Raw genomic sequence first — 143090 nt, forward strand, 5'->3', positions numbered from 1 at the left:
CTCAAAGTTAAACCACTGGTTCATCCAGCTCAGTAGTCTAGCAGCAACTCTATACAGGAGTCAGGAAACTTTTTCAGCAGGGGGCCGGTCCACTGTCCCTCAGACATTGTGGGGGGCCGGACTATATTTTTTTGGGGGGGGGTGAACAAATTTCTATGCCCCGCAAATAACCCAGAGATGCATTTTAAATAAAAGGACACATTCTACTCATAAAAACACGCTGATTTCAGGACCGTCTGCGGGCCGAATTGAGAAGGCAATTGGGCCAGAAGTGGCCCCCAGGCCTTAGTTTTCCTACCCGTGCTCTATGAAGTCTTGGTCAGCAGTTTTCCCCAGCCCTACTTGGAAATGCCAAGGATTGAATCTGGACCTTTTGCATGCAAAAGTCTGTGCTCTGTCATAGAATCAAAGAATTGTGGAGTTGGAAGGCTCCCTGAGGATCATCTAGCCCAACGCTCTGCAGTGCAGTTGTCCCACACGGGGACTGAACCTGCAACCTTGGGGTTATCAGCACCACACTCTAACCAACTGAGCTGCCATCGTGCTACAGCCCATTTCCTTTAGAAGAACTTGGAACCACTTCTGTTTGGTAAGACACCTGTGTTAAGGGGGCGGACTGTCTGTAAAAATCTTTGTGCACACAGCATGGCAAGAAAGAAAGAAAGAAAGAAAGAAAGAAAGAAAGAAAGAAAGAAAGAAAGAGAGAGAGAGAGAGAGAGAGAGAGAGAGAGAGAGAGAAAGAAAGAAAGAAAGAAAGAAAGAAAGAAAGAAAGAAAGAAAGAAAGAAAGAAAGCTGAATTATCAGATCAATGCTTGTTGCCCTGTGGATTGTGATGTGATAATTGCTGTTGACATGAGCAGGGGACACAGATATGGATGTGGAGAGAGGGACTGAAGAGCTCAGTCCATAAAAGAGGAAATGAACCCAATTATTAAGGGGCTATAATTGGTTTAAGATGTTTCTTGAGACCCAAATATAATCCTAGTCCCAGGACATGCTACTGAATGTTTGTGGGTTAACTTGTTAGTCTTCATACATTCTTCTCTTGATCTTACTATACTGTTTTGCTGACAGTGCTACGTTATTAGATGACTTAATTACTGCAAGATAGCATAGGGAGTGGTTTGCAGATCTGCAGGCTGGCCTTGCTGGAAATCATGTAAGTTAGGGACAACTAGCAGAAGGACACCTCTAGGCGAGAACTTTCTAACACAACTAGCTCCACTTGTAATGGTGAAGACAAGGTGACACCAAGGCGTTTAATGAAGACCTCCTCTCAAGGCAGCTTCAGGATAACCTGCCCATTCCATCAACAAAGACTTGTTGAGGGCAGACTAAGAAAAGTCCAGGTTTCACTTCCATCTGATGATCAGAGGAACCAGCCACCCCCCTTTATTTAAGACATTAAATAAAGGCCCTATACCTACAGGACTGCTTCTCCTAGTATGTCCCACGGAGGACCTTACAGTCTTCAAATAAAAACATCTTAGAGATCCCGAGCCACAGGGAGGTTAGGCTGGCCTCAACCAGAGTCAGGGCTTTTTCGGCTGTGGCCCCGATCTGGTGGAACGCTCTGTCACAAGAGACTTTGACCCTGCGGGACTTGACATATTTCCGCAGGGCATGCAAGGCAGAGCTATTCCACCAGGCCTTTGGCCAAGGCACAGTCTGACCCCCTCCTTCTGTAATCCTCATAGAACTCTAGCCCAATGGTTGCCATTAATTTGACTCTGCATTGATTTTAGAATGAATTGATTTAAGAATGTATTTCAATTAATTGATTGTGATTTTATGCAAACTGTGTTATTTTTACTGTTATTAGCCGCTCTGAGCCCGGCTTCGGCTGGAGAGGGCGGGATATAAATAAAAGTATTATTATTATTATTATTATTATTATTATTATTATTATTATTATTATTAATTGTGCCCACAAGCAGAGGACCATCGTTGCTTGTTAATTATATTAGGTTGTGGTTAGAATGTGTGTTTATTTTACGGTTTAATAAAACTGAGTTGTATTGTCCTCCCTTTTATGGTCTGAATTTCTGTCCATTTCTGTTGAACCCACAAGCTGACACATGTCCTTGCTTACACACACGCCCCACTTCCTTCAGCCACCATGTCTCTGGGCTCTCATTTCCTTAGGCCCCTGACTGCCTGGATGACAAAGAGTGGGGATGACGCACCAGCTGGGGAACCCTCTAGATTCACAGCTCAGAGCCTGGGGAGTGGTGGTGGGACACTGAGGACGGATCCAAGGGTGAAGGCAGGGAGGAATGACGGGGTACTGAAGAAGCAACAAGCTTAAGCAAGCAAGAAGAGCCAGGTGCAGAAAGCAGTGCAGACTCGGCAGATGAAGCAGAAGAGGAGGGGACAGTATCTGCAGAAGCAGCCCAGGAGCTTGCCATTTCCTACTGTACTAAGCTCCCCTCCCCTCGTGTCTCCAAAGTCACGAGGGCTATGCGTGGAGCAGAACAAAGAGCACAGGTCGCCGTCCCCCGTCCCCCCCACACACAGTTTAAGGCTGCTTAGGAAACGTTCGGCTGAGAAGAAGGAGGAGACTTAGAGGAGAGGAGATGGTGGAGATCTTCAGTCCTGGCAACTGTTCAATTGGAGCAGGTCCGGCCAGGAGGCATTACTGAGCTGCCTGCCATTTTCCTGAATAAAGAATTAAATGCATTGCTGAGCTGCAGCTGACACTGCCTCAGTCATTCTAGCTTAGCCTCCCACACTGCCTGCTTCCATTCCCTCACATCTATTTTACCCAACTGTACATGACATCCATCTTTTCCTTTACAGAATCTGCAATTTGTAGGCATTCTGGCTGTGAGATTTTCAGCCTGAGCAGTTGGAATACGCGAGAATATTCCATGACATTAGAGCTGCTCGTTCACAAAAAGGCAAGCTGCAGTTTTTAACCTATGACATATGCATTTATAAAGTATATAGAAGACACCTTCCTTTGAAAATTGCCATTGCTTTTAATGCAGATGAGTGAAAAAACATACAATGCAAACAAACAACTTAGCTATAAATGCACTAGTCACAGAATTGCAATTACGTTTAATGCAAAGGAAATGCTGAAAGGATGGTTAAGGAGGTCAGCGCAACAAATGGTCCTCAAAATAACAGTCTCAACGAGAAACATGCAGGGGGAAGAGTATTATAAAAACCTGATGATGAGATCATTAAGAAAGAATGAAGAAATAGTATATTATAAACCCAGTGCAGCAGAACCCAAACAGAAAGAAACTGAAGATGCATGGAAAGGGCAGATCCTGGGAACATGGAGGGAGGAAGGAAGAGGTTTGTCCTAATGATAGACCAAAGGGCAATGAGCCAGACACTCCCTAAAATATAATTCTGGACCTGAGTGATTCATTGTGCTTGACTTGGGAGACTTGCTTAACCTCTCTCTTATTAAAATTTGTAAACAAAGATAATATTTACCCACAAGTTTTTCATCAATTAATAAGCTGATTCTAAGGCTCCTTAAAGATGGGAGTTGAAATTCAATGATTTAACAGTCTGTTGTGTTGGTATGCTCACCTGAGCACTTGGCACAATAAATGTGCAAATAAGTCAATAAATCAAACACACGGCATTACTGTAGAGGAACACAGGTGCTGTGTTACCCATATCTCGCTTTATTGTCCTTTTCAAGTCATTGGGCATGTTCACCTAAACCCGTTGAGTGCCCTCACGCAGGGCTGAATTAATCAGTGCGCTAAACAGAGGCGCTGAGTTCTGCCCGACATTAGAGAGGATCGTCGTGTGCGTATCACACGTGCGACACACCAGCCGGGCCCTCCACCACCATGGGGAGGCCTGGTGGGGCCCTCTGCCAACATGGGGAGGCTGGGCAGGGCCCCTCAAGATTGGGGGGAGCTCAGCCCCATCCCCACATACTTTGGGGGTGGCATGTCCTCAGAGTTGGCGAGTATGGTGCTAAATGCATAGCAGGGGTGGGAGGCTGTGGAACGCAGGCCAAATTTGACCTGCCAGGTGATTTCCCCTAAACTATACCCACCTGCCCCATGGCAGGTGTGGGCCAGGCACCGACATGGCTACAAAGCAACGATTGGGAGCTTAAAGTGAGCTCCCGAATGCCGTCCCCTTTGCTGGAATGTGACTTGCTAGTGCTGGGGGATGGGAGAAGCACTAAGTAATCTAGCCTGTGCCCCCTAAGTCAGTTTGCTAAATCAGATGTAGGGAGGAAAGCTAACCCATCATCAGTGCTGAACCAAGGTTCAACTGCCTCTCCATGTTCCATCTCCTGTACCCTGGAGATCTCTGCCTGCTCACAGAACTGGGGAAAACTGTTGTTGTCAGTCAGAGTAGGCATTACTAGTTTAGACAGACTAATGAGCCAGCACCGTACAAGACAACTTCATTAAGTTTGTAGGTTCTGCCATCCAAAACAAATGCAGTTAATGGAGGGGGGGGAGTATTCCCTTTTTTATTTAAAAGGGATTTGTATTGGTAAAATGACCAGTGTAAGTGTGAGGTGCAGAGTTGTAGTTGCATGTTAACTGTTCAAGTTTTATTTGTACAGTGGTACCTCGGGTTAAGTACTTAATTCGTTCCGGAGGTCCGTACTTAACCTGAAACTGTTCTTAACCTGAAGCAAAGTTCTTAACCTGAAGCACTATTTCTGGGTTAGCGGAGTCTGTAACCTGAAGCGTATGTAACCTGAAGCGTATGTAACCCAAGGTACCACTGTAATGAATTTTACTTTCGTATAATATTCCATTCTGCCTTCAAGAACTCAGAGCGTGGCATACTGGGAATCTCCCGTTCTGAGAAGGAACTCAGAGACCCTTCTCTGCCTTTATTTTTTGGACATCCTTTATTTTTGTATTTCTCTCTCTTTTATTTTGAGATGCCATTCATTCATTTAAACATCCTTATTCCAAAACATAATAGCTCCTTATTCTGAAACATCATAGCTCCATAGAACCTATTTGGAACGTCTTCTTTCAGAATGAATGCACTATTTCAATTGACTAGAATTGACATTTGAGTCATCTTCCACAACCTGTCCAGCACTTAACAACAATGACACATATTTGAGATCTTAATCATATATGGAAATAAACACAAACCTCCTCATAGATCACAACAAGTTGAAGAAGGACTGAAAGCAAAGCACTTGAATAAAGCTATAGCAGGTTTGTGGTGAGAGTTATTAAATGCAGCTCAGTTGTTCAGAAAGCTTATCTCTGTTTATTCAGCTTGTCTGCAAAACTGGGAAAAAAGCGGTCTGGTCCACAACAGGAATCAATACACTTCCTTGCGAATAAGTAGCATTGAATTCAGTAGGAACTAGCACAGGATCAATTTGCAAATCAAATTATAAAACTAACAACTTTTCTAGGTGGTTCTTTATTGGGCTGCTATAAGAAAATAGCTTCCCTATCATTCTTTTGTAAACTGCTTAGATTTTCTTTTATTAAGCAGTATATAAATCTTGTTAAATAAATAACGTGTACATCTTAAAAAGAAAGAGAGTGATTTGAATTAGAAGAAATTAGGACACTGCACATATTGAAAATATTTGCTTCTCCTGAGGAACTGCCAAGCCTCTCCTGAGTGTTTCACTGAAAAAGGAGGAAAGTCCCTATCTGTGCACACAATTGCAAATATTGCTAATAACAGCATAACTACTGTTTCTTCATTTATTTATAAAAGATGAGAAAGTAGCTATTTTATAGGACTAGCAGAGGTTTAAAATTGACTAATCTCGATGAATCCCTTTGGAAATTTGGGAAGACGTTTCCTGTGAGACACTGAAGAATTATTAATCGCATTCAGGTCACATAAAGCTCATCTTTATAATAGAGATGCAGAGCAGAAACAGAAAGGGAAACAGTGGGGCCATTGTGCGAAACGCATTGCCTTAAACAATGGTCGTTATAAACAGACAAAAGAATATTAACAGGCCCAAGAATCAGCAGCATCCATAGCAATATTAATGATGGCAATATACATATAGGAATCAGCTTAGGTTTCTAGGTTATTTCCCATGCTTTTCCTCACAAAATACACACACCCTTGTGCTAATTAATTTAAACAAACAATGTAGTTTATTGTACAAAACTCACATATATGTACATTAGTAACGGATACGACCTCCGCTATTTTAAAGCAGCATTTGAATACAGTTTGGCATGGAGTCTACTAGTTTCAAACAGTCACTGTTGATTTTCAGATCCTTGAACCACCCTTGAATCAGCACCTGAATGAGCTTCTCCATAGTCGTACAGTCTACAGCACGGAGGCGACTTTTGCATATAGCCCACAAATTCTCAATGGGATTTACGTCCAGGGAATTCCCTGACCAATCAAGTACCTGTCTTTGCTGCTCTGTCATGAATTTCTTCACCACTTTCGATGTGTGACAGTGGCCAATATCCCAGTACCGTCAGGATACCTCTTTTCTAGCTCTGGAATAACCCTCTTTCGTAGAACCTCAATATATTGTGGGGAGCGCATCATTCCTTCTATTGGCTGCAGGGTTCCAACACCATAATGATCAACTGACTTTTCATGTTTGTTTTGAGTACAGGATTATGAGTAAGACAGAAAACATGCTTTGTTTCAATTAATTTGCACAAGGGTGTAAAGGCCAAAATTCTGAGACCAGGAGGCATAATATATATTACTGTGTCATCTCAGCTGGAGAAAGGCTCATATCAGTCTTGCTATTCTAAAAGGCTGTAGTATATAATGACCGCTTCCCGCATAAAATGGGGGGCGACCTTTGCGTGGACGTGCGCAGCCCCTGGATCTGGAGCGGCTCCATCAGCATAGGCTTGGCTTTGGCTTCCCTCAGGTGGGATACCTGGAGGTCTCCGCCTACCCCAGTCAGTTGTCCAATCTCACCTGGGGGAAGCGTTGCCAAGGAGATCAGGCCAGGTAGGGGAGGGATTACCTGCCCACACAATAGAGGGAGGATCTTACCTGGGAATCCTCACTTGGCTCCAGAGCTTCTCCCACCCTACCCACCCTCAGTTAATGCATTATTTTGCAGGTTAACTTTTCTTCATAGGTTTTGCAGGTTAACTTTTCTTCACAGGTATGTGGGCGCTGCCACGATAAGGTCGCTGTTAAAGGGCCGGAAAAGAATTTCCCTGCATTGGCAGGTTTCGCCTTTCCTGTAGCAAAACGTCACAACTTTGGTGGTATCAGGCCTCGGGCAGAATCCTTTAGTCCATCTTCCTCTTTGCGGCGGCGATACCAGGGTTCCCCGTTAAAGGGGTTTCTGAAGGGAGGCTTTGACCGTACGCCGAAAGGTCGTCATTGCTCTCCCCTGCGGCGACGGCATAACGGGGGCAGCTATCTCTGCTTAAACATATGTTCTCCAGAGCCGGCCCATCCCCCACACACATACTGGATAACCCTGATGCTCCCTAGGTCCCCGGCTGGGGACTGGGGAGGGAGAACGCCCAATGCCTGAGCCAAGGTCTACCCACATTTGAAATTTAATAAAGTTGTGGCCAATTTAATCCCATAGCACATTGTTATGAGTTGTTATTCCATGATGGGGGGGACTGCTCGGGATCTGGGGACTCTGCCTGTCCACGTAATGTGTTCTAAGTAAGGCCAAATGAACAGTGTGAGACTTATTTCAGAGAAAACATGCACAGGGGTGTGTTTTAAGTTACATACATAGACTGGCTTTCAGCCTGAGAGTTCATAAGGCAGTTGAGATACAATAGGATAATTTAAAAACAGCATATGAAGTTGTTTTACACCCAGCCAAGACCATAGATTCATCCATTTTTATCTATACTGACTAAGGCAAACCCTCCATGTGTACCCATTTTCCAGGGACAGTCCTGGATTTACAGAATTTGATCTCAGAATGTCCTGCTTTTCCTTAGGAGATCCCTATTTTCAGTGGAGAAATGTTGGAGGGTATGGAGTTATGTGAACCCTGAGCCAAGGAGATAAGTAACTATACAACTCTTAGAAGATGTCAGAAGGCAGCACTGTTTTTTTAAATGTTTAATGTTTTATTGTGTTTTTATATATATTGGAAGCTGTCCAGATGGGTGAGTAATATTAATAATAATATTATTAATAATAGAATAGGAAAAGGTAAAGGGACCCCTGACCATTAGGTCCAGTCGTGGCCGACTCTGGGGTTGCAGCGCTCATCTCGCTTTATTGGCCGAGGGAGCCGGCGTGCAGCTTCCAGGTCATGTGGTCAGCGTGACTAAGCCACTTCTGGCAAACCAGAGCAGCACACGGAAACGCCATTTACCTTCCCGCCGGAGCAGTACCTATTTATCTACTTGCACTTTGACATGCTTTCAAACTGCTAGGTGGGCAGGAGCAGGATCCAAGCAACGGGAGCTCACCCCGTTGCAGGGATTCGAACCGCCAACCTTCTAATCGGCAAGTCCTAGGCTCTGTGGTTTAACCCACAGCGCCACCTGCGTCCCTAATAATAGAATAGGACATCCCTATTTTTGTCAGAAAATTGCTAGGGGGCTTGTCTATACTTCTGCCTAGAAAGCATTGATTTGAGCAGTTTCCCACTTTAGGCATGGCTCAAAGCAGTTTTACCCGCCCCCCAAAACCCCCACTCTTTAGCACTCAATCAAGAGATTGTTTCAACAGACAAAACTACAATACTGTAAGGGAACCCCCTGAAAGGCTCAGGACAAGTCTCTGATGAAAGTCATTTCCCCCCTTTTAATCAGCCTGCATTTATTGATATTTATTTGTTTTTAATGATGTTTTAATAGCTCTGTTGTTGATTTCATCCTAATATGTTGCATTCCACCTCCCTCGCTATGTATTTATGAATGTAGGGATTTATAGATTTAAAAATACAAAAAGAAACGAGGTAGCATAGACACAATTGCCAAGGAGTTCAACACTTGCAATTGCCAAGGGAGCACAGCAGGACAAACCGGCTTGACCTGTCAATCACAGGATGTTGATGTAGCAATGTGGACCCAAGTATCCCTGCCACAGCTACACACCTATCCATGATATTCCTATGCGGACATTTCAGGTCAGAGAGGAGAGTACAGAAGAATGAGGAGAAACAGGCAGAGTATTTTTAATATTATAATCCAGATTTCCCCTTATCACAGAAAATACGAATAGTAAGAATAACCTGCTGTGCATCTTCAGGCACTGCCGGTGTAGAAGCTCATTCGTGCATTTTATTGAGAGGTGTGTGTTGTGACACTTCGATGAGTGTTCTCTGCCACCACTTTCGTTTCTTCCTCGCCTGAGCACAACCTAGTCATTTAGTTTCCAGCGACTCCCAATACCAAACAATACCTATCCCCACAGATTGCTGAACGCCAAAGGCACACCCAGTTTGTAGGCGCTATTGGCCTAGTTCGCACGAGATACCAAGCCAAACTAGAGCTCGCCTGGAATCCACAAAACATGCAGGCTCCGGGAGATGAACTTGCAGCTGTTTTGTTCCTCCCTGATTGTTTTTGGTTTTACTGAGTGTGTCATACAAATCCAGTTTGATCTTGGCTACAGCTTGCGGTTGGTGAGCTGAACTGTGAGTCTGAGTTTGGACAACACAGTCTGTGTTCACACTCCCATTTACTGCGCACTCAGCGTGTTTCCAGTGCTGGGTTTTTACCCTGTGTTCACATGATGTTCTCCAAAATGCGTCTGCACCCTGTAATTGTTGTGAAATACTACTGCACAATGCACTATTTTTCACACCAGCTTCACACAGAGTGCTGTTTTGCGCTTCGCCTCAGGTGCCAAAATGTCTTGGACTGGCCCGAGATTGGAGTCTTCCTAATTTGTCTGCAGCCAAGGCATGAGCACTTTTGTATGAGGATAAAGATACCCCCACCCTGTCAATGCCCCCTGGTGCGTATACAAACTGAAACAGCATCTGACACTAATTTGTGTTAATGTGAACAGCTGGGGGGGGTAGGGTTAAGTGCTGTGAAACCGGTAAAAAAACAACTTCGCTGCACTTTAAGCTGGTAATGTGAACACGCCTTAAGCGAAACTTTGGCTTAGCTCAGTGTGTCATGGGACAAAAAAGGACCAAGGAAGAACATAAGGACTGGAAACACCTCTCTGGGAGCCTGCATGTTTGTGCAGTCCTGGTAGACATGGCTTGGCTTACGTAAGAGGGCCTTCTGGTGGTTCCCTCACTGCGAGAAGTACAGTGGTACCTCTGGATGCAAACGGGATCCATTCCGGAGCCCTGTTCGCATCCTGAAGCGAACACAACCCGCGTCTGAGCATGCGCGGGTCGCAATTCGCCGCTTCTGCACATGCGCGTGACGTCATTTTGAGCGTCTCCACATGCGCAAGCGGCAAAACCCAGAAGTAATGGCTCCATTACTTCTGGGTCACCGCGGAGCACAACCCGAAAATGCTCAACCTGAAGCTACTTCAACACAAGGTATGACTGTAAAGCTACAAGGAACCAGGCAGAGGGCCTTCTCGGTAGTGATGCCCGTCCTTTGGAACGCCCTTCCATCTGATGTCAAGGAAATAAATAACTATCTGGCTTTTAGAAGACATCTGAAGGCAGCCCTGTTTAGGGAAGTTTTTAATGTCTGGTGTTTTATCACATTTTTAATATTATTATTAATATTCTGTTGGGAGCCACCCAGAGTGGCTGGGGAAACCAAGCCAGATGGGCAGGGTATAAAATATTATTATTTTTATCATATTACAGAGTTGTGTGAATCATGCCATCCTCTCAAGATCTCTACATGGTAAGTGTGGGGGATTATCTTGGAGGTTGTAATCACGCAACAAACATCAGGCTTGATTTTTTAAAAAGTACTGAAGACCTTTGCAGGACTTACTTATAGCATCCTGATTACCTATTTGCTTGCACAAAGCTTGCATGGAGGTTAGATTGTCCAATGAAAATAGGGACGTCCTAAGGAAAAGTAAGGGACACGGGTGGTGCTGTGGGTTAAACCACAGAGCCTAGGACTTGCCAGTCAGAAGGTCCGCGGTTCGAATCCCCGCGACGGAGTGAGCTCCTGTTCCTCAGTCCCTGCTCCTTCCAACCTAGCAGTTCGAAAGCACATCAAAGTGCAAGTAGATAAATAGGTACCACTCCGGCGGGAAGGTAGAGTTTCCATGTGTTGCTCTGGTTCGCCAGAAGCGGCTTAGTCATGCTGGCCACATGACCCTGAAGCTGTACGCCGGCTCCCTCGGACAATAAAGCGAGATGAGCGCCACAACCCCAGAGTTGGTCATGACTGGACCTAATGGTCAGGGGTCCCTTTACCCTTTACCTTAAGGAAAGGCAGGACATTCTGGGATCAAATCAGAAACCAGGCTGGCTTCTGTAAATCTGGGACTGTCCCTGGAAAATAGGGCAGTTGGGGGTGTCTGTGTCTGTAAGCACCCTAATGGAGACCCCCTTTCCATGCTGTTGCTCTCTTGCCCCAATTTTTTCTCATAACTAATGTCTAGAACTTTGATCTGCCCTTCATGAATGTTAATGATAACAAGCAGGCAGCGCATACTTGATTGTTCTTGTATCCTGACCTGACTCACATGTTGTAAATGAAGGAACAGCTGAAAGGTAAGCTTCCCCTCAGCCTTTCTGGGGCATGGGGCAGTGTGCAGCCGAAGCACTGGAGAAGCTACTTTATGAGGAGGACACAGAGGAAGGTAGGAGTATGGCGTTATTGAAATGCCCTACTTCTCACGCCCAAGCAATGGAAAATTTAAAGCGCTGCTTCTCGTGCTGTAGTAAATTGTCTCAGTCTTTGGTGAAGTATGTCTTGGTTTGATGGTAAGTTACCTAGATAATCACATTGTTCTGTTTATGCAGACAGATCCAGGCTACATTGCAGTATTCAGCTTGAAGAAGAAGAAAACTGCTCATACAATCAGTCTGCTCCATACATCCTGCTGTCCTATTCATCAGTGTCAGTTCCTACTTGTCTCTGGTAAACCACTATATCTTTTTCGTTGTAGTAGTAGTAGTAGTAGTAGTAGTAGTAGTAATACAGTGGTACCTCTGGATACGAATGGGGTCCGTTCCAGAGCCCCGTTCGCATCCTGAAGTAAACGTAAGACGCGGCTGCGCATGCGCGTTTCGCCGCTTCCACGCATGCGCATCACATTATTTTGAGCATCTGTGCATGCGCAAGCAGCAAAACCCGGAAGTTACTTCTGGGTCGCCGCAGAGCGCAACCTGAAAATACTTAACTTGAAGCTACTTCAACCCGGGGTATGACTGTAATAATAATAATATATCATCATCATTATTTATACCCCGCCCATCTGGCTGGGTTTCCCCAGCCACTCTGGGCGGCTCCCAACAGAATATTAAAAACACAATTGTTGTGTTGTGAAATCCCACTGTTCAATGCATGGTTAGTCAAACCAGCTTCATGGAGCAAGTCCGGCCTACCCATGAGGCAAGGTGAGGCAACTGCCTCAGACAGCAGGATCTACAAGGGCAGCAGATCCCAATATATATATCTTTCTTTTTTAAATAAGTGAGGTCTCTACAAGTTAAATCTCAACCATGGAAGGCACTTGTATTTTGACTCTAGTCATACATGCGTATAAAGGTATGCCCATGAGACAAAACATGCAATCTCTGTAAACATTGCTGAATGGGTGTCAGAGAGCCTAGGATAACTACAACCAGATCTTTTTGGGTGTTGTGCCTGGAAAAGTGCTTTTTAAAAGGGGGGGAACTGGGGTGCAAAATGGCCACCGTGCTCTCGCGATAAAAAAAAAACGGGAAGATGGTGTCTCAGGTCTTGGCTTCAAAGTGTTGGAGGGTATGAGATTTGGGGGTACGATTCCCCCCACACCTGGTGCTGAAGTAACTTCAAAGCAACCCATTACAATCCATTGCGGCCTAACAGGGTGGCCCCTCTGGAATTTGTCACATGCACACACACCTAAACATAAATTTGTAAATCTGTCTATGCTTTGCTACCCAGAGTTGAAATTCATGACTTTCCACATAACTCTTTTTGCACGCATGCAGTACTGTACAGCAGTATATGCAGGTCAGGGCAAAAAATAAAGAAATAGGAGGGCACATTCTGCTGAGGCAGCCTTTCTCAACTTGCGGGTCCCCAGATGTTGTTGTACTACAACTCCCATCACCCCTAGCTAGCAAGGCCGGAGCTCAGGGATGATGGGAGTTGTAGTCCAACAACATCTGGGGACCCACAGGTTGAGAACCGCTGTGAGGGACAAACTGTGTTCCACATGCTAAATTTCTGAAAGAGAGGAAAGAAAGATTAGGTGGCGGGGAGGAGGGCAAGCCTTGTGGGGACCTACTTCTCTCCCCCACCTTCCTCTCTCAAATACCATGCAGATAACTATGTTCATAATGGGGGCTTCTGGGCTACACTGGCACAAAACTGCTTGATTCTGGAGCCCCAGAACTTGTTGATTTCTGAGGGACAGGCCCCAGTGTTGTCGTGCTGCAGCTCTGCAGATGAGAACTGGAAGCGACGACATGAAATCCTTGCCCTGGTTTGCTCCTCCTTTGGGGCAGGATGAGGAGAGATAGGAGGTGGAGGGGGGAGAGAAAGGAAAGAAGCGAGAAGGGGTTTCTCCAGCCAAGTCAGGAGCTGGGATGGGCATTTGGAGAGGATTCCTAACTTGGCAGAAAGAGAGAGCGGCGGGAGAGGGAAAGAAGCAGCAAAATGGATATACAGGACAAACTGCATCCTGTATTTGACTCAGTACAGGACATAGCACTTTACATTGAAATACGGGACAATCCTGTATTATACAGGACAGGTGGCAACCCTATAGCCCCTGTTGTATTACCAACACCTGTATGAAACCTGGATGAGTAACGATGGTTTAACACACTATGGTCCTGAAATTATACCCACAGAAGGGGGACAGGGCGACTTAATAGCACAGGTGCACACGTGTTGCATTGACTCATATCCTACTTAAATGGAGGGTGTGTACGGCCGCCTTAAGGCTCAAGCCCTAGAAAAGAGAAACCGCTTTGCTTCAACATTGCCCTGTAGCTCAGGGAACTCTGCTTGGTTATATATTGTATTTAAATAAAAAGAAGACCATTAGCTTATCATGGCTGTTTGAGGTGTGGTGATTTATGACGTTTAGTCACTCATTAGAAATGCATTTATTTTAAAGACTTTCCAACCTTCCCTCTGCACTCGGAACTGTTGGAAACATCAATAAATGTGGGAATGGGAGAGACGTTAAACGACTCCTTCTCAGGTCCAGAGTCTTTGTTCCGCTTGCGGTTTGGTCATTTTTATCAGCGATGATTTATCCATTAATACACATGGGTGATGTTTATTGCCGCATGGGCGAAGAATAATGACTTGAGAAATTATACTTGGCTCTGTTGCTCCGTGGGCAACCTTTGTCATGTTTCAGCAGCAGAGCAATCCAAATACGGTAAGCCGCTGTCACAGCACGGCACATAATTGTGCCGAACACTGCCTTGGATTGATATTTCTTCCCTCAGATGCTGGTTCCATCGCCTCCAAGTCCTCTGAGGTAACCGGGGAGTGTGCAGCCACTGAATATTCCATTCTGTTCTCTTTGCCAACCTTCTTGTCCCACACAGGTTTCTACTTCCACATCCTCACCCCCAAACACACAGGGGAGTAGAATGGATGAAGGCACAGGAGGACAGGATGGGCAAATTCGCCCGACTTCCTTGGCACATGAGAAAGGGCCTGCCACATTGAAGGCATAGTCCCTGGTGGACACCATCCAAACCTCAGGGGCATCAGGGATCACGAAAAGTAACCCAGCAGATCTTGCTGATCAAGTCACAGCATAGGGAACCAGGGTTCCGGTTGTTTATGGCTTTGTACATAGCATCTTACATTGAAATACAGGACAATCCTGTATAATAATAATAATAATAAATTTTATTTATATCCCGCCCTCCCCAGCCGAAGCCGGGCTCAGGGCGGCTAACAACAATAAAACAGTACAAAAGTACAACATAAACAACATTCTAAAATCATTCATTATAAAAATTAATTAATTCAAGCCACTAGCAACCATTGGGCCAGAGCTCTGCGAAGATTGCCGAGGGAGGGAGTCAGGCTGTGCCCTGGCCAAAGGCCTGGTGGAACAGCTCTGTCTTGCAGGCCCTGCGGAAGGATGTCAAGTCCCGCAGGGCCCTGGTCTCTTGTGACAGAGTGTTCCACCAGATCGGGGCCACAGCCGAAAAAGCCCTGGCTCTAGTTGAGGCCAGCCTAACTTCTCTGTGGCCTGGGACCTTCAAGATGTTTTTATTTGAAGACCGTAGGTTTCTCTGTGGGGCATACCAGGAGAGGCGGTCCCGTAGGTACGAGGGTCCTAGGCCATATAGGGCTTTAAAGGTTAAGACCAGCACCTTAAACCTGATCCTGTACTCCACCGGGAGCCAGTGCAGCTGGTGTAGCACCGGGTGAATGTGATCTCGCAGCGAAGACCCCATAAGGAGTCTCGCTGCGGCATTCTGCACCCGCTGGAGTTTCTGGGTCAGTCTCAGGGGCAGCCCCATGTAGAGCGAGTTACAATAATCCAGTCTGGAGGTGACCGTCGCATGGATCACAGTGGCTAGGTATTCTACTATTGTTGTTTTTTAGTCATTTAGTTGTGTCCGACTCTTAGTGACCCCATGGACCAGAGCACGCCAGGCACTCCTGTCTTCCACTGCCTCCCGCAGTTTGGTCAAACTCATGCTGGTAGCTTCAAGAACACTGTCCAACCATCCCATCCTCTGTCGTCCCCTTCTCCTTGTGCCCTCCATCTTTCCCAACATCAGGGTCTTTTCCAGGGAGTCTTCTCTTCTCATGAGGTGGCCAAAGTATTGGAGCCTCAGCTTCAGGATCTGTCCTTCCAGTGAGCACTCAGGGCTGATTTCCTTAAGAATGGAGAGGTTTGATCTTCTTGCAGCCCATGGGACTCTCAAGAGTCTCCTCCAGCACCATAATTCAAAAGCATCAATTCTTCGGCGATCAGCCTTCTTTATGGTCCAGCTCTCACTTCCATACATCACTACTGGGAAAACCATAGCTTTAACTATACGAACCTTAGTTGGCAAGGTGATGTCTCTGCTTTTTAAGATGCTGTCTAGGTTTGTCATTGCTTTTCTCCCTAGATTCTACTATTACTACTACTAATTTATTTATACCCCACCCATCTGGCTGGATTTCCCGGGCCACTCTGGGCAGCTTCCAACAAAAGATTAAAACTACATTAACACATCAGTCATTAAAAACTTCCCTAAACAGGGCTGCCTTCAGATGTCTTCTAAACGTCAGATGGTTGCTTATTTCTTTGACATCTGATGGGAGGGCGTTCCACAGGGCAGGCGCCACTACCAAGAAGGCCCTCTGCCTGGTTCCCTGTAACTTTGTTTCTCACAGAAGGCCCTCGGCGCTGGACCTCTCTGTCTGGGCTGAACGATGGGGGTGGAGACTCTCCTTCAGGTATATAAATAGAATAAAATAAAGCCTTGAACTTGGACAAGCTGCAAATCGGCAATCAGTTGTATTTATTGTTACAGATTTTCAGCCTTATGATAAGTCAGGGAGATGGAGCCCATCTCGGACAGCAGATTTAGCGTACCATTAAAGGACAAGTGGTCAGTTGTTTAATTGTTTTGTTTATTCATACCACTAAGCAGGATGCCATTAGGGTTTTATTTTTATTTTCCCCACGGGCACCAAAACATCCTCAGGATATGAAACCTCACTATAAGACAAAGCCAGCCGCCTCGTACCAGGTCAGAACATTCGTTCATCTAGCACAACAGTCTTTACAGAACTGACAGCAGCTCTTCAGACAGCCCTACCTGGACCCAGAGATGTCAACCTGAAGATGCTGAATATAAGACTTGAGACCTTTTCCATTGCAGTGTGAAGACTTGAGACCTTTTCCGTTGCTCTAGTGTGAAGGTTCTACAGTCCCGTTCTTAATGTGGTTCAACATACGGCCCCAAAGTCTTTGTTTTCTGTTTTGCCTGAGGTTTAAATGCCTGAGTCAAGTGCTTAAATGGCAAAGTAAGGTCCATTATAGAATTTAAAACGAATTAAAGTCATTCCTATCAGAAAGGCAAATAATCCCTTGCAAATGTGGCATGGAAACTTGTTTCTTTGCTGAGATGTTTTCTTCCGCTTGACTCAAAGAAATAGATGTGTTGTTGTGAAGTTGATTTTAGTTGATCAACAACTAGTCACTGAATGATGCACTTTTCAGCTCTTAACGATATTAGATTTATTTGCAAAGCTCCTGTAGCCTGAGAGAAAATAAAATCTAAACAGTCATCTACACTTAATTCCAGTTGTGAATAACATTGTCAGAAAACCACAAAGGGTATAAATTAATCATGCTATTTTTCTTGCTCTGATTGCATAATTTCAGCGACCTGGTTCAATGTTGAACTAGAAAGCTACCAGCTTTCAAAATATGTATTTTAACTTTTTGACTGCTTTGAGTGACTCTTGAAAGTATTTGCTAAGCTTTTAGATTTAAATATCATTTTCTAATTTGCAACAGAAAAGGAATCGTGTAGCTGTGTGAAAATCATCTGAAATTCATTTGATTTGTTTTCTTTGATGCTTTACATGCCATTTTTGTTTTATTTCTGTATGCTGTTTGTTCACTAAAGCTGGGGGGGTTACAATCCATTAAATGACAGCTGTTTGCTTAATAATGCAGAACCCAGCCTTATTTTACATCCTTTTTAGTATGCTTGTTATTGCTATTGCTATTTATGCTGCAAGAAGTGCTTAAAAAAAAACAAAAACAGAAAGGCAAGGTTCTTTTTTCTTTTTAAAAATAAATTTATTTGGTTTTTCAGATTAAAATTTTACTGTCACATATCGAATATACAACATAAAAACAAGATTCCAAAGAATCTCCTGGACTTCGCTTTTCTCCTTTATGAGTCCTGTTGTTAATCATTTCCTCCTGCATCTTTTATAATAATCCAAATCTTTACCTCTCCACTGTGTCCAAAATTCACCATTAAACCACAAGTGATATTCCAATCCTACTAACGATTTTAACTGTTTACAATAGTTTTTAAGATAAATTATAAATTTTCCCCATTCCTTATTAAAATTTTGGTCTTCCCGATTTCTGATTCTTCCGGTCATTCTAGCCGTTTCGGCATACAGTGGTGCCCCGCAAGACGAATGCCTCGCAAGACGGAAAACTCGCTAGACGAAAGAGTTTTCCGTTTTGGAGGTGCTTCGCAAAACGAATTTCCTATGGGCTTGCTTCGCAAGACGACAATGTCTTGCGAGTTCCTGCTGTTTTTTTTCCCTTCCCCCCCTTTTTCTAAGCCGCTAAACCGCTTATCAGCTGATCCGATAAGCCGCTAATAGCGCTAATAGCGCTAATCCGCTAATCCTTCAATGGGCTTGCTTTGCAAGACGAAAAAACCGCTAGACGAAGAGAATCACAGAACGGATCCATCAGCTTGATCTGCCGTTCTTCTTTGGTAGCGACTTTATCTTATTTCCATTTCTGAGCTAATTACATCCGCACAGCCGTGGTCACATACATAAATAGTCTTTTCTGCTCCCTCAGGATTTTGGCCCCTAGAATTCCTAAAAGAAAGGCTTCAGGGTTTTTTTAGAAACAGAAAGGCAAGGTAAATAATAATAAATATGTCAAGTTTCCAGTTTCATAAAAGCAAATAAAAAAATGGAAATACCCCTTTACACGGGGGTTCTGGTCGTGGCTGTTGCAGACGTCAGCTCTGTCCCTAATAACCGAGAAGAAACTATCTAGCTGGTTGTGGCTAGGTTTCTTTCTACAAAAAGTGCAACCATCTGTACTGATATGACCTTTGTGTTATATCAGTTAATTTGGATATGCAGAAGATATTAAAAATAAATTTAAGGAACTGCAGAAAGAGGGCGAAGGAAGTCAAGTTTTGAAATGTCAGAATGATTGTAAAATTAGTGAAATGTATAAACCTGAAAAATAAAAAAAAATAAAAAATCGAGACATTAAAAAAACCAACCCATTACGTTGTAATTATGTTGTAATGTTGAAATAACCACTGGTGATACTAAATGTTCTCATCATATAAAACCAGTGCAGGAAAAACATCATGCCATGCTTAATAATATATGGATCCATAATGGGACCACCCATAAAAAGGGAGGTATCAAGTGGCTTACGGAAACCCCTAGATTTTCAGAATAGTATTGCACGCCACCACAATATCTGAGTGGGGCAAGATTCTAGGCGTTCCAGGTGCCTACCCATCGTTTATGTTTCCTTTTGGAAATGAGGCAAAGCAGAGACTGTGGTGTCTTTATGATATATGGTTTATATACACACATATACATCCTGAGCCCATGATGAAGGGGTTGACAGCATCAACACCCAAAGTGGTCTTGTTTCTCCCATAGCTGCAGCCATAGATTCAGATATAAGTCAACCATCTTGTTCTGACCCTCTTCCCAGCTTGCTGCCCTTTACCAGCCTGCAACCTTTTTCCCTCTAGGTCACATCACAGCCAACCTTAAAGACATTAATTCAAGCTCTGGCTTTGTCTTCTAACTAATCCTGAGTTGATTTGTCGTCTGCCACAGGGTCTTTGATTTCTCAGTGACTCATTACCTTTCCTTTGTTCTTGTAATGGCCCATTTCCCTGAACACGGAGTTGGGTCTAGCATCCAGTTTAACTCCCCAAGCCTTCTGAATTGTAACACCTACTGGACCCAGGAATTTAGGGGAGTCTGGCACCCACAAACTCATAGCAGTGAAAAAAAGTCCCATCCCACTGCCAAAAAAAAAACCATTCGAAAGAGGATTGAGCTCAGTCCCCACAGAATGTTGACTGACTGTTGAGGGAAGGAAACAGAAAACCAGAGGGTGGAGGAAGAATGGACTGGGTTGGCAGAATCCTGAACAGGGGTTAATTATGCCGCATTGCAACACTTAAAACTCCATGTTGTTAAGTTTGCGATACTTCGGGGTGTTGATGGAGTGGTTTTTATGCAGGTGTTATTGGACTTTTACATGTGGTATGTTGCCTCCAAGAATGCAGTCTACTGACATTCCAGGAATCATGTTGAATAATCATTAGTTCTTAGTGTGTGTGTGTGTGTGTGTGTGTGTGTGTGTACACACACACACACACACACACACACACGCATATACGGTATGTATATATATTACCATTACAGTGGTGCCCCGCAAGATGAACGCCTCGCGAGACGAAAAACTTGCAAGACGAAAGGTTTTTTCGTTTTCGAGTTGCTTCGCAAGACGAATTTTCCTATGGGCTTGCTTCGCAAAATGAAGCTTGCCCCCGCACCCCGGACCTCTTTTGAAGCAAGGGGCGGCGGGGGGAAGATCGCTTCTCCCCGTTGCCAGCCCCGCAATCTCCGGGGACAGAGGGGAAGGCGCACGCATGCCTTCCCCTCTGTCCCCGGACCCCTTTTGAACCAAGGGGCGGCAACGGGGAGAAGCGATTCTCCCCGCTGCCCCTTCCCTTGCTTTAAAACAGTCCGGGGGCAGAGGGGAAGGCCCGCGGCGCTTCGCCTCTGTCCCCGGACGGTCTCCATAGGAACACATTGATTGATTTTCAATGCATTCATATGGGAAACCATGCTTCGCAAGACGAAAAACTCGCAAGAAGAAAAAACTTGCGGAACGAATTAATTTCGTCTTGCGAGGCACCACTGTAATGTGCAGGGAACTGTACAGCTTAACAACAAAAGACAGATCCTTTTTCTGAGGAATACTCTCTCTCTCTCTCTCTCTCTCTCACACACACACACACACACAAACACACACACACACACACACACACACACAACATGTATAGCTCTCTTTTTCAGTGCAATCAAACTCTACTGATGCACAGATGCTAGAACTCCCCAAAAAGGGGACATGCATCAAGTTTCAGGGCTATGCTGCAAATAAGTAGGTACCGTACTTGCTAAAAAGAAAACCAAGATGTGTTTGATTTTGGGACAGTTTCGCTGCCACCCTTGAAGCCCCACCCATCCGTCATGGCTTCGTTGCAAAGATCTCCAAGAGCTTCAAGCCCAGCCATAAGAGCTAAAATTTGACCAGATGACCACACACAAAAACACTATCAGAGAAAAGAAACGGGTCAAGTATTCTACCTGAAGTATGGGTTACACGGGCGAAGAGGCAAACGATTTAGAGGCTGCATGTTTCCCAAGATGAGGGGAAGAGCGGGGAAGAGCAGAACTTATCCACTCTGCGTCAGAAAAAAATCTCAAAAGCTTTCCTGTTTTTAGGTATGCCTGCGCACAGCTCTAAAGCTGACAGCCTGACATGATCCCAAGGCGTCCACTAGACGGCACTGCACACTTGTATTAAGAGACGGCTAGGGATTCCCGAGCTAACTTTTCAAGTGGTTGGAAAAGGGACTTCTGCTAGGTAATTATCCCACTCCCCAAATGCTGATGAAGAGAATGCCATTAAAATCAATTAGGTACTTTAGTAGTCCTAGTCTCTTTAATGATTCTTGACATCTTATTTGTAAAGGGACCCCCAAGGGAATATTTTGTGGAACTGCACACCTGTTGAAACACAACAGCTGCCTCCTATTTGTAATTTCCAGGAAAAAAATTAAAAACCATTTTCTTCTGACAAACTTTTTCAGCAGGATTGGGGAGGAAAGTCTCTGTCTCGGGTGTTTGTTTGTATTATTCCTGAACTTATCTTTAGGTGTTTTATTGTATGGTTGTAAATCGCCTCGAAATGTATTTGAAGTGCGATTTATTCATATTCCAAACCTCGCTCTCTTTCAAGCCTGTGTTTGGCTGTACCATTTCAGACCACAGGGACACGCAAGATGCTTCACACAGAGTTATAGGTGTCAGGGAGAAGGGTTGTTGCTTAGCCTGGAGGTTCAAAATATTGGTCGTACTTTATTTTTGAATTGTGCTGGCTGCCTTCACCGAACAAAACACCCCACCCGCCACAACGCGTTGCGTTGCTCAAGCCTCGGGGTGGTCAGATTAAGCCTCTTCCAACTCTACGATTCCACAGCGGCTGTTTGGGATTTGCAGCCCCTACCCACCCAAAAGAGTCCCTCGCACGAAAGCACACCGAGGCTAGAGAAACAAACGAATCCGTTTAAAAAAGCGAAATCTGGAGCGAAGCAGCGTTAGCCACCGATTTGCATGCAAAAACGCGCCGGGGTTTGTTCCAACAGGAAAAGCAACCCAATGCAAACGGCAGCCTGCAAGCCGGCCACATTGCAGGCCGGGATTCCTTGCAATCATCTAATCTAAAGCGAAATCTGGAGTGCTGCAGCCTTAGCCACCGATTTGCATGCAAAAACGTGCCGGGGTTTGTTCCAGAAGGAAAAGCAACCCAGTGTAAACGGCAGCCTGCAAACCGGCCACATTGCAGGCCGGGATTCCCGGCAATCATCCATCTAAAAGTCTTATAAACTGGTCCCCTCCCCAACCAGCCTGCCACTTCCTAACTGCGTTCCGTGCGTAAAAGCGCAACGACCCTTTGCAGTCCTTCCTTCCGTTTGCATATTTTCTCCCTCTCTTGAGCCGATTTAAGCCGTCTTCATAGGTTCTCCAACACGCCCGTCATCCCTCCGACCCAATCGGAAGAACCACCGCGATGGACCCACCCTGCTTCCGAGCCCAAGGAAAGAAGCGCGTCACTGTGGGCGGAGAGGGTCGTTGGATGGCGGAAGAAGCGGAGTGCCGGGTACGCTGCACGTGTGAAATGTAAGGTGCCCGTGGGGAAACCCTAGGGAGGTCTCAGGCAACCCTGAGCTCGTTGGATCAGATTCTGAGTTCAATTGGGACTTGTCCCCTAGTTCACTGGGCGCAGTAGGCTTGCAGCCATAGACATCAGAATCATTTGATATTGTGATGGCTGCTGCCTCCAACGCTCCACTCATCTGCCAAAGGCATCCGGGTTTTCCAGTGGGTTGCCCCAGTTCTGCCTCCTGAGGCAGCCGCTTCAGTGTGCCTCATGGGAGGGCCGGCCCTGTGATGGAGTCTGGAAGCGATCCGGAGTTTTAGCCTGGGAGGGGAGATGGAAAATGGATATTCAGCCTGAAGGACTGTCTCCATCCCCATCATGCAGCCTGGACACAGGTCCACCTCCGAGGGCCTTCTGGCGGTCCCCTCACTAGGAGAAGTAACGCTACAGGGAATCAGGTGGAGGGCCTCCTTGGTAGTGGCACCCATCCTGTGGAACACCCTCCCATCAGATGTCAAGGAAATAAATAACTATACAACTTTTAGAAGACGTCTGAAGGCAGCCCTGTTCAGGAGGGTTTTCAACGATGGATGTTTTATTGTGTTTTTAATATTTCATTGGGAGCCGCCCAGAGTGGCTGGGGCATCTCGGTCAGATGGGCAGCATATAAATCGTAAAATTATTATTATTCAGAGAGCTGCATTCCCTTACTTTCCACCATGTGCAAAAACGGTGCCATTTTCCACAGATCCAGCTTGTATAAATGGACTGGGCTGGGGCGGGTCTCTTTTTGAATGTAAGAAAGGGAGCCTTAACCGATTTCCACCATAAGCAAAAGTCTTCCTGCTTAATATCAGCAACAGACTTTGGGCTTTCAGCAACACCCTGTGCGATGCCAAAATATGGTGCCCCCTGCACTCACTTTCTCTTCTACATTATTGTCGCGGTGCTCCCCCCCCCCCCCCCGGCTTGGTACCCAGTGCGGGTGAACCATTCACGCTCCCCTAAATCTGCCTCTGTTAATCTAGTGCAGAGTTCCCCAAACGTGGGCTTCCCCAAGCTGTCTTTTGGACTATAACTCCCATCATCCCTAGATAGGATCAGGGATGATGGGAATTGTAGTCCAAAAACAGCCGGAGGCCCATGTTGTGGAAACCCTGATCTCATGGCATGAGTGCCTCTTACATCCCGTCCTTCTAGTTTAAATTTATCTTGCGTTAGTTGGCAAACTCGCACTGGCTTTTCTTCCCCTCAGAAGTTGGGTGATACTGCTTGCTTGGCCTCCCTGACACCCCTTAAGGAGGCAGGAGGGGAAGAAGTGGGGCTGAGGCAGCAGCGAGGTCACTGCAGTTCAGATGCCCCTTCTGGTAACCCATCTCCCCATCCCACTGTGGGAGGCATTGTGACTCTTAAGTACCAGTTGCTGTGATTCACAGGTGTGAAGAGCTGCTGTTCTGCTCAGGTCTTGCTTGTGTGCTTCCTACAAGAATCTGTTTGGCCACTGTGAGAACAGGATGCCAGACTACATGGGCCTCTGGCTTGATCCTGAAGCTTTCCCCCCTCCTTTTCCTTCAGATCTCATGATCCTGGCTGGTTTTGAGGCGCGATTTTCATCCATCGAAAAAGCAACTGCTGATCGCACCGAGAAAGAAGTGCAAGTGGCCTTGGAATAGCACGGACTTGCAGCAGATGTCGAGCCAGATACCGCAAAAGGCAGAGGAGATGAAGCTGTATGACAAAGAAGAGCTCAACAGAAAGGTGAATGGGAAAAGCATAACCTTAACAGAGGGAGATGGTCATCCAACACTTTGGTTTTTTATGGAATCGGTGCTGTTCATGGATGCAGGGGGGTTTGGGGATGTGGGTTTGTTTGTTTTTGGTTTTTGTTTATTTATTTGCAGCATCCACCTGATATTGTCCTCACCAAAAGGCCAAGCTGTGGTTTTCCCCATTTAATCAGGATTTAGCATTTTCGCTGTTGTTTTGTTTTGTTTTTTGCTGCTGTTTTGAAACTTAGAATCATAGAGTTGGAAGAGACCACAAGGGCCATCAAGTCCAACCCCCTGCCAAGCAGGAAACACCATCAGAGCACTCCTGACATATGGTTGTCAAGCATCTGCTTAAAGACCTCCAAAGAAGGAGACCCCACCACACTCCTTGGCAGCAAATTCCACTGTCAAACAGCTCTTACTGTCAGGAAGTTCTTCCTAATGTTTAGGTGGAATCTTCTTTCTTGTAGTTTGGATCCATTGCTCCGTGTCCGCTTCTCTGGAGCAGCAGAAAACAACCTTTCTCCCTCCTCTATATGACATCCTTTTATATATTTGAACATGGCTATCATATCACCCCTTAACCTCCTCTTCTCCAGGCTAAACATGCCCAGCTACCTTAGCCATTCCTCATAAGGCATCGTTTCCAGGCCTTTGACCATTTTGGTTTCCCTCCTCTGGACACGTTCCAGTTTGTCTGTGTCCTTCTTGAATTGTGGTGCCCAGAACTGGACACAGTACTCCAGGTGAGGTCTGACCAGAGCAGAATACAGTGGCACTATTACTTCCCTTGATCTAGATGCTATACTCCTATTGATGCAGTCCAGAATTGCATTGGCTTTTTTAGCTGCCGCGTCACACTGTTGGCTCATGTCAAGTATGTGGTCAACCAAGACTCCTAGATCCTTTTCACATGTAAAAACTTGCTAGGATTTCTGTGCAAATGGTAAACTCAGATTAAATGGGGAAATAATGAGGGGCAGCGTTTTCATGAAGACAGCGTTGTGTGGTTGTTGCGTAAAACTTGTCTGCACCTTCATTTCATGCCTTCTGTAACAACCATGTTCTTTATAAATACCGTATTTTTCGCTCCATAGGGCGCACCTAGTTTTCAGAGGGGGAAATCAAGGTAAAAAATATGACACACCCCCCCCCAGCTCTGGGAGCAGCGGACAGGCTGCACGAGCCTATGTACTTCTCCCAGACCTTCTCCCTGCTATTGCGGGAGGTGGGGGAATTCCCCCATCTCCCGCAAAAGCCCCTTATCCCTCCTTGGGGAAAAGCCCCCAAGAGCGGCACTTTAAAGTGGAATTCCCCCACCTCGTAGAAAAGCCTGCAGATGCCGTGCACCCTTTAAAGAGCGCACGGCTTTTGCGTGCTTTTGCGGAAGGTGGGGGAATTCCCCCATCTCCCGCAAAAGCCCACAGGAGCCGCACACCCTTTAAAGAGCGCACGGCTCCTGCGGGCTTTTCGACCGAGCTTGTGGGACTGGCGGTGGGGGGAAGCACCACTTTCCCTCACCGCTGGCCTCAAAACCAGGTCGGGGAACCGCGCGAAGGCGTCGCACGCCTTCCCGCTGCCCCCCAAGCCTGTGGGGCTGGCGGTGAGGGGAAGCACTGCTTTCCCCCACTGCCAGCCTCAAAGACCAGACTCTCCTGGCTTCAGCAAAAGCAACACGAAGCCTCTGGAGAGCAGGCTTCGGAGGCTTCGCATTGCTATCGCTGAAGCCAGGGAGCCTGCATTCGCTCCATAGGACACACAGACATTTCCCCTTAATTTTTGGAGGGGGGAAAGTGTGTCCTATAGAGCGAAAAATACGGTATATCGTGGCAATTTCCCATTGTGAGGTGGGCAGCTGCAATGGTCAGCTACCTCAGCTTGTATGAATATGGCTTGGTATAGTATATTGGTGCAGTATTTGTGCTCTGCTGTTTCTCTACACTTGGTTGATGTTATATCGTTAGTGGAAAACAATAACGGTTCTTTTTACAAAATAAAACTTGTATGCATGAGCCGTGTTCAAAACTCCCATTGTTCTGGGCGCATTTTGCGACAGGGAAGTTCATTAGCACCAGCGGTTTCTGAGCTCTGGGCGCAGTACTGCACCTAAGATTTCAGATTAAAACTGCACAGTGGAAGAAAAGGAGGACCTTTTTCTGCCTTCTCACTTCCAGCTACTGTCTGTCCACTGGAGAAGAGACCCTCTTAAGAATATTAGGGGGGTCGGCAGGAGAAGGACTAGACCATGTGAAAAATGAACATAATATTTTAACCGCAGTTCATTCATTTTCAGGTTTGTAAGCGCACCTAGACATTCCGTTGTTGCACCCATAACCTAGGTTTAAGGTGCCATTTAGCTCCTAACTTTCATATCTTAGTTTCTAACATTGTGCATGAGCAGCACCAAGTCCATGGGAAACTGCCACACAGCGGCGCCCTTAATTGTTGCTGTGCTTGCATTGTTTCTGGTGGAAGAATCTTGAGCAAGCGTTAAGCTCTGCTGTCAAGAGAGAGATAAAAGAACTTGCTGTGACATTTTAACATCCTGATGTCAGCAGTTGGTTATCTTACAACTGAATCCCTAAACACACTTATTAGAAAGAAAGCTCTATTGTACACAGTGGGGTTTACTTCTGAGGAAACATGCACTTGTGCCAGCCTGTTGATGCAGCAACTATGTCTTGCAAATCATGAGAGTCTAATTAATGGAGTTGGTAATTCTAAAGGCATAGCTGCTGCCTTCAACACAGAAACACACATCAATAAAGCAGAATTCCACAACTATTTCTATTACTGTGCATTTGCAGAAGGTGCAACCACATTACTTCTTCCCATTGATGCTGTAAGGAAACTCAGAAGTGTGGCTTCAAGGCCATCCACATGCTGTGCTCCTGTAACGTCCAAGTGTATTGGTGGTATTGAATTTAGTAGCAGAACATTTGCATTTTCTCAGTTTCTTTTCCCTTTTGTTGCAGATTAAAGAGCAAAAAGTTGTAGTTGATGAAGTTTCCAACTTGAAGAAGAACCGGGTAATTTCTTTTGCTAAATTATAACTAACTCTATATGAAGAAACCTAGGGTGCTTTGAAAATGTGGTGTCCAGATTTGCGCATAACTGCAGCAGTGCACAGAGTAAACTGAGTTGTGATAGCTTTCGTACCTTCCACTTTTGTTCTGAAAGATATCTGCAATGTATTAGGTACGTGCAAAGCGGCAATTACTTCATGGGTCCCTAGAAATGTTGAAACAGGAAATTTAATCACACATGCATCCTTTGTGCCCGCTGAATGAGTGGGATCCTAATCAATGAAAACCATGACACGCTACTTTTGTGTCAAAGCTTTGTAAAAAAAATTAAGATAAACCTGCTTATAGACTTCTCTAATCTAGTAAGATACCCCCTCCCTGAAAAATGGTAGAGAAATAATGTGATTTCTAAATTTTAAAAATAAATAAATAAATTGTAAATTAAGACCAAAATTCAAAAACAGTAACAAAAACCTCAGAAATAAGAACACTTATTTTTTCCCCAGTTTAGTTAAACCTACTTGTTTTCTTCTTGTTTTGCAGAAAGTTTACAGGCAGCAGCCCAACAGCAACATATTTTTTCTAGCAGACAGAACCCAAACACTATCCGAATGCAAAAGTATGTTCCTTGGCTCTCTTAATTTTTTATTTGTGATTGGATGTAGAGAAGTTGCGTGATGTTACATAGTACGGATTTTACATGGTATTACACTTGTACAGATAGTGTTCCTTTATATGGGCCCAATTATGTCCTTAATATAAGTAATCATCATCATCATTAGAATGTAGGCAACCATCCAGAAAATCTTTATGATGATTAGTGCTATGGGGCCTGTGTTTCATGAACCAGTTAGGAATTTTTGGTCCTTGGACCCATATAAAGTGTGTCGTGTGATGGTGGGAGGCATATCACTAGTCTGAAAATAGCCAAGGATAGATCAATCGATCGATAGATGAGGAAGCTCAGGTTTACTGAGGATCAAAGTTGTATATTTACAGGGTTTCTGATATTAAGATGGAAAGAAGATTGAAATATTCTCCATATGTGGCTGAGATTAAGGTTAAATCAATTAGAATGATGTTTAAAAGGTAGACTTAAGAAGCTAGCTTAGCTCAACAAAATATACAGGGTGAATTGATGGATGTTTTTTGTTATAAAATGTAAGTTCTCATATAAAAGAAGCTACTGTCTTCATATCAGTTTTTAGCATGGGGGTGTGATCATAAATCATCTGAAAGGAGTTCATTACTGTAATACAGAAATATCAGTATTTGGAATATAGCAGGCTCAGATACTGCTGTTGCTAAATTTTACAGAAGTGAAATTAAACAGCTATATCTGGTGGAAAAAATATGCTATGAAGTTATGTGATACAAGTTCCTGTTTTCCTATCCTCTTTTTTTTATTCATACCTTCGCCATGTGTTCAAAAGAGTTCTGTAACCCACAGCTCTCAATTTTCAGGTTCTGGTGTAGATGCCCATGAGAATGCTAGCAGAATGAGTCTTCTGTTGCGACTATTGTGTTACCTTCCCTGCTGTTAGCTGGGACATAGATTACATATTGGCACCCCCCCCCCATTTCCTGCTCCTGCCCAGTCCATTTGATTGGAGGAGTTGTTCCCCTACTTGCTATTGCAGATTTCTGGATCGTGGACGCAGTTTAAAGTGTTCATTTTAAATTTGGCAATAATTGGACTTGTAGAGCATGCAGTTATGGACTGTTTAGAATACTTTATAATGCTTTTATTTTACAGTTTTTAACTGATGTGCTAAATACAGGTTTTCCTCTCTTTTTTACAGACACATTAGATGAACTGAAGAAGGCACATCAGGAAATGGAGAATTCGGAGAAAGTCAAAATCAAGAAATAAGCTAAGGCTTCAAACAAATGTTTACAATGTGTGGAATTTGCTGTGTGGTCAGCTTGTCTGTACATCCCCCTGATGGCTGTTTCTTGAAAGAGGATATTTTATGTAATCTTAGGAGAAGAGGGCCCAATAGTAGTCAACAACTGATTAAGACTGTACCCCAGCTTCCATACCACTGCTTATTTTCTGGCCACGTGCTTCACTTAAGGGGACAGTTGACTCCACAGCCTGTGGAAGATCCTACAAGTGGCAATGTGTTTCTTTGGAATGGAGAAATCTTCAGCGGTGTTCCTGTAACGGCTGAAGAGAACGACACTCAAATTATTTTTCGGCAACTTTGCATGTGCTGTCGTGAATCGGACGTTTTGTCAGTGTTATCTTCCATTCGGGGTCCATGGTCTTTTGTTTTTTATCAGGCGTCGGAGCATTGCTTGTGGTTCGGCAGAGACTTCTTTGGCCGCCGCAGTCTGCTGTGGCAGTTCAATAAAGAGGCAGACAAAATTCTCGTTCTTTCTTCCGTAAGTGCCATCTCTGGTAATCCGTGGCAGGAAGTTCCGGCATCGGGAATCTTCAGATTGGATCTCAAGGCCTGCGCTGCATCCGAAGCGCTGACTTTAACGCTGTATCCTTGGAAATACCCTTCCAGACAGAATGCTACCGAGAAAGCGGTCCTTGGTGACTTAAATATGGCTTCCAAATATTCCCCAAGTTACGTGTCTCTTGTGGTGAATGACTCACACACGTTGGTAGCGCCTGTCATTCCATTAAATAAGGAGACCCATAACACACAGGAGGAGTCCCGGTTATTTGATTTTACCAATGTAGTGGATGTGGAAGTTCTGCAGATGTTTCTTGCAGAGCACCATAAGAAGGAACTCGTTCGCCAGTTTATTGACGTGTTGAGTAGAGCAGTAGAAAGACGAGTTTTATGTCTGTCTAGAGAGGCCGATCATTTAAGAGGAGAAATGTCAGGTACAACTCCGACGAAACCCCATGTTGCGGTGCTTTTTTCTGGGGGCATTGATTCCATTCTCATAGCAGCCCTTGCTGACAGGCACGTTCCTTCAGAAGAACCCATTGATCTTCTCAATGTGGCCTTCAAGGTAACAGACCAAGGAAGGCAAAGCAGTTCCACCGAGAAACAGAGCAAGGAACAGAAACAGTCGCCCCCTAGTCAGGGATGCTTCGATGACACCGGCATTGTGAAATGTGGCTCTTCGTCATCTTTTAACGTGCCTGACAGAATTACCGGCAAGGCAGGGCTGGAAGAACTGAAAACCATCAGTCCTTCCAGATCGTGGAATTTCGTGGAAATCAACGTTACGCTTGAGGAGTTAAAAGCAATGAGACAACAACACATAAGTCATTTAGTTTATCCCTTGGGCACTGTTCTGGATGATAGCATTGGTTGTGCTGTGTGGTTTGCTTCCAGAGGAGAAGGCCTGATTACCAGTCAGGGAGATATAAGGCCATATAAAAGCGTTGCGAAGGTATAAAGCTAGCTATCGATTTATGACTAATGACTCTCTCACACACATCTGTTTTTACTCCATAGTTGGTATTGCAATCCTAAGCCTACAAGGGAGTGAGCCCTGCTTATACTGCAGGCATAACTCTGCAGTTCCTTTTTATTTTATTAGCTCTTTTGCCACACATGTAAAATTGAATGTGGACAAGTTAGATGCATGTAAGTAAGTTACGGGCTTACTGTCACTGATAGAAACTGAGATACGAAAGTTAGGAGCTAAATGGCACCTTAAACCTAAGTTAATGGGTACGCCAACGGAATGTCTAGGCATACTTTTTTATAACAAGAATACAAACTGAAAATGAATGAACTGCAGTTAAAATACGTTCATTTTTCACATGGTCTAGTCCTTCCCCTGCCCACCCCCCTAATATTCTTAAGAGGGTCTCTTCTATATTCTTCAGAAAGTGGCTGGAAGTGAGAAGGCAGAAAAAGGTCCTCCTTTTCTTCCACTGTGCAGTTTTAATCTGAAATCTTAGGTGCAGTACTGTGCCCAGAGCTCAGAATCTGCTTGCACTAATGAAATTCCCAGTTGCGAAGTGCGCCTAGAGCAATGGGAGTTTTGAACACCGCTTACTGTATTCTTTTTCTAACGATGATGGCTCTATGATTTAAATGGGATGAAAATCTGGCACAGTCGTAATAGTCATCTTCTGCATATTTCCAGCTGAATAAAAAGCAGTTCTGCTCCTGTCTAAATAGATCGCCAGTTGTTCATTGGAACAGAATTGAACCTTATAAAACACTTTATTTAAATCTAAATAGAGTTTAATTTGGATGTAGCTGTAATTAGATTTACCAAAGTAAATGCAAAATCTTGCGGAGTAAAAGTGTTTTAGGGTACAGCGGGTTAAGTAAATAAATGCTAAGACTGCAAGTTGTGCTCTATTGCAGATTGTACTTACTGGAATTGGAGCAGATGAGCAGCTTGCCGGCTATTCTAGGCACCGGGCTTGCTTTGAAAAACATGGCTTGGAGGGATTGAATGAAGAACTGGAAATGGAACTGGGGCGAATTTCATCTAGGAACCTTGGCCGAGATGATAGAGTTATTGGGGATCATGGCAAAGAAGCTAGGTAAGCTGTTTGGAGGGGAAAGTTACTGGGCTATTTTTTTTTAAATCATCATAACTGAGGATATTTTGTTAGCATCATTACTTCATTCAGGTGCAGCAAGCTGGAGTGATGATGTAAATGTTGATTTATTAAATTTCTATACTCCCCTTCATCCAAGGATCACAAGGTGGTTTTCAATATAAAAAGACAAAAAATACATACCATAACAACAAATGAAATCAGTTCCCCACCCCCACCGCTTTAAAAGGCCATAGATTGTTTCATTAGCCAAAGGTCTGGGAGAAGAGGAATGTTTTTGCCTGGCACCTAAATATATGCAGGAACTTGTGGCACTGAAGTCTAAACCACTGAGCCTCTTGGGCTTGCCGATCAGAAGGTTGGCGGTTCGAATCCCCGTGATGGAGTGAGCTCCCATTGCTCTGTCTCAGCTTCTGCCAACCTTGCAGTTCGAAAGCACGCCAGTGCAAGTATATAAATAGGTACTGCTATGGCAAGAAGGTAAACGGCGTTTTTGTGCACACTGGTTTGCGTCACAGTGTCCCATTGCACCAGAAGCGGTTTAGTCCTGCTGGCCACATGACCCAGAAAGCTGTCTGTGGACAAATGCTGGCTCCCTCGGCATGAAAGTGAGATGAGCGCCGCAACCCCATAGTCAAGTTTGACTGGACTTTTACCTTTACTAACTACAGTCATACCTCGGGTTACAGATGCTTCAGGTTGCGTTTTTTCAGGTTGCGAACCGCCAAAACCCGGAAGTACCGGAACAGGTTACTTCCGGGTTTTGGTGGTCGCGCAAGCGCAGAAGCGCTGAATTGCAACTCGCGCATGCGCAGACGCGCCACTGCGGGTTGTGAACATGCATCCCGCATGGATCACTTTTGCAACCCATGCGTCCACTGTACAGTGGTAGCTCGGGTTATACGCTTCAGGTTACATACGCTTCAGGTTACAGACTCCGCTAAGCAAGCCAGAAATAGTACCTCGGGTTAAGAACTTTACCTCAGGATGAGAACAGAAATTGCACGGCAGCAGTGGGAGGCCCCTTTAGCTAAAGTGGTGTCTCAGGTTAAGAACAGTTTCAGGTTAAGAACGGACCTCCAGAACAATATAAGTATGTAACCAGAAGTACCACTGTATATGCAGTGAGGGCACCAGCTGAACCTCCTTCCGGAGAGCATTGCACAGACAGGGAGCCACCACAGAAAAAGCCTGTTCTCTTGTTGCCGTCTTCCAGACCTGTTGTGGAGGAGGCACACGAAGATTGCAGCGTTCAAGATTGGTTCATACGGGGAGAGGTATCATGATCCTGAGCCATTTAAGGCTTTATAGGTCAAAACCAGCACTCTTAATTGAACCCAGAAACTTATTGGCAGCCTTTTCAGACCAGGATGGGTGTAACCATCTTGCCCTGTTGAGCAACCTGGCTGCAGAATTCTGCACTAGCTGAAGTTTCCGATCCATCTTCAGAGGCAGCACCACGTATAACTTTAAACCATGGAGAGACCTGGTCTGAACAAAGACAATGGATTCTTATCTCATTATACATGACTTAGCCATTTTTCACCTTCTCACCCCTTGCCTTTCCTGTAAGACCTATTGCAGTCATTAAGAGTCATCAACAGGCTCATCTCAGCTATCTGCCAATCTCCCATTCCCACCACCCTTCTGAGTAATACCCTTCCCCACCTTCTCTCTATATAGAAGGATCTGGCAACTTCTGTTTCAGTGTATCTGAAGAAGTGTGCATGCACACGAAAGCTCATACCAAGAACTAACTTAGTTGGTCTTTAAGGTGCTACTGGAAGGAAATTTTTTATTTTCACGTATAATGTGTTGCAGTAATCTATCCTAGAGTTTAGCAGAGCATGGGTGACAGAAGTTAGGCTATCCTATCCAGATATGGGCACAGCTGGGCCACCAGCCGAAGCTGATGGAAGGGGCTGTATGTCATCGAGGCCACCTGAGCCTCAAGCAACGGAATCCAGACGTACCCCTGCAAACTGTGTACCCTCTCCTTCAGGTGGCGTGTAACCCCATAAAGAGCAGGCAACCTCCCATCCATCCGGTCTAAGGAACCGCCCACTCACAGTGCCTCTATCTTATCTGGATTGACCTTCAGTTTACGCATCTCAGAAGGATGTGTCTCTCCACAGTTTCCCACAGTATGCTTGTCTAGCTCTGAGCTGCTTGGGTTTTTTTCTAGGTGTATGTATGAATACGCGGGTGGCGCTGAAGTCTAAACCACTGAGCCTCTTGGGCTTGCTGATCAGAAGGTCGGCGGTTCGAATCCCCGCGACGGGGTGAGCTCCCGTTGCTCAGTCCCAGATCCTGCCAACCTAGCAGTTCAAAAGCACACCAGTGCAAGTAGATAAATAGGTACCGCTCTGGCAGGAAGGTAAATGGCATTTCCGTGCGCTGCTCTGGTTTCGGTGTTCCATTGCACCAGAAGCAGCTTATTCATGCTAGCCACATGACCTGGAAAAACTGCGGACAAACGCCAGCTCCCTCGGCCTGTAAAGCGAGATGAGCGCCGCAACCCCAGAATCGTCCGCAACTGGACTTAACTGTCAGGGGTCCATTAACTTTATGAATACAGTGGTGCCTCAGGTTACGTACTTAATTCGTTCTGGAGGTCCGTTCTTAACCTGAAAGTGTTCTTAACCTGAAGCACTACATTAGCTAATGGGGCCTCCTGCTGCTGCCAGAGCACAATTTCTGTTCTTATCCTGAAGCAAAGTTCTTAACCCGAGGTACTATTTCTGGCTTAGCGGAGTCTGTAACCTGAAGTGTATGTAACCTGAAGCGTATGTAACCCGAGGTACCACTGTAGTTCACACATTCGGATACTTATAGGAAACTACTAATTAGCTCAGATCGTAACCGCCAAATAAGTCGATTCTAGGATTTTTCCAAAAGTATACTTTGCAATTTATTTTTGAATTCTCTTTAAAAGTATGTTTTGCTTGGCGTTCTTTTTTCATTCTAGGTTTCCGTTTCTTGACGAAGAAGTAGTATCTTTTCTCAATTCTCTTCCCATCTGGGAGAAAGCAAACTTGACTCTGCCTCGAGGCACCGGGGAGAAATTGCTTCTCCGCCTGGCAGCGGCTCAGCTTGGCTTGACAGCCTCGTCGGTCCTGCCAAAGAGGGCCATTCAGTTTGGTTCCAGGATTGCAAAAATGGAAAACAGCAGCGAAAAGGCATCTGACAAATGCACAAGACTCCAGTCACTTCCAGTCGAGTAGCTGCGTACAGGATTCTGGGAAGCCTGTTACGAACTCAATCACACGGTAGTCACAATCCAGGAAATGCCAGATACAGCCAGTGTGCTTAATTGGGAGTCAGCCCCAGTGGGATCAGCACTGGGACTTACTTTTGAGTTAATGTGTGCAGGATCAGTGCTAGAGATCCCACTGAGAACAAATGTATGTATGCAACCCACGATATTCTGTTGGCTTCAGTGGAACGTTGTCATGGCTAGCTAGCTAGATGTTCCCTGATTTCTGAATGATGTTTGTGTGTTGTGAACATGAAAGAAAATAAAGGGTTTTAAAAAAGTCTCGGACTCTGTATATTCGTTAATGTAGTTGTACATCTTAGCCAAGGGCATCAAAGCAGACACTCAAGTAGATTCCACAAAGGGAACCAGCAAGTAGTTGAAAGGTTCTAGAGCTGCTCTGTGTGCAGACATTTTAAGCTGTACCCTTGTAAAAAAAAGTGTTATACAATGCCAGTGTATTAGCTCCCAAGTATCTCTCCATAAGGAGCCATTGGTCAATGCTGGCTCTGTACACTTGTACAGTTATTCCCAGTGCACATATTTTGTTCCTGCAGAATATGTCAAAATGGTCAAAGGCCTGGAAACGATGCCTTATGAGGAACGGCTAAGGGAGCTGGGCATGTTTAGCCTGGAGAAGAGGAGGTTAAGGGGTGATATGATAGCCATGTTCAAATATAGAAAAGGATGTCACATAGAGGAGGGAGAAAGGTTGTTTTCTGCTGCTCCAGAGAAGCGGACACGGAGCAATGGATCCAAACTACAAGAAAGAAGATTCCACCTAAACATTAGGAAGAACTTCCTGACAGTAAGAGCTGTTTGACAGTGGAATTTGCTGCCAAGGAGTGTGGTGGAGTCTCCTACTTTGGAGGTCTTTAAGCAGAGGCTTGACAACCATATGTCAGGAGTGCTCTGATGGTGTTTCCTGCTTGGCAGGGGGTTGGACTCGATGGCCCTTGTGGTCTCTTCCAACTCTAGGATTCTATGTCTTTCACATAGAGCAGAGGTTTTTAACCTTTCTGAGTCCACAGCTCCCTTGACCAGCTGGCAGCCTCTCACCCTTTTTCAAACACCCTTTTTCGCTCCACCCTTGCGCAGTGTTCCCTCATCCTCCTCTCCCCTCTCCTTAGGAGTCCTCCAGGCAGTTGCTGCTGCTGTCCCTGGTCTCTGAGCTGCCCCTTCTCCAAAGAGGTGCCTCCCAAAGTCACCATTTGCCCACGGAGCTTGTAGCCAGGGCTGCTGCAACAAACAGCTGTGCAAGCCTTTGGGAGGCGGAGATGCAAGAGGGCATCCACACAGGGCAGCCACACAGATGCTACGAGCCCAGAGGTGGAAAGAAGATGAAAGTCCCTAGCAGAGAAGAATGGTAAACTAAGCTGTTGGAGTATGCCGAAATGGCAAAACTGACGGGAACACTCAGGAACCAAGAAGGCAAAAGTTTTAAGAAATAGTGGGAAAGATTTATAATGTAAGAGACCACTGTAAGCAAATGAAAACTTTAGGATTTTAACAACGCTTGTAACAAATACATTGGATAACATGGAGAGACTTAAAATACAGAGGAAGAAATAAGATGCAGTTGAAAAAATATGACAATAGTGTGTATTTGATATTGTTATAATTTTACACTTGTAAAATCAAATAAAAATTACTTATGAAAACCACTGGCATAAATACTTCTGTGAGTGTAGAAGCAGCATGTACCTGTGTGAAGAAGGCTATAGAGCAGGTGTGCTGAATTTTCCAATAGGACCAAAATTGCTTAGCATCTTTGCTAAAGTATACTGCCCGTAAATTTTGGCAGCTGCCCTCAGGGGCGCTAGAGGAGAAGCGTCTGATGATGGACAGTTCCATCTTCTTTCTCAAGGACATCATAGCTGCTTGCTGTCTTGCTCCCACCAGTTTCCTTTGCATAAGCGAGGGGAAGGATGGTGTGGTGGTCCGAGATCGGAGTGCATTTTTATTGGGTAGATCCATACTGCAGCTGCACCTGAAATAAAGATATGGTGCAGTTGCTGGCAGAGATGTTGATGGAAATGACAACAAAACTGGTTCAGACGCCAAGAAAACCTCACTAGAATTAATATATCAGCAAAGGTTTGCTGCAGTCATCGTATTGTTCAATGTGGATAATAAATTACTGTTGCAACAGTGATCAGGTGCCAAAATCTCTTTCCAGGTTGTTTGACCCACACTTATACCTAAACTCCCCACTTGAGCTGGAAGAAAATTATGCAACTGATGTTTGAAGAGCAGCACAAAGGCAACTGAAAGCAGAGTGAAGAATTCCACTGTAGTAACTAATTCCAGAAGTAGCCTACTAGCTAACCCAAACTCACTAAAAAGCTGAGTCCAGTGTGGGCCTTGGGGGAAACACGAAACAGATCACAACCTTTTTTGTGCAGATGAATGCAATCTTGAATTCAAGAACTAAAAGCTACTGTTCTGCTCTGGTCAGACCTCACCTGGAGTACTGTGTCCAGTTCTGGGCACCACAGTTCAAGAAGGACACTGACAAACTGGAACGTGTCCAGAGGAGGGCAACCAAAATGGTCAAAGGCCTGGAAACGATGCCTTATGAGGAACGGCTAAGGGAGCTGGGCATGTTTAGCCTGGAGAAGAGGAGGTTAAGGGGTGATATGATAGCCATGTTCAAATATATAAAAGGATGTCACATAGAGGAGGGAGAAAGGTTGTTTTCTGCTGCTCCAGAGAAGCGGACACGGAGCAATGGATCCAAACTACAAGAAAGAAGATTCCACCTAAACATTAGGAAGAACTTTCTGACAGTAAGAGCTGTTCGACAGTGGAATTTGCTGCCAAGGAGTGTGGTGGAGTCTCCTACTTTGGAGGTCTTTAAGCAGAGGCTTGACAACCATATGTCAGGAGTGCTCTGATGGTGTTTCCTGCTTGGCAGGGGGTTGGACTTGATGGCCCTTGTGGTCTATTCCAACTCTATGATTCTATGTTAACATGCCACAGGAATATTCTCTTTTGGAGGAGACGGGATCCTGAAATAAAATTAAGATTACTCCTGATGGCAGAGACGTTTCTCTTTCAATAGTGGAATGGTTGTAAGTAATCTGAAGAGATTTGTTGATCGTAATAAAATTAATGGTTGTAAAACTCATGGAACACGCTGACCTGACGTTCTTAATATTTTTAAATGGCAGATCTGGAGCTATTTTGTAGAATGGATTGCAACACAGGAGGAAGAAATGCCTTGAGGATGAAGGAAATTTGCTTTTTTGATTAGCATGAGCGGGATGGCTCCTTGCCGAAAGCTCGGGTCTCCTCTGATTTTCATTTCTTAGGAGTCATTTTTCAGCTTGCTAACAACAGCTGTGCATTTGTTGGCAGAACCACAAAGAATATATACTGACTAGGCCAGGCATAGGCAAACTCGGCCCTCCAGATGTTTTGAGACTACAATTCCCATCATCCCTGACCACTGGTCCTGTTAGCTAGGGGTGGTGGGAGTTGTAGTCCCAAAACATCTGGAGGGCAGAGTTTGCCTATGCATGGACTAGGCTGCCTAGATTAGGCCATGGAAAATTCTAGTGTGGCCACGAATATCCCTCTTTATTCGGAAAGGCGAGCTGTTTGGTGTGAAATAGGGAAGAGGGCAGCCTTTCAGAGTCAGAAATCCCATTGGATGCAGGCAGACGAGCACAGTGAAGTTCCTAGCGTACTTATTTCATACTGAACTGTAGAAGGGGCACTCAGAAACAGCACATAATACAATTGACATTGTCTGGGTCCACTGAAGAGCTGTCTGCCCCCCACAGAAAAGGTGGAAATTGCCCAGTCTTTTTACTGACTCCATCCCACAGGCTCCCTCACTGTTGACTTCCCTCATTGTTCTTTGGTTTCCATGGCTACCACATCTAGTCAGCAGCCTCTCTTCCCACATTGTCTACTACACAACAGCTGAGGGAAACAAAAGTAGGTGCCCCCTCGACCTGGGTCAAGATACAAGGCCTCACAGTTGCTGGTTGGTACCTGCGCAGGCTTGTCTTTTGATTTGGAACCGCCTGGATTTGGAAAAGCATTTTTCTGGTGATGCTTCTATTTTTCCTTCCGAGATTTCGGCAATATTGCACTTTCTTTCTTAACTACGGCAATCTTCTGTTTCTCTCCCCCTCTACACCCACCTCCCACAATCCAGAAAACATACAGTTTAGAATGGGTGTTCAAGATTGCAGGTGGTTTTTCCCCTTGAGGCTTTTCAGTACCTTCATGTTCCAGTGGGTAGTTTAAAAAGAAAAAAACAGTAACCAAGTAGACTTTTCCTTTTACCTTACTTTTCAGGTCATGCTTAAATAGAAATGGTAATAATAATAATAATTTTGTTGTAGCTTTCATAAGGGCCCAGTTCAAAATGGTGTCAGGGCTAGGCTTGTCATAGTTGTTGAGGTATTTTTTGGAGCAGGGGGGCAAAGTTGTCAAGCTTTTTAAAGTTTTGCCCCAAGTTGTTGAGACATTTTTGAGGTATTTTAAAGAAAGTTCGCCAAAATCTACAATACCAACATGGCAGTTGCTTTACCTCCAGATTTCCCAGGACATTTTCAGTGATTTCCGCCCGGACGCAGCTTCTGACGGCCAAATCCCAGCTATCTAGACATATGACAACCCTAGTCAGGGCAGGATATCTGAGGGGACTTTCTTGTCCCATAAGAAATTGCTTAGTTATTGCAAACTTCTATTATTTATTTACTTATTGCCTGCTATCCACCCTAAGCCCCCAGTGCAGATTACAGCAATTAAAAGGCAATATTAAATATTAAAATTAAAATATTAAAAACAGGTTGGTTTGTTTTTTTAAAAAAACCTTACAATCGCAGAAATAAGGTTGGGCCAAAGCTAAAGAATTGCACCTCTAGAGAGGCATTCTTCTCTAGTCCTATTTGAGTGTCCAGCTTCACCTGGCAGTAATCTCTACATGTACCGTTGCACACCACACTGACCCCTCCGCATGCATTGAGGGCATGTCCACCCCAATAATCATAATTTTATTGTTTATATGCTGCCTATCTGGCTGGGTTGCCCCAGCCACTCTGGGCAGCTCCCAACGAAGTATTAAAAGCAGGGCTGTCTTAAGCATATGCGGCGCTGGGGTGCAAAGATCTGCCCGGGGCAACACCCCCCCCCCAGGTTGCTCAGTCCCAGGCGTGCAGGAAGGTGGAGCTGGCCTCAGCGTCTCGCAGCCTCGGTCACCCCAAAACTCATGGCGCAGAGCCGCCCGCAGCAGAAAAGCCCCTTGCAGCGCTCCGACTGACAGACGGGGTCCTCTCGGGCCCCGGACTCTCGGCCTGGCGCCCCTGAGAGCCCGGCGCCCGGGTGCCCCGCACCCCAAGCACCTTTGGGTAAGCACAATAAAACATCAACCATTAAAAACCCTCCCTAAATAGGGCTGCCTTCAGATGTCTTCTAAAAGTTGTATAGTTATCTATCTCCTTGACACCTGATGGGAGGATGTTCCACAGGGTGGGTGCCACTACCAAGAAGGCCCTCTGCCTGGTTTCCTGTAGCTTCACATCTCACAGTGAGGGAACCTCCAGAAGGCCCTCAGAGGTGGACCTCAGTATCCGGGCTGGATGATGGAGGTGAAGACACTCCTTCAGGCATACTGGCCTGAGGCAGTTTAGGGCTTTAAAGGTCAACACCAACACTTTGATTTGTGCTTGGAAACGTGCCTTGTTAAAGGTCAAGGAATATACTACTCAGGCTCTGTGTTTTAGTCCTATCTTCACAGGAATATTTCTGTTCCAACAACCCATAAACCACTTGATTAACTCACGTGCATTACATATTCTCTCTCCCTCTTTCTTTATAAGTATTTAGGAAACAATAGAACAGAAAAAGAGGCCATATGATGCTGAGACCACTAAAAAAGCAAGTGCTTAGGAATGAGCAAGCAGATGAGGCAACTTATTTAGCCCACCTAGCTGCGCAGAGAAACGCAAGTGCCTTCTTTGAGAAGTACGAGCGAAGCGAGCTTCAGGAACTACTGACCACTTCGTTTTGTAGCTGGCTGGCAACCAAAGATAACTTGCGCCAAACGTTGGACCTCCCCACTGGGCTGCTGAGACAAATGAAAAGCATAAATGTCCCGACGGCTATTTTTCTAACACCCGTGGAGCCCGACTTAGAGTTGGACTGCAGAGAAATCCATCAGATCATCAGAGAGTTGTCTGTTGGGATTTACTGTCTGAACCAAATTCCGTCCATCAGTTTGGATGCTAATTACGACCAAAGTACGTCTTGCTCCCTCCCTCCAGCATACTTTGACACGCGAATCGGACAAATGTTGATCGCCGTGGATTACATGCTGAAAGCCTTGTGGCATGGGGCATACATGCCCAAAGAAAAACGCGTCAGATTCTCTGAACTGTGGCGTTCTAGCATGGATATTGACGCAGATGGCATCCCTCAAACAGAAAGAACTGCCTGTGCAGAGTTCTGTCAAGCTGGTAAGATAGGGCTGCCATATTTTAGAAGGTGAAAATCCAAAGCCCGGACAAAAAAGTTGCTGCCTAAAGTAGAAAATTGTACCTAATCATACTAGTTATAAGCCCTGTGGCACAGATGAGGAGCATCCAAATTGTTATCTGCATTGGCAACACCCACCAAAGGGTGCCTTGGAATGCTGCTTGCTAAATTTGGGTGCCTGTATTTAAAACAGAAGTAAATGGGAATTTAATAGTTTCCAAATTTCTCCTTGACGAAAATCAGCACTATTTCTCTAGAAACAGAGGTTCCAGAACTCCCCATGAATGCCTCCCTTGTTCTCTTATAACGGCAATGGCGCCCACCTGAGAGGTGCCAGAACTGAATTCTGGTGAGTTCCGGCTGAAAAAAAGCCCTGACAAAAATTAAAGTAAGGATGAGTAAGGAGTTCTCTTGACATGCAAGGTTATCCTGTATGATTTAAAAAGCCACTTCTGTTAACTTTTATTTGTGTTAGATTTTTTTACATACTAATTACAGTTGTTTCACTTGCGCACATATATATATATATATATATATATATATATATATATATATATATATATATGCAGGTTTTGGTGTTTTCGGGTATCTTCCCGTGTAAGAGTTGGGGTGTCTAGGCGACGTTTCGACGAGGTCTCACTCGTCATCTTCAGGCTGGTGCTTTCGGCTTCTTGTTACTAGAACAGAGCAGGATCTCAGTGTTTGAGTTCCTATAAATACTGTGGAGGGGGTGTGGTGTATAGCCTCCAACGTTCTGGGCAGAGAGGAAGTTCCCAGGTTATTGTGCCTTTTCTTCTTTTGTTCATTAATTACTTGAGGGATATCTTGAGTGATTTCTTGAGTGATATTCTGAGTACCACTTAGGAGGGTCATTAGGTGTGGATTAGTTGCTAAAGCTTTCGTGTCTTGACCTCTTGAGCTTGTGAAGAGTTTTTCTGAGTTTTTCTGAGAAGAGTTTTTCTGAGAAGATGGCTGTACTGCACTTAGTTGTGCTCTGGCTTGGCTTCGTGTATAGGGGCGAGCTGTGGTTTTGTGCCCTGTGCCAGCCAGATCTGTGTAGGAATTGCAGGGGGGTGCAGCATCCGGAGGTGCCACTATGGTTTGGCTACTGGATGGTATCTGTAATTTATCTGTGGAGAGGGTCTGGGTTTGGGTCTGGTGTGGTTGATTGGAGATGGCGTTCTGTGTGCCTCTGGTTCTGGTGTCGGTTTTTGTGGGGAGGGCTAATTTCCAGATGTCTGGCAGGCGGGACGTGTCGTCACGCTTGTTCATGTTGTGAGGGTGTTTCTCTATCTCGATGGCTTCCATGATTATTCTCTTGTGGTGATGTTCCATGTTAAAGAGCAATTTGGAATCTGCAAAATTAATTTCGTGTCCTGTTTCTTTCATGTGTTGGTAAAGAGAGGAAGTTTTTTCTTCTTTTTTGACGGCATTCTTGTGTTCTGCGATACGTGCATTTATTCGTCTGTTTGTTTGTCCAATGTACGTGGCTGGGCAGACTTTGCAGGGTATTTCATAGACCCCTTGGTTTTCTAACTGGATTTTATCTTTTGGGTTTCTGAGGATATTGGCTATTTTTTGGTTGGTGCAAAAGGCTGTTTTGATATTGTGTTTATGGAGGATTTTGCTAATTTTATCTGTGGTGCCCTTGATATAAGGAAGGAGGGCCATGCCATTGTTTTCTTCTGTGTCTTGGTTTTTTGGGGGTGTTTCTTTTTGGATTAGCTTCGTAACCCTGTTTTGCTGGTATCCGTTGGCGATTAACACATTTGAGAGATTCTGTAACTCAGTTGTCAAGTGGTCTTCGTCAGCCAGGCGTTTGGTTCTGGAGATGAGAGTCTTGGCTACGGAGTTTATTTGTGCAGGGTGGTGGTGTGATTGTGCATGTAAGTAGCGGTTGGTGTGTGTTTTTTTCCGGTAGATAGTGTGTCCTAGGGAGCCATCAGGTTTTTTGTAGATTAGGACGTCAAGGAAGGGAAGTTGGTTGTTGGCTTCTATTTCCATAGTGAATTGTATTTTGGGGTGTAGGCTGTTGAGATGTGTTGTTGTATCTCTCTTCACACAAGTGCCCATTAATGAAGCCTTGACAGCCATTCAAAACAAATACAATCCCCCCGAATACATCCTGGACCTGACCAACCACTGCCTAACCAACACGTACTTCATCCACAATGGACAAAGATACAAACAGATAGAAGGAGCACCTATGGGATCACCCCTCTCACCGGTCATCGCAAATCTGTACATGGAACACTTTGAAACCAATGCTTTAGACAAGTCAGAACACAAACCCAAACTTTGGCTCAGATATGTTGACGACACCTTTGTAATTTGGCCACACGGGAAGGAAAAACTAGATAGCTTCCTCACACATCTCAACAGCCTACACCCCAAAATACAATTCACTATGGAAATAGAAGCCAACAACCAACTTCCCTTCCTTGACGTCCCAATCTACAAAAAACCTGATGGCTCCCTAGGACACACTATCTACCGGAAAAAAACACACACCAACCGCTACTTACATGCACAATCACACCACCACCCTGCACAAATAAACTCCGTAGCCAAGACTCTCATCTCCAGAACCAAACGCCTGGCTGACGAAGACCACTTGACAACTGAGTTACAGAATCTCTCAAATGTGTTAATCGCCAACGGATACCAGCAAAACAGGGTTACGAAGCTAATCCAAAAAGAAACACCCCCAAAAAACCAAGACACAGAAGAAAACAATGGCATGGCCCTCCTTCCTTATATCAAGGGCACCACAGATAAAATTAGCAAAATCCTCCATAAACACAATATCAAAACAGCCTTTTGCACCAACCAAAAAATAGCCAATATCCTCAGAAACCCAAAAGATAAAATCCAGTTAGAAAACCAAGGGGTCTATGAAATACCCTGCAAAGTCTGCCCAGCCACGTACATTGGACAAACAAACAGACGAATAAATGCACGTATCGCAGAACACAAGAATGCCGTCAAAAAAGAAGAAAAAACTTCCTCTCTTTACCAACACATGAAAGAAACAGGACACGAAATTAATTTTGCAGATTCCAAATTGCTCTTTAACATGGAACATCACCACAAGAGAATAATCATGGAAGCCATCGAGATAGAGAAACACCCTCACAACATGAACAAGCGTGACGACACGTCCCGCCTGCCAGACATCTGGAAATTAGCCCTCCCCACAAAAACCGACACCAGAACCAGAGGCACACAGAACGCCATCTCCAATCAACCACACCAGACCCAAACCCAGACCCTCTCCACAGATAAATTACAGATACCATCCAGTAGCCAAACCATAGTGGCACCTCCGGATGCTGCACCCCCCTGCAATTCCTACACAGATCTGGCTGGCACAGGGCACAAAACCACAGCTCGCCCCTATACACGAAGCCAAGCCAGAGCACAACTAAGTGCAGTACAGCCATCTTCTCAGAAAAACTCTTCTCAGAAAAACTCAGAAAAACTCTTCACAAGCTCAAGAGGTCAAGACACGAAAGCTTTAGCAACTAATCCACACCTAATGACCCTCCTAAGTGGTACTCAGAATATCACTCAAGAAATCACTCAAGATATCCCTCAAGTAATTAATGAACAAAAGAAGAAAAGGCACAATAACCTGGGAACTTCCTCTCTGCCCAGAACGTTGGAGGCTATACACCACACCCCCTCCACAGTATTTATAGGAACTCAAACACTGAGATCCTGCTCTGTTCTAGTAACAAGAAGCCGAAAGCACCAGCCTGAAGATGACGAGTGAGACCTCGTCGAAACGTCGCCTAGACACCCCAACTCTTACACGGGAAGATACCCGAAAACACCAAAACCTGCATTCCTGTACCCGTGAAAATCTACGAAAGCATATATATATATATATATATATATATGTGTGTGTGTGTGTGTGTGTGTGTGTATATATGCATGTAGGTAAAAAGGTATGAGGGTGGCGCTGTGGTCTAAACCACTGAGTTTCTTAGGCTTGTCGATTAGAAGGTTGGTGGTTTGATTCCCTGCGACGGGGTGAGCTCCTGTTGCTCTGTCCCAGCTCCTGCCAATCTAGCAGTTCGAAAGCACGTCAGTGCAAGTAGATAAATAGGTACTGCTGCGGCAGGAAGGTAAACAGCATTTCCATGAGCTCTTGTTTCCATCACGTGTTCCATTGCACCAGAAGCGGTTTAGTGATGCTGGCCACATAACACGGAAAGCCATCTGTGGACAAACGCCAGCTCCCTCGGCCTGAAAGCGAGATGAGCGCCACAACCCCATAGTCGCCTTTGACTGGACTTAACCGTCTGGTCCTTATCCATGTAGGACAGGGAATATCTGTATTTTAGCTGATGTGTTTTTATTTCATATATTTATATATCTTTTTGTGTACATATGTATGATATAGGTCTAATGGATATTTCAAAAGAACCAGATTTCCAAGGAATCTATGAGGAAAACCTGAATGAAGATCCAACGTATGACTCTAACAGTCCAGAGGAAAAGGCATTCTTTATGCAGTTTGCGGACTACATATTTCTTAAGTTGACTTTTGCCACCACAGAGGTTCAGCAGTATGAAAATGTGTTCAAGTTTGATGCAGCATACAACCTTTGTAATGCGATAAGGATGACAGAGGATACCCTCAGTACGGATGGGTACCAGAGGCTGCAGCAGAGGCTAACTCTCCAACAAAAACTTGTGAAGAAATACCTAGAAAAAAAGGCCGAGATCCGGAAGAACATAGCATATCTCAAGCTAATGAGTTTTCTTATTCCGTTTATTATCAATTTAAAAAGGAAAAATAAAATCCCGAATTTAAGTCGGCTTCTTCAGCCATATTCAGGTAAGACTATGTTCTATCCTTTTGCTGAGAGATTGCTTTTAATCCACGAACAAGTTATAGGCCATAGCTGTAAGAGCAATCATACGAGCCCCTTAGGTAAAGGTAAAGGGACCCCTGACCATTAGGTCCAGTCGTGGCTGACTCTGGGGTTGCGGCGCTCATCTCACTTTATTGGCTGAGGGAGCAGGCGTACAGCTTCCAGGTCATGTGGCCAGCATGACTAAGCCGCTTCTGGCGAAGCAAAGCAGCGCACGGAAACGCCGTTTACCTTCCCGCTGGAGCGGTACCTATTTATCTACTTGCACTTTGACGTGCTTTCAGACTGCTAGGTTGGCAGGAGCAGGGAGCTCACCCCATCGCGGGGATTTGAACTGCCGACCTTCTGATCGGCAAGCCCTATGCTCTGTGGTTTAACACACAGCGCCACCCGCGTCCCTTTACGAGCCCCTTACCAGTTGTCTAAAATGGTACAGTCCTGATTCAGGTTTAACAGCTCAGTGAGAACTAGAACTGCTTTTTTAAAACAAACAAACAAACAACTTTACAATCAGTCCAACCAGCAATGATACAGCACACACAATCCACATTAGACAACAGTAGCTGTAATGTGTATGGGTTGCTCGTAAGTAAGTTGCCACCTCTCCAGGCTTTGTTGCCTTGCTAAACCTTTCAGTCTGGGCAGCCCTTCACTTCATGGCTGCCTCAGTCGCTAGCAGAATCTGTCAGTGGGCGTTTCTTAAATCTTTTCCAACATAAAAGTTGTTTGACATCCAGTCTCCTCCTACTCTCTCTGCGCGGAAGTCTTCTGCACAGGGTGGGCGTGGGTAGCGGAGGACCCGTGCTCTCCCCGCTGGTGTCCGGTGAAGAGTCCTGGAGCCCTCTCGCTGATTCCCCCATCAGCCCCTCTATAATCCCTGGTGTTGCGCTGATTTGCTTCCCCATCTGCGGAGCTGCCTCTCTCCCTGCTGGGCCCTTCTCCAGCATCATTTGAGAGCCTTCCCTCCGCCTCTAGCTCCGATGTCAGTTCCCTGACAGTAGCATAAATAAAAGTAAGGAGAAATGCAAGGAACGCTTAGTAAACAAACAAACAAAGCCAGGCAATCGACATGACATGCTTGTATATCCTGCAATGGACTAAAACAAATGAAATTTTGTGTTAACAAAAGCATACAAGTGGCAATGCACCTGAAACATACCCTCCAACATTTCTCTGATAAAAGCAGGGACGTCCTTTTCCATAATAATAAGTCTACTATTTATTAACCAGGCAGAGGGCCTTCTCGGTAGTGGCGCCTACCCTGTGGAACGCCCTCCCATCAGATGTCAAGGAAATAAGCAACTATCTTACTTTTAAAAGACACCTAAGGCAGCCCTGTTTAGGGAAGTTTTTAATGTTGTATTGTGTTTTTAATGTTCAGTTGGGAGCTGCCCAGAGTGGCTGGGAAAACCCAGCCAGATGGGCAGGGTAGAAATAATAAATTATTATACCCCACCCATCTGACAGCCTTGCTCCAGTCACTCTGGGCAGCTTCCAAAGTATATAAAAATATATAAACACATAAAACATTAAAAAAAAACTTCCCTATACAGGGCTGCCTTCGGATGGCTCAGGGGCTGGATAACTCCAGATCCTCAAACATTTCTCTGATGACAATAGGGACATCTTAAGGAAAAGCAGGACATTCCAGGATCAGATGAGAAACTGGGACAGTTTTCTGTAAATCCGGGACTGTCCCTTGAAAATAGGGACACTTGGAGGGTCTGCTAAAATTAAGGCACCAGACTCCCTCCAAATGAATGAATAATTGTTGATTGGGGTTCCTTGTGGCAAGAATTAATAAAGGAAATAAAAGGGAACCAGTCACCATGAAATTTGTTCCTAATGAACTGGAACTACTTCTTAATCCAAAATGTCAATCTTAATGTCAAAAGAGTACACTATGGCTCTATCTCCACCATACATTTAAAGCAATATTATACCACTTCAGATAGCCATGGTTTTCCCCAAAGAATAATCAGAATTGTAGTTTATGAAGCGTTTTGTGAGGAGACCCACATTCCTCTCATGGAGATACAAGGTGGTTTAACAATCAACTCCTCTTCCCAGGGAACTCTTACATAGCATACTCTTTTGACACCAACCAGTCCTTATTATGTGATGAAACTACGGGAAATCTGCATTTTTGAAAGTGCTGTTTAAAGTTTGGGCATATAATTTTATATTATTAGTAATGTCATTCATTCGTGTCATTCGCTGAGAGCAGTGGCAGCTGCCTTCTCTGTGGTAAAAAGCAGTTCTTCCTTTTTGTAGACGACAAAGTCAAAACGGAACGTGAACTGCCTCCAATTTTGCTCGGACCAGATTTTAAGTGCCAGCATTTTGTATACACCCAGAATCAGTATTTCCATCTCCACGGTGGCATTGAATATGATGTTGGTACTCCTTCAGTTGAAGACCTTTCAGATGAGATTAAGGTACTAAATCGGCATTTTCGAAATAATTTAGCCTGCGATAAGGAGAGATTGCAGGGGTTGGGGATTTACAGCTTCAGGGGATTACATTCCACCTGCTCTGGAAAATAATAATTTGCTCCCACTGAAGGTTCAACTTTACAGCTTGGGGTGCCTCTTTTGTCATGGGAAGCTCATGAAGACTGCATATGCAGTATACCTTTTAAAGCTCATTCGAAGCAGAGTCTCCCTCAAAAGAATTCTGGGCACTGTACATAATGTTAAGATTTTCTGGGAAATGTAAATCTGTGACAGGTAAAGCTACAGTGCTCAGAATTCTTTGAGGGAAAGAATCTGCTTCAAATGTGCTTTAAAGATGTAGCATGGACACCACAGAAACTCGTCCTACCACTAGCTGGGTCTGGCTCAGCAGCTACAACCTCTCCAGAAGACAGGCCATCTAACCAGTCATCTATGCCCTGACAACCTCTTTTTCAGATTTCTGTAAAATGTTCCATCTGGGGCCGCCTTTGAAGCTGGTTTGGATGCTTCCCTTGGTACTTTCTTGTTCAGATTGTACCTCAGAAAAATGTCAAAACGGTTCGGCTAGTTGCTAATTCACTTTGGAGCCCTCTTGAAAGTACTAGTGCTCCCTTTTAAAGCCCTAAGTATACCTGAAGGAGCGTCTCCACCACCATCGTTCTGCCCAGACACTGAGGTCCAGCTCCGAGGGCCTTCTGGCGGTTCCCTCACTGCGAGAAGTGAAGTTCCCTCCCTGCGAGAAGCCAAGTTACAGGGAACCAGGTAGAGGGCCTTCTCGGTAGTGGCACGCGCCCTGTGGAATGCCCTCCCATCAGATGTCAAGGAGATAAATAACTATACAACGTTTAGAAGATATCTGATGGCTACTCTGTTTAGGGAAGGTTTTTAATGGTTGACATTTTATTGTGCTTTTAATACTTCGTTGGGAGCTGCCCAGAGTGGCTGGGGCAACCCAGCCAGATGGGCGGCATATAAACAATAAAATTATGATTATTGGGGTGGACATGCCCTCAATGCATGCAGAGGGGTCAGGGTGGTGTGCAATGGTACATGTAGAAATTACTGCCGGGTAAAGCTGGACACTCAGATAGGACAAAAGAAGAGTGCCTATCTAGAGTTGCATTTCTTTACCCAGGGGTATAAATAATATATTATCATTATCTTTTTTTAAAAAAAAATTATTAGTATTTTCCACACAACAACAACATGAAAGATATCAGAAAATAACAATACACAACACACAAAAATCAACATTCGAAAACTAAAAAAGCAACAACAACAGACACAAAAAAATCCATATCTTATAAGTTAATGTTATAAACACTAAAACAACAACCACAAGACATTGACTTCCACCAATCCCACAGCACCTCCTTTATCTCTCATTGTGTCTTCCTGTTTTCCTGTTACTTACTTACCTGGCAGGGAGACACCTTGATCATATATTATCATCATCATCATCATCATCATCATCATCATCATCTAGGATGGGTGAAAGGAGCAGCTTCTCCTATATCAAACAGCCTGTACTTTGAAGTAATCCACTGAGGCCCATTTCTCTGCACCTTCCTTGTTATATTTAGGCATGTGGCAAATAGAGAAGGGTCTTTTGTTGTGGTGGCCCCATGATGGAAAACATGCACATCCTCTCCTGCTAGCAACTTTACATTCTTTCAGGCATTAGGCAAAACAAAAACAAAAAACACCTCTCAGAGATTTGAAGGGACTCTCTAAGCATTTTAAACCTTTTAAAGCTGATTAGCATTTTGTCTGCTAGTTTTTTATGATTATTGTTATTGTTTATTGCAATTAATTGCTTTCAATATCAGCATTGTTTCATGCCCCTGGTTTCATTCTCAAGCAAAGGCAGTATAAACATATTTAAAGTGCATACATAATTATTAAATGACACCATGAAAGGTAAATTGTAGGAGGTGATTGTCAGCTTCCTTTTACTCAGAGCAGATCCATTGAAATTAATGGGTCTAACCTAGTCGTGTTCATGAATGCCAATGAGTCTGAGCAAAATTTAGTTTAATACCACCCTTCAGTTCTGATTTGTTTCAAGAAAATATATTTTAAAAGAGAATGCATTTATTTTTATCTGTATTATTTTATTTTAAAGAGCTTTTACTTTGAAGAAATTCAGCATGTAATCACTTGATGGTAGCAAGAACAGGACTGTTGTAGAACTGTAACCTCACATGTTATGGGTTGGAAGTCAAATAACTTTGGTTCTTTGATTCTATGAAACTAAAAACCTGTTTCCACCATGTGCCCAGACAGGATTTGAACTTGTGTTTCTCTACCCATTGGGTTTTTCAGCTCTTAGCAGATTTTGAGCCTGCATATTTTACTGAAAAGATGCTTTAACTACTTAAAGCAGTGCTTGGCCTTGATACAGGAAGTTTTAAAGGCTTTGCAAGCATAAATAGGGTCTGTTGTTTTTAACATTAATTGTAGGCTGCCTATGACGAAATGCATACATGTGCAGCAAATCACCTCGCTCAGCTGTTGGACCCAGATGCACCCTATAGAGAACATTACCCCATACCAATAATGGATTTTCAAGGCAAGAGGTAAAGAGCACGTGAGATGCTTTCGACTGAGTTTTTGGGAACGTAACACTAGTTAATGGTTGAGAGTCAAAAAGTGGCTCATACCTAAGTGCCAGTAAACACTTGTGTACATGCAACAGATGTTACAGTATGTAAAATAATAATTGATTAGAAATAAGTTTACTTAAAAGACATATTGACGATTGAGTACGGATGTTTATTATTTATTCATCGAGATTTTTTAATCTGAATGTAGAATTGAGTTTTGCTGCTTTTTAAAAACAAATTATTTTGACCATAGCTCTTTGCCCACTGTGCTTTATCATAAAGGGAATACAGTCATGTAATGGAAATCTTGTAGATGGAATCCAGTCTGGCATAAAGCATGACACAATCATATTTTCCGTGCTTCCTGTTAGCCCTTTAGTCTAAACTAGGCATAGGCAAACTTGGCCCTCCAGATGTTTTGAGACTACAGTTCCCATTATCCCTGACCACAGGTCCTGTTAGCTAGGGATCATGGGAGTTGTAGTCCCAAAACATCTGGAGGGCTGAGTTTGCCTACAGTGTACTTCTACTCTATCAAGTTCCCCCCCCCAGCCCCCAGAACCACCTTTGCTCCATCTTTTATGCCTAGGTTCCATTATTTCAGGCTTAGGGAAACATACACTTCAGTGATCTTTACAGTGCCCAATTACTAAAGGGTAAAGGGACCCCTGATCATTAGGATCGGCTCTGGGGTTGTGGCACTCATCTTGCTTTATTGGCCAAGGGAGCTGGCGTACAGCTTCCGGGTCATGTGGCCAGCATGACTAAGCATAGCTGTCAACGTTTTCCCTTTTTTAAAGGGAAATTCCCTTATTCCGAATAGGATTTCCCTTAAAAAAAGGAAAAAGTTGACAGCTATGTGATTAATCCGCTTCTGGCGAACCAGAGCAGTGCACGGAAACACCATTTACCTTCCCGCCGGAGCAGTACCTATTTATCTACTTGCACTTTGACGTGCTTTCGAACTGCTAGGTTGGCAGGAGCTGGGACCAAGCAACGGGAGCTCACCCCGTCGAGGGGATTCAAACCGCCAACCTTCTGATCGGCAAGTCCTAGGCTCTGTGGTTTAGACCACAGCGCCACCCGCGTCCCTTTTGCCCGGATACTAGAGCAATGTTAAAAGGATACTCCAGTGGTACCTTGGTTCTCAAACTTAATCCGTTCCGGAAGTCTGTTCCAAAACCAAAGCGTTCCAAAACCAAGGCGCACTTTCCCATAGAAAGTAATGCAAAATGGATCAATCCGTTTCAGACTTTTAAAAACAACCCCTAAAACAGCAATTTAACGTGAATTTTACTGTCTAATGAGATCATTGATCCATAAAACAAAAAGCAACAAACAATGTACTGCAGTCACACAATCAATCAATCAATCAATCAATCAGTAGCTGAACTGGGTTCCACAGAGTCACAAAAACAAAACAAAAAGAGACGCAAAACCAAAAATGCAAAATAAATAGCAAAAACAGACAGACCTCAGCATAACACTCAAAACAGAAGCATAACACTCAAAATGGAGCACGTTCGGCTTCCGAAAAAAGTTCCCAAACCGGAACACTTACTTCTGGGTTTGCAGTGTTTGGGTTCCAAGTTGTTTGAGTACCAAGGTGTTTGAGAACCAAGGTACCACTGTACAAATAGTGTGGTGTAGTGGGTTGGGCTAGGATGATGGAGAGACCCAGATTAAAACTGACACTTACCCATGAAGCTCACTGGGGGACCTTGGACCAGTCACACTCTCTTACCCAAACAACCAGGGTTGTCACGAGGATAATGTTTGGGGGGGGTATGCTGCCGTATGCCGTCCTGAGCTACTTAGAGGAAAGGCAGGATTAAAATGAATTATAATGGTATGCCATGGTCCAATTTAGACAGCTGTACACAACCTGTGGCCCACTGAGCTAAATGCAGCTACTACTGCTTGATTTTTAAAAATAAAGTCCTATACATAAGAACCTGCTGAACCAGGTCAAAGTTGTCCACCTAGTCCAGTATCTTGTTCTCACAGTGCCAACCAGATACCCATGGGAAGCCTGTAAACAGAACATGAGTGCAACAGCACTTGTGACTCCCAGCAACTGATTTTGTGTATTGTGACCTGCCTAGTGTTTAACCACGATCCCAATTTTGCAGTCTCGGAGACAGCAATAAATATATATTTATAAGCCCCTGGTGGACCACCATATTAAGCGGTTGGGATGTCTTTGTTTTGGTGGGTCAGAAGATTCTCAGGCTCACTTTACAGGCATTGTGAAATATAGGCTATGCAATAATGTGTTAAAATATTCCAGTTTCTACTCTGCGTGTGTGTGTTCCCCCCACCCCCTGCATTTTCCAGCTATTATGTAATCGGGATCGAACTTGAACCATTTTATCTGCTTTTTAAGAGCCAATGGTGGGGAGCCATAAACGAAGTAGTAAGCACACTTAAACCCAAAAGGCTTCCATTAACTGATATTCAAGCAATGGACCAATTCAAGAAAAGATTTGGCTATAAGAAGGCTATTAAATGCAAGGTATGGTTTTTGTTTTTGTTAAGGGACTGGACCCTGTGAGGTCCACCACATTTATGGTCATCTTCCTTTAACAGCTCTTTCAGAACAGTTTTGCTCCTCTCCCTCTGTCGCTCAAAATCATGCTTCATTCCAGTTACAGCAGCCTTTGTGGATGGAGTCAACCCGCCTGCCCTGCTTCTCAGGCCAGGTGGAAAATTTAAGGTTGCCAACCACCCTATATGAAGCGTAGGTTCCCACGAGGCAAGAAACAGCGATAACAACAGAACTGGACAGCAGGGGCAAACAACTGCTTATATACATTTCTGAAGGCCTGGGCCACTCCCACTCCCAACGTGATTGGCTATCTAAACTTCCAAGCTGCGAATCATGACTCAGAGTTTAAGGGCCAATGGCAGAGGCCCAAATCCTGAAATGTTCTGTGATTGGATATCATGTATTGAATCAGAACACAGGAGCTCAAAATCCTTAGTCCAGACTCAAGCTCAGGCAAACACAGAACACTGAATACATAACACTGTATAATACAGGATCGTCCCATATGATAGTGCAAAATACTATGTCCTGTGCTGATTCAATACAGGATGAAGTTTATCCCATATTTCCGCTCCCCTGCCCCCCCTTTCTCTCTGCCAAGTTAGGGCTCCTCTCCAAATCTATCTGTGTGAAAGGGTGTGTGAAAAGATATGTATTAAAGCTACGGGTAGCAAAGCTCAGACAGATTTACAAATTCATTCATATCTGTCTCTGTGCATGTGACAAATTCCAGAGGGGCCATCCTGTTTGGCTGCCACAAATTGTAATGGATTGCTTTGAGTTCATTTATACCCCAGGTGGAAAAGAAAATCGCTCCAACGCCTATCTCTGCCCCACCCTACCCTGCCCAGTATTTTGCCAGAACAAAGGTGGCAACCTTAGTGGAAATTGCCCAAACAGCCCATTCTCTGTTGCTTCCCTATTTATCAGACTCCTTCTGCCTCTGGCTGGGCAGGGCAGCTTGCCTTTGAGCTTTCTTCTCTGCTAACCTCAGTGAACGCCTGGTTTTGGGGGCAGCTACGTTTTCTGGGAGACACTCCAGTGACAGCGTCTCTTTCAACTGCTGCTCAAGCTTTGCCTGTTGAATGCTTTCAAAGTCCTCCTCATCTCCCATTATCTCCCAACTTTTGCCCTCATCTTCCTCTGGAGTGTGCCCTCTGCCAAACCACTTCTGGAGTATGGGGCCTCTCCCTCCGATAACAGGACTCTCATGAAGAGTTCGGCAGCAGTCCTGTATCTCAACGACTCATATCTGCTCATTTGTTGTTGTTTAGTCGTTTAGTCGTGTCCGACTCTTCGTAACCCCATGGACCAGAGCACGCCAGGCACTCCTGTCTTCCACTGCCTCCCGCAGTTTGGTCAGACTCATGTTTGTAGCTTCGAGAACGCTGTCCAACCATCTCATCCTCTGTCATCCCCTTCTCCTTGTGCCCTCCATCTTTCCCAACATCAGGGTCTTTTCCAGGGAGTCTTCTCTTCTCATGAGGTGGCCAAAGTACTGGAGCCTCAGCTTCATGATCTGTCCTTCCAGTGAGAACTCAGGGCTGATTTCCTTAAGAATGGATACGTTTGATCTTCTTGCAGTCCATGGGACTCTCAAGAGTCTCCTCCAGCACCATAATTCAAAAGCATCAATTCTTCGGCGATCAGCCTTCTTTATGGTCCAGCTCTCACTTCCATACATCACTACTGGAAAAACCATGGCTTTAACTATACGGACCTTTGTTGGTAAGGTGATGTCTCTGCTTTGCTTTTTAAGATGCTGTATCTGCTCAGATGAGCATGCAAACAGCAGAGTAAACAAAAGCTTGGCTGCGAAAGTATGTAGCATCGCTAATTTTATTGCTCTACATCAAATCAAACCAAATCATAATAAAGAAATTAACAACAGCGCAAGGAGCAGCTCACACAAACATCCTGTCTGTCTGGGAGACAGAACAAAGAGCCTAAAACAAAAGCACAGAGAAGGAAATGCGGTGTCTGAATTTTTGTTCTCACACTTCCAGAAGAATGGAATGTAAACAGTGTGGATCACGAGATCCAACAGTAATGGGAGGATGAAAAATACTAACATGGAGGTCTATACTAAATGCCCCTTCATCCTCTCTGGAAGACTCCTGGGAAGGTGGTCTCCACCACTTTCCTTCATCTGCCCAGGCCCTGACAGCCGGGCAGAAGCTTCCTGGGCAGTGGCGTAGCGTGGGGGGTGCAGGGGGGGCCGGCTGCACCGGGCGCAACATCTGGGGGTTAGGGTTAGGGGGCGCAAATCCACAGGTTAGGGGTCGCAAATCCACGGGTTAGGGGGCGCAAATTACTTGCCTTGCCCCGGGTACTGACAACCCACGCTACGCCACTGTTCCTGGGCTTTGAGAAGGATGCTGGAGCCCTGATGCCTCCGTGATGGGAGGACTCTTGGACCCGGTCAGAGCATCATGTCTCCCACCCTAAGCTGGGCAGAAGCTTCCCAGGCTTTGATAAGCAGGCACCAGGGTATTAATACTTTAATACTCTAATTTACTGGGAACATTTAGGGGACTAGCGTAGTCCCCCTACTCCACTGACCGCATGCCACTGGCAGGGTGATGATGATTTGGCTAAAATTTGTTGAGGGAGGGGGGTATCTTGAGGATTCCATTAAGGGCCTCTCTACATTTCCCCCTATAATTTGAGTACTGAAACTGGCATCCAGTGGCCAGTATACAGGCCAAGACTTCAGTGGCCTGTATACACCCTTGCCCATTCAATCTAACGAGCCAGGATGGAACGTGTGATATAGAACAAGTACAAAATTATATAATGTGATGCAGAATAAGAGAGACACTGTGTCTTTCCGCAGTCGGCTGGCCTCAGGAGTCAATTTATCTTGGTACAGAGTTTTAACTGTTCTCTTTCTTTCAGGGCATGGTACACACAGCCCAAATCAAAGTAGCTGGAGGGAAAAATCACTGTATTCCTATTCTTGTTGTTTTTCTATGTGCCTTTTGGGCGTGTGACATTTAGAGCCTGCCATTTGGCATGAGGGCTGCTGCTGAAAGAGGGTTGGCTGCTATCTTCCTCACCTTCTGCCGCAAGACATCCCTCTCCAGCCTTGCTCTTTCAGACGATCATGGCTACGGTCTTATCCACTATGCTGCTATCTACAACCGTGTGCCCATCATATGCCAGCTGATTAAATCATATCTGACAATCAACCAGAGGCGCAGCATCCCAGTTAGCCAAGGTAAGAAATAGTATATGCTGAGAAGTTATTAGAGTCACAACTGCCAGGGGTCCTTCCCACAAGGAAAGCATCCCCCCTGTCCCCTTTCTTGGTTGTAGAAAAGACTCTGTGCAAGAACCAGAGATATCTAAATCAGGCTTCCTCAAACTTGGCCCTCCAGATGTTTTGAGACTACAATTTGCACCATCCCTGGCCACTGGTCCTGCTAGCTGGGGATCATGGGAGTTGTAGGCCAAAAACATCTGGAGGGCTGAGTTTGAGGAAGCCTTCGTTCACCTTTGTGGAGATCCCTCTTGATTCCAATTTTCTTTTCCAAGTGTGTGAGATACTTTATTGCTCCAGACATCACTGTTAGCCCTCATCTGACCTGTTACCGACTCCAGTTCAGATACCTGTGTGGGCGAGCAGGCAGAGCAATGTGGTCCCACTTGGCTCCAGTGGGGGGTTGCTTTGGCGCTGGGCTGGAGCAGCGGTCTCTGTCCCCCGCCTGGCATACGTGCCCACCCACCCTGGGCATTGGCAACCCACAATATGCTGCTGTGCTGGACAACAGCTTCCATCATCTGACCATTGGCCCTGCAGACTGAAATCCATCAACATCTGGAGAGGAGAACCACAGATTCTTCATCTCTGAAATAACTGTTTGGAGGAGGCCTTTATCATTAGAGTGAGAAGCAGGATAGTGTATACTGAAAGAAAGAAAGAAAGAAAGAAAGAAAGAAAGAAAGAAAGAAAGAAAGAAAGAAAGAGAGACGCAATAGCCAAATCATAATAAATACTATTTTTTCTAGGGAAACGTCCCCAGAAATCTGATCCAAAGGGTAAGTGATAAATAATTTGTTGTCCTCTGACTTTTGTAATATATATAAGTATACAAAATAAAGTTGTGCTAGCTTTAGGAAAACTAGGGGCTATAAGTTTAAGGGCAAAGGCTTGCAGCTTCTGTAGCTTAAGAGATAATGCTCTATAGTGTAACTAGAACGGTTCATTCAATGAAATATTTGAGTTAGTGGGAGCTTTGCTTTTGCCATTAAGAGGTGCACAGGTAAGCCCATTCGGAAGAAAATCTCTTCGGAATCCATTAAGCATGTTGCAGTTTTGTAATTTTGTTCTGGGAGTAAATTTAATGCAGAAATCACATTGTAAACACACGCACACATATATAAAATAATAAAACAGTGGTACCCCGCAAGACGAACGCCTCGCGAGACGAAAAACTCGCAAAACGAAAGGTTTTTTCGTTTTCGAGTTGCCTCGCAAGACGAATTTCCCTATGGGCTTGCTTCGCAAGACGAAGCTTGCCCCGGGGACAGCGGGTCTTCTCTTTTGAAGCAAGGGGCTGCAGGGAGATCGCTATCTCCCCGCAGCCCCTTGCTTCAAAAGAGGTCCAGGGGCAGCGGGAAGCTAAGCGCTTCTTCCCTGCTGCCCCCCGACATCTTTTGCAGCAAGGGGCTGCAGGGAGATCGCTATCTCCCCGCAGCCCCTTGCTTCAAAAGAGGTCCAGGGGCAGCGGGAAGCTAAGCGCTTCTTCCCTGCTGCCCCCCCCCGACGTCTTTTGCAGCAAGGGGCTGCAGGGAGATCGCTATCTCCCCGCAGCCCCTTGCTTCAAAAGAGGTCCAGGGGCAGCGGGAAGCTAAGCGCTTCTTCCCTGCTGCCCCCCCCCAACGTCTTTTGCAGCAAGGGGCTGCAGGGAGATCGCTATCTCCCTGCAGCCCCTTGCTGCAAAAGACGTCCGGGGGAAGCGGGGAAGAAGCCGCTTCCCCCGGACGTCTTTTGCAGGGTTGTCGGCATGGCGGCAACCCTCCGCCAGCAGCGGCAGCGCTGCCGCTGCTGGCGGAGAGGTCCGCGAAGCCTGGGAGCGCTGATGTCAGCGCGCGCAGGCTTCGGCATGCCGGCAACCCTCCGCCAGCAGCGGCAGCGCTGCCGCTGCTGGCGGAGAGGTCCGCGAAGCCTTGGCCGGACAGCTTTTGAAGGCAGGCGGGGGGGGGAGCAAAGACTTTCGCCCCCGCCAGCCTTCAGAAGAGGAAGGCTGGCGGGGGGCAAAAGTCTTTGTCCCCCCTGCCTGCCTTCCCAGGGGCTTTTAAATCGCCCCGGACAGCGGAGAAGTCCTCTGCTGTCCGGGGCGATTTTAAAATGCCGCCCGCCAGCATTTTAAGATCGCCCCGGACAGCGGAGAAGTCCTCCGCTGTCCCGGGGTTTTTTAAAATGCTGGGGGTGGGAAGAAAAGCCCTTGCCCCCCCCCAGCCTTCAGAAGAGGTCCGGGGACAGACTGTCTGAAGGCGGTTTCCCTAGGACAGTCTGAAGGCGGTTTCCCTAGGAACGCATTAATTGATTTTCAATGCATTCCTATGGGAAACCGTGCATCGCAAGATGAAAAAACCGCAAGACGAAGAGAATTGCGGAACGAATTAATTTCGTCTTGCGAGGCACCACTGTAATTAAAAAGATTGATTGCACTGAAGTCGATAGTATTTTGTCACTGGAAATTCTGCATAGCCAATAGCTTTGGAACCTATGGTATAATTAATCTTAAAATAAGAACCTATTTCTATATATCACACTGGCATGTAGGGATGCCATGCTTGGAGTGATTAAATAAATATGCTTTCTTTCAGGAACAATGAGCTTCCAAGATAAGGACACTGCAGGAGAGAAAAGTGGTGAGTTGCAAAAAAACCACAGCATTAATTTTTTATAGTCTACACTGATGAAAATTATTTAGTTTGTTGCCATTGATTTCTCTTTCTTCCTCCACTAAGGCTGGGCTATATGCTGTTCATATTCAGGGGTGGGCAGAGATTTTGCTATGTTTTCCATTTTTAATGCTACAATGCATGGCATGTTCGATGCTTTTTAAAAAATCTGATAAATTCACATGCTATTTTTCTAGTGCTGGAAAGAGAAACAATATCGATTCTGTGAAAATTCAGCGTGGTGGGGAGGTGAGAGTGTGAAACTAGGACCTTAGAGAGACTAGGTTTCAAGCTTACTGGGTGACCTTGGGCCAGCCCCTGCCTCTCAGACTAACCTACCTTATAGGGTTGTCGTGGTTTTGAAACGAGGGGGGGAGAAGCAAAGACATCACCTTGAGCTTTTTTGGAGAAAAAAGCTATAAATTCAACACATACATACATATACAGTCGTACCTTGGAAGTCGAACAGAATCCGTTCTGGAAGTCCGTTCGGCTTCCAAAACATTTGGAAACCAAAGTGCGGCTTCTGGTTGGCTGGAGGAAGCTGCTGCAGCCAATCAGAAGCCACAGAAGCTGCGCTGGACGTTTGGCTTCTGAAAATCGTTTGAAAACCAGAACACTCACCTCCCGTTTTCGATTGTTCAGGAGCTGCAACGTGTGAGTTCCAAGGCATTCAGCAACTAAGGGACGGCTGTACACATAAAATAATAAAGGGGTGTTGTAGAAACAGCACTAATATAAAACTAGCAAATAATTATTCAAACACTGGGGGCTCTGCCTTAGATTTTGCCAGCTGAAGTGTACCATGTTATGTACTGAAGTTCTCACCCTGGGCCAGCAGGGGGATACTGTAGATCAGGGGTGTCAAACTCAAATTCATCGGGGGCCGCATCAGCAGTTTGGTCACCCTCAAAGGGCCGGTTGTATCTGTAGGACTTACAGTACAGGAGAGAAGAGTTCAGGCAGCCATTGGATCTGTCACATCACAGGATGGCATGCGCTCAATATAAAAACAAGTGGAGGTTTCCTGTGTAGAACGGCCAACGCCGCTAGAGGGCAGACGTTCTCTGGCTTGTAGGCTGCCGCGCATGCGCTGAAGAGGCGGCTTTCTTGTGTCAAAAAAAAAAGTGAGAATAAAAGGTGAAGGCCGGCGGCGGCTAAACGGGCCACATGACGAGGTCTGGCGGGCCGGATTCGGCCCACGGGCCTTGTGTTTGACACCCGTGCTGTAGATAGTTATGGAAATAAGGGATCGAAAGTGACATTCAGTGATTGGATAGTTTTAGAAAATTGTTACAGTTACATTGTACTGGAGCTCTTTATAAGCAGGCTGGCTGAACCCTTCAGTTCAGTTCTGTCCTGGCCTGTGAATAAACAAGAACTGTTTGAAGAATCGCTGTGTCGTCTGATATGTTCACCCACAACTTAACATACCATGTCTGTGTAGTTCAGGGGTAGGCAACCTAAGGCCCGGGGGCCGGATGCGGCCCGATTGCCTTCTAAATCCGGCCCGCAGACGGTCCAGGAATCAGCGTGTTTTTACATGAGTAGAATGTGTCCTTTGATTTAAAATGCATCTCTGGGTTATTTGTGGGGCCTGCCTGGTGTTTTTACATGAGTAGAATGTGTGCTTTTATTTAAAATGCATCTCTGGCTTATTTGTGGGGCATAGGAATTTGTTCATATTTTTTTTCCAAAATATAGTCCGGCCCACCACATGGTCTGAGAGACGGTGGACCGTCCCACGGCTGAAAAAGGTTGCTGACCCCGGTGTAGTTCATTCTATTGCATCTTGTTTCCTCTGTCAGGTTTTGGTCCCACTGCTTTGCACCTATCAGCTCAGTGCTCCTCCGTCGAAGCCCTCCATTTCCTCCTGGCCTTAAAAGCAGATTACGAAATACCCGATGAACATGGGTGGCTGCCTATACATTACGCTGCCTTCTATGACAATGTTACCTGCTTCACAATTCTCTACCGAAAACACCCAGCTTCGTTAGAGTCTGAAACACGAAATGAGTAAGTAAGCAGAAAACAGCATGGGAATTTACGCCGCCTTGTTTCCTTTTGGAATTCAAGTAAGGAAGGTTAGTGATTATGCATAATGTAACACCAAATTGCCCGATCTTGGGTCAATCAATTTGAGACAAGGGTTCATAATGTGCCCGTCAGCTGGCTACATAACTACATTTGCCTGCAAGGGAACAGGCTATTCTAGGGTGTGATCATGTTTTGAAGTGTTTGCTATGTCGACTTCTGCTCAATCTAAATATGTAATGTCCCATATCAATCAAATCCTCCTGGAAGAGTCTACTAGGAGCGTGGAGGACCTTCAGATAGCCTAAGAATGCAGTCTAGACCAACGCTCACCTTCATGTTCCGGGTTCAAGCCTGGAATCCTTGATAAGAGTCCTTTTTAGAGCAATCAATGTTGCAAAGTGGGAAGGTAAAGAGAGCAAGATAGGCAGGCAAAGAAACTATCCCACCACATCCCGGTTCAGCTCAACTGCATTTCTGTTACATGCAATTTGTCTGGAAGGATAAAATAACAATAAATCCTATATAAACTTGCCAGTGAGTAGATCCCAATCAACATTAGGGTTGGCCAGTATCTGGTTTTCAACACTGTGATATATCCCCAGTTAAACATCACAATATACCAATATATCATGATGTCTGAAATAAGGATGGAGCTATGTAGAGGCATTGGCTGGCTTCACGGTTTTCCCCACATTGTGATTTTTCCATCGCACATGCATACATCAAGATCTGCAATATGTTGCCAGGTCAAAAATTATGAAATCAGTATCACGATACGGACTTGAAACCAGTTTTGAGTGATATAATGCCCAGCCCTAACACATTTCGTGATTTGCAATATATTGCCAGGTCAAAAACGATGAACCCGATATCACGATATGGACTTCAGACCAGTTTTGGATGATATATCGATATCTCAACAAGCCCTAATGAACATGATAGGGCTTTCCTTATTAGAGAACATAGGGAGATGTGCATACTTTTATTTGTTCATTTTTGGCCACAATTCTTCATCTACTTTTCTGGGAGTGAATCTCATTGAACTCAGTAGGGCTTGCTTCTGAATAGATGTGTGCAGGATTCTACTGTCACTTGGCAGCTAACTTGCAGAAACAATGCCCTGGCTTGCACATAGCTTAGCATGAACACATGGATGTGCAGAGAGCCAGTGTGGTATAGTGGTTAAGAGCGGTGGACTCGTAATCTGGTGAACCGGATTTGATTCCCCGCTCCTCCACATGCAGCTGCTGGGTGACCTTGGGCCAGTCACACTTCTCTGAAGTCTCTCAGCCCCACTCACCTCACAGAGTTTTTGTTGTTGGGGAGGAAGGGAAAGGAGATTGCTAGCCGCTTTGAGACTCCTTAGGGTAGTGATAAAGCAGGATATCAAATCCAAACTCCTCTTCTTCTTTGGGAAAGGAATCACAATCGTAGTTTGGCTTAGCATCTTGTATGACTCCAGGCCAATGGGTTTAGCTCTCTCTGGACTAACAGTGAACTATGACCAAGGCTTGTCCTGTATATGAAATAAAATCCATTTCATCATCCTATTTCGCTGAGTATTTATCTGCATCGCAGTGATGTTTCTCCTCTCTCCTACAGAAAATGCTCCACCCCACTTTTGCTTGCGGCTACATCTGGGGCATTAGATACAATCCAGCATTTGTTTTCTCTCAAAGCCAACTGGCTGAAAAAGGACAGCGAAGGAAATAATATCATTCATTTGGCGGTGCTGAACTTTCACACGGAGGTTCTGAAGCATCTGGTTGAGCTGCACAACCCTGATCTTCCGGTTTGGAAAACTCTTGTTGGTAAGCACATCAAATACGGTCAAATAGGTCTTTTCTGGCCCATAGAGACTATATAACAACTAACGCATCTAAAGCAGCCATTCAGATTAGATCCCTATATGCTAAGAATCAGGCTCAATCAGTGAAGATAGCGTTGAGACTCTTTCAAATGAAAGTCCTCCCCCTTCTTTTGGTGGGCATCTCTTTAGGCTCCCGTAGGGATTTTTTGAAATTGGATTCTATCCAAACGCGATTCCTTAGAGCCATCCTTAGGATTCCCCCCTCGGTAGCGGGTGCGGTTATGAGATTAGAGGTCGGCTGGCAAGCTCTACGGCATGTGGCCTTGAAGACAAAGCTCTGGCTATGGCTCAAGATTTGTTTTAAACCAGTGGGTATTGCCCCCTTGATATTGAGGGACGATTTCCAATCATCGTGGGAAAGGGAGGTCACTAACGAGGTTCAAACCTGCGGATTGTCTCACCTTTACCTTGAGTCTATGACGTACAATCAAGCTAGAGCTGTGATCTCTCGGAGACTGAGTGACATTGCCAGACAAGAGGACATAGCCCAGGTAAAACCAGGGATGTTCCTAGGGGACCAGATTTATCAGACCATACCAGCCCTCTACCTTGCAGAAATTCACTATGTGGAATACCGTAGACTTCTTACAGCGGCTAGATTAAATGTCCTTGACTCTGCGATATTGTGGGGAAGGTACAGGGGAGTACCATACGCCCAGAGAACCTGTCATTGTGCCATGGGTGTGATTGAGTCCACCAAACACATCCTCTTGACTTGCCCTTCTTATGCAGAGCTTAGACAAAACTTTATAGACCCACTCCTATGTCAATCTAGCTTCCTATCCGGAGAAAACCGGGTTTTACACTTGCTGAATAACGTCACTAGAGCTATACCTTCCTTGGTGGCCAAATTTCTTTTTTTAGCTTTTAAGCGTCGCAAGACTATAATTGACTGTATTGATATGGGGCTATCTGTTCAGCCCATTTTAGTGTTGGCTAAGTTCTAAAATCTTCCTGGAGCTTTTAACTGTGTATTGACAAATGTACTTTTTTCTGACTGATGGTCGAATAAAAGGTTGATGATGATGGTAAGCACATCAGTTCGTCTCCCTGCAAAGTGGTTCTGGGTGGCCCTGACTCACTGGGATGTTTCAGTTCATGAGGATGCAACAAGGTGGCCCATGGATGCAGGATAGGAAGCTGGAGGGAACTCTGGAAAGACTTGTCCTATAGCAGCCTCCACACCATAACAGATTTGCCAGAAGGAACTTTGAACTACCACATGGTGGCAGCATAGGACTCAGCAGGCTGACAAGGAAATATTGGCAGGCTAAATGCTTTCTATTAACCCACTAAAAAGGTGAACGGTAAAGGTAGAGGACCCCTGGACGGTTAAGTACAGTCAAAGGAGACTATGGGGTTGCGGCGCTCATCTCGCTTTCAGGCTGAGGGAGCCGGCGTTTGTCCACAGACAGCTTTCCGGGTTATGTGGCCAACATGACTAAACCGCAACACTACCAAAACTAAAACAAAATAACAATAAAAGCACACCGTTTTAGCTGTTGAATATGTTGGCCATCAAGTACTAAAGACCTGGGTAGACTGAAATGTTGTTTGAATGAGCTGTACCGCTTCAGGATAATGAAAAAGAGGAGGGATACCTCTTTTGAATGCCTCCAAGTTTTTAAAGCTTGCTCCAAGTAGAAAAGGAGCTTTGTTTTAATGAAAGGGAATATTAAAAAGAAATAAAATCTGCCAACTGTAGCCTGAAATGGTATAATCTAGAGGTTTTCAACCTTGGCTCCCTTAACCGACTACATTTTCTTCTGCAGCAACCCTTTGGGGCTTAGGAGCCCAGTTACATCACCCCTTGCCTGCAGAGCTGCCAGCCTCTCACCCTTTTTAGAACACCCTCCCTTGTGGAGTGTTCCCTCAGCCTCCTCTCATCTCCCCTCTCCTTGGGAGTCCTCCAGGCAGCTGCAGCTGCAGCCCCTGGTCTCTGAACTGCCCCACCCCTGCCCCAAAGAGAGGTGCCTATCAGAGGCACCATTTGCCTGGGGAGCTTATAGCCAGGGCTGCTGCAATAAACAGCAGTGCAAGCCTTTGGGAGGCAGAAGCACAAAAGGGCATCAGATAAGGGAGGGAACGAAAGAGGAACAGAGGCCAGTGTTGCCCGCGGCACCCCTGACCATCATTCAGGGCAAAATGCAAAAAATAAAATAAAAAAATCACTGTTGATACCTCATTCTCGAATTGCCCCTCTGAAATTTACTCGGAGTCGAGAGTGGATTTCATGCTCTTTATTCAGCTCATAGTGGTGAGGAGGAATGGAAGTTCCCCCAGAATGTCTGCTTTATATACATTATTTACACAATGGGCCCCACGTGATTGGCTAATTCCGGGATTCTCCTGTGGGCCAATCAGGTTGCGGATTCCCTTCCACCTGGAGCTGGATTGAGTGGCTCCTGTGGACCAATCAGACTGCTGCATTCTGGATCCTATTGTTCTAAGACCAATCAGGCTGCTGCATTCTGAATCTATTGTTCTAGGAGCAATCAGACTGCTGCATTTTGGATCCTATTCATCTCAGTACATAACAAATCCATTCTACCTAGAGCTGCATCAGCTCTATTGAAAATGTGTTTCCTGGCCATTTATTGGCTGGATAAACTCCAACGATTCTGCAAACTGGAGTTATTGCAAAAAGGTTCAGCTTGGATACATCCTTTGGGGGTAACCAGCAAGTGTCTTCAGGTTGCTTTGGGGATTCTCAACAGGTATGCTGGACTGCAAAGAGCAGAAAAAGAAAGAAATGGCAGTACGGTGTTTGGAAGTCCTTTGTCTCGCCAAAGATAATTACTGGAAGTGCATTTTGGATGCAGGTGAGATAAGCAGAACAAGATATGTTGCTGTCTTTATGCTATAGGTTGGGGGGGGCAGATATTGTTGAAAGACAGTTCCAATAATCCCTCCCACCACTGGCCTGTCTGGCTAGGGCTGATGGAGTCCAACAACAACTTGGGGTGCCAGAGGTTCCCCATTCCTGCTATAGGTTTTCATATAAGTATCTGTGCACCAGCTACTAAATGCCCATATAAGGTGATTTCAAGCCTTATGAGGAACAGTTGAGGGAGTTGGGTAGGTTTGGCCTGGATAAGAGCAGATAATGACAGCCACCTTCAAATATCTAAAGGGCTGTCACATGGAAGAGGGAGCAGACTTGTCTTCTCCTGTTCTGGAGGCTAAGACCTAAAACCAATGCCTTCAAGCATTGAAGGACACTCTGACTAAGCATCAGGAAGAACTTTCTGGTGGTAGGAACTGTTTGACAGTGAAATGGACTCCCTTGGAAGGGGGTGGAGGTTTTTAAGCAGAGGTTGGATGGCCAACTGTCATAGATGCTTCAGTTGAGATTCCTTCATTGCAGGGCGTTGGACTAGATGACCCTGGAGGTCCCTTCCAACTCTACTGTTCTACGATTCTAATAACAAGGGGGGGAAACAATAAAAGAGATTAATCCAAGCCTGATGTGAATGCATAGGAAGACATAGTACCTCTTCCTTCCATCCTTGCCTTTTTAAAGCAAATGGTACACACAGGGTTGGATCCAGACGTGTAGAAATGAAAAATCATGGGAGACGAGAGAGGCAGGTGTAACATGAGGCGTCTGTCTGGGCGGACCCTGAGAGCCTATTTTATTGAATATTGCAAGCATTGCCAAAAGTGTGCCTGTGGCTGATTGGTTGATACATACACACAGAAACTTGTAATTGGTTAACATAAGTACTAAGGCGGGAATTACATGTGAAAGGTGGGGATTACATGTGATCATTTATCATTGATGGAGAGAGAAGGCTGAGAATCGGAGTTAGAACTAGACAGGCATGAAGCCTCCTAACTGAATTGTAACTAGGGATTAATTGGCACAAACAATATAACAATCGGGTTCTATAGTTATGGTCAGCTAGGCATGGAGAGCAAGTACAGTTTGTTTTCCATGAGCTTGGGATGTCTGTTACTTAATGATTGATCATAGCATGTAACAATGTAATCAGGTTCTGTAGTCAGCTAGGCGTGAAGAGCAGGTTCGCACAGTGTGTGCAAAAGCAGGGAAAAACCTAGAGCAAGACTTCTCAGAAAGCAAGAGAAAAAGAGGAGCAAAACTTCCCCAAAATGGAGCAGTTTTGTGCAGAAAGAAGACTTCCCTTTACAGACGAATGTGGTTCCCACTAAAAATCAACTATCCATCTGTCTGTCTGTCTGTCTGTCTATCTATCTCTATCTATCATCTATTCTTTTCAAGTTTATACATTTCACTGATTTTACAATCATTTTGACATTTCAAAACTTGACTTCCTTCCCCCACATTCTGCAGTTCCTTGAATTTTGTTTTTAATATCTTCTGCATATCCAAATGAACTTAATTTGCTCATATACTCATCTTCTTTAAATATATACTCTTATAAAACTGCAGGTTATTACAATAATCCTGCCAATGTTTTCATCTGTTTATAATTTATCTAGTTCCCACTAAAAATCAAAGGACTTGAAGCTATGACAAACTTGCCGCATTGCTTTTGGTGCTATACCTAAGCTGTGTTTGGATGACTTATTTTTAAACTGTTATTTATGCAGCACCATCCGTTGCAAATCCCACAAGGATGTACTCTAGGAAAGTTCTCTGCTTCTTTGCTCCTGGGAGTAGATTGGCTTTAAATAAAGCGAACTGTTGGAGGCAGCTCTTAACATGTTGGAAGCATCTTCTTCAAATACATTTTTAAATGAAATTGTGAAAGACTGAATGTACTCGCTGAAAGAAACCACTGGGGGCAGAATTCAGCAGAATTAACAGTAGATGATAATGCCCCAGTTCATAACTGTATGGGGGCTGCAGTATCCTCACTTTTTTGTAGATACCAGCCACATTCAGATGTAACAGTAAACCATAGTTTAGTGCTACTCTATAGTTTTCTCCTCCTCTGGTACAGCCTCCCCTAAAACCTTGCTGCTGGGAGGAGATTGGCTTGATGGATTTAAAATGGCATGACAATGAACTGAAAAGGATGTTCAAAATAACTTCTATTCAAAAAAAACAAAACAGAAGCTTTTCTTTTGGGAATTATAGGGACAGAACTACCTAAGTTGTATAGAAATTTATTTATGTATGCTACTACAGCAGCAGGGACGTGGGTGGTGCTGTGGGTTAAACCACAGAGCCTAGGACTTGCTGATCAGAAGGTCGGCGGTTCGAATCCCCGCGATGGGGTGAGCTCCTGTTGCTCGGTCCCTGCTCTTGCTAACCCAGCAGTTCGAAAGCACGTCAAAGTTCAAGTAGATAAATAGGTACCGCTCCAGCGGGATGGTAAATGACGTTTCCGTGCGCTGCTCTGGTTCACCAGAAGCGACTTAGTCATGCTGGCCGCATGACCCGGAAGCTGTACACCGGCTCCCTCGGCCAATAAAGCGAGATGAGCGCCACAACCCCAGAGTTGGTCACAACTAGACCTAATGGTCAGGGGTCCCTTTATCTTTACCTTTACTACAGCAGCAAGAATGTTACTGGCCCAAAAGTGGAAAGAAGCAGAAGTCCCCGTAAAGGAAGAATGGATACAAAAACATACGGAATATGCAGAAATGGCGAAACTTACCGGAAAAATAAGAAATCAAGATAACAAACTTTTTTTATAAAAGACTGGAAATGGTTTATTTAATATTTACAGATAAATTGCAAACAGATAAAAACATTAGCAGGATTATTGTAATAACCTGCAGTGTAACAAGAGTATATATTTACAGTAAATAATTAAATGAGCAAGTTAAATGAATTTGGATATGCAGAAGCTATTTTGAAAAAAAAATATATTTAAGGAACCACAGAAAGTAGGGTTGTAAAATTAATGAAATGTATAAACTTGAAAAGTGTAAATAAAACCTGTAAAATATATAAATAAAATGGCATCTTTAAAATGATATGTTAATATTTAAGTTTCAGTATTTTTTTAGTTTTGGGACCTCACGCGTTTTCCATTTTTGGACTAATGAAACATCGGCCACAGTAGTGGCATACATAAATAAACTTTTCTGACACATGGGAATTTCTATCTGAATTATCCCCAACAAAAAGGACTCTGGGTGTTTGTTTGTTTTTGGAAAAGTTATTTTAAACATTTTTTTCAATTCATTATGGATTATTTTCCAATACTCTTTTACCCTTTTACAGGTCCACCACATGTGAAAGAATGTGAGGGATCCCCACATGATTTAAAGCCCTCTGTTGTATTTTCCATTGAGCAGGAAACCTCCATGGGTTTGAGAGCGAGAAGGATGGTGAGGTTAGGGGTGTGAGGAGCAAAACATTCTCAATCCTACCCTGTCTTGCTCACGTGTAGGGTTACATGCACAAGTAGGGCTTTTGTGATCTTTCATACATCCCTTCCCTGCCAACACATACAGATTCTCCTATTCTTTTCTAAACAAGTCAGGAACTTTCAAGTGATTCACAGGATGTTGTGTTTGTGAAAGAAATCTGTAACTGACCCTTCGTTTGTGCTCTGCACTGCAGGTACCATACCCTCGTTAATCAACTTGTTAAAAAGTGGCATCATCTACCTGGAGTGCATCACTGTGGGAGTTCTGAGTAACATCTCGATCCATGAGTCCATCGCCAAAGCTTTTGTAGAAGCAGGAGGCATCACAGTATTAATTAAGCTACTGGCATCTCATGAACCTGAATTGCTTTCCCGTTGTGCTGTCCTTTTATATGATATTGCCCAGTTGGATAACAATCAGGTTATAATTGCTGAACAGGTAAGCCTAACCCTAAAAAAACCAAAACACCTTAGTATTTTCTTTCATTCCCTCCTTTTTAAAATGTACTATAATAATAAAAAAATGTGTTTGCTTTTACTTCAGGTGTGTTCAATTTGTAAAAGTATCCTAAGTTAGAGACCCCCCTTTCTTCCTTTGAATCATAGAACTGTAGACCTGTAAGGGACCCTGAGGATCATCTAGGTACATTGAAACTAATCTTAATTGTGCTTAAGTTTCCTAATAGTAATGTCAGGAGTCCAGGTTCCCAACTTGATAACACAGTAAGCGTAGGTAATTAAAAAGGAGGATTTATTGCAAAAACAGATAGCTTCTGACAGCTCTGAGAAAGCCTCTGGCATTCAAAGACAAGGAAATAAAAAATAAGATCCTACACAAGAGTAGAGAGAAAAGATTAAATATTGGAGGAAACAATATAATAATTTTCAAAGATATTCCGGTCAGGCTTCTAAAACGTAGAGACTCCTACAAAGAATTAGTACAGATACTTAAAAGAAACAATATCGAGTTCAAGTGGGAGTTTCCGGAAGGCGTCTCCTTCACATATAGGAGTAAAAGGCAGAAACTGACAAATCCGGGAGAAACAGACAAATTCCTAAGGAAATACAAAGAGTTGAAACCGCAAAGAGAGGTGGGGGAGGGGGGGGCGGGACCGGGGGGGATTTAGGGGGGGAGGCGGGGGGAGGGGGGAGGGAGGAGGGTCTGAAGAGGAAGCCTAAAAAGAATCAATAGTTATTTCCTTTCTTCTGTTCTTCTTTTTTTTTTCTTTTTCTCTCCCTTAATTAAATCGCAATGGTGTTAAAGATATTTAGTTGGAATGTTAATGGGATGAATGATAAAGGGAAAAGGAATCGAATTGAACACATTTTGAAGAAGGAAGGATTGGATATTATATGTCTCCAAGAGACACATATAGCGAGGAAACACAAAAGAACCCTGATTAATCCAAGATTGGGGAACGAGTTCATATCCTCAGACCAGAGTAAAAAGAGAGGAATGGTTATCTATATAAAGAAACAAATCGAAGCGAAACTCCTTTTTAAAGACGAAGAAGGAAGGATATTAGCAGTACAAATAAACTGGCAGGGAGAAAAGATTATAATAGCTGGAATATATGCGCCTAATACAAATAAGTCAGAATTTTACGGAAGGTTGGAAGAAAAGCTATTTGATTACGCCGACCAAAAAACTATACTATTAGGTGATATGAACGGCGTGGTATCGCTAGAATTGGATAGACTGAGGGACACAAAAGGAAAAGAAGGGAAGCTACCCAGAACTTTTTTCTCTTTGGTTCAGAATTGTAATTTGGTAGATATTTGGAGATTTAAATACCCTCTAGAAAAGCAATACACCTTCCATTCAGAACCTAATGATTCATCATCAAGACTAGACCAGATATGGGTTTCGAAAGAGTTAGTCCCAAGATCCCTACGGGTGGAGATCCAGGTTAGAACCATTTCAGACCATAATCCAATAAAAATGGAATTGAAAGAGCAGGAAAGTAGATTATTTAGATGGAAATTGAAGGACTATCTGCTAGACGACCAAGAAGTAGTAGAAAAGGCTCAAAATAGATTAAAAGAATACTTCGAAGATAATTTGGGCAACAACACAAAGCCTAAGGTGGTATGGGATGCAGGAAAGGCGGTGATGCGGGGCTTTTTTATCCAGCAGAGTGCAATTAAGAACAAAAAAAGGGAAAAAGGGAAAAAAGAAATCATACAACAACTAGCAGAGAACGAGCAAAAACTAATCAAAAATCCAAAAAACAAGAAAATAAAAGAGAATATAAAAGTTTTACAATCCCAATATACAATGCTGATAAATAGAGAGATAGAATGGAAAATTAAAAGATTGAGACAGAGGAACTTCGAACATGCCAACAAAACGGGGAAGATATTAGCTTGGCAATTGAAAAAAAGGAAGGAACAGAATACGATAAATAGGATAGTGGTAGAAGGAGAAGAGATAAACAAACCTAAAGAAATAAGAAAAGCCTTTTTGGATTTCTATGGAGAACTTTTCAGAAATACAGAAAAGAATAAGACGAGAGAAATAGAGAGATACTTAATATCAAAGAATATAAAAAAGATCCCCGCGGCAGATAAAGAGAAATTAAATGCCCCGATTGAGGCGGAGGAAATAAAAGCAATAATAGCAGACCTAAAAAATGGGAAGGCCCCGGGCCCAGATGGGTTCACTAGTAGATATTACAAAGAGATGGAATTGACTCTGTTATATCCCCTACAAGAAGTAATGAATAATATTCTGAAGGAAAGAGAAATACCGGAGACGTGGAAGGAAGCACTGATCACACTAATTCCAAAGCAAGATTCAGAATTAGATCAAATTAAAAACTACAGGCCGATTTCCTTACTAAACGTAGACTACAAGATCTTTGCGGGAGTCCTGGCAAGAAGATTTAAAGACATTCTGCTAAACAACATCCATAGAGACCAAGCCGGCTTCCTGCCGGGCAGGCAAATGAAGGACAACTTAAGGAATATTATAAATATCATAGAATATTTAACAGAAAGATGCGATAAACAAGGCATACTGCTATTCGTGGACGCTGAAAAAGCGTTTGATAACGTGAACTGGGAATTCCTATTGAAACAATTGGAGTACATGGAAGTGGGTACTGAATTCTCCAACGGCATAAAAGCAATATATACGGAACAAAAAGCAAGATTAATAATAAACAACGTAGAGACGGAAGAAATAACAGTAACTAAGGGAACAAGACAGGGGTGCCCATTGTCCCCACTGCTATTCATAACGATACTAGAGGTGTTACTAAAAACTATCAGAGATAATAAAGAAATCAAAGGCATTAGGGTCGGCAAGCATGAGCATAAAACTAAAGCTTTTGCAGATGATCTGGTCGTAACATTGGAAGATCCATTAGACTCAACAAAAAAGGTACTCAGAGAATTTGACCAATTTGGGGAGGTGGCAGGCTTCAAACTAAATAAAAGGAAAACAAAAATAATAGCTAAAAACATGCAGGCAGCCGAAACTGAGGAATTACAAAGAGTAACAGGAATAGAGGTAACCAAGAAAGTGAAATACCTAGGGATATGGGTAACGCCAAAAAATATAGATCTCTTCAAAAACAATTACGAAACGGTATGGAAAGGAGTTAAGAAGGATATAGAAACGTGGGGTCGGTTAAGACTGTCATTTTGGGGTAGAATAGCCACAATCAAAATGTCGGTATTCCCAAGAGTTTTATTCCTCTTTCAAAACATCCCAATTATTAAGGGTACTAAGATATTTAAAGCCTGGCACAAAGATATCTCCAGATTTATTTGGCAGGGGAAGAAGCCGAGAGTAAAGTTTAAAATTTTGACGGATACGAAAGAAAGAGGAGGCTTCGCCCTCCCTGATTTGAAGATATATTACGAGGCATCTAGCCTATGCTGGATAAAGACATGGATAAAACTAGAAGACGGGGAGGTGCTAGACCTAGAGGGTCACGATAACCGTTATGGGTGGCATGCTTACCTGTGGCATGGGCGGAAGAAGGGCCACAAAGGATTTGGGAACCATATATTCAGGGGCCCTTTGTTGGAGGTTTGGGAGAGATATAAGGAGATGTTAGAACCCAGAACACCCCATTGGTTATCGCCGTTAGAGGTAATGGCCATCAAAAAGATTAATATGGGAACCAAATGGGCAACCTACGAACAATTGCTTATGAAGGAGGAAGGAAAATGGAAAATGAGGCCGTACGACCAGGTTAAATCTCAAGTATACGATTGGCTACACTACCATCAAATAAATGATATGTTCAGGAAAGATGTAAAAGATAAAGGCTATGCCGACAAAAACTCTAGATTCCAAATTGAGATCCTGGGGAGCAACATAAAAATATTATCCAAACTGTACAAGTACTTACTGGACTGGAACTTAGCTGACGAAGAGGTTAAGGTGGTAACGACTCACTGGGCTAGAGATCTTGGCCGCAATATTTATTATGAAGAGTGGGAAAAACTTTGGAAACAACATTTAAAATTCACGGCCTGTGTGTCACTTAAGGAGAACCTAATGAAAATGTTTTATCGCTGGTACCTGACTCCGGTTAAGTTAGCCAAAATGTATGGATCCTGCAATAAATGCTGGAAATGTAAAGTAAGGGAAGGTACTTTCTACCATATGTGGTGGGAATGCCCAAAGGTCACAGCGTTCTGGGAGAGTATATATGACGAAATGAAAAAAATGCTAAGATACACCTTTAGCAAAAGACCAGAGGCGTTCTTGCTAGGCTTGGTAGGTAAGGAAATTAAGAAGAAAGACTATAAAGTGTTCCAGTACGCAACAACGGCAGCAAGGGTCCTAATAGCAAAAAATTGGAAGCAGGAGAGTATTCCAACAATGGAAGAATGGAGAAGCAAATTGTTGGAATATGTGGAGATGGACAGGATGACATGTAAAATTAGATATACAAAAGATCAGAGGTTTGTTGAAAATTGGGAAAGTCTTACGAAATATCTGGAAAGTTTAATTGATGAACAAATAACACTAGTAGGTTTCCAAGAAGCTCTGTAAGAGGTAAAGGGTAAAGCCAAAAGAAAATGGATGGATGAGAGTGACTCATGGCTTTACAAATGTGGAAATGCGGATTTACTGTTTAATGTTATTTTGGACGATTCGTGGAATGACTGAAGGAAGTCAACTTCTTTTTTATAAGTGTACAGATATGAGTTTCGATTAAGTTTGTTATGTATTTTGATTTTTGAAAATTAATAAAAAATTATGCATGAAAAAAAAAAAGGAGAAAGCCTCTGGCATCATTACTCAAGATGACCCTTCTGAAGACTTCTTCCGGCGTTGACAGAAGATATTGAACTTACAACCCTTAAGTCTCTTGTGTTGCTTCCTATCAAGCAGCCCTCCCATTCGCTGACTCTTCAGACTTAGTGGATCAGCTACAACCTCTTCCTGTTCTGCGAGGCTGACTCTGAGTCTTTTCACGCCTATTTGTACTTCCTGCAAGCTTTGGCTGTGTTCCAGCCTGCTCTCAGCTACTGCCTTATCAGCCTGCTCGTCAAGGTCAGGAAGAGCCAGTCTGCAGCTGCTGGCTCTCCCCTGCCTGGCTAACATCTAAGCCCCTCTGTTCCTGGCTGCTATCTGCAGTTGGCTGCAAATCTTCGTTTGGAGCTGGCTCATTCCTGACAAGTAACTAGAGTTCTCCTCAGTGGTGGAAGCTGTTCCGACATTCTGCCATGAGCCACCACCATGCTCCCTGGCCCCTTACTTACCGTGGGTGGCACTCTAAGGACTGGGTTGTCAGCTTCTTCCTCCTTAGTCTCAGTGTTGCCTTTGTAGAATTCAGTAGGGGGAATGGGGTCAAAACCAGAATTAGTTGGTTCTGCCTGTTTCTGGCTCTAGCTCTGGCTCCACCTTTTGCTGTATTCCCTACCTTCTGCCCTACCAGCCCCTATGAGCACCAGTCTCCTCTGTTCCTAAACCCAGGATTAGGAACCCACGTCAAGCCAAGAGATTCAGATCCCAGGTTAAGAAAAGTACTGGTTAGCCTTAAGAGGGGGTGAAGATGTATTTACTAATTGCGGCTAGATAAAGAGGGAACATTCTCAAAGTTGGCTTCTGATGAACAGAGAACAAGAGTCGTGTCTGCACTATCGACAGTTTGGTATATGTGACTGAATGGATCTCGCTGCTTTCTTCAACACTATTTTTCTTTCTTTCTTTTTCCTGCAGGGTGGAATTCCTGCGCTTGTCAATCTGTTGCAGTACAACATAGAAGACCTGCTTGTGAACGTAATAAATTGCATTCGAGTAATGTGCATTAACAACCATGAGAACCAGTTGAAAGTGAAAGATGCCAGGGGCATCGAGCCACTTGTCAACTTCTTGCAGTCAGATTCAGGTACAGCAAAGGAACAAAATGCAGAATCACAAGTGCAGCTATCCATACACAGGGAGTGGGCATGTTCTCCTGGACCCCCTTTTTGGAGGAGGGCAACAGACCATCAAAGCTGCACGGGGTGGATACTGGGGGTGCAGCAGGGGCAGATATAGGGCAGTCCAATTGGTGCAGTCACACCAGACCTGCTAAATGCTTGCCTGGCTTTGGGAAGGAGGTGTGAGGGCTCTGGCAGGGTCCTAGAATCCTCCTGTGAGCCAGCGTAGTGTAGTGGTTAAGAGCGGTAGACTCGTAATCTGGTGAACCAGGTTCGCTTCCCTGCTCCTCCACATGAAGTTGCTGGGTGACCTTGGGCTAGTCACACTTCTCTGAAGTCTCTCAGCCTCACTCACCTCACAGAGTGTTTGTTGTGGGGGAGGAATGGAAAGGAGATTGTTAGCCGCTTTGAGATTCCTTAAGGGGAGTGAAAGGTGGGGTATCAAGTCCAAACACCACCTCCTCCTCCTCCTCTTCTTCTTCCTGCCTCCTTCCCAAAGCTGGACAAGTACTTACCGGACTTAGGGAAGGTGGGAGGAGGGCCCTAGGACCATGCCATAACCTCGTGCCTCTTTTCTAAAGCCCAGCTTAAGCCGGTGAATGGCCTTGCACAGGGCGGCATATTACCAAGGTTTGCCCCTGAGCCATAGCTGTCAACTTACAGATTTGAAAATAAAGGACCAGCAGCCTCGAAAATAAGGGATCAGCAACCAAAATAAGGGATTTTGCTTAGCTTATGAGTTCCATTGGCCCTTCCCCACCCAAGAGGGAGGGAGAGAGACTCTCTCCCACGCTGCCCGCAAGCCTGGCATGAGGCAGTTACAGCGCGGCCTCTGAAGCGCCGCCCTTCTGCATCCCTCCCCATCCCCTCCTCTTCCTCCTCCCTCAGGCTAACTCCTCAGCTGCCACTGCTGCCTCCGGCTTCCCCTAGCAGTGCGGCCGAAGAGAGGGGCTGCCTGCCCGCCCGCCACCACCCGTCTCCTCACGACGTGCCCCTGAGGGGGGAAAGGGAGAGACGGAGACGCGGCAGCTTGTGCGCTCTCTCTCTCTCTTGAGGCAGAGAACCCCAAGCCACTGCTTCCCTCCCAAGCCAGGCGAGCATGAAACCCGGGAAATTTAAGGGACATCATCAATCCGGGACAGCAGCGGGACCCGGCACTGGGATAAAGGAGTTTCCCGCCAAATAAGGGACGGTTGACAGCTATGCCCTGAGCACAGAGATAGATCTTCTTAGAGAGGCTGCTTTTTAGGGGAGGGGGCAAATCAAGGAGGGGTCAGGCCCAAGTAGCAAGTTTGGGTTACACATGGACATGGATTATGGATTTACTGGCTCGGTTGAGAGCCTATATTGCAGGGATAAGGAACCTGTGACCTTCCATATACTGTCAGACTACAACTCCCATCATCCCTTACCATTGGCCTATCTGGTTGGGACTGATGAGAACTCCCCCATCCCTGCAGTATTGCTTAACAAACATTGTCTTAGGTAACAGAATACTAGACGTTTATTACTACATCAAATCTCTGATCTGCAAATGAAACGTAAAATAGTAACAGCAAAAACAGTAACAGGGCTGTTATTTGCTGTGGTCTTACATGTGGCTGGCTCTTACTGTTTCGTTATCTTTTTCTGCATAAAGATGTGCTGCTGGCCGTGGCTTCGGCAGCGATTGCAGAACTTGCTCGAGGGAATTTTAGAATGCAGAACGCCATTGCTGATGCGCAAGTCATTGCCCCTTTAGTTGAACTTCTCAGAGGAAGGAAAATCAGTGTCCAAGTGAAAGGAGCAATGGCGATCGAGGCACTCGCTGAAAGGAACACTAACATCCAGATGAGATTTCTATCCAAGTCTGTGACCAAATTCCTTTTAAAGCTCCTGAAGGCAAGTATTTTCCCATCTTTTCTCTGGGATTTGTAGAGCAGCTGAGTAGGCTGTTATCTGACCTCACTGGATAACTTTGTAGATTGGTCCTTCGGAGTTCAGTGGAGCTTATTGATGATGAAGTCTGCTTGGGATTATAGTTAATGCTTTGAAATATAACCAGGAACATTTTATTATTATTATTTTGCCCAATCTGCAGGCTTTTCACCTGAAAGTTAAAGAACAAGGTGCTGCCACACTTTGGGCCCTGGCAGGGCAAACCTTGAAGCAGCAGAAATACATGGCAGAACAGATTGGATACAACCTTATTATCGATATGCTGCTGTCACCCTCTGATAAAATGCAGTGTGTTGGTAAGTCAACTGTCAGGTGGCTGTTGTGGTTGCTCGAGAGTAACCAGGCAGGACTCCAACCTGTGTTTTACAGGCTTTATTTTTGTGCAAACTATTTACAGTGAAGAGCCCCAAAGTTCATGTCTGGCTCAATCGCTAGCAGAATCCGGGAGAGGTCTTTTTTTGGACCTCCCCCAACATAAGAGTTTCGTTACCCCCAACCATCTCCTCCCCTCTCTGCACCTCAAACTACTGCTCAGGATGGGCGATGGCAAGGGCGTGTTTCCCTCCTGACCGGCTTGTCCAGAAGCGGTGTTAAGGCTCCCACCAGCATCCTCTGGTCCTTGCACCTCATCCTCACTGGAGGTGGGTCTTTCCTCCTCCTCCCTGGAAGAGGAACTGCTTTGCAAGATTTTCAGAGGCTCACTGTAACACAACTGCCCTTCTATTTCTCGCCTCTGAGCTGATGGCAGTTTCCTGACATGACATCAATCTTTTCCATTACATTTCTGAAAGAAAAACTAGGCATGGGGCTGAAGGTTTCTAAATGTGTGTTGCTGTGGTTGTTTTGGAAGGAGGTGAAGCCGTCATAGCTCTTAGCAAGGAGAGCGAAATTCACCAGAACCAGATCTGCGAAGGGAATGGAATTTCCCCTTTGGTTCGGCTGCTGAGGAGTGGAAGGATAGCAGAGGGCACACTGCTCAGTGTCATCAGAGCCTTGGGGACCATTTGTATTGGTTTGTAGTTCCTTTTCTGTTGTACTTAGGTTATGTTATAAGAAAAAACCTCTCCCTTTCCCTTATGGGGTATTCTAGAGCCCGTATAGAGTCCTTGAGGGTTCCCTATTGGTAGGAGCAAACAACAGAGGCAAACCAGAGCATATCTGAGAAGCAAAGTGGCTAGTAAGCCTGATCTTTATTGAAGAAAAAATAAACTGTCCCCACTCACCACATACAGGAGGGAGGAGAACCCTGAACAATGGTGTGCAAGCCCTTATATAGACTTTTGAAATTGCCCACCCTGTAGCCCAAGACTACCTCCAAAAACATCATGCATACATCACAGAAAGGAGGTGGTCTACAGCAGAAATCACAGAAGGAGGTGGTCTATAGCAGAAATCCTTTCTGCCAGGATACCTGATCATGGTCACTGATTGCATTACCTGGGCAGTCTGGCTAACTAATAATTTAGTTCCTAACTCCAGGTCACAGGCTCACCCTATTCATACACAACTACACCCTTAAGAAATGATTTGCAAGCAAAACGACAATGGGAAGGCTTTCCCCATTTGCCTCCCTTACTGCAGAGGAATATTTAAGGTAATTGGGAGAGTCAAAATGGCTTCAGGATTGCTCTCCCATACTATTTCAGACACATGGTTCATATATTTAGATATGTGTGCATTTATGAATATTTATTCTATATTTGAGACCTTAAAATTCTTCTAACAATCCCCCGTTTGGGGCTTACTACCCACTTTGCCTCTCAAATATACTCTAGCTGGCCTCTGTTGTTTCCTCCTACTGATAGGGAACTCATTTAAGGACTCTGTGTGGGCTCTGGAATACCCCATAAGGGAAAGGGAGCAGTTTTTTTTATTATAACAGTTAACAATAATTAAGCAGTTTAGAACAATGCAAGAACTTTGGAAGTTGGGTTGTATACAACTAAGTTCTTCTCAGACTACACCCACTGAAATTTAATGGGCCTATGCTAGTCATGTTAATTAACTTCAGTGGATCTACTCTAAGTAGGACTGTCATCAGATATAATCCCTAATACATTTTCAGTGATATAAGTAGTCTTTTCCATTAACAAAAGGCGTGTATGGTATTTGACTAGGGCCTTGATAAATCTCCTGGTTTTCCCAGTCTGTAATTGCAAGAAGAGTTTGTCAAGTAGGGATGGGGGAGAAATGTGATTCAGTTGACATTAGAAGACAAACCTGCCCAATTCTCAATTTTTTGCAGCAGTAGGTGAACGTGAACACAGACATCCTCCTAAATTCACACTTCTCTGAATTTTGCAATGCAGTTCTCCAGCCAGCTGATGGGTACAAAAATGCATTTTTACTAGTCTGCATAAAAATGCATATGTTTGTGAAAACAGCATGCAAAAATAATAGGGACAAGTGGGTGGCCAAAAACGTGCATATTAGGCAAAGTTGCATTAAAATGTGTATATTGGCCAAAGAAATTCACACTAGATTGCTGATGAATTTTCATGAGGACTCTTTTTTTTTTCCTAATCACAAGCAGATGTGGAAATGTGGTGAACTGAATTTAAGATGGGGAAAACTGGAAATGGAGACAAACCAAAAGTGACTTCCTAGTGTTAACTACCTAGAAGGCCTAGTCGGCCAATCTATGGCTGGTGACCTGCATTTGGCTTGTGCCCCAAGTTTTCATAAGGACAATGGTGGTGAGCAGGCATAGAGCCTCTTTCTACTGCATGACTATGCAGATGTGTGTGCTTTATGAAACATGGACAGCTATCGCTCTCTAACCTAGTTGTTATCTATGGGCCAATACACACAAACAGCCAGCAAGAAGCTACCTTGAATTGCTTTCGTTGACTTAATTCAGGCTTAATTGACACTGAATCACCAACTTAGAGGAGGATGTCTCCTTCCATGTCTCTTTTTGGTCCTTATCTGTTCAGGGCAAAAATAGAATTATCTGCGAACACACACCTCACATCTGGACCTAAACTCTATAAAGCCCACATTTTATTTTTATCTTATTTCGTTGTTATTCTTCATTAATGTAAAATAAAAAATGCAAACAAACAAGTCAGAGTTACAGCCTCCGTACTGTTTGCCCGTTTTGTATTTTACAAATAGGTAGGGAGCAGATAATGTAGAAAAATAAAAGCAGCAAAACACACAAAGAAAGCCAAATTTTGCTATTTTTGGGAGGAAGAGAGGGCTCGTTCAAACTTCACTTGTCCTGAAAGCACGGGTTTGGGCGGTTTTCTGCTTTCCCCAGGAAAACCTGCTCTTTACCGTTAAATCAGAGCAAACAGCAATTCCCAGAAAACCTGATTGACATTTGTTCTGATTCAGCAGTAAAGAGCAGGTTTTCCCAAGTGAAAGTGGCTGGACATGGAGAAGTATGGATGATCCCAGGGTTTCATATGTCTGAATTTGACATAAGAAATGAAATCCCACCAAACGGCAAAGAAATTTTCCAGGTCTTCCACATTCCGAGATAATGCTCCCTAGACTAGAGGTAGCCGTTTGGAACATGTTCTTGTCTAAAAAGTTAAGAACACAGAATAGTTACAAATATGAGGTTTGCTTGTACTGACATTACATTTTCTGATTATCTTTTCAATTTTTCCTGCTCCTTATGTGCTCCTTATGTGGGGCTCTCTGCCTGATTTGTTGGACCTTCAGGTGAAGCCAACATAAACAATCCAATCAGTCAAGACAACGTAGTAGATGAAGGAGCCTTGCCAATATTGGTCCACTTACTGAAACATCATAGTTCCCCTCACATAAAGGTGGGTTTTAAGTGGTAGCCTTATTCAGTATAGAGATGAACTCCTCCAAAGCATTTCTTGAGTAGGTTTAAGTGCTGGCATCTGTCTTTCTCGGAGGACAGTGGAAAAGTGTGCCATCGGAGGAGAAGTCAAACCGTTGGAGAATTACAGCGGCTGCTGTGGCTGTAGAAACGTGTTTTGTTGCAGCTGGAGAAGATGAAGGCGTCTGATTGTGCTGCTGCAGATGAACTATGGTTTTTCTTCCCTCTGCGCTCCCCCGATAGTCATTTTTCCTCTGGTTACTACTGGAGATGTGTGACCTGTCTATCTCCAGGCACTTTGGTCATCTGCAAGGAATTCCCAGATGGTGGGGTTGAGGTTGCCAGCTTTCGTGTCACATTTGAAACATCTTTGTAACGCAGAGTTGGTCTGCCAACAGGCCTGGTACCTGAAGCCAGCTCCCCATAAAGCTTGGGGATAGAACACCTTTGACAGTGCTATTTTTCTAGAAAAAGAGGTGCCAGAACCCACCATAAACTCTCTTATAATGGCAATGGCACCCATCTGAGAAGTGCCAGAACTGAGTTCCATTGAGTTCCAGCGGGGGCGGGGGCGGGGAAAGCCCTGATTCTTGAGTAGGTTTAAGTAGTCCTTTCAGTTCAGCACATAATATAAGCTAATACATCTTTGCGCGGTGCTAAAGGGCTGCAACTCAGTTGTGACAGAGCTGGTGCTTTGCATGCAAACGCTCCCCGTGTGGTTTGGAAGCACCCTTACCTGAAACCCTGGTGAGATGCTGCCAGTCCGTGTTGGCAATGAGGATCTAGATAGACCAAGGGTCTGACTTCGTATAAGGCAGCTTCTTATGTTCCTATACAAAGATACTAGCTGCTGGTCACAGCACATATTTGGAAACTGGCACCTAATTTGTTAGAGTTGTATGACGCTGACGTTCACAAAAGTAACATGGCTATTATAGCTATAGTAACATGGCTATTATTTTGCTTGCTACATTCCAGTTCTTAAAGACTGGAGCGAGATGCTATTGTAGACAAGGAGCTGCCAACAGCAACATCCCCATATCTGGCTTGATATCCTCACATCTTCTCTCCCCTATAATATCTAACATCTCGCCTGTGACCTCTAATCATACAACTCAACCACTAGTGGCACCCAGTTATGTGGAGCAAGGATGGGGAGATTTGCATTTTGATGACCATGTGATGACCATTTCACTAGAGGTTATGGGGAGGTTGTGGGAAGAGGGAGAGAATTAGGTACTAGGATGTTGTTTGGGGCATTGGCTATTTGGCTGGCAGAAGACTAATTGCGTGGACAAGCAGAGACACTCCCCCCCCCAACTCCAGGCGACTCCCTAGTGGAATAATGACTCATTAAAGATTCAGATGTAGGGAGACCTTGGCTTAGGCATTGGTCGTTTATCCCTCCCAGACCCCAGGCGGGGATCTGGGGAACATCAGTGTTATCCAAAATGTGTGGGGAATGGGCTGACTCTGGAAAACATATGTTTAACAGAGAGCCTGCCCCCGCCCCCCATTTCGCCTCAACGCAGGGGAGACCACTGACAACCTATTGGCGTATGGCCAATGACTCCCCTCAAAACTACCCCTTTAACAGGGAACCCTGGGATCGCCACCACAGTGGGGGCATGGGTCACCGCTTCACGCCCCCCCCCCCATTTAGGGAAGATAGACTAAAGGATTCCGCCCAAGGCCTGAAACCGCCAAAGTTGTGACGCCATGGAGGCGCAGGTCAATTCTGTGCCCAGGGCAGCTGTTTATCAGCTCCATCTGGTACGCAGGCTGAGACCTTACCTGCCCGCAGACTGTCTTGCCAGAGTGGTGCGTGCTCTAGTTATCTCTCGCTTGGACTACTGCAATGCACTCTACGTTGGGCTACCTTTGAAGGTGACCCGGAAACTACAACTAATCCAGAATGCGGCAGCTATACTGGTGACTGGGAGCGGCCGCCGAGACCATATAATACCGATCTTGAAAGACCTACACTGGCTCCCAGTACGTTTCCGAGCACAATTCAAAGTGTTGGTTCTGACCTTTAAACCCTAAATGCCTTGGTCCAGTATATCTGAAGGAGCGTCTCCACCCCCATCGTTCAGCCCAGATAGTGAGGACCACCTCCAAGGGCCTTCTGGCGGTTCCCTCGCTGTGAGAAGCCAAGTTACAGGGAACCAGGCAGAGGGCCGCCTCAGTAGTGGCACCTCCCACCAGTTGTCAAAGAGAAAAATAACTACCAAACTTTTAGAAGACATCTGAAGGCAGTACTGTTTAGGGAAACTTTTAATGTTTAATAGGTTATTGTATTTTTAGTGTTTTGTTGGAAGCCGCCCAAAGTGGCTGGGGTGGGGAAACCCAGCCAGATGGGCATGGTATAAATAATAAATTATTTTTATTATTATTATTTTGCTACGGGGAAGGCAAAACCTGCCAATGCAGGGAAATTCCTTCCCGGTCCTTTAACAGCAACCAATGACGTAGCAGCACCCACGTACCTGTGGAGAAGAGGTTAACATGCAAAAGAAGGCGTAACTGAGGGAGGGCAGGGTGGGAGAAGCTCTGGAGCCACTGAGGACTCCCAGGTAAGTTCTACCCTCTATTGTGTGGGCAGGGCAGTCCCACCCTACCTGGCCAACTCCCCTGGCAATGCCCCCCCCCCTGTGCCAGGATTGGTTAACTGTCTGAGGATAGGTGGGAACCTCCAGGTATCCAGCGTGGGAGGGGGCAAAGCCAGGTTGTATTTTAGGGAGCTGCATAGGATCGGGAGAAGGGCTGCTCTCGACCATGCAAAAAACGCCCCCCCCATTTGATGTTGGGAGCGGTTATTCCAGCCTAAGTGTCTTGGTGTGGCTACCGTGTTAGACTAGGACCTGGGGGAACCACAGTTCAAATCCACACTAAGCCATGAAGCTCTCTGGGTGACTTTGAACCAGTTAGTCTCTCTGAATCTAGCCTATCGCACAGGGTTTTTTGTGAGGATACAATTAGGGGAAGGAGAACTATGTTTATCAGTAAATAAATTAATAATAATAATAATAATAATAATAATAATAATAATAATAATAATAATAATTTATTATTTATACCCCGCCCATCTGGCTGGGTTTCCCCAGCCACTCTGGGCGGCTTCCAAAAGAATATTAAAATACTATGATACATCAAACATTAAAAGCTTCCCTAAACAGGGCTGCCTTCAGATGTCTTCTAAAAGTCTGGTAGTTGTTGTTCTCTTTGACATCTGGTGGGAGGGCGTTCCACAGGGAGGGCGCCACTACCGAGAAGGCCCTCTGCCTGGTTCCCTGTAACTTGGCTTCTTGCAGTGAGGGAACCGCCAGAAGGCCCTCGGTGCTGGACCTCAGTGTCCGGGTAGAACGATGGAGGTGGAGACGCTCCTTCAGATATACTGGACCGAGGCCGTTTAGGGCTTTAAAGGTCAGCACCAACACTTTGAATTGTGCTCAGAAACGTACTGGGAGCCAATGGAAAGCTCAGGGCAAGGCAAAAATCTCCATTAAGCAGTGTGGAACTGTTGTGCTGTGAGAAAGAGTCCAGTTTGTTATATATTAAGGGCACTTATTATAACAACTCTGGACGAGATTGTGCCTTTTTATGGTGTAAATGTCCTTGTACTGCAGCTACATGTTACTTAAAGGGATTGTTCATTGGGGACATTGGGTCAGCAAGCTCTGAAGGACGTTTGGAACGGGGCTGAAAATTTGGTATTGGGCTAAAAATAATTGAATTTAACCAATGTGTTCAAGATCACCTATTAAATCAGTAAAAATATTCTTTATATGCAGTGTATATGTCTGAATCCCATTCTGAACTTTGATGTGATAGGATAGGATATGATCTATTATATAAAACTGATATTTTCTCTCTTTTTTAACTTTTGCTTTTCCATCCAACTGATTGTTTAGGTTGAAGTTGCATATTCTTTGGCTTGCATTGTTCTAAAGAACGATAACCTGCAGAGTGTGTTGCGAGAGAAGGAAGGCTTTAGTTATTCTGATGTCCTTGGGCTCCTTTATGCACCAGAGAAGGTACTGGCTTTACTGGAGAACATCATAGTGCCCATTTAAGAGAAAAGATTAAATACGCTTCATGCTGTAATAAGGCACTGGCATTCTTTCTTTCTTTGTTTCAACTAATGTCAGTGCCTGATTACAGGAACAGATCCTTTCCCCAAAGCTGTGAGCAAATACTCCTTTCCATGTACAGATCTGCTCCCGCCATTAGAATGGAAGAGCCAGTGTACACATACAAGAGATTAAAGGGGACCTCCGAGCTCTGAGCTCACATATGGATCAAATCAGGCTGTTTTGTAGCACAGCATGAGAACAGTTGGCAGTTACTTGTTAATTGCACAGAACCACCTTAGAACTACACCACAAGCTCGAGGGCTCGAGGGCCAATGAGTATATGCACCGGCCAAATGTGATGCAGCTAGGTAAATTTTAGATCCAAACTTGGGTCTTCAGCTGCTTTTGGACTACAAATCCCATCATCCCTGGCCACTTTTCCTGCTAGCTACGGATGATGGTAGTTGTAGTCCAAAAACTGCTGGAGACACAAGTTTTGAGAAACCCTATCCTAGACCCTGGGCTTAATGGTGTGGGGAACAGAGACTTTACATGATTGTGTGTGTGTCTTAGTTCAGTTATGAAGTGCACAATTAACAATTAACCTTCACCCATGCTTTGCAACTGCATCTACATTCCTGATACCCTTCAGCCACAAACGATTTTAAAAACCACAACTCTGAGCGTGTGCCATTATTATTCCAATCTCACTTAAATCTCACCTGGCAGCTTCTTTATACACCTTTTAGGCACCAGGCAAAAACATTCCTCTTTGACCATGCCTTTGGCTGACTGACATCCAATGCCCTTTTAAAATGTGAGTCCGTGTGGAGGGGGGTGTTATTTGGGGGGTTGTTGTTGTGTATTTTGTGTTTTTGTAATGTGATTTTATGTTGCAACCACCCTGAGACCTGCGGGTACAGGGCGGTATACAAATTTTAATAATGAGGTTGTTGTTGTTGATGATGATGATGATACAGTGGTACCTCGGGTTACATACGCTTCAGGTTACATACGCTTCAGGTTACAGACTCAGAAATATTACATTGGGTTAAGAACTTTGCTTCAGGATGAGAACAGAAATCGTGCAGCAGCGGCAGCAGGAGGCCCCATAAGCTAAAGTGGTGCTTCAGGTTAAGAACAGTTTCAGGTTAAGAACAGACCTCCAGAACGAATTACCGGTAAGTTCTTAACCCGAGGTACCACTGTACATTCATCCTGATCCATTGTTTCTTAGTGAGCATGGAATTTCATGGCCTCATTTCGCCTCTTCCTTCTCTCTGTCAAACTAGCTACAGACAAGACTGACACACTCTAGCCATATTCAGGTGTGCTGCATTGGTATTAACATGAGTGGGAGCACTGGGGACAAGAGAGCTAGCTCTGCCCACCCCCCGCCAGCACCAGTCAAATTGCCCTCCGTGAGGGCAAACTTAAGAAGTGGGCAACCTTCTGTGCTTATGGAGGTTCCCTGTCTATTCAGGAATGCTGGAAATTTATAGTTCTGCAATGACCGCTCCTCACATCAAATGGGGGCGCCTTTTGCGTGGTCGTGCTACTCCTGGTAGTCCGGGCTGGCTTCATCCTCCCTAGGCTGGATACCTGAAGGTCTCCGCCTACCTCAGCCAATCGCCCAATGACGTCTGGGGAGGCGTTGCCAGGGGATTGGCCAGGTAAGGGGAGGGACAGTCCTGCCCACACAACAGAAGGTGAATCTTACCTGCGAAGCGGCAAGTGGCTCCAGAGCTTCTCCCCTTTCCAGGAATGCTGGAAATTTATAGTTCTGCAACATGCAGATAGATTCCTCATTTCAGAAGATTGCCTTCCAAGTCCTGAAGGGGAATGGGGGCAGAACTACCATGCTTGTCACCAGTGTCCCTTCCCTGATGTGTAAACACAGGTACAGGATTGCCTGAAGAGCCACCGAAAAACAAACAAGTGAAACCTTATGCCGCAATAAATGTGTCGGCTTTTAAGGGTGCGCAAGATTCCATTCTTCATACTGCAACAAATATACCCAGCCACCCTCTGGAATTTATTTTATTTTATTATTTTATTTTTATTTCAAAGCAAAAAAAAAATTTACAAACATCAAATTCAAAATCCATATTCATTTTCTAACATAAGCCTATTACATAGATTACCTAAATTAAAATATATCTAGTTGTGCTAGGCTTCCCTTTGCTATATGTAAATACAACACAATTAACAAATTATATTATAAATGATATTATAGGTTCCCATATACCCCCCACTCCCCTTCACCCATGTGTGATCTCAATATTTTATTTCTTCCATCTTGCTGTGTTGTTATAATTTAATATGTATTCAGTTTATTCTATTATGATTTTCTTGCTTACCCCTGCACGTTTTACATATTCTCTATTAATATTTCAATTCCGGAACCATATTTTTTCATGTATTCCTTCACTCCATACCACTCTAATTATTCTCTGATTTGCGTGGCCTCTAATAACTGCCATCAATTTTGCCATTTCTGCAAACTCACAGAGTTTGTTTTGCCATTCTAATAGCGATGGGATTTTCTCCCCCTTCCAGTTTTTTTGCAGTCAAAATTCTGGCAGCTGCTGTTGCGTAATTCCACCCTCTGGAATTTAATAATACCACATGGAAAGTGCACCCCCTAAATCTGTCCTAAAGGTTCCCCCAATCCTCTGGAGCAGGTCTGGGTAGAGTGTGGGGTGCTTGCTTGTGTGTGTGTGTGTGTGTGTGTGTGTGTCTGTCTGTCCCACTGCACAAGCAGAAATTCTTGCACTGACAGGACTTGGTAGCTGAATACCACCCATGGGTGTGGGTGTGTGGGTGTGTGGGTGTTTTATGTACTTTATATTTCACGGTCAATACAATTTACTTCTTTCTCTGATTGCTTTAAGGATATCTGTTTGCGAGCAGGAAATGCTATCGCCCTTTTTGCATATAATAATCCCAGCCAGCAGTTATTGATTTTAGAGAGTGGACCAATATCTGTGTCTATATTTGAACCTTTCCTGGAATCGGAAGTAGAGACAGACAGAGCAATGGCTGCCTTTCAGGTACAAAACCAGAGATCACGCTCAGAGTGTAGCACCCTGCTTGTGGTTAACGCTTAGCTGGAATGAAATATTCAACACAGCAATAGAGAAATTAAAATAATAATTTATTTGTCAGACAAATAAATGAGAGACACAGTGGTATATGGTTACCAAAGCTCTGCCCACTCCAGCCCTGATGGCCAGCACTTATATTCCCTCAGCCCAGCCCCCTTGCTCTCCTTTGGCTGCCTCTGTCCAATCAGCCTGGTTGAAATTCCTATTGGCTGTTTGCTAGAACCAATCATAAAAGATACACCCATTTCCTATTACCTTTTATGGGAGACAAAGAGCTATATTTCCTTCTATCTATAAATGGCAAACAAGTAGCCATATATCTTACATTTGCCTCAACAAGGCACCTTAATTACCAGATCACCTTTGGCCCCTGCTGCCCTATTCACTCCAAAACAAATGGCTAATTGTTCTAATTTTATCTTAAACAGAGATCTTGGGTTCACCTTCTCACACACCATCAATGAAATAAGAATCTAACATAAGAATCTAACATTTCTTACTTTCTAAATCCTTTGCATAATTACATTTAAGCCAATATATTTCATACATAACATAGATAGATTTTTAGAAGGATAGGTCTTTTCAAAGTAAAAAAGGAACTTTAATAAAAACAGTTTCCAGAAGCAACTTCAGAGAGAAGCCCCTTCGGTTTTCCCAGCCAGCTGCTGTTCCCATTTGCCCTTTAACCTTAGGAAGATGTGGCTCAAGTTTAATGGGAGGCACAGGGTATTTCTGTTAAACAATGAATCCTACTATTTACCAACTCTTAAATAGTGCTTTTGCAGCTTGATTGTATTCTGTAGGGTCAGTAACCTAGTAACCTTTGCTCCCAGCCTGTAATTCCCTTTTTACAACTTTGAGAATTTTGGCTCCTGCTATAAATAAATCAGGGGGGCCTTTGTCCAGGAGGATAAACATCTGCCAAAGCACTTAGCCAGCTGGTTTCTGCCTGGCATGAGAGATATACAAAACATTTACAAATATTTTTTTTAAGCTCATTTTAAAATGCAGATCTTGATCAGATGCCTCATAATACAGATCTTGATCAGATGCCTCAAGAGTTCACCCAGAATGCATAAGCACGCGTGTGCCATTTTTGAAAATGGAGTTTTCCATAAAGGACTGTTTGAATGCTATGCCTGTCTTCTTGCTCAAATACAAAGGACTCTGCTCAATCTACTACATTGGAGAAGGAGATTTGCATCTTCTCCCTTTCGGCAGCAGCTTCTGATCCTTGTGGGTGTTCCATAAACATCTGGTTTGCCACTGTGAGAATAGGGTCCTGGAAGAGAGATGGACCATTTTCCTGATCTACAAGGGCTCGTCTTATGTTAGTTTTCTGGTATAGCTTCCGTTTCTCAAATCTCTGGAAAAAACGATATATCTATCATTTTGAATACCTTTGAAAGGTTTTCAAAGTGTCATAGGTACAACCTATGACACTTTCAGGTGTCATAGGTACAACCTAACACCTGCATAGTACCCAAAAGAGCCTCATTAGACTACCTGCTACCTCCTCCCACATTTCAAGATTGTCACAATTAAATAAAGACTCCATAGTTTCTATATGAGTCAACTTTCCCCTCCTGACTCCTACTCTGTTTACCATCTAGCCTGGTGAAGAGTTCTGGAGAGCTTGAAAATTTGCAGATATTTTGTGACCTCTTCATTGGCCTAATAAAGGTATATGTAATGTGGATTTTGGATTTTTTCTTAAAGGCCACCATGGCTATTTTTGCTTTTTCTGTTATCAATGACTTGTGTCAACGTAGCCTGTCCAATTGTTCCTTCAAACATTCATCTATTGTGAAGAGTCATTTTTGCCATAGAGGTTCAAGGCATTGCTTGGGAACCTGTGATCTCAACATTTTTAAAGTTGTGCCCAATATCTCAATCTGTGCCCACTTCAAATACTTCTGCTATTGTTACTTCATTGGTTGCAGTTTCATATTTTTAGTCTGCAGAGAATCCTATATATGCTAACAAGGGCATATGTACATAAATAAACACAATAGCATATCTTTGTAAAATATAAAGAATATAGGAAAATTGCAAGCAGGAAAATTTTTAAAGAATTGGGTTGAAAAATGGAAAAAGGTGTCGTGTTTTTACTTGCAAAATGTGTATGCATGTCTTAATTTCTTGTGTAAATTCTCCCATGTATGTCTGCATATGTTTGCATCATAGACTAATAAACGCTTCTGCAAACTCAGAAGTGTGAGGGCTGAGCTTTTGTGCTTTGTCTCCATCCGCAGGTAACACAAACATATTTTCTTCCATTCCTTTGATTGTGTAGCCATAAACCACATTCTCATTAAAAATATGCTTGCTTTGTACTGGGAGAAAAAAAGAATAACAATTTTTGCTAGAAGCAGGAAATGCAGAGAAACGGGGAAAAAATGTGTGAGGCCTGATTAATATATTAATGCATTGTGTAAAAATGTTTCTTTTGTTTCAGATAGTTATACTAGCCAGAATAATAGTTGATAAGGATAAAGTCAGTCTGTCTGCAAAAGGAGTTTCTATTTTGGTCGACCTGCTATGTTCGGAAAAGACAGCGACTCTTGTGTTAATAGGCAAGTAATGATGCAAAGAAAAGCACAGTTTTTTCAAGGCAGCATGCTTATACAACACTGAAATAGTGCAAAATCTTAAAATAGTAGGATGTGATTGTTGATATGCATTGTCTTGGTTTCTATTACTCTCTAGAAGAAGGTGTTTATTCTGTCAAGACTATTATTATTATTATTATTATTGTTGTTGTTGTTGTTGTTGTTGTTATTGTTATTGTTGTTGTTGTTGTTGTTGTTGTTGTTGTTATTATTATTATTATTATTATTATTGATATGCCACCTATCTGACTGGGTTGCCCCAGCCGACAATACAGCAAAGGTTCTTGCTTCATTTAAATTACCATATTTTTCGCTCCATAAGATGCACCTAGTTTTTAGAGGAGGAAAACAAGAAAAAAAATATTCTGAACAAAACAGTGGATGTATGACTTTTGTAGTTCATGCTGTGGCCACAGACATGATATGTGATTTGACGGTGAGTTTGGGGTGGCCCAATGCAAAATTCCTGAGGATCCATGTGCTTTTACCTCCCCCCTCCCAGGCAGCCTCCTTTTTCGCTAGAGTTCCTTATCTCCCTCCAATCGCTTGCCGATCAGCTGCTCAGCGGCTTCGTTTCAACACCCCCTTCCCTCTTTCTAAAAAAAAAGAAAAAAGCACAATCTGCTTTTCGGCCTTGGGCAATTCGGCTCCAGGGACCACACATTCGCTCCATAAGACGCACAGACATTTCCCCTTACATTTTAGGAGGAAAAAAGTGCATCTTATGGAGCGAAAAATACGGTAATTGCACATTGGAGCACACATTTTACCTAAAGCCATAAGTGTCAATATGTTCCAAGAGTGCAATAAAAAGAATACTGAAAAGTGTGGCTATGGAAATTGTACTGGGGTTCTTGAAATGTTTCAGAAATGGACACCTGCCTGCTGAAGTTAATTGTACCAAAACGCTTTTTTGTATAATTTTAGCTCAATTTACTAGTACCATTTAATCTCAGTTATCTATTTCTCTATAGGGAAGCTATTGGCTAGTTTGGCTCACACAAGAGCAGGTATTCCAGAAGCAATTACATGCTTAGGAACTGTCCAGCGTCTTTGTTATCATTTATACGCAAAGGAAGAAGAGGTACAGCTATTTTATTTTTGCAGTTTTCCCCTCATTTGATCCATTCAGTCTAACTTTCTAATACAGCTAAACTGGTGAAATATAAAACAGCATGAAAATAAGCAATGTGGACCCTTTAATAGTATCAAAATATCATCACCTCCTTTTACCCTGAGATTATTAATCCAAAATGAATGCCATATACAGTATTGGTTTTTCAGTAATGCGCATTGGAAGCCATATTTCACCAATATGCTTACATTAGACAGGTGGCAGTGATGGTGGGGGAAACCCAACTTTTAAAGCCATTATTTAGCCACTCTGCATTAATTTCATAAAAACAAGAAATAATTAATGGGAAAAGGTGGAGGGCTTTTTTTCTTCTTTTTTTTTGTATATATGCTCTCAGGGTGCTTCCAGACTGAATATCACACCAAAATAGCAACAGTCACATTCAGATTGCTCAATTAAAGACCATCTCTTTTGTAACACGGTTTTTTAAGAAAAGGGAGATCCAGGGGAGATCATGGACTCGACAGGCTGGTTGTACTGCCATCATTTCCTGGAAAATTGGTGAAAACGCTGGTGTAAATACAACAACCATAAATTGTAATTAAAATATCACTGCAGCAGGAACTGTTCAATGATTAATTGTTCATTTAAAATATATCACCTCCCTCAGTTGGATGGACCCTGGGGCTATCTTGCAGAGGAGCAAGCTGGATTTAGGCAAGGTAGATAGATCACTAGCATAGATCACTGTTTTGTCTTAGCACATCTTATTGACAAATACGCCAAGAAAACCTGTGGGGTCTTATATGCAGCCTTCATTGATTTGAAGGCTACCTTTGATTCAATTTCACGAGTAAGACTCTGGGCCAAATTGAATACATCCTGTAGTGGATGGGAGTTACTCGTGCATAAACTGTCCCCGTTTGGGAGCTTGGCTGCCTGGGTTAAACCGTCTTGACTGCACAGCCCATCTCAGCGTGGCTGCCTCAGTCGCTAGCAGAATCTGTCTGTGGGCGTTTCTTAAACCTTTGCCAGCATAAAAGCTGTTTGACACCCAATCGTCTCCGCCTCTCATTGCGCGGGAGTCTCCTGCGCAGGGAGGGCGTGGGTAGTGGAGGACGAGTGCTCTCCTCACTGACTTCCAAGGAAGAATCCCGGAGCCCTTCCCCCTCTTCTTCCATTTGCTCTCCTGGATCCTTGGTGTTACGCTGATTTCCTTCCCCCTCCATCAAGCTGCGTCTCCCCCTAGTGCTGGTACCTTCCCCTGCAGAATCGGAGAGCCTCTCCTTCTCCTGTTGCTCTGATGTCAGTTCCCGGACACATCCAGTATAGATGAAAGATTATTATTTTTGATTAATAGCCTATCTAAAGATACTGTGTTGTACGTAAGATCCTCCACAAATGGCCAACTCATAGACCCCTGTACCAGCCACCAAGGGGGTTAAGCAAGGCTGCATTTTAGCCCCAGCTTTTTTTAACCTATATCACCTCCCACCACCACTTTAAGTAGAAAACAGGTACTATGGAAGGTGGACCTCCCAGACACCATGGTAGAGAATACAAGAACAGACCAGATCCCACATGGATCACACATTCCAGGGTGTGGCGTGCAAGTCTTTTGATGCAGTAAACAGGGATCTGGAAGGTCTGAATTCCCATCACTTTAATTGACTGAATATAATAATTTACCAAGGGTAGCTAGAAACCTACAAGGGACTCAGCTACATTAGTCAAAAAAATTATTAGATTTCCTAATTTAATAATCCAATCAAATCTCGTTAAATATTCCAAATTATACATCTACATATCAAATAGTTCAAATATTCTGCCGAATTATAAACTTTCTGTGATGTGACAAGTTCTAATTTTGAGAGAGAACTCTCCATTTTAATTTCTCTTTCTTACTCTGTGTTTTTATTTAGATGAGTTTCTTTTATTGATTATATATACGCTTTAATAAAATCCTTCAGGGAAAAGACACCTGAAAGTGAGGTTCTTTTTTCAGGTTCGTACATCTATGGCATGTGCTCTGGGATATTTAACATTCAACCGAACTGCATATCGCCATTTGCTAGTACAATGTAGGAATAAGCCCAAGTTGTTCAAGAGGCTAATACTGAACCTTAGCAAGGATGCAAGAATAAATTCAGACTTTGTGAGAGAATTTAAGAGGCAAAAAAGAGTTGGGCTTCCAGCTCTCAGGTAACAATTAGCAACCTTTCAAATATCTTATGGTTTGTTTGCTTTTTAAGGTTTTGAGTCCCTCACTTTTCACGTACTGAAAATCTTACTGATTTCTATTCAGTACTCCATGCAGATAGCGATCAAAATATCAGTTGACTTCAGGGTAACATTGATTCCGCAAATACCCCCTTTTGGGGGACAGTGGTGGAGAGGGTTTTGGTGGAGCAGCTGCAAGCATTATTGAATGACACAGATTATTGGGATCCATTTCAATCTGGGTTCAGGCATGGACACAGGACTAAGTAGCCTTGGTCCCCGTGGTTTCTTTGCAGAGCAGGACAGGCAGAACGCAACCTGCTTCTTGATTTCTCATGAGTTGTTGCAATTCTCTTTTAAATCCATTCAGTTTGTATTGACGCTCTTAATTATGCTTTTATGGACCCTTGTTGAGTTTGTTTTTATATTCCACTTTACTGTTATTGTTTTTTAATGACAGTGCAGCTTAAAAATTCATAAATATTTTTTTTGTAATCTCCAAAACCTTCAGGGAGTTTTATATTTAGTTGTATAGAGACTTGTTCCCAAAGAATTTTTTTGTGTGTGTGAAGGGTTATTTCCTTCACAAAGTTCTCTAACTGAGAGGTATATATCAGCAATATTTGGATGTTTTAGCTTTATTTTTATCTCGTTGGAAACCCTCGATGGTGAAGTTTTGTGAAAATCTGTTGAAGAACAACATTTTGTGTTTTCCAGAAATGGGGGGGGAGCTATGCGCTGTAAAACAAAAGCATTTTTTAATTTCCCAGTACAACCACAGAAAAAATCATAAACACAACAGCGTGTTTCTAGTTTGTGTGAAAGGTGATTACAGTCTAGCGCTACAATTACATATCATGATATAAATAGGAAATGGCTGTTATATAACAAGCCGTGCATAAGATTTCTTCTTTTTCTCCTGAGGTTAAGGACCGGTGCCTAGCTTAGGGGAGAGGAACCTGTGGTCCTCCAGATGTTGTTGGACTACAACTCCCATCATCCCTAGCTAGCAGGACCAGTAGTCAGGGATGATGGGCGTTATAATCCAAAAACAGCTGGAGCTTCAAGTTTGGGAAACCCTGGTCTAGATCCTTAATACATTCCCCCGCAAGAAACTCATTTAAGTAAGCAAAGCTTCTGCCGTCCAAGCTGTTTGGAAATCAGAGCTGAGGTTCAAAACAACCTTCCGCATTTAATTGTTTAAATGCCTATTCCTTAATTGGAACACAGATCCTTTGTTGTCCTTGCTGCTTGTCATTATATGTCAAGACTACAACTAACATTTTGCCTTTTTAATTTTCAGTTTGGAGATAAACGGAGGGCCACCTGCAGTTCCTGTACACATACGAGGTAATTTATTCAGAAATAACTCTCGTTGGCTTGACAGCTCTGCCCTTTTAGCTCAGCTATATACCGTATTTTTCGCTCTATAGGACGCACCGGACCACAAGACGCACCTAGTTTTAAGAGGGGGAAATCAATTTTTAAAATATTAAAGAGGAAGCAAAGACAGCCAGTGGGGTGGATCCCGCTCACTGTTTTGGCTTCTTTAGCTGTGCACAGCCCCTCCGGCCGGGAGAGGCTGCGCGCGGCTATGGCAATTCCCCCACCTCCCGCAAAAGCCCACAGGAGCTGCGCACCGTTTCAGGAGCGTGCGGCTCCTGCGGGCTTTTCTACGAGGAGGGAGAAGGGACTGACTGGCCGCGTCAGTTCCTTCTCCCTCCTGGGGAAAAGCCCGCAAGAGCCACGCGGAGCTTGTGTGTGGCTCTTGGGGGCTTTTCCTGCCTGCCTCCCCCCTGCATTCGCTCCATAAGCCGCACACACATTTCCCCTTACTTTTTGCGGTAATATACAGTATTATGACAAATGAAGGAAGTTCTGAATTACCCATAAAGAGCAAAGTGCATGAGAAGCCGAGCATGTTAAATCTCACTGTATGTGTGGCGGAGGGCTGCTGATATCTATTAGCTCATCAAATACATAAAATAAAAGTTTGATTATATCTGGACAGAATCCAGAGAATTGAGGGGCCCATTCTGCCTTCCAGTGGCAATCCCTCACACTTCACAAGCTGTTGTTCTGGGGGGCCCTTGATCTTTAGACATTACGTGAAGGGGACAGACACATTACCTGCGTGGACCAGACTTCAGGTGTGTCAGATTTCCTTTGTTTTTTTCTTTAGAAACACAAGTTCTACCAAACCGAGGCAGATGCAAAAAGCCAATAAAGAACTGGGTGCAGTATGCTTGGGCTGAATCTCAATCCAAACAGTGTGTCTAGTGTTTCCCAAACCTGGGTTTCCAGCTGTATTGGGGGGGGGGGGGAAATACAACTCCCATCATCCCTAGCTAGCAAGACCAGCAGCCAGGGATGATGGGAATTGTAGTCCAAAAACAGCTGGAGACCCAAGTTTGGTCTAAAGCAAAGCAGTTATTTTTTTGCAAGTGAGGGGCAGTTTTTGTATGGCAAGAGTGCCAACAGTTCAGAGGGGGAAAGACAAACAAATGCTTTACTTATGTAAGCTTAAGAATCCCTTTGTTCCGTGGGCTGTTAGGCTGCTGAACGGAAAATAATATAGTGCAACTGACTTTTGGGGTTGGCGTGTTTCGTGACAAGCACACAGAGTGCAATGAGATTGAGTGTTGGGGGGGGAGGTACACAGGTTGTACATTGACAATAAAGGTATTATTATTATTATTATTATTATTATTATTATTATTATTAATTATACTTGCCAGTGCATAACAAGGGTGCCAACTTGAATAAAATATTGGAGGGTCCCAGGTAAGCCCTGCGCCCCACAAAATTGACCACAAGACGGGGGCACACATACCATTTGAGTGGCAACCGCCATCAACCAGGTGTTGGAAAAACGCCCGGGAAGGCCACTAACTTCCCAAGACTCCGGGGTGTCTCTCCAGTGTGGTGCAGTGGTTAAGAGCGGTAGTCTCGTAATCTGGGGAACCGGGTTCGCGTCTCCGCTCCTCCACATGCAGCTGCTGGGTGACCTTGGGCCAGTCACACTTCTGTGAAGTCTCTCAGCCCCACTCACCTCACAGAGTGTTTGTTATGGGGGAGGAAGGGAAAGGAGAATGTTAGCCGCTTTGAGACTCCTTAAAGGGAGTGAAAGGCGGGATATCAAATCCAAACTCTTCTTCTTCTTCTTCTTCCTCCGTGGCTATAAATTTCCCTCAGTCCAGAGAGACCGGTGATAAGTGACCCTTCCCTCCTGAGAGGAGCATACTCGTCTTCTGGCATGTCATAGCAGAAGAAAGAGTCCATCAGTAGCTCTAAACTACTTTCTTTTACAGTCTATATACAGAGACTTCATCAGCATGTCTCATCAGTACAGAACAGCATCACAAACAGAAATGAAACTACCAACAGTACTGAGACTTCCTGTCTCACGCTTTCTCAGACACTCACATGATATACACAAAACTCAGGAACTTTCTACCATATGTGGTGGAATTGTAGGAAAATACAGGTATTCTGGGAGAGTATCCATGCAGAACTGCAAAAAATGCTAAAGATCTCTTTCAATAAAAAAACCAGAGGCCTACCTCCTGGGAATAACTGATTTGGATATTCCGCAAAAGAGGAAGGGTATCTTTTTATATGCGACGGAGGCAGCAAGAGTTCTGATCGCGGCAAAATGGAAGAGTAATGAAATCCCCTCTGTACAAGATTGGATCCAAAAGCTAACAGAATATGCCGAATTAGATGGTCTATCAGAAAAAATAAAGAATAAATCGAAACAGGAATTTGTTTCAAAATGGGAGGTTTTCAAAGAATATCTGAAAAATAAATATACTAGTTTAAATTCTGTTGCAGCATTTGAGGAACTTCAGTAATAGTTGCAAGGTAGATATATGAAATTAGATATATTAAGAATAAGTTTAATTGTGATAAAAGTGTGTATTGGCAATAAGTAATATGTAATCGAAATATGGAATAGACTGGAGGTTGGGTCTTTAGTGTTAAGACCAATATATGTATGTATGTATGTGTATATATATATATATATATATATATATATATATATATATACACACACACACACACACACACACACACACACAACATAGTGCTACTGCTGGAGCAGCACAAATGGATAAAAATCCTAACACTGAGAGGGGGAAAAGTGTGACCCCCTCAAATATTCTAGGAGTCGGCTCCTCTGGTGCATAAGAAAGCAATATTTTCATTTTGCAGACAAATCCCAGACTAGTGGCGTCAAGATATACAAAACGAAGTGTCGTCCAAAGGATTCCCTCTTCTTGGTGCCCACGGTGCCCCACCTAATGGGAAGGTTCAAAACACCGGAAAAGCCCCGCGTCCCAGTATCCGGCCACATTCCCTTTCCACACGCCACAACATCGGACCTCATTCAAGTTTCGAGACCGAGAATTGTCGATGTCTCTGCGCTCCTCAGCAACTTGTCAGGAAAGAGATCTTGACTTTAGTGCCTGCACGGGGGCAGCCACGGAAACAGTAGTGTCTCTGCTAATACCTTTCAGATAATTAGGGTAAATATTACTGCTCTGTCCATAACAGATTTGCACAATGAATGTTTGTCTATTAATAATGCAAAAAAATAAAATAATTGCTGCTGTGGTAGAGAATAAAAAGGCTGGCTATTAACTGTAAGCATTCATATCTTAAAAGAAACTTAGGTGCAGTATTGAAGCAGAAGTGTTTTTCCATAGCCTGCAGTGTTGCCTAAGAGAACACTCACAATATCTCTCAATGTTGGTATCTTTTATAATAATTTAATAATAATAATTTATTATTTGTACCCCGCCCATCTGGCTGGGTTTCCCCAGCCTCTCTGGGCGGCTTCCATGGAGACCAAAAATACACTAAAATGTCACACATTAAAAACTTCCCTGAACAGGGCTGCCTTAAGATGTCTTCTGAATGTCAGGTAGTTGTTTATCTCTTTGACATCTGATGGGAGGGCGTTCCACAGGGTGGGCGCCACTACCAAGAAGGCCCTCTGCCTGGTTCCCTGTAGCTTTGCTTCTCGCAATGAGGGAACCGCCAGAAGGCCCTCAGCACTGGACCTCAGTGTCCGGGCAGAACGATGGGGGTGGAGACGCTCCTTCAGGTATACTGGGCCGAGGCCATTTAGGGCTTTAAAGGTCAACACCAACACTTTGAATTGTGCTCGGAAACATACTGGGAGCCAATGTAGGTCTTTCAAGACCGGTGTTATGTGGTCTCGGCGGCCGCCCCCAGTCACCAGTCTAGCTGCGCATTCTGGATTAGTTGTAGTTTCTGGGTCACTTTCAGAGGTAGCCCCACGTAGAGCGCATTGCAGTAGTCCATGTTTTAAGCCTAAAATCCTAAGCACACTTGCTAGGGAGAAAGACCTTGGAAGAAAGACCTGGTGGACTTACTGTTGGTGCCAACACACACTCTTCAAGTGTTTGGAATATGGCTATGTTGGCATGTTAAGATAGGCAGCCATGCTAAGCATACTAGATCAGCCCCATTTCCTTCCAGTTGTTTTTCCAGGGTTTGAAGAGTTGTGGGGAGCCCACCCCCACCCCTAAGATAAAGACAGCCCCCTGCTTATATACTCAACCTTCTTCAAGCTGGAAGGCAACAGAAATAGTAAGTGTGTAGCCCCATTCAGCCGCAGCCAAGCACTTTTTAAAGCATGATTGACTTCAATGGGAGACCATCAGAACATCCTTAACCATTAGACTTAAAAGAGCTAAATGATGGCTGGATTGCACACCACATGATAATTCCAGCCTTTGCCCAGTTTAACTAGTATAGCACGGTGTTCCAGAGGCCGCATTTCATGTTAGAAAAATCCCAATTTTGGGAGCTGGGCTGTCTGAAGCCTTCCAGGCATGGCTAAGAAAACAGGGGATCATTCATTGCAAATCAAACCCATTTTCACCCCAAGAAAACTCAGTTGCAGAATGCAAAATTAGATCTTTGCAGACAATGCAAGATTCTATGCTGTGGGATTCTGGTTCACCCCAGAATGTTCTGGGAAAACCAAGATCCTTCAAAGCACTGTCAAGACATTCATTCCAATTCCTAACAGATTGTCAAAGCCCACAAAGCTATCTTGGGCTTCAACAATCTGCTTGGAATTGGAATGAATGTCTTGACGGTGCTTTGAAGAATCTTGGTTTTCCTAAGTATAGCTCAGTAGAAGTATAGCTCATACTTGTATGTACACCAAAGGTACAGGTGACAAACGTGAACTGTGTCTTTCGTATGATGCTTCCAGTCTTGCCTCTGTGTTAACTCTCACATTTCAAGCAATCACGTTAAAATTAATTTTATGTCTTTTCTATACGGGCATAGTAGAAAGGATGCTGGGACATCTACTCTAATAATTCAAGTCTTCTTCATAGAAAGAATCTGTCCGTGGTATGTTTTAAGGTAAGGTAAAAAGGTAAAGGACCCCTGGATGGTTAAGTCCAGTCGAAATCGACTATGGGGTCTGGCGCTCATCTCCGCTTTTAGACCGAGGGAGCCGGCGTTCGTCCGCAGACAGCTTTCCGGGTCATGTGGCCAGCATGACTAAACCGCTTCTGGCGCAACGGAACACAGTGACAGAGGCCAGAGGTAAACGGCGGTATGTTTTACATCCTTCCCTTCACCTTGAAAACTGGTTTAAGCAGATGTTTTAACTTAAAATAGAGAATTAAGCTGTAAATGTGCTTATTAAACTACAGTGAGGTAGCTCGGTTTCATAGGAATGTATCCTATTACAGTGATTTCTTGGTCCATTTGAAAGGGGCTGCTGGGGCTGTATTCCCAATATATCAACTTTAATATCAATAACTTTCAAGGCAGGTATAACATTTCTCCCCCACTTGCAAACAGGTGCAGGCTTTGAACTGGTATTCCCATTTGGAAGGTACTAAACAAACGTACCAAATTTGATTCTTATCCCCCAGGTGCTTAGTGTGGTTACTGAGTTACAAAGGGACTAAACCAAAGGACTTACTTCGCTGGGCCATGATCTTAAGCAAAGGATGGTGACAGCATGCTAAAGATAAACGATACAGTAGTACCTCGGGTTAAGAACTTAATTCGTTCTGGAGGTCTGTTCTTAACCTGAAACTGTTCTTCACCTGAAGCACCACTTTAGCTAATGGGGCCTCCTGCTGCTGCTGCGCCGCCACTGCACGATTTCTGTTCTCATCCTGAAGCAAAGTTCTTAACCCGAGGTATTCTTTCTGGGTTTGTGGAGTCTGTAACCTGAAGTGTATGTAACCCGAGGTACCATTGTATTAACAAACAGTAAAATTATAAACAAGTTCAGAAGGGGATTTATTCCAATTCACTTTGGTGTAGGTAGCCTCACAATCAAGAAGTCCACAATCAAGAAGAGCAACTGTATTCAAGTATGCAACCACTTGGGAAAGGAAATTGCATTATCTGTCATGCAGAAACCCTTCTGCTTTTACTTCTTCTTTCCACTGGTCCTTTTGGAAACCAAAAGCCTTGTTTAACTGTTGACAAGGGTCGATGTTGAAATTTACAGAACAGGGTAGAAAGCTTAGAAATATCTTCTTCATACGGCTTATAAGAATGCCTATGCTGTTCTTGGTTTATTTTTCATTTTGATATCCCCAGTGTAGTAATGAAAAATCTCAGCAATGGCACATTGTCATACAGAGGCTGGGGCAACTGGCATGGAGCTCCCATTGAAATGGATGGTGGCAGAATTCACTTTTCACATCTGATTTGGTGCTGGCATTTTGATGGAAGCTTTTTGGACTTCTTCTGAGATATCCGTCCCAAGTAGAGCTCTAATAAATATTTTTTTAAAAAAAACAAAACATTTAAGACACAAGCATAGGCATCCCGTTATAAATTCAGTATCATACAAAATAATTAGCCAGCATTATAAACCGCATACATATTTGGCTCCTGTAGGTAATAATGAATTCTGTACTCAGTATCTCCTTTATATCATTCTTAATCTTAATTCCCAAAATGAAGATTGTTGTACTATGTAAAACAATGCAGCTATAGTTTAGTATCACTACATTGTGCAGAGTAACACTAAGCAGAAGTATTTGGATTTTCTTGATCCGTATAAACAGATTTGACCTTTTGCATCTCATCTAGAATTTATACATCTGTTAATAAATTTTAAGTTTCCTCATAAGTCTTCGGACAATTCCTCTCATAACAGTGACCTCTTTTCATAGGATTTTTGAGTTCAGTATACTTTCTTCAGGAAAAGAATTATACATTTTCCACAAGGATAAAATTATTATTTGCCCTCACCCTTCTTTTGTTCCCAAGAGAAATATCAGTAGTTCATTCTCCCCTCTTTCTCTCCTCAACCCCAAGGAGAGGAGGAGCTACACAGAGAGATTTACTAAGTCCTGAAAGACCATATAAATAGGACAGAGAACATCCATAAGCGGAGCACTTTGTTTATTTCCTTCAGCCACGTGAGAAATGGTAAGTTGACACTATAGCTAAAGGAACGTATTTACATGTCTTTTATTTTCCCCACTCCCCCAAATTTCTATCTCGGAAGTAATTCAATGAGAAGCGTGGCTACTTCTGTTGGTTTTTGGGAAGAACTGTCCTCCCCAGAAATACAGAGGCTCTGAAAGTACAGTTGGAAGAACAATAACTTGTTGTCCAAGCCAAAAGCTGTAGACAAAGTCGCAGGGAACCAGACACAGCCGTTTGTGAGTGAAAAATCAGATACGTGGCTGAGAGCCCGGAAGAGGGCATTGACAACAGCACATAGCTCAAATTCTGATGAAAAGCCAAAATGAATTTGGTCCTTAGGAAAGTGTAACTCAGTCTATGTTTAGATTTGGGATTGCAGCTGAGCCTAAAGAAAAAAAAGATGTCAAGCTACAGCAAAAGAAAACAACAACACGCAACTAGTATTGCTGAACGAAATGCCACTTATTCTGTCTTTTTTATATATTAATTTAAACAATTTAAGGACCGCCCACTATATAATATCAGCAGTAGTGTGTACCTCCAAATCCAGTGAGAGGAATTATGTGCTGTCTATAATATGAACAGGGTCAACACTGATATGGAAATCGTCCATAAAAAAGCACAGTGGTGAATAAACCTGTTGAAATATCTGAGCACTGTAATTAAAATTTAAAAACATTATTTCTGTCTCTATGAAACCCCTGGTGGATTCTGAGGTCCTATAACACCTTATCCAAGGACGAATAACAGAATTCAAAAAGCTCTATGTATCCATTCAACCTCCAGCATGTCAGTCAGTGTGGGCCAGCTGGAATTTGCCACAGTGGTTTTCAACGGACAGGAAATCATATTCCCAAATTTTGAGAAGAACACCTGGGTAACATTAAAAATCTGAAATGGTCAGAGGTTAGTGTTTTCTCTGTCAATATGTCCAACTTTATTCCCAACGATTGTGCAACCTTTTCCTATTGTGCATTTCCCACACCCACCCACACACCCAATACATTATATTTTGCAAGGTTTTAGGGACAGAATTTAAATACTGCTGAACTGATTTGGGCTGCTATACAGCAAGGAAGAATACAGAGGTATAATCCTGGATATAAGGGAGAAAGGAGAGGAACAGAAAACTATGGCATGGGACTTCTGCTGCTCCACTCTCTCTAGGTCTCGTAAGATTTTAAAGCACTCAACAGATATTGTCTCTGTTTTTCTGGAGTGCTACAGAGATAACAGAACACAGTACTGAGGGGAAAATATAATAAATATAATAAATACTACTTACTTTGGTTCGTATCTTATGCCTTCTGTGCTATATAAAACACCCAGTCCTGCACAAAGCCTTTCAATGCCATTCCTAAAGAGAGAATATTTGTGTAAAGTGTTTTCCATAAACTAGTTCATTTCCCCGCCCATTACAGTGAACTAAATGCAGTATTGTTGATGTAAGCTCAGCAAAGAGATTTCACACAGAGATAATTTCTGCTAGCCTAAGAAGAGCCCTTGACTGGAGAAAACGTGGTTTGGCCGTGCTCTTTCTTCTCCTTCTCCTCCTTCTTCTTCTCCTTCTTCTTCGCCCAACAATAACAGGCAGTTTTCTCTCCGAAGGACAATGCTACCAGGGTGGTTCGCACTTAATGAACTTCCATGTAAGAAAGGTAAAGGTAAAGGTACCCCTGACCGTTAGGTTCAATCGTGGACAACTCTGGGGTTGCGGCGCTCATCTCGCTTTACTGGCTGAAGGAGCCGGCGTTTGTCCGCAGACAGCTTCCGGGTCACGTGGCCAGCATGACTAAGCCGCTTCTGGCGAACCAGAGAAGCGCACGGAAACCCCATTTACCTTCCCACCAGAGCAGTACCTATTTATCTACTTGCACTTTGACGTGTTTTCGAACTGCTAGGTTGACAGGAGCTGGGGCAGAGCAGCGGGAGCTCACCCCGTTGCTGGGATTCAAACTGCCGACCTTCTGATTGGCAAGCCCTAGGCTCTGTGGTTTAGACCACAGCGCCACCCACGTCCTGTAAGAAAGGTATGTACCCCAAATATACAACACCATCACATATACAAAACGTATACATTTATTGGCAACTAACTCCCATGGGGCTATATACAACTACACAGAAACTGTGTTTAGATATACTAACGAAGTGTTTTCCAATTAACTATGTTGCATTATAATTCAGAACAGAATTCCAAACAGAAGAAAAAAAACACATATTTGCTTACCATGCAATCATAACACCGTTGTCAGTGCACAGTCTGGGAGGCGGACATACCAGGGCGAAATCGGTGGCATCTGTTAAAACCTGCAGAGCTTTCCGGATATACTGGTTACTTGCAACACCTCCCGAAGCCACCTGAAACCAGTGTTCGAAAGTCATGTTTATGGGAAGTCTGAGGAAGTAGGGCGGCAGGATTATGCTTATAGCAACCTGGCTCACCTTGCTGGCAGTAATCCCTGCACAGGGCAGAAACATGCCCTCTCCCCCTCTGCCATTTTGAAATTCATATAAAGATATTTGAGTAGGCACCATTAGGTATTACATACAATGGGTGTGGCAAAGCCATAGGCCCCCATGACATGTTGACTTTCCCCAAGTACATGCAAAGTCTTGTGCTCTTGGATTCAGTTTTTATTTTATTTCCTTTGTGTTAGTTAATAATATTTGTTACTAATTTGTGTCTCTCTGTTGATCAGGTCACCACTTCCTGGACCTAAAGGTACAAGCGATTAATACAACTAAGCTGCTGGCCACATTGTTGGAGCTTAGGATAAGTTAACTGTGCAACACACACGTTGGGATTTCATTCCTCCCCACTGCTGATGTGTGATTGTTTTCATCACATGTCTGTGTTGACATTCCACACTGTTGGAGTCATGAGAACGGAAGTTTGGTTACACTGTTCCGTTATGTTATGCTTCCGCATTTTCTGTTCTCTCTCAGACGAGAAGGAGAGAGAAGCCTTGATTTCTTTGTTCTGCAACACTTGATCTTGTACATAATAAATTAGCTGAGTATTCTACACCTCAAGTCCAGCTTCTGCTTTGAACTCTGCGTTTGTGTGTGCAGATATCTTCGTATATATGTTGCAGTAGCAACTCAGGACAGAAGAGTGATGAATCATCCCAAGGGGTGCTTCGGAAGGAAAGACGCAGAGTTCCCTGGTTTGTTTTCCTGACAACACACACACACACACACACACACACACACACACACACACACTGAAGAAGTGTGCATGCGCACAAAAGCTCATACCAATAACAAACTTAGTTGGTCTCTAAGGTGCTACTGGAAGGAATTTTTAAATTTTGTCTTGACACTTACCAAAGTTGCCTTCCTCTGTGGCAAGATACCCTTCCTTCTACAGAAATGAATGGCTCGGTGCGTTCGAGCGACAATATGAGCAGTTACCGTGTGCTGGACTGCTGCAGCAAGGTCTGGTATGCAGGACAGGAGTTGTCCTTCCTGACGCCCTGCAGAAATCACGATCAAATAGGTTTCCCAAGGCTATGTGAAGCTCTCACGCGCAATTTGTATCCGTCTTATTTTGGTCAATACCTTCCTCCTTTTCTTTTTCTGCGATCGCTCTAGTGACCTGGGACTGAAGTCCAGCAAAGGAAAAGTTGCAGTTGTGATGTTGCTCCATGGGGACTTTGAATTCATAACGCTGTCTATTTCCCTGCTGAGCCAAACGTTCTATCGCTTTTCCACCGCTCAGGCCAGAGCACTCCGGGTGCTTTCGTAAAGAAAGCCTTCTGGCTACCTAAACAATCCAAATGGAAGCAGAAATTAAAGAAATGTGCACATATATTTTAAAAGTCACTGGAAAAGCCAAATGAGCACAAGGAATAGCTTTATGATTCTGAAGAACCCAAATCACACCTCAAATCCTTGTTGTTATGTGCTAAGGCTTGAGACTGAGCCAGCCGCATGACAGCCACATCATTATGGTTTTATCCCAATTAGCTAAATGATCACCAAGTGGGACAACTGCACAGGCCTTTCCTCATTGGCCCTGTCCCGTGGGCTATTCTGCCAACAGAGATTTAGCAGGAGCCTTCTGTGCCAACTTTTAAACGCCTGCTGAAAACTTATCTATTCCACCAGGCCTATGCAGGCAATTAGAATACTCAATCAAACTCAATCTGTTCCTGTAGTCCATTCAACTCCTGAAACGGTTCGAAAACCAAGGCGTGGCTTCCGATTGACTGCAGGAGCTTCCTGCACTCAAGCAGAAGCTGTGGAAGCCGCGTCGGATGTTCGGCTTCAAAAAAACGTTCACAAACTGGAACACTTCCGGGTTTACGGCATTCAGGAGCCGATTTGTTTGGGAGCCAAGCCGTTCGAGTACCAAGGTACCACTCTACATCCTTCCACAATGGTTAATTGATGTCCGTTTTTAACTTTATAGCTTTATTGTATTGTATTGCTTTGTGTTTTTATTGCTGTAAACTGCTTTGTTAGATATATATTTATGATATAGCAGCATGCAAATGTTTTAATAAATAAACACTAATTAAAAGGATTACCTTATCCAACATGTCTCCAGGTGCAATGTCCAATGTCTGTCCAAGGAGAAGGAAATCTGAAACTCCTTGCGCTACCGCTAGTATACAGTGACCCCCCGAGAGCAAAAGTACCAGGAACGGGAAGTCCACACGATTGGTCAACCTAACGGTGAGAGCGTGCGCCTCCATATGATGGATGGGAATGAAAGGCTTCTTGCATTTCTCCACCAGTTCCAGACTATAGGCCAACCCAACTCCGAGGCTCAAAGCAAGTCCTGGCTTCACGGTTGTTGCAATGGCTGAGAGTCCATCTGCGCTAACTCTGCTGCTGGCCAGTGCTTCTTGCACTACCCTTGCAATGTTTTCTTGGTGAAGCTGTTGTGCCACCGAAGGAATAATTCCACCTGTTCTGATGAGAAACAAACATGTACATGATGCTTACGTGATAGGATAAGAAAGAGGGATTTATATCTAGATGTTAGGATAGAGATGATAAGGAAAACAGGAAGACACAGTGAGAGATAAAGGAGGTGTTGTGGGATTGGTGGAAGTCAATGCCTTGTAGTTGTTGTTTTAGTGTTTATAGTATTAACTTGTAAGATATGGATTTTATTTTTTTAGTTGTTGTTGCTTTCTTTAGTTTTCGAATGTTGGTTTTTATGTGTTGTGTATTGTTATTTTTTGAAATTTTTTGTGTTGTTGTGTGGAAAATACTAATAAAATTTGTTGTTTTTTTTTAAAAAAGTACATGATGCTTACGTTGAATCTGTTTGGCCTAACTCAAAAACTCAAACGCAGAAGTTGATGTTCTGGCTAGTCAGCGCTTCTTTCTTTTTTGGCAACCTGCAGGTCTGGCTTCCAACACAGCTGTAGTAGCAACACTAGAGATCAATTGTGTGTGGTGTATGTTTTTAAGAAATCAAAGAGATCTGCCTTACTGGGTTTTCACCCAGACTTTAAGGAGTTTTTTGACACCACTGATCTTGGATTGTTGATACTGTGGCAGCAATCTAGATGCACTTACAGATACTGTGGCGTGACACGTGATGACAATATAACAACATGATATTCAATGCACGTAGTGTATGGAAGTGAGAGCTGGACCATAAAGAAGGCTGATCGTCGAAGAATTGATGCTTTTGAATTATGGTGCTGGAGGAGACTCTTGAGAGTCCCATGGACTGCAAGAAGATCAAACCTATCCATTCTGAAGGAAATCAGCCCTGAGTGCTCACTGGAAGGACAGATCCTGAAGCTGAGACTCCAATACTTTGGCCACCTCATGAGAAGAGAAGACTCCCTGGAAAAGACCCTGATGTTGGGAAAGATGAAGGGCACAAGGAGAAGGGGACGACAGAGGACGAGATGGTTGGACAGTGTTCTTGAAGTTACCAGCATGAGTTTGACCAAACTGCGGGAGGCAGTGGAACACAGGAGTGCCTGGCATGTTCTGGTCCATGGGGTCACGAAGAGTCGGACACAACTAAACGACTAAACAACCAAGTACCTAAAACTATGTTTTCACCAATGGTAATAATTACTTACTTCAGATGAACCGCGCTTTGAGAATGCAGGGCTTCTCCTAAAATGTTGCCAGCTTCATCCACCACAGCTGCGGCTGTATCATCGCAGCTAGTTTCGATACCCAGAACTATTTTGGTAGAAAAGCATTTGCCACGGCAAACAGAATCTCTTCTTAAACAATAGATCCAGCAAGGTTCAGGAGGTTTCGAAATTGCTCCCCCAAAACCGCTCACTGCGTAAGATTTCTGTAGACAGGCATACCTACAAAGAAACTGTACAATAACAAAATTTAGAATTTAGAATTTAACATCTTGTAGCCACTACCGTGACCAGGCTCTCTATTCCCACCCTACAGGTGATTAGTTCTGGCATAATTTATGAGGGAAGGGAGTGCCTCAGTTGGCTTTTTAGATGATTTTCCAAGTGAAACTAATTGGTTTCCCCCCGTTCTCAGTGGGACATCTTGGCTGAGCTGACATTTAACCCCAAATCACCAGTACTGAGATCCTACATTTTGTTCCCTATGGACTACAAGCTATGGTTCAATGTGAACACTCAACATCCTGGAACACACTGTTCAAAAATTCCCATGGTGCTCCTCTGCTGTTGCTGCTGTTCCCATACCACTGATGAAACAAGCCAGGATCCGGACTGTTGTGTTGTTCAAACCTGGGCTGCTGTGGACTGTTTTCCCCAAACCAACCATGAGTGGAAATCAAGGTTTGTTCTTAGATTACTGCTTGTTGTTTGTTTGGGGGAAAGCAACCGTGAGCCCTTTGAAGACATTATGATAAGTCAAGCTCAGGGTTGTTTCATACATATTGTCAGTGCTTTCCTTCTAGGAAAAAATGGCACAGCACACCCTTGAGAAAACCCCAGGGGGGAAAACACTGCACGGTATGGCAACAGCTGGAGCAGGGGACGTATACCCTGGGAATTTTTGAGCAGGGCGCACCAGCATGCTGCATGTTCACATTAAAACATAGTTTAAATTTTTTTAATGCAATTTAACAATACAGCCCCTCCCCACTATTGTTTGTATACGTGTATGTGAGATACACCCACAGATGTTATTTAATGCATATAGGCTTGAACAAATTCTGTTCTCTAAGCATCAAGCAACATGACAATACTTTTGTCAAGGTTTATCTATTTATTCAAAAAAAAAACAAAGGCTGACAAGAAAAGAATAAAAAATTCATATTAATAAAGATGTTGACCTAATATCCTCCCCCCCCAATAAGGATTTGAAAACCTGGAGGGGGGAGAGAGAAATTGGTAAGCCTTATAATTCTCTTTATAAAAGCTGGAGTCCCAAATAAGAGCTAGATGGTTATTTAAAACAAATTTAAACTGCAATATATGTTGGGATGAGACCACAGAGCCTAGGGCTTGCTGATCAGAAGGTCGGCGGTTCGAATCCCCACGACGGGGTGAGCTCCCGTTGCTCGGTCCTTCTTCCTGCCAACCTAACAGTTCGAAAGCACATCAAAGTGCAAGTAGATAAATAGATACCGCTCCGGCGGGAAGGTAAATGACGTTTCCGTGCGCTGCTCTGGTTCGCCAGAAGTGGCTTAGTCATGCTGGCCACATGACCTGGAAGCTGTACGCCAGCTCCCTCGGCCAATAAAGCGAGATGAGCGCTGCAACCCCAGAGTCGGTCACGACTGGACCCAATGGTCAGGGGTCCCTTTACCTTTTTACATGCTGGGGTATTTAAAAAACCCAGTGGATTCACACAATCCAACAAATTCATTTGTTGGGAAAGATTCGGGTGTCTTTCCTTAATGTTCCTGGAATATCGGTTTCCTTGCACTCAGCAGTGCATTATTATTCTACCGGGGCAAAAGCAATCCTCCTTCCTCCTAGCACAGGCATCTCCAAAGTCCATTTCAGGGGCCTAATCTGGCCTGCTGAACGATTTAATCTGGCCCCCATGGCAGTATATGTCCTGGGGTAAAATCCTTTAAAAAGCTCAAAAGCTCAACAACTTTGGGGTTACCGTATTTTTCGGCCTATAGGGCACACCGGCCCATAGGGCGCACCTAGTTTTTTTGGGGGGGGTGAATAAAGGGGGGGAATTATTTTTTTCCCCCCCAGGCATGGGGCGGGGGAAGCCCGAGCTTCCCCCGACCCCAGCCCCCAGAACAGGCTGCTATCCGCAAGCCTTCAGAGCCCGGCGGGAATTCCCGCTGCGCTCAGAAGGCTTGCGGATAGCTGCCCGAAGCCCGGAGAGCCCAGCTCTGCACTCCCCGGGTTTCGGGCTGCAGGCTGCTGTCCGCAAGCCTTGGGAGCCCGGTGGGCATTACCGCCGCACTCCGAAGGCTTGCGGATAGCTTCCTGAAGCCTGGAGAGCGAGAGGGGTCTGCGCGCACTGACCCCTCTCGCTCTCCAGGCTTCAGCGAAAGCCTGCATTTGCCCCATAGGATGCACACACATTTCCCCTTCATTTTTGGAGAGGGAAAAGTGCGTCCTATCGAGCGAAAAATATGGTAAATCCTAAGAACCTAAGAAAAGCTCAACAACTTTGGTCGGCCCTCACGCATGTTCACTTCATCAAATCTGGCCCTCTTTGAAGAAAGTTTGGGCACCCCTGTCCTTGCACATTAATTGATTTTGAGGAATCTGTTTCATAAGCAGCACAAAGCAAACATATCCATTCTCTTGCGGTTTTGCAAACTTTATAGCTGCATAATTTTAACAGGTTTTTTTAATGTCTTGGCTATCTGTATAACTTGTTGACGTACGCTGGATTAAGGGCAGCCTGAGCCTAGTGAACTATGAATAAATGTCATCGAACTATTTGGAAAACACCAATACTGTCATGCTGAAGGTCAAACACTGACAGAAGAAAACAACACACAGTCTGAGGTAATGTAATGGGCTAGACATCTGGAAGCAAAGAAAGTGATCAATCATATATATATATATATATATATATATATATATATATATGGGATGATTTTACCTGTGTCAAAAACATTGTGTTGAAAGGGTGTTCTTTCTTTATCAATTCAGGCGTCACATTTCACAGTTTCCAAAGACACGCGGTTTGAATAAATCTGGAATAAATAGAAATCATGTTTTGGTTTAAGAAGAAGAAGAAGAAGCCAAGATAAAAAGTAGGCCTTTGGGTAATGCTACATGTTTTGGGATTGGCTGCAGCTCTTTGCTCCTTCTCTCTTTCCGCAAGCCAGCAAATATCTGCCAGTAAACGATGAAGCCCTTGATTAACTATAGTTTCCTGTTTTGTCTGAACTGGGAAACTGTGGCTAATTATTTCAGAAACAAGTCAGGATCTCAAACAATGGTCTGAAGCTGTCTTAATACCATGACTTGTTCCAAAGCCATTGACCAATTTTTCAACAAGCCAAGATTCTGGGTTGGTTTATTGGCTTGTGCAAAGGGAAAAGCACGTGAACAGGCACGAGGCCCTGAATTCCTTGTGCTATTGTGTAGTACAATGCTAGGGGCTAACAGACAGAAGGGGAGGTTACTGCTGGGGGTTTTATTCTGCTGGGTCTTTTACTGTAGTTAAGCATAGGGCTATTTTCACAACAACCTTCTCTGCCCACGGCAGGTGTCAGTTATGGATAACAGGTGTTTATGAAACATAAAGTAGCTGTGTGAGTGTGGGACGTGGGTGGCGCTGTGGCCTAAACCACTGAGCCTTTTGGGCTTGCCGATCAGAAGGTTGGTGGTTCGAATTCCCACAACAGGGTGAGCTTCCGTTGCTCGGTCCCAATTCCTGCCAACATAGCAGTTCGGAAGCACACCCAAAAAAGTGCAAGTAGATAAATAGGTAGCACTCCGGCGGGAAGGTAAACAGCGTTTCCATGCGCTGCTCTGGTTTCGGTGTTCCGTTGCGCCAGAAGCGGCTTAGTCATGCTGGCTACATGACCTGAAAAAACTGTCTGCAGACAAACGCCGGCTCCCTCAGCCTGTAAAGCGAGATGAGCACCTCAACCCCAGAGTTGTTCGCAACTGGACTTAACCATCAGGGGTCCTTTACCTTTACCTTTTTAAAGCATAGGGCTCATTTGCACAACAACCTTCTCTGCCCATGACAGGCATCAGTTACAGGTAACTGGTGTTTATGCAACATAAAGTAGTGAGTGTGGATGATACACAGAAAACTGAAAGCAGTTTGATTCTTGGAATGCTGCAAAGAAGAAGTGTGTGGCAAAAGCTGGACAGTGGTGAATTCTGTGCATTTCTTCAGGATTCATGTGACCAGGATATTCAGGTGTAGCTGGAAGTATCAATTGCCCCAAAAGTGGGAGAATAGTGAAACTGGATATTTGAGTCTTCAGCCACCTTCATTTTATGAATGAAGACTATGCCAATACTAATACTAATACTAATCAAGCCCTGTGTGTTGCTTCCAAAGAATCCTCAAGATTTGAGAAAGCTAAGCGTTATGGCTGGCTTCGTATGCCAAAACTAAGAAAGAGAGATGTGCTTTTGAAAGCTTTCAAACACTGAGAAATCTGTTGCGGACAACAACAGAAGGATTAAATAATTGGACAAAACTCTACTGGCAGGTTACAGAAGGGAACACAGGTGAATGAAACGTGAGCATCTGCGTTAATCCTTTATTATAGGGATTTTCCTTCATCGCTTCTCAATAAATAATGAAAAGCTTCTAAACCTTCAGCAGTGCATCATGAACCTTACTCTTGGCTGATTTGGAGAGTGGGAAAGGCACTCAGAGAGAGGGTCCCCAGAGCCAAACCTCTGCTATAGAGCATCTCAACAAATAGCACTGTGCTCTGGCAGAGCTCTCATTCATTTAAGAAAGGCTTGTGCAGGAGAGCTCAGAGCAACCAGAGGCAATTTCTGCAGAGACTTCTGGTAGGTCTCTGAGTGATTTGCAGGCGATTGGAAAGAGCTCTTGGCTCTCAATTGTCTTAACAACAGCAGCAGCTAAAAAGCTCCTTCCTCTTCCACTCCATGCCAAATTAGATTGTTCAAACAGGAATCCTGAAGGAAAGCCAGGAATGGATTTTTCATGTGAAAGGACTTGTGAACTTGGAGAGGTATCCAATGAGGTAGTTCTGTTAGTGCAAGGGTTTCGATTTGCACAACAGAACTTCCTCTTCTTTCTCCCTCTCCTCTCCTTTTCTCATGTGTAATTGGCTCAAAGAGGAAGTTCCACTTCATAGGCAAAAGTCCTTGTGCTAACAGAATTACTCTATTGGATGCTGCCCTTGTCCTGGTCCAGATCACAAATTCCTGGGGTTTGAGCATGATCCTTAGAGCCACCTGGCTAAGGGACTACAGTCGTATATTTGGAATCCGTCTGGAAATCCGTTCCGACTTCCAAAATGTTTGGAAACCAAGGCGCAGCTTCCGATTGGCGGGACGCTCCTGCAGCCAATAGGAAGCCGCGGAACCCGTGTCGGGTGTTCGGATTCGAAAGAAGCTGAACTTCCGGGTTTGCGACGTTTGAGAGCCAAAACGTTCGACTCGCAAAGGGTTCGACTTGCAAGGTTACGACTGTATTTCTGAAGCAACTGGAGGACCTCAAAACCTTTAGATATCACAAGACTGGTCTGCCTATCCCGCTCCTAGAAGGGCCTAATCTAACACCCACAGGGCAGGTGTAGGGTTTAACAATGCAAAGGCAAATACACCGCCATCATTTGGAATGCAGTGGCAGCAGAACATAAAGGCCAAAGAAGGGGGAAATACTTAGAAGTACTCTGATACCATTTGTTATTTTCTTTTACATTCATTTCCTTCTGTGCTGCGTCTTTATTGTGCTGCGTCTTTATTCTTCTGGTTATTCAAGATAGGAGATTAAAATCTTGTGGAACAGGGTTTTTTATTCTCCTTGTTGAATATGTTGCCATCTGATCAAACATAGCTCATGCAAAGTAAACAGTATGGCTCACAAGAAGTTGCTTTTTTTGAAATACTGATGAGATGTCAATAGAAAAAGAAAGGTAACCATAATCAGTCATTGCTCCAAGTCATATTCTGAAAATTGATTATTCATTTATTTGTTAGATTTATATACCGCCTTTCATCCAAAGATCTCAAGGGGGTTCACAAGATTGATGATTATCTGTCTGAGGATTTGAAAATAAGAAGTTCTCCCTCCTGCAATTCTAGCTTACTTCCTGATCAACATGCATAGGATCATGCTATAAATCTGTTTTGATGCATAATCTTGTTTATAACTTCGAATGTAAATTTGGCTGTAGGTTTGACAAAATGGTGTGTTGTGACTTAAAAGACTCTGGAAGTTTGTTTTGTAAACTAACAGCACAGTCCAATATATGTTTCGTCAGTACTGTAGTTAGTTCTACTGTACAATGAGACATGCTTCCTAGTAAATGTGTTTAAGATTGCTGTCTAAAGCAGGTCTATACAGTGGTAGCTCGGTTTTCGAACATAATCCGTTCCGGAAGACGGTTTGAGTTCTGAAACATTCAAAAACCGAAAACTCAATAGCCGACAGCTAGGCCTGAGAATCTTCCGTTCAGTGGAAGCCGCGTGGCATGTTCGACTTCTGAGGCGTGTTCGAAAACCAAAGCATTTACTTCTGGCGTTCAGAAACCAAAATGTTCATCAATGGAGATGTTTGAAAACTGAGGTTGTTGTTTAGTCGTGTCCAACTCTTCATGACCCCATGGACCAGAGCACGCCAGGCACTTCTGTCTTCCACTGCCTCCTGCAGCTTGGTCAAACTCATGTTGGTAGCTTGGAGAACACTGTCCAACCATCTCGTCCTCTGTTGTCCCCTTCTCCTTGTGCCCTCAATCTTTCCCAACATTGGGGTCTTTTCCAGGGAGTCTTCTCTGTCCTTCAAGCTAGGTAAAGGTAAAGGGACCCCTGATCATTAGGTCCAGTTGTGACCAACTCTGGGGTTGCGGCGCTCATCTCGCTTTATTGGCCAAGGGAGCCAGCGTACAGCTTCTGGGTCATGTGGCCAGCATGACTAAGCCGCTTCTGGAGAACCAGAGCAGCGCACAGAAACACCGTTTACCTTCCCGCCAGAGCGGTACCTATTTATCTACTGGCACTTTGATGTGCTTTCAAACTGCTAGGTTGGCAGGAGCAGGGACCGAGGAACGGGAGCTCACCCCGTTGCGGGGATTTGAACCACCGACCTTCTGATCGGCAAGTCCTAGGCTCTGTGGTTTAACCAACAGCGCCACCCGCGTCCCTTCTGTCCTTCAAGCTACACCTGCTTAAATTCCTTCTTCCATATAGCTATTCAAGGCACAACAGCCGTGTGTCCCCTACATCTGGCTGCTCTTCCCTGTATTTAATTTCAACTTCCCCTGTAGGCTTGAAATTAATGCAGTTTTGCTAAAAGCAAACTACATCCATAAACAGTGATTTATACAATCTGATGTTTCAAAACAACCCCTCCAAAAGTCGATTTTGTGTGTTAAAAGTAATTTTAAAAGCTTGTGGCGTAAGAATTCTTTATAGTTTTTGCTCTTATCACTTGTGTCTAAAAATGTGTTACTCTTTTCCTTTATCCTTTAAGCAATATAGAAGACAGCCAAACACTAGAGTATGCTGTAGATGGAACATTAAAGGCCTCTGTCTGCTGCTTAAGAGGTAGGTAGCATCCCTGGTAGGGTTATATGAAACTCAGGTTACATATTTGTAATCTGTCATAAATAAGCCAAATAAAAAAATATCAGCATATATTTAGTACTATTCCCTAGAAATTGCTATTAAAATTTGGGCTGCCCTTGAAGAATGCTTAGAAGTTTCAACAGAGGCAGAATACCGGAATGTTTAACTGCCTACTGCTAGGTGGAATCATATTACGCCAATTCTGAAATATCTTTTGCTTCCCACCCTAATTCAAGGGGCTGGTGCTGACCTTTAAAGCCATAAAATACCTAAAGGAGTGCCTCTTCCTAAACCACCTGCCCATGTCTTAAGGGGAGGATCTTTTCTTTGTCCTGATGTCAGGGGAAATTCATCATGCAGCAACAATGTCATGGTGTTCCATTTGTGGAATGGAGAACGACTGGTGCCAACATTACCATCTGGGTTAAAAGCTTATTTGACCAAGCATTTGAAAGTTCAAAACCTGTTTATTATTTAGTTTCTTCTGTTTGTTTTTATATGCCTCTGTTTGTTCCTGATGACTTTTTTCAGCATGACTCGTTTTATTCCATGCCTTTTGTCTTCTGCCCGGGTGTGTAGATGAAGAGCAGTTTAAAAATATTTGTCATAAACATTTTTATTTATTATTATTAAACAATCCTGAGGATGTTTTCCTGTAGAAACTGTGCACCCACCACTGAGCTGCAAGGCTTCTGCTCAATGTTTGAAACTCCCATTGTTCTATCTAGGCACATTTTGCAATGGGGAATTTCATTAGCGCAAGCAGTTTCTGAGCTCTGGGCGCAATATTGTGCCTAAGGTTTCAGATTAAAACTGCAGAGTGGAAGGAAAGGAGGACCTTTTTCTGCCTCCCCACTTCCGGCTACTCTCTGAAGTCTGGAGAAGAGACCCTCTTAAGAATATTAGGGGGGTGGGCAGGGGAAGGACTAGACCATGTGAAAAATGAACATAATATTTTAGCTGCAGTTCATTCCTTTTCAGCTTTGTATCCTTGTTATTAAAAAAAGCTCGCCTGTACATTTCGTTGTGGCGCCCACAACCCAGGTTTAAGGTGCCATTTAGCTCCTAGTTTTCATATAGAATCATAGAGTTGGAATAGACCACAAGGGCCATCGAGTCCAACCCCCTGCCAAGCAGGAAACACCATCAGAGCACTCCTGACATATGGTTGTCAAGCCTCTGCTTAAAGACCTCCAAAGTAGGAGACTCCACCACACTCCTTGGCAGCAAATTCCACTGTCGAACAGCTCTTATTGTCAGGAAGTTCTTCCTAATGTTTAGGTGGAATCTTCTTTCTTGTAGTTTGGATCCATTGCTCTGTGTCCGCTTCTCTGGAGCAGCAGAAAACAACCTTTCTCCCTCCTCTATGTGACATCCTTTTATATATTTGAACGTGGCTATCATATCACCCCTTAACCTCCTCTTCTCCAGGCTAAACATGCCCAGCTCCCTTAGCCGTTCCTCATAAGGCATCGTTTCCAGGCCTTTGACCATTTTGGTTGCCCTCCTCTGGACACGTTCCAGTTTGTCAGTGTCCTTCTTGAACTGTGGTGCCCAGAACTGGACACAGTACTCCAGGTGAGGTCTGACCAGAGCAGAATACAGTGGCACTATTACTTCCCTTGATCTAGATGCTATACTCCTATTGATGCAGCCCAGAATTGCATTGGCTTTTTTAGCTGCCGCGTCACACTTTTGGCTCATGTCAAGTTTGTGGTCAACCAAGACTCCTAGATCATTTTCACATGTACTGCTCTCAAGCCAGGTGTCACCCATCTTGTATTTGTGCCTCTCTTTTTTTTTGCCCAAGTGCATTTTTTTTGCCCATATCTCAGTTTCTAACACTGCTTCTGCTGGGGAAAGCATCCAATTTATCAGCACTCAAATCAAATCACAAATGATATGCCTGAGGTCGCAAATTGTACCCATGACTTAATGATATACACAAAGTCACGCAGAAAAGTGTCTTATGCCAAACTATTGCACAGCCTTGCATGCTCTTCCCAGCATCTTCACCTGATATCTGTCTGTTAAATCAGAGATGCTAGGGAACTGGACAAGGCCCAGTGCTAGCACCTGGCACAGAGAGGCAAATTCGGAAACCAGTTTCTCCTATCTCCTTTTAGATATTTCACGTTTTGTGACTTTCTGTTTTGTGGTTGGCGAACCCTAAGCAAATGACATCAGCATTCGTACAAGGTACATTGCAAACCACACTGGGGTTGTTAGTGTTGTAGGACAATATGCGTTTTCCTTTTTGTCTTTGTATGCACATCTTAGAATTGTTGCTCCCAAGTATGCATGCACAGAGAAGCAACTTTAAATAATTTTGATTTAGGCACTGCATCGTTGCCATTACCTCGCCCCTTTCTTTCTGCATTTGGCTTTGGCGGCTCCGTCCACAAAAATCATAGAACTGCAGAGCTGGGTGGGATCCCGCCGGTCATCTAGTCCAACCCTCTTGCAATGCAGGAAACTCAATCTGAAGAAGTGTGCATGCACACGAAAGCTCATACCAATAACAAACTTAGTTGGTCTCTAAAGTGCTACTGGAAGGATTTTTTGTTATTTTGCAGCATCCATGACAGGTAACCCCCCCAAATTAAACAAGGTCCCTGCAGAGAAGGTCCCCCACCCCTTCCCTTAATCTAAAATAACCTCCCCTTTTCCCCAGGACGAGAATTACCTTCCACTCGCTACCCGCCAACCGGGTACTTTACCTGTCTATGAAAGGGCAACAAACAGCCTCTCCCCCATTCAAGGGCGTGCAAAGGAGCCCCGAAAGGGTTAAACTGGCGCAATGACGCTTGGGACGGCCGTCCCCACTCCTTCGCGCGGCCGGCGGGACCACGTGAGCGAGGATAAACCAATCGAATTGGCGGGATAGGCGGGCGCCTGCAACAACCACGTCGCTGCAGACGAGCGAAAGGCTAGAGCAGCGAGCGCCCCTCGATTTCCGGGTCGCTTTTTGAACCCTCCATTTTGGAGGGCATGGGGTCTGCGGGAGTTAGGGTTATTCTTTGTTTTCTGTGCTGTATTTTGCATGCATGGCGCTTTTTTCTTTTGGTAGGGAATCAAACAGGGAATTATAAAGGGGAAAAACATTTCCCCCACGCTTGCTTTCTGTAATGAGGGCTTTTCCAAACAATCATGCAAATTTTATAGTAGATGTTCCTAACTGCATAAAAACTTTGGCCCCAATTTTATTTTATTTCTTAATCCAAAAATGGGGTACAATTTTGGAGCAGCCAAAAATGCACACCATAATGGGCAAAGCTTTGACTTCTTCAGGGCTCTTAATCAGACTATGGTAAACAAAATCATGGACTGGGGGAGGTGGGAATTATCGGGTTGAAGAATTCTAGGGAACTGGAAAGCTTGCATCCTGCACCCTCATGTGACATTTTAATTGGTTGGGGCAGCTGCCGGACCTGAAAGAAAACTTCCCTTTTCTACAAAATAGGAACTCCGCCTTCCTTTGCCCTCTGCTTCACCCCACTCCCACAGCCATGACATTAAAAAAACAAAAGCCTATGAGGTGACCGAGCATCTTTTGGAACAAAAGAGTCCATCAAGCAGCAGTCAGGAGCCCATGAATCAGAATGGTTCTGTTCTTAATCATGATCTGCGAGTCTGTAGTGTGGAGTGGTATATGCTGCTTTCTAAAACAATTCAGAGATGTTCCTGGTCTCAATGCAAGCCTTGTCCTGTCCCTTTCACTCACCAAATCTTTGCCCAACAGTAAACATTGGACTAGATGAGCCTTGAACCAGCAGACTCTTATATTACGTTCACATGCATTACAGGGGATTGATCGCTCAACCCTATGATTTGATGATTCTATCTGTCCTTATTAAAAACTTTTTCCCCCTTTAGGCTGCAATCACGCCATACACTTCAAGCATGTTTCAAGTTTCATTATGCTTTTATATGTGCTGGAAGCCGCCCAGGGTGGCTGAGGAAACCCCGTCAGATGGGCAGGGTATAAATGATAATTATTAACATAATTATTAAATTGTTATGAGCACACACTCATAGAAGCCTGTGAAATGTCCAACATCCTTAATGATCAGTTACCAGGATGGTTGGAGGTAAGTGATGCACTTGCAATGTATGGTGGCTTTGCAGTTAGCCTGGATTTGCACGGCTGTTATCTTTTCCTTAGGAATATTATTTAAGAGGAAAAAAGAAGCTAAATGAGGCTGTTATATGATTTTTCTTTGGTCCTCCCCCCCCCCATATTGCATGTTACAGTGGTACCTCGGGTTAAGTACTTAATTCGTTTCGGAGGTCCGTTCTTAACCTAAACTGTTCTTAACCTGAAGCACCACTTTAGCTAATGGGGCCTCCTGCTGCCGCCACGCTGCTGGAGCACGATTTCTGTTCTCATCCTGAAGCAAAGTTCTTAACCCGAGGTACTATTTCTGGGTTAGCGGAGTCTGTAACCTGAAGTGTATGTAACCTGAAGCGTATGTAACCTGAGGTACCAGTGTACACCGTTATAGGAATTCTAAGGTCTCATTTATAAAAATCATATGTTCATAAATGTACAAGGCAAACACATACGGTACATACGTGTCTGAAATAGTACAGGAGAGCAATTTTGAAACCATGTTGACTCTCCCAAACTGACCTCAAATATTTCTCTGCGAGGAGGAAGGAAATGGGAAAGCCTCTCCATTGTCTTTTGCTTACTGTCTTAAGGACTAACTTAGTTGGTCTTTAAGGTGCTACTGGAAGGAATTTTTTTTATTTTGACTATGGCAGACCAACACGGCTACCTATCTACTGTCTTAAGGATGTATTTGTGCATGAATAGGGTGAACCTGTGACCTGGATTCAGGAACTAAGTATTTAGCATCTCAAAAGGAATGGCCAGGCTGCCCAGGTAGAGGAATCAGTGGCTATTGTCAGGTATCCTGACAAAACAGGAATTTTGTTGGAGACCACCTCCTTCTGTGATGTACAGTGGTACCTCGGGTTAAGAACTTAATTCGTTCTGGAGGTCTGTTCTTAACCTGAAACTGTTCTTAACCTGAAATACCACTTTAGCTAATGAGGCCTCCCACTGCTGCCACGCCGCCGGAGCACGATTTCTGTTCCCATCCTGAAGCAAAGTTCTTAACCTGAGGTAATATTTCCTTGTTAGAAGAGTCTGTAACCTGAAGCGTATGTAACCTGAGGTACCACTGTATGTATGATGTTTTGGGGTGGTGGTCTTGAACTACAGGGTGGGCAATTTCAAGTGTCTATATAAGGGCTTGTGCACCATTGCTTTGGGTTCCTCCTGCCTCCTGCGTGTGGTAGTGAGCGTAGGGATGCGGGTGGCGCTGTGGTCTAAACCACTGAGCCTCTTGGACTTGCCGATCAGAAGGTTGGCAGTTCGAATCACAGCGACCAAGTGAGCTCCCGTCGCTCTGTCCCAGCTCCTGCCAACCTAGCAGTTCGAAAGCATGCCAGTGCAAGTAGATAAATAGCTACCACTGCGGCAGGAAGGTAAACAGCGTTTCTGTGCACTCTGGTTTCCGTCACGGTGTCCCGTTGCGCCAGAAGCAGTTTAGTCGTGCTGGCCACATGACCCGGAAAGCTGTCTGCAGACAAACACCGGCTCCCTCAGCCTGAAAGTGAGATGGGCGCCGCAACCCCTTAGTCGCCTTTGACTGGACTTAACCGTCCAGGGGTCTTTTACCCTTTTACCTGGTAGTGAGCACCCTGTTGCAACAGTTAATAAAGATCAGGCTTACTAGCTGCCTTGCTTCTCAATATTCTCTGGTTGGCTTCTGTTATTTTCTCCTTCCGATAAGCGACCTACTTAAGGACTCCATACAGGCTCTTGGGAAAAGGAGCAGTATTTTCTTATAACAACCCAAATTTCAGTTTTTTAGTACCTACTTTTTCCATTACGGAAAAACAATATGCATATTCAAAAAACACACACCGATACAGTATCAGAGCAAAAGCAGATTGAAAGGAATTAAGCCACAGCAGTGTAAGAAACTTCAAGAGCTTATGGATGCAAGCGTTCAAACTCTGTTAAGTCAGGTAAGCTGTCACATGATCTCCCAAACATGAAGCTGCATAATATTCTATTTCTGGATATTTGGAAAGAAGATGTCTTGGACAAAATGAGTCACTTTGTATCCAAAGTCCAGGCCAGTTCTGACTGTTGTTGCTTTCCTTGTGTTATCTCCAGTGATAGCAGAGTCGAAAGCCTTAACAAACAGCAACTGATTTAAAAAACAACAACGTGGCTATACAAAGCTTCTGTCACTCATTTTTTTAAGCGTTGCTGACATTTAGCACTCGAGTACATTTCTTCCATTAAATCCTCTTTACTGATCAAGCTGAAGGTAAACATTCCTTAGATATGTGTATCTGGGTGGCTTAGCCTCTAATTCTAAAACCAGCTACTCCCATTTATTTTGTCCAGCTGAAACAATTATTTAGTCATTAAAAGGGCTTGGAACAACTTGCCCCCAAAAATACAGGAGCATGATGCATGCCACATGAAAGGGCAATCAGTTGTTCCTCTAATAATTTTTAGTTACACAATTCTTGCTACGTAATTATTTAGTAAGTAAATAATCACCCTGCATTCAAACCAGTAGTCATATTTACAGTTAACACAGTATCTGATCCACTATTGTCTAATATTGAGCTTGTGACCGCAATGTTTTGTCTGCTTTTTTCTTTTAAAATCTTTTAATATAACTACTATAAAACTTCCTCTGAAATTTGCAGCAACTTAAAAGTGGGAACAGTATTTTAGAATTCAATTTTAAAAGCAGTTGTTAGGGTTAGGAGGTATAGCCACTAAACGACTGATTTATATTATGTCTTTAGAAATTTAATAATAATAATAATAATAATAATAATAATAATAATAATAATAATAATAATAACAACAACAACAATAACAATAATAATAATACCACCCCACCCATCTGGCTAGGTTTCCCCAGCCACTCTGGGCGGCTTCCAACAGAATGATAATAATATAAAAGCAATGAAACATCAGAAATTAAAAACTTCCCTAAACACGGAAGGCAGAATTTCATCAGGTTTGGCTCTCTCCCCATCCCCAATGGGCTATACAAGTTCTCTAGGCAACCCTAGTTGAACTATAGTCAGAAAAATTGAAAAGTTATTCATTTGGAATATTATGCAAAAAGTTACTACATTTACTGCTAGAAAAGTCAAAATAAAAAAATTCCTTCCAGTAGCACCTTAAAGACCAACTAAGTTAGTTCTTGGTATGAGCTTTCGTGTGCATGCACACTTCTTCAGATACACTGAAACAGAAGTTGCCAGATCCTTCTATATAGTGAGAAGGTGGGGAGGGGTGTTACTCAGAAGGGTGGTGGGAATGGGAGATTGGCAGGTAGCTGAGATGAGCCTAGATGAGATGCTAGAAAAGTGTTATCGTATCAGATTTAAATATTGCGGTGGCTGATAATGAAACAATGTTTGCATTTAGGATCTTTTAGTTCTTAACTGCTAATTTTAAACAAACTGGTAAAGTGCACATCCAACGAGTGGGCAGGAGGACATTCCCATCTGCTCCCTATTTCTGTTAGCAACATAGTTGGTAGAGATAGGATATAGGCCAGGGGTAAGCAACTTAAGGCCCGGCGGCTAGATGCGGCCCGATTGCCTTCTAAATCCGGTCCGCGGACTGTCTGGGAATCAGCGTGTTTTTACATGAGTAGAATGTGTCCTTTTATTTAAAACGCACCTCTGGGTTATTTGTGGGGCCTGCCTGGTGTTTTTACATGAGTAGAATGTGTGCTTTTATTAAAAATGCATCTCTGGGTTATTTGTGGGGCATAGAAATTCGTATTTTTTTTGCAAAATATAGTCTGCCCCCCCCACATGGTCTGAGGGATGGGGGACTGGCCCACAGCTGAAAAAGGTTGCTGACCCCTGATAGAGGCCTAGAGATCAAGACAAATTGCAGGCAACTTCTTACTTCATATTTCCCCCTCCAACTCTGCATGGTTACTGCCCATCACGTCTTATACTATGTACTTTGGAATAAGTTCAGTATGTTGTGCATGACCTGCACTACTTTGCCTTAAGGTTTTCAGTTTTTATTCTTTAAATGGAATATGACTAAGCAAACCAAACCCAGTGACCCAGGTTAGCTGTCTGGTTAAGACTCACTTGATGCATGAGTAATTTCAGTGGGGTAATAGTTACTCTGAACTGCAGCTTTCATTAGTCACAGTGGAATCAAAAGCAAAATACAAGTGAAACATGGAAGAGGCAAGCCTAAATGATGATTTAAAGGTAAAGGTAAAGGGACCCCTGACCATTAGGTCCAGTCGTGACAGACTCTGGGGTTGCGGCGCTCATCTCGCTTTATTGGCCGAGGGAGCCGGCGTACAGCTTCCAGGTCGTGGCCAGCATGACCAAGCCGCTTCTGGCGAACCATAGCAGCGCATGGAAACGCCGTTTACCCTTCCCACCTATTTATCTACTTGCACTTTGCCGTGCTTTCGAACTGCTAGGTTGGCTGGAGCAGGGACCGAGCAACGGGAGCTCACCCCGTCGCGGGGATTCGAACCGCCGACCTTCTGATCGGCAAGTCCTAGGCTCTGTGGTTTAACCCACAGCGCCACCCGTGTCCAAAAGGACTTCTGAGTTAAATCATTTGTCTCCGTCTTAGGAAAATTTACTATGTAAATAAGCTACGCATGCCTGGCAGAAATAAATGGGAGCGTAGGAACTGTAGTGCCTGAAGACTGTCAGAATGCATAACAGTAACCACTAAGAGGAATGCAGAGAGAAGGGACGCCGTGGTATACAGTGGTGTCCCGCAAGACAAATGCCTCGCAAGACGGAAAACTCGCTAGACGAAAGAGTTTTCCGTTTTGGAGGTGCTTCGCAAAACGAGTCTCCTATGGGCTTGCTTCGCAAGACGACAATGTCTTGCGAGTTCCTGTTGGTTTTTTCCCCCCTCCCCCCCTTTTCTAAGCCGCTAAACCGCTTATCAGCTGATCCGCTAATAGCGCTAAGCCGCTTATCAGCTGATCCGATTAGCAGATAAGCCGCTAAAAGCCTCTAATAGCGCTAATCCGCTAATCCTTCAATGGGCTTGCTTCGCAAGACGGAAAAAACCGCTAGACGAAGAGAATCAGAGAACGGATTCTTTTCGTCTTGCGAGGCACCACTGTATCTGCAGCAGCACAACCAGACGCTTTCATCTGCAGCTGCAACGAAACCTACCTCTCCCCTATCGGTCTCTACTGCCACAGCAGGCGCCATAACCTTCCAACAGTTTGACTTCAACCCCAAAGGCTCACTCCTCCACTGTCTCCTGAGACTGATGGATGCTAATAGTGACCCGTATCTTTCTTGCCACATCACAGGCCATTTAACGTGACAATTTTCACATAAGATCAGGCATCTCACATTGTGTAAGCAAGCCTTAACCTGCCATGTTAGCTTATGTAAGGTAAGCAAAATGGTGCGCTGATTAATTCATTTTTAAAACAAATGAAAGACTACTTAGGGCATTTTTTCTTTAATCTGAATAAATCACAGAAATCAGATTTGAGGGGAAACGTCAAAAGGCAGACAGAAAACCCTTACCACATCAATGTCTTAGATAACTGTTGAAAATGCTTCTTACTCAATTCTTCATACATTTTTAGTACGTAGTGTTTCAAACACTAGCCCTACATTACAACTATAATTCTATTTACAATTGCTTCTTTGTATTTTGGTACAGTGAACTGTACTTAACAATGCACTGTACTGATATGATCAGTCTCAGAGTCATTCACTTTATTAATATAAAACATTGATATTTTAACAGACATTTCCAGAGTCCAAGGAAAGTATAGTTTATTGAAAGTAGCCCATTAGTGCATAATCACTACTAGCTTGAATTCACACGTCTCTGTGGACAATGAGGCAGAGTCTTAATTGAAGCAAGGTCCTTTTGTTTGCTACCAAGTCACAGCCATTCCCCATTCAACAGGGGGAAACACATGCCTCTTCCTTGGGTTACACAAAATGATTTATCCAAGAGGTATTTGCCACATCAGGTTGTTTGTGCATATGCTGATACAGGGTGTGGTAGTACCAAACACTGAAACAAAGACCTTAAGCTCTTAAGGCAAAAAAATCCCCCAGTTTACAGTTCTAATCAAGCCTGCAGTCCACCCTTAATTTTCACAACTTGCGTAAAGCACAAGGGGGTGAGTGCGGAAATCTGGAGGCAACACAATATGGTGTTGTGTGTTTCCCATCGCATGGCAATTTCCAGCCAAGTACAGGCAATGAATGTTTTGCACGTGTCCAATATGTGTGTGACTGCACACGTGGGACAAGGAAGTATCTGGAAAAGGGGGCATGGGCACAACAGAGCAGAGCGGGCTTATGCGAACTCAGCCGACGCACACTGGGGTCAGGTCCACAACCCCCGTGCAAAATGGTTGTTGCCTGTACAAGGCCAGATATTCCACTGGAGACAGCGTTTCTACTAACTGAAACAGGGCTCTCATTTTTGCGAGCCATCTCTGGGAGTGAAAAATTATTTAGCTGTTTGCACTGAAGGCAAAATATCTCGGTCTTAATGAACCCAGCCACTAAGGTCAGCCAAAGCGGAAAAGAACCCAGTTCTACAGATCATTTTGTAAGTTTAGATACCCTGAACGTTTTAGAAGCATCAGCTTTGTCTGGAAAACATTATTGATTGGTTTAAATTTGTATGAAACAAAGACTTTAAATTTGACCACAGCACCCTGAACCGATAAGGCATGAAATCCATTACAATGGAGTCACAGCACTTGCTAGTATAATATTAACCTGGCAACTCCTGCAGCTGGAGATAAAATCCCGGATGTAAAATAATAACATTAAAAAACACCCAAAAAGCATTAACTGGCTACTTTACAGCATTTAAACCATACTCATCTCTTAAAATGGAGAACTTGGGCAATTCCCCTTCTTTTCCTAATGCACTTTGCGTTACCACAGCTGTCTTAAGCTTGTGAAACATTATGCCTATGCTTCAATCAAATTACTCGTTCTCCTTTTGAGACTCATTTATGCTAGCTTGGCATATATCCTGCCAGTGCACCTAACATAATAGAACTAGGCCTGCCCAGCTCCTTATGCAAAGCCTTTCCTCCAAAGATATACCACTTAAGTTTGATACGTCTTGAGAAAGTCTTATTCCTCTCCCGCATAGCTTTGAAAGAATAGCACACATCTTGGGAGTAGAAAGTCTTGTTGTAGATTGTTAGATAAGTGGCACTGCAAACATTTGCTTCCGCCAAGGGAAACAAGCAGCCAATGCCACGTTTTGGTCAGATTGCTCGTAGTTTCGTTTCTCCTGCTTAATACTTGTTGATCCCAAAGATTCTGACTCCGTGCAGCTGTGGCAGCTTAGGAATAAGTACGCTTAAGAGAGAAGCTGTGTTTAGGATGAAATGTGCCGGATCATATTTTGTGTAGAAGCTTGCCAGGAAATACCTGCAGAAAAACAAAGGGGGAGTGAATACAGGGCAGAAGGAAATAAATTTCTTTTTAATGAAGGCCATGCATAAAGTTACCACTTCAGAACTGACAATTGGTTCAAGGGGAAAATCTCAGCAAAGAATATGCATTTATTACAAAATATTTCCAACTGCAGAAGTCACAGGAACTTTTAAGAGATTAGACCAGGTGTAGGCAACCTGGGACGCGGGTGGCGCTGTGGGTTAAACCACAGAGCCTAGGACTTGCTGATCAGAAGGTCGGCGGTTCGAATCCCCGCGACGGGGTGAGCTCCCATTGCTTGGTCCCTGCTCCTGCCCACCTAGCAGTTTGAAAGCATGTCAAAGTGCAAGTACACAAATAGGTACCACTCTGGCGGGAAGGTAAACGGTGTTTCCGTGCACTGCTCTGGTTCGCCAGAAGTGGCTTAGTCATGCTGGCCACATGACCCGGAAGCTGTCTGCAGACAAACGGCGTCTCCCTTGGCCAATAAAGCGAGATGAGCGCCGCAACCCCAGAGTCGGTCACAACTGGACCTAATGGGAAGGGCCCCTTTACCTTTACCTCTAGGAAACCTAAGGCCCGGGGGCCGGATGTGGTCCAATCGCCTTCTAAATCTGGCCCGCGGACAGTATGGGAATCAGCGTGTTTTTACATGAGTAGAATGTGTCCTTTTATTTAAAATGCATCTCTGGGTTATTTGTGGGGCCTGCCTGGTGTTTTTACATGGCTATGTGTCCTTTTATTTAAAATGCATCTCTGGGTTATTTGTGTGGCATAGGAATTCGTTCATTTTTATTTTTTTCCAAAATATAGTCCAGTCCACCACATGGTCTGAGGGACGGTGGACCGGCCCACGGCTGAAAAAGGTTGCTGACCGCTGGGATAGACTTTCTGGTATGTGGCTTGCAAGACAATTATCATCCATTCACAAAAGCACTTTCCCCAAGCATTCAAACCATCATATACAATATCTCATAAATCATTACAACGAGTAGGAAGCTAAAGGATTCAGACAAGACAGTGACTTACCTACAACAAATTGCCATGTTTATACTACGGTATAAACGGTTTATATACTGTAGCTGAATGCCAGCAGTCTACTTGAGATATTTCAGGTTGTTGCATAACGTTATTTGCAATACCTACTGAGCTGCCAATGGACAAATGCATTCCTCTGTATAGTTCATGTTTCACAATCTAGGTTGCTACCTTGCCACGGGGCATTCTTAATACTTGTGAGCATTACCAATCGTTGTAATAAGGTTGCTCAAAGTTTGACTCTGGTTTAGAATACCATGGATACTGCATTAGTTGGTGGAAACGAAAGATCCAAGAAGAGGAAAAAACAACCAAAAGAGTCTTCACCACAGTAGGTGTGTGTTTCCTGAGGGCAGGAACAGCAAAAAGATTATGTTTCTAAGCAGCTAAACAGAAAAAAATGAGTTCTTTTGTTTGAGGAATTACTGAACTCAGTGGGACTTACTTCTGAGTAGACAAGTAAAGGATTGTGTAAAACATATGTGACCCCAATATTATTTTTTGCGGATTTCACACATTGTTACCCTATGCAGTAACTGATTTTTCACATCAAATATTACTGTTTCACAATTTCCAGACTACAAACACTGCCATAGTTGAACTTGAAAAAAACAAAGAAACCTACAAAATAATTGGAGAGATTGTGAAGAATTTCCGGGAGGATGTAAACTGCACGCCGTAGTCCAGCTGCTCCCAGTGCGTCAACAGCCTTGCTTTACCTTGGTCAGGTGTTTCAAATGGTGTCCCCTTTACAGCATGCAAAAATACATACATTCCCTATGGAGAAAAAAATAAAATAAAAGAAGGCACGCTATGGCAATATTAGAAAACCACACAGAATCCCTGCGAGAAATAATCATGCCACATTAAGAACTACTATTGAACGAAAAGAGGAATTTGTTCTGTGTTTGCATATGTACCCATGCTCGACAAATGACTACGCAGAAATGCCAAGACAAATGGTGGCTGGCCTCTATGTGACACACCCCTTAGCTTATTATTTTGGAAAAGTTGAATAGTTGATAAAGAAACGGACTGTGTGGTCTTTCTCAAAACCCTATGAGTGGGGGTGGCTAACTTCAGCCAAAGCAAAATTTTTGGCCCTGCGAGACTCCTCTGATTTTGAGCAACAACAAAAAAAGGGGGGATTAAAGTACACATAACACTGGATGAGGCGAAGGGGAGAGTTTTAAGTTCTCTACTCTATTTAGGGCTTTAACGGGGATCCAGATTGCTACTTCCTTGCCCATCAGACTGAACATGTGACGATCCCTTCTCTTCAGCTGATATGCACAGAGGGGGGCACCTACACTAAGTTGGAAGGCAGCAATGTTAAATACCGTATTTTTTGCTGTATAAGACTCACTTTTTCCTTCCTAAAAAGGGGAAATGTGTGTGTGCATCTTATGGAGCGAATGCAGGCTGCGCAGCTATCCCAGAAGCCAGAACAGCAAGAGGGATTGCTGCTTTCACTGCGCAGCGATCCCTCTTGCTGTTCTTGTTTACCTTAAATGTCACATTTAAAGAGTCAAATTTATAACTTCTGACACAAGAGGCATCTTGGGGAATATTACTAAGTGCCGTACCTATAAAACATCTCAGCTGTGATGAATTACTCCTGGCCAGTATTAATGCTGCCTTTAGAATTAAGTGTCGATTGTGACTAGCAGATAACTTGCTCAATTTCAGGCACTATGAATGGAGAACTGTGAGATGTTAGACTTAAAATAATTTGCACATTATCTGCTATTAATTAACCTGTAGGTTGCTGCGCAGTGAAAGCAGCAATCCCTCTTGCTGTTCTGGCTTCTGAGATTCAGAATATTTTTTTCTTCTTTTCCTCCTCCAAAAACTAGGTGCGTCTTGTGGTCTGGTGTGTCTTATAGAGTGAAAAATATGGTAAATCCCAGGCCTTGTTTCTGAATAGAACTGCCCAGGATTGAGCTGCAAGTCACACCAACGTTGGAGAAATTTGCAACTGGGGGTGCGACCCAAATAAGCTGATTTAAAGGCAATTTGAGGTAGGGACAGTGATGCCCCGGTGAGTTTCACGATAGGAGCTCTCAAGTAACAAGTCACTTATTTCTCAAGTATCTTCAGGTGTCAAGGGTGTTAAGTGTCCTCAACATTGCACTCCCTTCAATTGAAGGAGAACATAGCATTCCAACCGCCCATTTTCCAGGGGTTTCAAAGTCAAAATGGTTTTGTAAGGTTCTCCCTTCAATTTTTGCATTGGTTTTGTGCAAAACAGGTTGAATTCCCAGGCTGCACCCAGTTGGGAAATTTCTGAAACATTAAGCAGCATGTAAATGTTTTCAATAAATAAAATAATCAAGTCTGTGATACCTAAAGGGCACGGCAGGACAAGGCGGCTCCTGAATCTTTACTCTAAATCACCTTTTCCCCCTCAACCACAAACTGAAGGTGCAAATTGACGGCAGGGCCCGAAATATGACTTTGCTGTTGTGGTCTCCCCACATGAACTCCCTTTCTTCATATACCATTTGTTCCCTTTTCAACATCAAAAAGTACAGGAAGACTATTTTAATGCTCCAGGTGCTTTTAGGAGCAGCCCTGGAGGTTTTTTTCCTCAGAGAAGAGCAAAAGAAAAGGTAGTCTATAAGCTGGTACTAGAAAGCAATAATTTTAAAAATAATGGCCAGTGTGTTTCTGGAGCTTTGTGTGTTACTCCAGTACAGTAAAAGCAGCTCACTTAAAATTATTTCCTTTCCCTACAACCTACAGGTTAATTAATAGCAGATAATGTGCAAATCATTAGCAGTCTAACATCTCACAGTTCTCCATTCATAGTGCCTGAAATCGAGCAAGTTATCTGCTTGTCACAATCGACACTTAATTCTACAGGCAGCATTGATACTGGCCAGGAGTAATTCATCAGAGCTGAGATGTTTTTATAGGTACGGCACTTAGTGATATTCCCCAAGATGCCTCTTGTGTCAGAAGTTATAAATTTGACTCTTTAAATGTGACATTTAAGGTAAACAAAATAAGAAGCCGCTTTGGCTTGCTTTAATCAACCAAATGCCTCCCTGCATAACATTATCCAGAGATTTGCCTGTATCAGCTAAGTCTCTCGGGCCTTTCTAATGACCCCAGAGGCCTAGGCCCTGAGGTGGCACTTTGTTTATCCAGGGGGATATGGCAGTCATAGCATTTCTCATTAAGATTTTACTGCATGCTTAACCTGTTGTGCCAAACAATTGCAAAGCGTTTGCAAAATTAAACTCTGCAGTTGCACACAAGGATCAAAGCTCATCTATATGAAGGTGGTTGCTTCAGTAATGTATGGCTTGCAACCTAACCCCATCTTTGTGAAGTTAGCGCTGGACAGTCAAGAAGGAGCATGCAACAACAACAATTTATTATTTATACCCTGCCCATCTGGCTGGGTTTCCCCAGCCACTCTGGGCGGCTTCCAACAAAATATTAAAATACAATAGTCCGTCAAACATTAAAAGCTTCCCTAAACAGGGCTGCCTTCAGATGTCTTCTAAAAGTCTGGTAGTTGTTTTTCTCTTTGACATCCGGTGGGAGGTTGTTCCGCAAGGTGGGTGCCACTACCGAGAAGGCCCTCTGCCTGGTTCCCTGTAACTTGGGTTCTCGTAGTGAGGGAACCGTCAGAAGGCCCTCAGAGCTGGACCTTAGTGTCTGGGCAGAATGATGGGAGTGGAGACGCTCCTTCAGGTATACAGGACCGAGGCCATTTAGGGCTATAAAGGTCAGCACCAACACTTTGAATTGTGCTCGGAAACCTACTGGGAGCCAGTGTAGGTCTTTCAAGACCGGTGTTATGTGGAAATTATTAACCCAGAGCCCCATTATCTTCACAGAGATATCTGCAGAACTCTCCCATTCCTCTATGGAGGAGCTAGTTGGAGAGCAGGCTTCTTTTCTTGCAGTGGTTAAGTGCCTACTCCTTTAAGAAATGCTTCTCCCTTTGAAAACGGCCAGGGGGGCTTCTGGGGTCCTCTTGCATTTCTTAAAGGAGTAGGCCCATAGGTTCTTGAGAGAGCACGTGTTGCGGTGGGGGCAACCATGACATCCCCTGTTGCTGGGCGGCTTAGTATGAATGGCCATGAATTTGATAGGGAACCTCCAATTGTTGCTGGGGAAAATGTAATGTTGCAAAATTGTTTGATTGATGGGGGTGCTATTTATTCCCTGTGCGCAGCATCGAGTTTCCTCTTTTCGCTGCGCACCTCAGATTACCCGTCCACCCTCCCTATATTTAGGGTTTGTTCGTGCTGACCTTGCTATGCCTGTCATGGGGTTGTCTGCTTTGGAGCAGGGGCCTGGTAGGAATTTTTACCATTTGGCTGATTGGCTGCTGCCATTTGGTTTGTTGCCTACCGCGTAGCAAACCGTCACAACTTGTAAGGTTGCGGTTAGGCACTGGTTAATTTTGGGTGGTGGAGGGGATGTGGTTGGCTGTGCCTGCCCCTCCAATGCTGCTGCTGCAAGGGTATTCCGGTCAAGGAATCCAGGGGCTCGCCATGCTCTTGTCCGAACCCCTGTCAAGCGGCTAGGGCCATGCAAGAACCCCTGGGAGCATTTGGGGAGAGGCGAGAGCCTGGCGCCCAGCTCTATTCTCTCCCCAAAAATGTTTACCCTTACTGACTTCTGCAGGCTTGCAGTTGTCAGTTCTGTTCCTACCTCTATATAGGAACAGAAAGTCGCTAACCAATGCCTAAGCAACCACTCACATACTGTAATTCAGTATTTACATATTGCAATTCAGTTGTGGCCAAAATTATTCCAAAACCCAAAACAAAGATGTTGTGTGAACTGCGTCTTTATTTGGGGGTGTCCAGGGGGGCCTCAACACGCAAGTAACGCCACCATCAGGAGGGGACGTACAACCCTCAAGCAGCTTAGCTGGGGAGAATCCAGCGCCCTGGATTGAACGCAATTGTTGCTCTAGAGGTCCAATGAAGTCATTTAAATTCCTCACGAGTTTTCAGATGAGCAAGAGTGCTTTCAACGGCCATTTTATTTGAATATTCCTAATGTTTATTTTTGTTCTGGTTTTATGTCCTCGGCTGTGTTAAGAGCACACACCCCCATTAGATAATTCTACATCCAGACGATGAGATTAAACATTTTATTTATCGTCTTGGGAACAGAATGAATTTACTCCAATGATATTTCTGTTTTGACAAACTTCAAGACAATATTCGACAGTCTCAATTGTTTTCTGGGAAAGGAGCCAGGCCTCTACCTTGTAACAGGTATCTTAGTATCACCTTTCTTTCTCCATTGCTTTGTAGGGTACTTACCAAATTGTGAATAACATTGGTTAAGGTCCATGCAACCGGAACACTGAAGAACGGGATGCTCAGCAAGACAATATGGAGCAAGCCAACCCCAAGAGCGTACGTGAGCCACATTCCTCTGCTGTTCATTACTCTTGTGTTGGGGTTAACTTCACTGTGGGCAACCCCGACGTTCATCTTCTTTTCTTATTCTGAAAAGTAATATTGCAGAAAGGTTGACAGAAAGTATGCTTTGTCAGGGATACCTGTTACTTTCCACATACCCCTGGCAGTCTATAGATGTGATCATAACAAGTAATTGCTGCACAAAACACCTTTAGCACCTTTCTCATAGGTTAAAACAATATACGGTATTTCAAAACAGTGTATCACCAACTTCTGGCTTGCTTTTTAGCTGCACTGCAAAATTACATGCACAGTATCTCCATTTTTACAAGTAGACCAACCCCTACCTAGCAGCAATGTTTGTGGCTTAGTGTTCAGAGGCACTTTAGTTTCAACGGACTTTAGTTTCATTTGCCTTCAAGGCAACAAAAATCCCACATATATCAGACACACACACACACCTCCCCTGCAAACAAAGAATTAAGACTGATGGAAGTTAAATAAGCTTTTGGAATGTTTATAAGCTGTCAGTTTTAGAGGTTGCTGCAATTTTATGCAGTTAGTCAATCACAGATCAATTTTATGACCTTCCATAGAAGAAATAAGCCCCCCCCCCAAAAAAAATAGGGAGGGAAATAAGTTTGCTAGAAAGTGTAGTCAATTCCCTACTCAGAAATACTCAGAATTTAAGCATAAAATGTCAACAGTAGTTAACATTACCTAAACATCAGGCTTAAAAACACACACTGAATGCTTATTTCAATGCACTTTACACAATGTAAAATCAGTCACAGAATTCCGTACACACAAAAAGGTCAATTTAGGAACAGGTAAAAAGGTAAAGGACCCCTAGATTTGTTTATATTTTGGATGAAAAAAGATGAGAGAGTATAAGATCATCAATTTCCTAAAACTCAAGTCTTCTTTTTTTTAAAAAGAGAGTTCAACTGCATCTTCTTAATAATGGGATCCAGTTTTGTCATTCAAGAAATGACTGACACCAAGGATGAGAATAATTTGCATTATGTTGGGAATAGAGACTTTGTGGAAAGCCTGTGTCAGGTCCGAGTCTTATTTCCAAGGAGGCACTAGCAAGTGTGTTGTCAATTTTAAACAGAACGTTCACTCCATTTTCCCTTTTGCATTTTCCTTATTGTACTAGGAGATGCATAATACCTGACTGGTGAAGGATGCCTCCTTGAAAACAATCTTCAGTTAGGCTCTGGTCCCTCCAATATGTACATACTCACCCACCTGAGTCCCCAAATGAGAATATAGTTTAATGTAAATTGACCGCACACAAGCACACAGAGTAAAAATTATTCTCAAGACCAGGCTTCCTCAGCCCTCCAGATGTTTTTGAGACTACATTTCCCATCATCCCTGACCACTGGTCCTGCTTGCTAGGGATCATGGGAGTTGTAGGCCACAAACATCTGGAGGGCTGAGGTTGAGGAAGCTATGGGAGCAAGATCCTCAAGACGAATGAGTACAAGACCAAAGCCACATCAGCACATAGACTTAGGGCATTTAAAAAAATGTGCATACTTTAAATTTAATCACTGTCCCAGTAAATCAACCAAGGCTCATCTAGCAATAAAACTTCGTCCTTTCTCGAGAGTTGAACTTTTTAGGACTGGAGGTGTTTGGGGTGCTACACTAAACCCAAAGCTCTAAAACGGCTTTAGTGGCAAGTATACGGGCATGTCGCTTGCAAACAACATCTGACTATAAAAGAAAGCGGAGAAGAACTCTTTCCCAATAGTTTGCTTCCAGGGCGAGAGGCCATTGTTTCGCCACGTTCTTAAAATGTGCACGCCTCGGGGTGCATTCCTGCTTTGCAACGGGATACACAAGTCCTGTACGTCTCTCTCTATGGGGTGCAGCATATATGGGGAAAAGGTAAACATCGTTTCCTCCTCCTCCGGTTCACACCCCAGTGTGGGCCAAGCAAAACTGCACGTCTATTTCACACCCTCCCCCCAAGCTCCGCACAGCTCAAGCCACTTTTTGCGTTCAGCAACTACGCACTAGCAACCACCACCACCGTGCCTTTGCTTCGGCAACGTCTACATCCATTTCTCTCTCTCCTTGCCAGCAGCACACCATCGCCACCAGCCCCGACACCCTGATCATGGCAGATGCAGCGGGCTCGGCCCGAGACATGACGGCAGCTTACTGAGGATCCTTTGTCTCGAAGCCGAGAGGTGCGCCTTTGCTAAAAAAAAGACGGGGCACACACACCTCTAAAGCAATTCCTGCATTTAAATACCAGCAGCAAGAAGAGGCCTCCGTGCAATGCCTCTAGGACGCAGACGCAGCAACAGCAGAGCTCTCTGCATTGTTCCCCGAAGGGTGCAGCCGCCTTTTGTTGCGCAGAGGAGCCGCGCTTGCACGGAGCGCACGGCCCCGCGCACCGCCACCAGTTGCATAACGACGGCCTTGGCGCCGAGGGCGCGCGCACACACACAAAACCATCCATGCACCTACCCGCCCCGCGGCACAGCGCGCCTTCTTCGCCCTTACCGGGAGGGGAGATGCACTCTGCGACGGACCCTCCTCAGCAGCCCTGGCTCGCTTGCAAACGCTGCCCGCCCCTTCTGGCCACCGCCGTGGAACGTTGCCCTGGGAGCAGGCGGAGCAGCTGATTGGACGGGGCGTCTCGGACCCGCCCCCGCCCCTCCTCCGGCCGAGGTGTGCGCGCGCGTGTGCGCGAGCGGTTTGGGGAGCGGCTCGGAGCGCGCCTCCTTCCCGGAGGGGGAGTTTCTTCGGCCGGCTTGCGTGGCCGCCCCGGAACAGGTAGCGGAGGGCCGGCCTGACGAGCTGCTTTTTTTGGGTGCAGGGGGGGGGGGCTTTTTGTTTGTTTGTTTCCCCTCGCCATCCTCTGGCCTCGCGGCGCTGCGAGGGAACAGTCCCTGGGGACCGAGGTCCCCAACGCCCCCACCCCCCCATATAAAATATTGCAATATCGGAGGCATTGCAATTCAATCGGCGTGCATGCATCGCGTCATGCGATCGGTTCTGTGAGGGTGGGGCTTACCTGCCCCCCCACCCCACCCCCAATATTTTATTCCAGTTGGCACCCCTGCAACGAGGACCTTCCTGCGCTTTGCTCTAGGCCTGGATTGTGGCACCGGATGCAAGCGAAGGAAGAAGTTGCGCCTTGGCGGAGAGATTATATGGAGGGTGGGTTTCGAAGCTTTCTGGGGCTAAGAAACTTCAGGTTCTGTTACTTTTGCCACATACACCCCCAGTGCAGTGGCATCTAAAAACTGACCAGCATGCAAATACAGCATTGCACATAGAATCACAGAATTGTAAAGTTGGGAGGGATCCGGGAGGGATCCACCAGGGTCATCTAGACCAACCCTGCAACGCACCTATCCTGTCCACAGTTGTCGCTTGAGCCATCAATTTTCTGGTTGTAGGAGTCAACTCCTAGGAGCCGAGGTCCTCTTCAGCACACCCCCCCCCCCAACATGGATGTAGCCAGGAGGGGCAAGTCCGTAAATAAAAATGCTTAACTAATAATAAATAAATAAAAATACTTAACCATTGGAGATAACTCGGTTCCGCCCCCCCCCGCAACATAATCCTGAATATGCCCATGCCCCCCCATAAAATATTTGAGGGGGCCACCCCATTCCAATTTGATGGGCATTGCCATTCAAATGGTATGCATGCACCGTGTCTTGTGGTCAATTATGCAGGGCAGGGTTTACCTGAGGGGCCCCCCCATACTTTTTTCATGTTGGCACCTTGGCTTTTGGTTAACAGACAGGCGCATTGACTCACTGCGCCGTGACAACCACCTTCACCTTTTTAATTTCTCTGTTGAAGGGCCCTTTCCACATTTTTTTTAAAATTTTGTGCTTTTTGGTAAAAAGGAGCAAAAAAGGGGAAAATTATTGTGGTGTGAACACCATCCACATCCAGAGCGCTGTGGGATGCTGACCTTTAAAGCCCTAAATGGCCTTGGTCCAGTATACCTGAAGGAACATCTCCACCCCCATCATTCAGCCCAGACACTGAGGTCCAGCGCTGAGGGCCTTCTGGTGGTTCCCTCGCTACGGGAAGCCAAGTTACAGGGAACCAGGCAGAGGGCCTTCTCGGTAGTGGCACCCGCCCTGCGGAACGCCCTCCCACCAGATGTCAAAGAGAAAAACAACTACCAGACTTTTAGAAGACATCTGAAGGCAGTCCTCTTTAGGGAAGCTTTTAGTGTTTGATGGACTATTGTATTTTAATATTTTGTTGGAAGCCGCCCAGAGTGGCTGGGGAGGCCCAGCCAGATGGGTGGGGTATAAATAATAAATTATTATTATTATGGGATGTTTTGGCTTCTTCCCAGAGTAATAGCCCAGTCACAAAGCATGCGCAAGTAGGAAGAAAGGGGTGCCCATCATATGGTGTGGGTCTTGCTGTCAACAGGATTTCTTGGGAGTGTTAAATCGTGCTCAGGTTGGGACTTTCCATAGGCACCTGGTTGGCGACTGTGAGAACAGAATGCTGGACTACATGGGCTGTTTTCCTGATCCAGTGGGCTCTTCTTGTGTTCTTATGCATATCATCTGCAGATCGTAGAGTAGGAGGGGACCACAAGGGTCATCTAGTTGAACCCCCTGCAATGCAGGACTCTTTTGCCCAATGTGGGGCTGGAACCCACAGCCCTAAGATTAAGAGGCTCGTTCTCTACCGTAGAGGTTTTCAACCTTTTTGAGCCCACAGCTCCCTTGACCAACTACATTCTTTTCGGTGTTAGAAACTGAGATATGAAAGCTAGAAGCTAAATGGCGCCTTATACCTAGGTTATGTGCGCAACAACGGAATGTCTAGGCGTGCCTTTTTTTTAATAACAAGAATGCAAAGCTAAAAATGAATGAACTGCAGGTAAAATCTTAGGTTCATTTCTCACATGGTCTAAGTCCTCATCTGGAGACTGAAAAACAAAACCATGCTTCCCCTGCCTGCCCCCCTAATATTCTTAAGAGGGTCTCTTCTACTGTATTTTTCGCTCTATAAGACGCACCAGACCATAAGACGCACCTAGTTTTTGGAGGAGGAAAACAAGAAAAAAAATATTCTGAATCCCAGAAGCCAGAACAGCAAGAGGGATCGCTGCGCAGCAAAAGCAGCGATCCCTCTTGCTGTTCTGGCTTCTGGGATAGCTGCGCAGCCTACATTCGCTCCATAAGACGCACACACATTTCCCCTTACTTTTTAGGAGGGAAAAAGTGCACCTTATAGAGCGAAAAATAAGGTATATTCTTCAGAGAGTGGCTGGAAGTGGGGAGGCCGAAAAAGGTCCTCTTTTCCTTCCACTCTACGATTTTAATCTGAAACCTTAGGCGCAGTACTGCGCCCAGAGCTCAGAAACTGCTTGCGCTAATAAAATTCCCTGTCGCAAAACACACCTAGAACAATGGGAGTTTCGAATGGCGATTCTTTCTGTGGCTCCCCTTTGAAAAAAGGTGCTCCAAATCTCAGGAGCTCAGTTACGTCACCCCACGCCTGCCGAGCCGTCATCTCTTCACCCCTTTTTTTGGACACCCTCCCTTGTGGAGGGTTCCCTCAGCCCTGTCTCCTCTCCCCTCTCCTTGGGAATCCTCGCCTGCTTACTCCGAGGCCACCTTAGCTTCTGGCCACCGGCACTTCCTGCCCTGTCGCAGAGGGACAATTTGCCAGCAAACTGCTGTGCGTGCCTCTGGAGGCAGAGACATGAGAGGGCAGAGGAGGAAGGGAAGGAAGGAGGGAGGGATAGAGGCTGGTGCTGCTTGTGGCACACCTGTCCAGGATTCAAGGCACCCCAGGGTGCCACGGCGCACTGGTTGGAAACCACTGCTCTGCCAACTAAGCTAATTGGGTAAAGAAAGCCAGAAAAGCAGCTTCTGGGGAGGGAGGCAAAGGTTAGCCAGTACAGTGGTACCTCAGGTTAAGTACTTAATTCGTTCCAGAGGTCCGTACTTAACCTGAAACTGTTCTTAGCCTGAGGTACCACTTTAGCTAATGGGGCCTCCCGCTGCCACCGCGCCGCCAGAGCACGATTTCTGTTCTCATTCTGAAGCAAAGTTCTTAACCTGAAGCACTATTTCTGGGTTAGCGGAGTCTGTAACCTGAAGCGTATGTAACCTGAGGTACCACTGTACTGTTCCAGGCCAGTACCAGCAGCGTGGGCAACGCCTTTGAATCAGTGTGGTTGCATTCAGTCATTGGCTGGTCCAGTTTTTGCATTTAACAAACACACAGTGAGAGGGCATGGCGTATAATAAAGTGCATGGAAGCGATGGAGTAGTCTCTGTCCTCTTCATAGAGCTAGGTTTAGGGACCTGCTATACAAAGGGTGTGTGGGACGTGGGTGGTGCTGTGGGTTAAACCACAGAGCCTAGGACTTGCCGATCAAAAGGTTGGCTGTTCTAATCCCCGCGATGGGGTGAGCTCCTGTTGCTCGGTCCCAGCTCCTGCCAACCTAGCAGTTAGAAAGTACGTCAAAGTGCAAGTAGATAAATAGGTACCACTCCAGCGGAAAGGTAAACTGCATTTCCGTGTGCTGCTCTGGTTCGCCAGAAGCGGCTTAGTCATGCTGGCCACATGACCTGGAAGCTGTACACAATAAAGTGAGATGAGCGCCACAACCCCAGAGTCGGTCACGGCTGGACCTAATGGTCAGGGGTCCCTTTACCTTTACCTATACAAGGGTGTACTGTGCCCCACAGGACATTGGGCACACATCACCTGGTCAGACACAAGGGCCACACATTGTAAGAGCACTGCTGGATCAGGCCAGAGGCCCATCGAGTCCAGTGGCCAACGAGATTCCAATGCAAGCAGGAGCTGTGAGCAACAGTGCCTTGCTCTCCCCACTGATGGTTCCCAGGAGATGTTCTTCAGAGGCGTGTTGCGTGTATACTGTCCTTCCATAGTGTCCAAATAATGGCTCCCAGCAGGCAGCTCCCTCCAACTTTGCCCAACATTGGACCACTTCTGTATAGCAGGAAGGCTTGATAGCCTCGCTGTGAAAAGAAATGGAACATGTTCTTTTTTAGCAACCCAACCAAGATCACACTACTCATACAAAATGAGAATATAGTGTGTATTCCTTCAGGGATATTCCTTCCATGTTCAGTCTAAATCACTCACCTCAACGGATGAATTTTGTTAAATACTTTGGATTGGACTGCCTTGGACCTCAGTGGGATTTTTTTTTGGGGGGGGGGGTTCTGTGTATATACCGAAATCAGTGTTTTGTAGATCACAGTCTATAACTAATAAATTTATATTGTGATTCTTCTCTTGAAAATATATCTACACATTAAAAAACACCCGTACATAATCTCAGTGTCTCCAGTTACAACTGAATACAGTGGTACCCCGCAAGACGAACGCCTCGCGAGACGAAAAACTCGCAAAACGAAAGGTTTTTTTGTTTCCGAGTTGCCTCGCAAGACGAATTTCCCTATGGGCTTGCTTCGCAAAACGAAGCTTGCCCCGGGGACAGCGGGTCTTCTCTTTTGAAGCAAGGGGCGGCGGGGAGAAGCG

The 143090-nt window shown here is 44.2% G+C and overlaps 5 protein-coding genes and 1 long non-coding RNA gene across 11 annotated transcripts in view; 4 read left to right on the plus strand and 2 right to left on the minus strand.

Moving 5' to 3' along the window:
• Window positions 1-24247: 24247 nt before the first annotated feature.
• On the plus strand, window positions 24248-35495 carry ASNSD1 (asparagine synthetase domain containing 1). The gene is made up of 5 exons (XM_081171905.1): window positions 24248-24427; window positions 27414-27467; window positions 29267-30824; window positions 31757-31938; window positions 34925-35495. Exons 3-5 carry the CDS (start codon window positions 29355-29357, stop codon window positions 35178-35180), a joined length of 1908 nt encoding a protein of 635 aa, XP_081028031.1. The 5' UTR covers window positions 24248-24427; window positions 27414-27467; window positions 29267-29354; the 3' UTR covers window positions 35181-35495.
• A 3677-nt stretch (window positions 35496-39172) lies between these two features.
• Window positions 39173-100187, plus strand: ANKAR (ankyrin and armadillo repeat containing). 4 transcript variants are annotated; one of them, XM_081194357.1, is made up of 25 exons: window positions 39173-39271; window positions 41050-41685; window positions 46113-46550; window positions 48862-49025; window positions 51507-51622; window positions 53987-54164; window positions 57198-57417; window positions 58209-58238; window positions 60033-60077; window positions 61919-62126; window positions 63750-63958; window positions 66735-66839; window positions 70520-70764; window positions 76513-76681; window positions 78355-78596; window positions 78796-78949; window positions 79504-79665; window positions 82326-82432; window positions 86367-86489; window positions 89423-89581; window positions 92094-92211; window positions 93222-93331; window positions 95328-95524; window positions 96846-96892; window positions 99758-100187. In XM_081194357.1, exons 2-25 carry the CDS (start codon window positions 41085-41087, stop codon window positions 100000-100002), a joined length of 4392 nt encoding a protein of 1463 aa, XP_081050483.1. In that variant the 5' UTR covers window positions 39173-39271; window positions 41050-41084; the 3' UTR covers window positions 100003-100187. The 4 variants fall into 4 exon arrangements, with proteins under 4 accessions (XP_081050483.1, XP_081050485.1, XP_081050484.1 ...); XM_081194358.1 differs by having other exon boundaries at window positions 39180-39271; window positions 41057-41685; XM_081194359.1 differs by lacking the exon at window positions 46113-46550.
• Window positions 100188-102823: 2636 nt separating this feature from the next.
• On the minus strand, window positions 102824-120440 carry OSGEPL1 (O-sialoglycoprotein endopeptidase like 1). 2 transcript variants are annotated; one of them, XM_081181489.1, is made up of 9 exons: window positions 120314-120440; window positions 112997-113090; window positions 110050-110300; window positions 108526-108913; window positions 107555-107759; window positions 107321-107469; window positions 106221-106351; window positions 105279-105350; window positions 102824-103329 (listed from the first exon to the last, which is right to left on the minus strand). In XM_081181489.1, exons 2-9 carry the CDS (start codon window positions 113009-113011, stop codon window positions 103254-103256), a joined length of 1287 nt encoding a protein of 428 aa, XP_081037615.1. In that variant the 5' UTR covers window positions 113012-113090; window positions 120314-120440; the 3' UTR covers window positions 102824-103253. The 2 variants fall into 2 exon arrangements, with proteins under 2 accessions (XP_081037615.1, XP_081037616.1); XM_081181490.1 differs by lacking the exon at window positions 120314-120440 and adding an exon at window positions 119987-120089.
• Window positions 120441-124618: 4178 nt separating this feature from the next.
• On the plus strand, window positions 124619-127003 carry LOC308582085. The gene is made up of 3 exons (XR_014005482.1): window positions 124619-124798; window positions 125023-126440; window positions 126812-127003. It is a non-coding gene; the product is annotated as an uncharacterized lncRNA (long non-coding RNA).
• Window positions 127004-127137: 134 nt separating this feature from the next.
• On the minus strand, window positions 127138-138180 carry ORMDL1 (ORMDL sphingolipid biosynthesis regulator 1). Of its 2 annotated transcripts, none has more exons than XM_081184045.1 (4): window positions 138045-138180; window positions 135453-135640; window positions 130781-130932; window positions 127138-129111 (listed from the first exon to the last, which is right to left on the minus strand). In XM_081184045.1, the coding sequence occupies exons 2-4, from the start codon at window positions 135624-135626 to the stop codon at window positions 128976-128978; spliced, it is 462 nt and encodes a 153-aa protein (XP_081040171.1). In that variant the 5' UTR covers window positions 135627-135640; window positions 138045-138180; the 3' UTR covers window positions 127138-128975. The 2 variants fall into 2 exon arrangements, with proteins under 2 accessions (XP_081040171.1, XP_081040172.1); XM_081184046.1 differs by having other exon boundaries at window positions 138081-138179.
• Window positions 138167-143090, plus strand: part of PMS1 (PMS1 homolog 1, mismatch repair system component) — a 54531-nt gene continuing 49607 nt past the window's right edge. The window contains exon 1 of the mRNA XM_081163657.1: window positions 138167-138353. The gene's annotated coding sequence lies outside the window, so the exon portion shown is untranslated. The remainder of the gene's footprint in view (window positions 138354-143090) is intronic.

The sequence above is a fragment of the Podarcis bocagei genome (genome assembly GCF_964188305.1).
Source record: "Podarcis bocagei genome assembly, chromosome: 1".
In the NCBI taxonomy this organism is placed as follows: Eukaryota; Metazoa; Chordata; class Lepidosauria; order Squamata; family Lacertidae; genus Podarcis; species Podarcis bocagei.

Bases quoted from the DNA above. Each gene is read 5' to 3' on its own strand.
- ASNSD1 (XM_081171905.1), top strand. From the start codon at position 29,355: ATGTTTACAATGTGTGGAATTTGCTGTGTGGTCAGCTTGTCTGTACAT. The intron at 30,825-31,756 runs GTATAAAGCTAG...GCTCTATTGCAG, and splicing joins CATATAAAAGCGTTGCGAAG to ATTGTACTTACTGGAATTGG. The intron at 31,939-34,924 runs GTAAGCTGTTTG...TTTTCATTCTAG, and splicing joins GATCATGGCAAAGAAGCTAG to GTTTCCGTTTCTTGACGAAG.
- ANKAR (XM_081194357.1), top strand. From the start codon at position 41,085: ATGATGCTGAGACCACTAAAAAAGCAAGTGCTTAGGAATGAGCAAGCA. The intron at 57,418-58,208 runs GTAAGAAATAGT...TATTTTTTCTAG, and splicing joins CAGCATCCCAGTTAGCCAAG to GGAAACGTCCCCAGAAATCT. The intron at 82,433-86,366 runs GTGGGTTTTAAG...CTGATTGTTTAG, and splicing joins ATAGTTCCCCTCACATAAAG to GTTGAAGTTGCATATTCTTT.
- ORMDL1 (XM_081184045.1), bottom strand. From the start codon at position 135,626: ATGAACGTCGGGGTTGCCCACAGTGAAGTTAACCCCAACACAAGAGTA. The intron at 130,933-135,452 runs GTAAGTACCCTA...TTTTCTCCATAG, and splicing joins CCAATGTTATTCACAATTTG to GGAATGTATGTATTTTTGCA. The intron at 129,112-130,780 runs GTAGGTTTCTTT...GTTTTTCTGCAG, and splicing joins ACAATCTCTCCAATTATTTT to GTATTTCCTGGCAAGCTTCT.
- OSGEPL1 (XM_081181489.1), bottom strand. The intron at 107,760-108,525 runs GTAATCCTTTTA...TGGATTGTTTAG, and splicing joins CTGGAGACATGTTGGATAAG to GTAGCCAGAAGGCTTTCTTT. The intron at 103,330-105,278 runs GTAAGTAGTATT...AATATTTATTAG, and splicing joins GGCATAAGATACGAACCAAA to AGCTCTACTTGGGACGGATA.